The following is a 110,557-nucleotide window of genomic DNA, read 5'->3' on the forward strand; positions in this document are numbered from 1 at the left end:
CTATCAGGACTGATCTTTTCGCCTTTTTTTATATAGTCTATAGGCACAACTCTAGAAATTTTTAGCATATCAGTGAACTTTCTATCAATTAGATATTTATTTACAGAATAAGTTAAAGAATAAATTACACAGTCGATAAGATCTTTCAACAAGTTACATGACTGATCATGGTAACCTGAGCTTTTGAAATTTTTCACTATTTTCAGGATGGTCTTTGGACATATTCTGTGAAAGTAAAAATGCCCATGGGAGGCTTTTCAAAGCAGTTATCCATGCTGCTAAGTGGAGGCTTATTTATAGTACTACTAATCTCTTCAATAGATTGGATGAAAAATTTATTAAATTCTTCTGCAGTTATGGTAATATCATCTTTTTATTTAATATGTGCAATAGAGTTGATTACAGTCCAGGCTTTTTTCATTTCTTTTTGGACTTTTCAGTGTTTGCTATATTATGTAGTTCGTTTGGTTCGTTTATTGCCTGCCTATACTTATACTTAGCTTTACCATACAATTCTTTATACAATTCAGAATTACTTTTTTGTACAGACCAGAATATAGCATGACAGTATCCCTCAGTTGCCCTAACTCTGGAGTATGCCATTCCTTGGTTTTCTCTCCTTCTTTTAGTTACTACTAATATTCACCGTACTTTTTGCAGGGTGATTTTGGTTTCAGACATATTTAAAAATGTAGAGAAAAACTCAGAGAATATCAAAGGGACAACGTTGAAGCCCACTGAAAAGGGTGTCCCAGCTGTAACAACTGAGGGCATGCCCAAACCTATCCATCTACTCCTTGCTAATCAGTAGACTACTGACATCATATCACCTTACAGGATGTAACAAGTGACTTCAACTACGTTTCCTTGAATCATAATTTGGAGTCCTTCCCAGACAACCTTGGCACTTTTAGCGACAAACATGGGGAATGCCTGGACATTTCTCAAATGGAAAGGCATTATCAAGGCAATTGGTGCACCAGCACCAAATTTTTGTCCGACTATTGATGGCCCTTATGAAGTTTGATTGATTTCTTTATTAATCCATGTAACAATTTACATTGTATGGATTTCGTCAGCAAAATCATATACAATACAATACACCTACAATTATACACATATTTTTGTATTTACACATATTTTTGAGGTATCTTAAATCAGTTTTATATCCTTGTGTAATTTGTAATTTTCTTATAGTACTGTAAAATTTTTGATTTCATATTACAACTATTTCCTCGTGTATTACAATGCAGGCTACTTTAATTACACTACATGTTTTTAATTCAGATAGTCCATTACTGCGTAATAACTTTTATTTAATAAAAAAAAAATTTTGTTTTGTTTTGAACTGTCCAATTCTGTCAATATCTTTTATTTTTTGGGGTAATTTATTATATAATTTAACAGCATTGTACAACAAGCTCTGCTGAGTTTTAACTTTATTTTTCCTCTTTAGATGCAGATTGTATTGGTTTCTAGTTTCATAGCTGTGTACTAAAGAATTTTTCATATAGCAGTCAATATTTTTTTTACATACATAACACTTTGAAAAATGTATTCACAGGGGACAGTTAGGATTTCCAGCTTTTGGAAATGTTCAAGGCAGTGAGCCCTACTGCCACTCTTGGTTATTATACGAATTGCTCTTTTCTGTAATTTGAAAACTATTTGAATATTTTTACTGTTGACTCCCCACAATATTATTCCATAGGTAATAACAGAGTGGATATAAGAAAAATATACAGATCTGACACATGTAGTATCACAAACTGCAGTCAGAATTCTCAGAGCATAGCATGCTGTAGCGATTCTGTTACTAAGTATTTTAATATGTTCTTCCCACTTTAACTGACTGTCAACATGCATACCAAGAAATTTTGTGTAGTCTACACATTCTATAGTTTCATTGTTTAACTTAAAGTTATTATAGTGTGGTTTTTTGCAGACATAGAAGTTAACAGCATTTGTTTTTTTAAGATTTAGTGTTAGTTTATTATTGGATGCCCACTCACATACACTGTTTAGTGTTTGTTTGGCTTTTTCTTTTAGTGTATCTGGAGATTTGTCACTGATTAGAACATTTGAGTCATCTGCAAACAATATTGTTTGTCCATGCTTGATGCGCTGTGGGAAGTCGTTTATGTAAATGAGGAATAGTACTGGGCCAAGGACACTACCCTGTGGGACACCTATATTTACAAAATTTGGGTCTGAAGTATACTTTACAATATAGTTTGAGCAACTTGAAATATGTGAGATTTCAGTTATCTGTCTTCTACTGTTTAGATATGACTGGAACCATTTGTTCACAAGTCCCCTTATTCCAAGTTCATCTAACTTATTTAACAATATGTTGTGGTCTACTGTATCAAACGCTTTAGTTAGATCAAGAAATATACCTGTTGTGTAGTTCCCTTTATCTAATGCTTCTAGAATGTGTTTTTGTGAGGTGTCCTGTTGCTGATTCTGTGCTTTTCCCTGATCGAAATCCAAACTGGTCAACAGACAGTAAGTTGTATTTATTTAAATAATTCATTAGCCTATCTTTCATAATAGTTTCTACAATTTTCAATTATTCCTGCATCACCTTTTCCGAGGCAAAGTGTCACAGAAAATGGCACTTATGCAGTTTAGGGGGTACATGTGCTGATCACGAGAAAAGTGCCTATTTTTGAAGGAAACGCGTATTTCTGAAGATATAAACATATATATGCACAGAATACCAAAAAAGTACTTATTTTCATATGGATGCAAAAAAAAAAAAAAAGATCAATTAACTGTCTGCTTTCACCAACTTATTCATGTTGCTATTCCAATATGCTGCGGACACTTTAATATATTTCTTCACAGAGTTTTTTACCCATAGGTGCTATGCTGAATAACTACCTGGAGGAATTTCTCTGGAATCAACGTTTTGGGGAAAATCCATTCCACAATTTCATTGCACATGTTCCAACAATCTATCCTAATGCTGCAAATTAACTGGAGGTAGCTGTTTTTATCTAATCTGTGATTCGAGCTTTAATGTATATATGTGCAAAATAAACAAATATGATTTTTTGAGAAAATTTTGTTATTAATTCCATCTTTTTTGCAAAAAAAATGTTTTTGTCCGTGCATACATATGCAATACATCATTTTTGATAAAAAAAAATTTTTTGAGACAGTCAATTGACCTTTTTTTTTTGCATCCATATGAAAATGTACTTTTTTGGTGACGAGCGCATCAGATATCACTGTAACACATAATTTTTTAAATAAAAAATTTTTTGGTATTCCGTGCATATAGCTTCAGAAATACGCGTTTCCTTCAAAAATAGGTACTTTTCTCGTGATCAGCGCATGTACCCCCTAAGCTGCATTAGTGCCCAGAAAATCTGGAAGGAAATATTTTCTTTACTCGTGTGTAACTTACATCTTTGAGTCCTTCATGTACTGACAGATTTTACTGCTATTTGCACTTGGAACACTTGTTGTGTTAACATGCCAAGTTTGGAGGCACAAATAATAAATAGACTGCCATAAGCATTTACAAAAACCATTATTACATAAATACTGAGGCTAGTACAGAAATTCTGAAATTCAATCTGAATTCAGGTGCGAATTATTTTCCAGAAACAGTCTAGTCTATATTGTTCTTGTGAATGAAAAAAAATTTACGAGTGTTATTAGCAGGTTTATTGACTCCTTGAAGACTAATTAGTTTAGGTAGAGACTGCGTTTTTACTTCTTAACTTACACAACACTAGCGACCAGGAGTGGCTTCGCATGGGTAGCATTGAGTATCTTTATTTATTTGTCCATATTAATCTCTTTTTCAGTACATATATTGTACACAGGTTATTGGACAGAAAACCTTTTTAGCTATTGCTTTTTCAAATGTCAAACATACATTATTTAAATTTTTATGACAAATTGGATTTATACAGTTAATAATTACAAATTTTTGAAATACTGTATATTTATAACTTATTTCTACAATTAAAGATACAAATTACATTTTTTCTTGCATAAGATTCTGTGAGGTTGAATAGTAGCAGTTTTTCAGAAGGTATGATGTCACAGACTTTTTAAAGCTTTGTAGTTCAGGAAGAGATTTTATATGTCTTGGTAATCGGTTGTAAAGTTTTGTTCCTGCATGATATACACCTTTTTGGCATAATGTGGTGTTACAATGATTAACATGTATGTCACTGTCTGACCTGGTACTGTAATCATGGACACTTTTGTTTTGAGGAAAAAGGTTTTCTTTTCTCAGTACGCTTTTTTTGACATGCGTGACTACTTCCAGTATATAAATGCAGGGAAGGGGTAAGATCTTAAGATCTTTAAAGAAAGGTTTGCATGGTTTTCTGCTGCTCACTTGTTTCATTATTCATATAATTGCCTTTTGTTTCCTGAAAATTGTTATGGCCTGGTGTACATTTCCCCAGAAAATGATACAGTACTTCACTATTGAATGTACATGGGCAAAGTATACAGCCCTAACTGTTTCTGCACTAATATTGTTGCAGAGAATTCTTACTACGTAGCTCATTTTTGCTAGTTTTGGATTTAGGGCTGTGATGTGAGTGCTCCATTTAAGATTTTCGTGGATATGAATCCCAAGAAATTTAGTTTCATTGACAGCAGTAACGTTTTGGTTGTCTATACATATTACAGGTTGTGCCGGATTTTGATCACGACTGCAGTAGACAAATGAATAACATTCAGAGAACAACGTTAAATAAACGAATATCACCACTTTCATATAACGTACGTGATGTAAGCAGCGCACGCCAGGAAACTGTCTGATGTTATGAATGTTATGTTATGTCACGCGGAAACAGTGTGGCGCGACCGCCTGGCGGCGGGGAGTCAATGACGTGTCGTGGATGGTACGGTAGCTATACAGACAGAAGTGGCGCTCAGACAGACGGGGACGATCAAGCTACGAATGGATCAGACTATGTAGTCTTCATCAGAGGAAAATATTGATGCACTGGAGCTTTTGTAACTCGTAAATGTCGAGCAGCGAGCAAGATAATGGGTGTAGGCCTACATCCATTATGGCTGAAGAAAGGGAAGAATTATGGCACAATCGAGCGCAATGAAAGAACTGAAAACGTACGCAAACATTTCCAGCTTTTTAACAGAATGTCGCAAAAGTGTTTCTATATTGCGTTAGACAAGATAAAGGACATCATCCGGAGAAAAACAACGAAACTGGAATGTTTTAATCATAATTCCCATTTTTCGTATGGTTTTCGTTTGAACCTAACAGTAAATGTTGCTGGTTTTGTGAGAGATATTCAAAACATTAGTATACTACTTCCAAAAGCTGATCATCCGTAAATATTTCACTTCTGTAGCCCTCCAGTTCCTCGTTACAGGGCATAGTTTCCTTCCATTTGATTGAGATTTTTTCCTTATATAGAGGAATAAAGTATCATTTCTCGCAGAAATCTAGATGCCAATCATTACTAACCCCAAACACAACGGACTGCCTCTGTGCAACATAGAACTCGAGGGATCATAACGCACTAGACCACAGGTTGCTCAGAGGCTCATTCAAAATAACTGAGTATGTCTGGCTACACAATTCGTCTGACAACCCTACTACAGTAAGGGGAAGAAATAATCAAAACATTCAGCAACAGTGGATTTGTCAAAGCATCGCAAAGAAGCCTACTGTTGCTCAGAAGAGAAATCTGTAGCTATACATTATTACAGTTTTTCTTATCTTGCTTGATAAAATTCTACCAGATAAAAGTGCCAAGAACAAAACTTACTTGACATGTGACAGTATAGCCCCAGCAGAAAAACAGAATTTCTAAGTACCAAGTGAATAGCGGATTTGCACGTCTGTCTGCAAAAATCATTGACTGAGGACAAAAAATGTAATGCTAACTGCCACGTTTAGTGTAATTGCAACAGGAATAGCGTCAAATTTTTCAATAACTTCTGCTGCGCCTTATGCGGATTTGTATTGCGGTAAACATTGTGTGTTTTGACCTGTGTTGTACTTTCTCAAATTAAGCTTTTGATTCCTGCAATTAGTAACACAGAAAATCCAGAGAAATTCGGCAACACAACGTTGTAATTGCACAGATTCTAAGGTGTTTGTCCAGGAAAATAATAAACAGATAGTGCTACATTTCGAAGACAACACAAACATCAGTCTGGAACCGCGCGACCGCTACGGTCGCAGGCTCGAATCCTGCCTCGGGCATGGGTGTGTGTAATGTCCTTAGGTTAGTTAGGTTTAAGTAGTTCTAGAGGACTGATGACCTCAGATGTTAAGTCCCATAGTGCTCAGAGCCATTTGAACCATTTTTTTAACACAAACAATTGTTAATAACTGTTCCAAAATTTGCAAAATGGCGAGATTTACCTCATATACACTGCCTGCATCAAGAAAGCCTAAATGCGTAATCATAAAATAGGTCAGCATAAAATATCCAGAAGACAAAATACAAAAGCTGTATCAACAGCAAAATCCCATTTCTTATTCATCGCTCCCTGGAACACACTCCATTTGTTCGACACAATGTGAACGGAAACGGTTATTAAATGTTTCGTCAATTAAACTGTTAGTGTCGACAAGAAAAATTAACGTATAAAGTATCTGCGATTGTCTGCCTCAAGTGAATATAACTCTAAGTGGAATGTTAACTTAAAATGTAACTGACTTCATAAACAATATACGAAAGAAAAACATGAGCCACAAATCTGCTTAGTGCACGGCCATATCATAGAGTATAGAGCGTCATAGATCGTAACGGCCAAACATCATAATATAGCAGTTATTTACTTGGGAATGCGAAGAAGTGACGTTCCGCTTCCACTGTTAAAAACAATTTCGATATACTAGTTACATTTCGTAAGCAGCAAACTATGTTCTAAAACCCACAGTATGTAAACTGGCAAGCGTCTACATTCTTCAGCATAAACTTTTCGTAGTATGCCCAGTGATTTATTTATTTGGGATATACTACAATAACTATGGGCAATACCGGAAATAATACCAGCTGTGATGTGAGACTATAAGATGCCGAAAAATCTTTTTTTTTATTTTTTTTTAATTTTTTTTTTACCGGACAAGTTCCTCAAAATCAAATGAGAACGACTGCATACCTGGGACAGAACATGCGCGAATACCAATACATTGGTTTCAAACTTCGTACGCGAAAAGTACGAGTTTAATTGAGAAGCCATGTACAGAGGTGGATGTAGCTTTGGTTCATCTATATAAACTAACTTTTTTGAGCCACATCGAATGAGTTCAGCCTAATGAAAACAGCATCACACCACTATGACATTCCGCCACGCCTGCATTCGTGGCGACAAACGGATAAATAAATAAATAAATAAATAGACCACGAAGCAGCGCGTTCTCGCCACGCCATCTCTTGTGAATTCCTCCATTCGTTCACATGAAAATGGCGCGAAACAGCGTCACTTCCGTTTCAGACTTGGAGTGTTGTTGACACTAAAGATGGAAGGAAAACGTGATTTTCCGTAAGTAGTTCGTTTACAGTCAACGTACATATTGTATGCGAATCATGGGTGTACGTAATGTGTGAGTGATCTGTAAGTATCAGAGGTTTGCTGAGGTGGCACAAATAAAGGAAAAGAAACTTGCATAATGTACATGTTTAGCTCGTTTTGTAGCACTCCTCTTGTGAAGCACGTGATGCATTGTTGAGACCCATTGCCACAATTTCTTGTCGTGGACCCTTTATGGCAGACCTCTTCATTGTGCTAAGCAAATAATCGTGTGTACATGTAGGTTTGGCTTATGGCAAGCAGAAAGTTGAAAGTTGAATCATCTGCTGCGCTGCAGAAAGGACGTAATGTATGTAAATGAGGCAACATTGCTGAAGCGATTTTTCAGAAAAGGTTTTACTTGAAGCGTAAAACATGACACCACATATTTTACATTAGCAGATTTTTTTCTATATCCAATTGTTCTCAAACAACTGGTTAAAATTATGGGTTATTTCAAACCATGTCTCACATCACACCCTGATCACGGGTTATCATTTCGTTGTTGATCATATTTAGTAGAGTATCTCACTGCCGTTGTGTGAAGCATTTGCAGTGAATTAAGAGAGCGAACTGCGATTGCTAATCTCAGGGAAGCACAAATTCCCAGTATGAAATTGTCATCATATTTCGAAATGTGTCCCTCGACCATCTACAGAAGTGTTTCGAAATCTTATGAATTCATCTGGCAATAAATTTCTGGATCCCATTGAAGAAGATAGAGCCCATGTCTTTGTTATCTCTAAAGGACCTAAATTTCGTTTTCACAAGTGGAGATTAGATTAGATTAGTACTTGTTCCATAGATCATGAATACGGCACTTCGTAATGATGTGGAACATGTCAGGATAATAAAAGGTGTCTATACAAGATATTACATTAGACAAAATATTACATGACACTTATTTTTTTGTGGGGGTTGGGAAATTACTCACTTACTATATCCAAAAATTCATCTAATGACTAGAAGGGGTTGCAATTAAGAAATTCTATTAATTTCCTTTTAAATGCAGTACGGCTATCTGTCAGACTTTTGATGCTATTAGGTAAGTGACCAAAGACTTTTGTGGCAGCATAATTTACCCCCTTCTAATCCAAAGTTAGATTTAACCTTGAGTAGTGAAGATCATCCTTTCTCCTATTGTTGTAGCCATGTACACTGCTATTACTTTTGAATTCATTCGGATTGTTAATAACAAATTTCATAAGTGAATATATATATTGTGAGGCTACAGTGAAGATTTCTAACTCTTTAAATAAGTGTCTGCAGGATGATCTTGGATGAGCTCCAGCAGTTATTCTGACTACACGCTTTTGTGCAATGAACACTCTTTTACTCAATGATGAGTTACCCCAGAATATGATTCTATATGAAAGCAGAGAATGAAAATAGGCGTAGTTAGCTAATTTACTCAGATATATATCGCCAAAATTTGCAATGACCCTAATAGCATAAGTAGCTGAACTCAAACGTTTCAGCAGATCCTCAGTGTGTTTTTTCCAGTTCAACCCCTCATCAATGCATACACCTAGAAATTTTGAATATTCTATCTTAGCTACCGATTTCTTATCGAAGTCTATATTTATTAATGGGGTCATTCCATTTCCTGTGTGGAACTGTATATAGGCTACTATGTTTTGTCAAAGTTTAATGAGAGCCCATTTGCAGAGAACCACTTAATGATTTTCTGAAAAACATCATTTACAATTTCACCAGTTAATTCTTGTCTGTCGGATGTGATAGCTATACTTGTATTATTGGCAAAATGTACCAGCTTTGCAGCTTCGTGAATATAGAATGGCAAGTCATTAATATATATTAAGAACAGCAGAGGACCCAAGACCGGACCTCACGGCACCCCATTCTTGAGTGTTCCCCAGTTTGAGAAATCACCAGTTTTTTTGCATATTATGCGAACTGTTTATTTCAACTTTCTGCACTCTTCCAGTTAGGTATGATTTAAACCATTTGAGCACTGTCCCATTCATACCACAGCACTTGAGCTTATCTAGAAGTTTTCCATGATTTACACAATCAAAAGCCTTTGATAGATCACAAAAAATCCTAACGAGTGACTTCTGGTTACTAAGAGCATTTAACATTTCATTAGTGAAAGTATATGTAGCATTTTCCGTTGAAAAACCCTTCTGAAAACCGAACTGACATGTTGTTAAAACTTTATTTTTACAAAGGTGTGAAGCTACTCTACAATACATTACTTTTTCAAGAATTTTGGATAAGGCAGTCAGAAGAGAGATTGGGCGGTAGTTGTTGACATCAGACGTATCCTCTTTTTTATGCAGTGGTTTAACAGTCGCATACTTCAGTCTATCTGGGAAAATACCCTTCAGAGAGCTATTACGTATGTGGCTAAGAATCCCACGTATTTCTTGGGAACAAGCTTTTATTATCCTGCTGGAAATGCCATCAATTCCATGTGAGCTTTTATTCTTGAGAGAGTTTATTACCTTCCTAATTTCAGAAGGAGAGGTGGGTGGAATTTCAGTTGTCTTAAATGGTGTGGGTAAGGCCTCTTCCATTAACTGCGTTGCTTCTTCTAATGAGCGTTTAGATCCTATTTTCTCTACAACATTTAAAAAATGATTATTCAAAATGTTTTCAACTCCCGGTTTGTTGTTTATCAAGTTTCCATTCCCTCTGATGGTGATGCTGTCATCCTGTACTCTTGGTTGTCCTTTCTCCCTTGTAATAATATTCCAAATTGTTTTGATTTTGTTATCAGAGGAATTAATCTCAGACATGATGCACATGCTTCTGGACTTTTTAATAACCTTTCTTAATGTAGCATAGTAGTTTTTATAATATTTGACTGTTTCTGGGTCATTACTCTTTCTTGTTGTTAGATACAGTTCCCTTTTGTGGTTACAAGATATTTTTATTCCTTTAGTAAGCCAAGGTGTTTTGCATTTTTTCTTATAATTAGATTTAACTACTTTCTTGGGGAAACAGTTTTCAAATTCTCTTGCAAGTGTATCATGAAATAAGTTATATTTTAAATTAGCATCGGGTTCCTTGTACACCACATCGCAGTCTAACTGCAGAAGATTTCCTCTAAAATTTATAATTGTTGAAAATGGCTCTGAGCACTATGGGACTTAACTGCTGTGGTCATCAGTCCCCTAGAACTTAGAACTACTTAAACCTAACTAACCTAAGGACATCACACACATCCATGCCCGAGGCAGGATTCAAACCTGCGACCGTAGCGGTCATGCGGTTCCAGACTGAAGCGCCTTTAACTGCACGGCCACACCGACTGGCTATAATTGTTGAGTCATTAATTGAACGCACAACTTTATAAGGTAGTTTTGAATTACTGAAAAGAGCTATGTCATATACTGGAACTAGCTGAGCATCATGATCAGAAATCCCATTCTCAACAGGACAAGATTTATGTTTTTAAACCTATCTTGGTCTATAAAAGTGTTATGTATCAATGTGCTGCTGTCCTTCACTACCTGAGTAGGAAAATTAATGACAGATGTCAAATTGAAAGAACCGAGCAAGACTTCCAGGTCATTCTTCCTATTACACTCTTTCAGTGAATCAACATTGAAGTCCCCACAAATAATAATTTGCTTTCCCCTATCTGACAGATAGCACAACAAGGCATCCAAGTTTTCCAGGAATAAATGAAAGTTTCCTGAAGGGGACCTATATACTGTTACAATTATAAAAGAGCCTTCCTTCAGTTTAAGCTGACAGGCACATGCTTCTATATGTTGCTCTAGACAAAACTTTTTTGTATCTAAGCTTTCTACACAGTGATAACTTTTGACATATATGGCAACTCCTCCTCCCCCCTTATTCTCTCTACTCATATGTGCAGCTAGTTTATAGCCACTGATATTTACCTTTTCCATATCAGACGCAATGTGATGCTCAGACAGGCATAGTATATCTATTACATTATCAGATTCAGTGTCATCTAAACAAACCAGGAAACCATCTACTTAATTCTTCAATCCCGGAATATTTTGGTGAAAAATGGTAACATTATTTTCTTCTTTACTTTTGTGAGAATCTACTTTTTTCTTTAATCCACCAATATTTTGGTTAAATATGGTAACATTATTATTTACTTTCCTGTTGTGAGAATTTTGTGAGTTTTGGACCTCTTTAGCATCTGCCTGCCTGAACTTCTCATTGGACACTGGTATTAGTCTAAAAAAGAGGTACATCCATGAGAGTCCCCCCTTATAGATTTCGCTAACAACCCTGCCAGTTTACCCTTCCCTTTCCTATTGAGATGTAGGCCATGCCTTGTGAAATCCCCCCTATCAATAGCCTCGACAGGAACCAATCCAATGTGTGACAGATGGCCGCCCTACACAACTGATCCAACCCCATATTTACCCTCCTGACAGAGCGGTTCAACTGGGGCTGATCATGCCGCACAAAAGCAGGCACCAGCCCAACACTGGTATGGGTCGTTGCCGAGGCTATTTTCACCAGGTCACAGTCAATGCTGTAGCCTTGATCCCTATCAATGCTGTTTCCCACTCCACCCACTATCATTACATGATCCTGCTTTGTGAATCCCTTGCACAAGGAACCTATATCCTCTACCACGTGGCTAAGACTTGCACTTGGCTTGAAAATGTTTGTGACCTGGTACCTGTCATCTAATTTTTCCTGCAAAATCTGGCCCACACCTCTTCCATGGCTGCTACCTAGCAACAGAACTTTCCTCTTACTTTCTTCTTTTTTTGAAACAGTTGGTTTCCTAGTGAAATTCTGTTGCATCTTAACTACATCTACTTCTACTGGAGCCTCTTCCTTAGTTAACTGTGGTAGCAAGGCAAATCTATTGGTTGCGCCAATTGGGAAACTGTCAGACACTGTCCTCTTTCTGTGGCCCCTGTTCCCAGCTACCACTTCCCACCGCTGTTTGCCCTCCTCCCCCCTTAACCTCTTCAGTTTCTCCCTCGCTCTGTCCAAATCAGCCTAAAGGGCTCTAATTTTCTCCTCCTGTTCAGCTATAATCGTATCTCTTGAGCAAACCCTGCAAGAGAGTGGAAGAGTCTCGTTTGCTTCCCCAATTCCCTCGCCGCTACAATTTCCCCAATGAAACGACCTGTCACAACAGCTGCACAAAACCCCTGAACTAACTTTCCTACTGCAGCTCACACACTTGGTATCATGGTAGTTTGGAAATTAGTTAAGAGATTTACTAAGTGATAACGATAATATATTAAATACAGATGCAAAAGGACACTAAATATGTTTTGGAAACTAATATGTAAGTAAAATATTACCAGATGCACTTAAATTTGTGGTATAACGCTAAATATGCACTATCAAAAATTAGGCCTAAACAGTCGAATGTAACCAAAGCGAACTTTTCGCGGTAAGTGGAAGAATACGTAAATAAAAGAAAAACCTTTAATGGCAAGCTTGAAGAGCACACTAATGAATGAATTTAATTAGTTAATCTATACCAAATGCACTTAAGATTGCGGTATAACGCTAAGTATGCACACTCGGACAGTAAGGCAAAGCCGCGAAATATAAACAAAACGAACTTTTCGCGATTACTGGAACAATACGCCAATAAAAGGAAAACCTTTAATGGTGAGCTTGAAAGGCACCCTAATGAACGTATTTAATCAGTTAAACTACAGCAAATGCACTTCCAATTGCGGTATAACGCTAAATATGCACACTCGAAAAATTAGGCCTAAGCAGCAGTAAGTAAACAAACGAACTTTTCGCGATTACTAGAACACTACGCAAATAAGAGAAAAACTTTTAATTGGTGAGCTTGAGGAGTACAATAAAGAACGTATTTAATTAGTTAAAAGTGTTCAACTACAATTAATTACAACCTAAATAACTTATCTTTCACGAGAGCTCTGTCTCTGTACGTGCGGCCTTGTGCAGGCCCGATCAGATCGTTTACCAGTCTTCTGTAGAAATTGGAAGTCTCACACAAACTAATATAGCTTATTTTGCTCCACCACGCAAAGAATTGTGTTCGGACCTATGTTTGATTCTAGGAAAGCAGAAAGCTAGAAGTTTAGTCATCTGCTGTGATGGTGCCAAACTTTCTTAATATAAATGAAGCAGAGTTGTATCCCATTATGAAGCAGACTGGCAGAAAACGTTTTACTTTATGGATAAAGAATTGAAAACCGCGGGTTTTGGATTTGCATGCTTTTTTTTTCATTGTACAGTTGGTCTGAAGAGATTACACTCATTTGGGTGTAATTTAGGCGACCTGCATGTCCCAAACCAGTTGTCCAACCAGGGAAAGGGGAGCTACTGTGTAACTTGGAATTTGAGCTTCGTTTCATTTCTCCACATCACTGAGAGGGGAAAGCTAGGTTAAGAAGCAGAGTGAAGAAAGTAAACCAACTGGATACCAAATCTCTGTCTTCCACTACATCACCTACCACTAGACCACTCTGCATCATGTGCAAAGTCGGTTGGACTTGCTGCATTGTCGAGGCACAACTGCTGTCTCGAATTATGATGGCTATTTACAAGGTGACAATGGCGTCGTTTTCACAACATATATTTAATTCATCATAATTCAGACGATTTGTACGAAATATTTGAAAATTATACACAAAAACCTTCCTTTGAAATTAGTGTATTTACTAGTAAAAATGGGATCAAAATCTCTACAGCCATTCCTGAGATTAGCCTGTATATACAGACAGATGCGAAAAGGTGGCTTAAGTTTATGGATATAGAGAGGAGAAGAGATGGAGAAACTGATTGTACTTTTGATGCGACTGAATAGATATTTAAATAATATTTGAATTGCTTGTTTACTAACATCACTCCAACAATAGCACAGAGCGTGATGTATATATTTCATGTATGTGGGGCCAGCAGCTATTATATTTCTGTCATCTGGTGCTCTTTGCACTGTCACAGTACCATCTTAACCTCAAATGGGAACTGAAGCTATGTACACCTACTATCAGACAAATGTTGTGTATTATTGTGTTTAACTCATATTGGACATTGCTTATGAGGCACAGATGGGAATACAGCCAAACATTTTTGTTGAGAGGGGAGGGAAAACTCTGTATGTTAAGACCGAACGAGGTGTCACAGTGGTTAGCACATTGGTCTCGCATTTGGTAGGATGACCATGGGCGTACCCAGCGAGGAGCCGGGGGCTATGTTTTCTCGGATTGCACAAGTGCATTCTTGTATTTAAAATGTTTATTAAAAGCAGTTTTTCACTGGTTTACTGTTTTATTTAATAAGTGCTGTATGTTGTGTCAAGTCCTTGTTTCCTGAGACTAGTATGACCTGCCCTCCCCCTCCCCCCCCCCACCCCTCCTATTTCAGATCCTGAGTATGCCCTTGAGGATGACGGTTCAAATCCGAGTCTGGCATTCCTGATTTAGGTTTCCTGTGATTTCCCTACATTGCTTCAGGCAAATGCCGGGATGGTTCCTTTGAAAGGGCACTGCCGATTTCCTTCTCCATCCCTCCCTAATCCGAGCTTGTGCTCCATCTCTAATGACATCGTTGTCGATGGGACGTTAAACATTACTCTCCTCCTCCTCCTGTAAGTTCAGTAATTACATTGGACAATGAGAATTTTCAGCAGAAAGTCTCAACTCAACAAGCCTGTATTCAGTTCTTCCATTATTCCTTCCCAAAACGACAAAGCACTCCCCTTCAGATGTTTGTGTGTTTGATGAAGCCTGGAATTCAAACAGAAATAAGTGTCACAGTTGAATGGCCAGGAATGGTTATGTTGTTCCAGATAGAAAGAGCATGCTGTTATCTACACAATAAATAGAACTTCAAGGGAATTCAGCTATCATAAGGTTTTGAACCACTATGTTTTAAATTTAGGTTAACCTTCAGAAACACTTGAATACTTGCTGTGAGTTTTTATAAAATGTTAGTTCAAGATAATACCAATTTTGAAATGAAATTTAAGGATTTGCTTTTGATCTTTTCATTAACCACATTTTGCACATAATTTTTCTTCAGTGATGGAATACCAACTTCGTGACACAAATGCATTGTCATGCAATTACAGATTTATACGAGTACGCTGAAGTGCCAAAGAAACTGGTATAGGCATGCTTATTCAAATAGAGAAATAAGTGAACAGACAGAATATGGCGTTGCAGTCGGCAACACCTATATAAGGCAACAAGTGTCTGGTGCAGTTGTTAGATTGATTACTGCTGCTACAATGGAAGATTATAAAGATTTAAGTGACCTTGAACGTAGTCTCTCTCTCTCTCTCTCTCTCTCTCTCTCTCTCTCTCTCTCCTTTTTTTTTTTACTTAACTGCTAAGGTAATCAGTCCCTAAGCTTACACGCTACTTAACCTAAATTATCCCAAGGACAGTCACACACATCCATACGAGGGAGTGAGGGAGGACTCAAACCTCCGCCAGGACCAGACTCACAGTCCATGACTGCAGTGCCTTAGACCAACGTAGTCCTACAGTCAGTGCAGGAGCGATGGGACACAACATCTCCGAGGTAGTGAGAAATGGGGAAATGGGGATTTTCCTATATGACATTTCATGAGTGTATCGTGAATATCAGGAATCCAGTAAAACATAAAATCTCCGATGTTGGTGCAGCCGGAAAAAGATCCTGCAAGAACGGGACCAATGATGACTGAAGAGAATTGTTCAGAGTGACAGAAATGCAACCCTTCTGCAAATTGCTGCAGATTACAATGGTGGACCATCAAAAGTGTTAGCATGTGAATCATTCAGTGAAATATGATTTGTGGTCGTGCGGTAGCGTTCTCGCTTCCCACGCCCGGGTTCCCGGGTTCGATTCCCGGCGGGGTCAGGGATTTTCTCTACCTCGTGATGACTGGGTGTTGTGTGCTGTCCTTAGGTTAGTTAGGTTTAAGTAGTTCTAAGTTCTAGGGGACTGATGACCATAGATGTTAAGTCCCATAGTGCTCAGAGCCATTTGAAATATGATCGATATGGGCTCTTGGAGCTGAAGTCCCGCTTGTGTACCCTTGATGACTGCATGACGCAAAGGTTTATGCCTTGCCTAGGCCCGTTAACACCAACATTGGACTGTTGATGACTGGAAACGTGTTGCCTGGTCAGTGAAGTCGTGTTTCAAATAGTATCTAGCGGATGGACTTACCCGACCTCATGAATCCATGGACCCTGCATATCTGCAGGGGAATGTTCAAGCTGGTGAAGGCTCTGTAATGGTGTGGGGCATGTGCAATAGGAGTGATATGGGATCCCTGATGTGTCTAGATATGACTCTGACCGGTGACACGTACGTAAGTATCCTGTCTGATCACCTGCATCCATTCATTTCCATTGTGCATTCCGACAGAATTGGGCAATTTCAGCAAGACAATGTGACACCCCAGACGTCCACAATTGCCACAGAGTGGCCCCAGGAACACTCTTCTGAGTTTAAACACTTCCGCTGGGCACCAAACTTCCCTGACATGAATGTTATTGAGCATATCTGTGATGCCTTGCAACATGCTATTCAGAAGAGGTCTCCACCCCCTTGTACTTTTACAGATTTATCGATAGCCCTGCAGAATTCCTGGTGTCAGTTCCCTCTAGTCCTACTTCACACATTAGTCGAGTCCATGCCACATCATGTTGCGGTACTTCTGCATGCTCATGGGGGCCCTACACCATATTAGGCAGATGTACCAGTTTCTTTGGCTCTTCACTGTACACCAAGCTGAATTACATGAGGAGTTCCACATTCAGTTACCAAAATGTAATGTAAAATATGACACAATGAAGTGGTGGCATTACTGTCTTTAAATAACTTTGCATTTTTGTTGTTGTTGGGTTGTTTCTGGGGGGAAGAGGCCAAACAGCGAGGTCATAAGTCTCATCGGATTAGGGAAGGACGAGGAAGGAAGCCGGCCGTGCTGTTTCAAAGGAACCATCCCAGCATTTGCCTGAAGCGATTCAGGAATATCACGGGAAACCTAAATCAGGATGGCCGGACTCGGGATTGAGCCGTCATCCTCCCAAATGCGTGTCCAGTGTTTGCATTTTTGTGAAAATTGGTGAAGTGACCTGCATTTTAGTGCGAGACAGGTTAATGAGACAAGTCCGGGTATTTTAAGTTAAGAACTGTTTCCCTTGTACACTATGCAACATGAGTGTGGTTTTTATGTGGTGCCCTGAAGTGAGTTGAGGCAAATGCTGCGTATGTCCTTTAATTTCTGCCTGAAAAATATGAGGCGTGAGCAACAAAAAACACACACATAACAAAATGTACATGATAGTCAACAGGTGGCTTAACACAATTTTCCCTCCTATTTGCGTTAAGATAACAGTGTTGCAACAGAGCAGTAGCAGGAAGATTATCTATTGACATAAATAAACTAAATGTAAAATTCACATAAGAAAAATAAATAAATGGACTAGATTTCACTGTGAGGCTAAGGTTAGGAAAGTAGAATTGTGTGAAACGAAAGTTGTGTAACGAAATATAGAAAAAAAGACCTGAACTTGCTGAACTTAAATGTGGCAGTGAACTGAGAACCTTGATTGAGCTCTTTCTTCTTCCCCAATTATTTCTACTTGAGCTTACAAAAGGTTAATTATCTTTGATGACAGTACAGTTATTTGAGTAGTAGTGGTGGTATGAGTGATGTGATCTTTCGGCACAGTGGCTCATTGGTTTCTGTTTTCAAATTTTATGTGAATTTTTTTTTTCAAAAAATAGGAATGCCCCTCACAGTGTTGAGGCTGTGAGGAAAATGAAAGAGAGCCAGCTTCTGAGAGAGAAGATGAAAAGAAATGCAAATGAAAGGGATAAAGCGAGACGAAGGGAAGACACAAGAATGCCACAACCAAATTTGGAAACTGTTGTTTGCTCAAGGTAAGCTGTAATTAGCTTATATTTTTTCCTTCTTTCCTCTAGGTAATGATAAATTCAGTATTTATGCATATCCTCCTGACATTTCAATATAGGTCACGAGAGCCCACTGTAATTTTCTTTTGATGTTATACTGATACTTCAAACTGATTCCAAAAGTTTTTGTGGATTATGTTTACCACTTTACATTTGTCAAAATAGTTCACAGGTGAACTGCTGATTCATCAGCACACCTGTTGATGCCAACCTGGTCGTTCACCAAAATACTGTGTGCGCTGGACACCGACATCCAGCAACTCAGTCATGAACTATTCGGACATTAAGTATGCTGGGAGAAGCTGATAAATCACACTTTACATTTTAATGATGTTTGCCTTCTTTCTTTGAGACAAGTGTGTGGCAATGGCAGTGCCCCACATTTCCACACTGGGAAACCTGCAATATTGAGACAGGAATTTACCACATACTACAGAAAACTACCTGTGCTAAGAATGGGAGTCCGCAACTTGTGGGTGACTCAGCCAGACAGTAATTGGAAGTGCTATTCAGTATGCAGTGACACAAATGAAACTGTATTTGAAAGTGTTTTTGTACCTCATGAAATGGTGATTCCGATACAAGAATGAAAACTTTGCAAATATACAACATGAGTATCAACAAACCAGGAGATGTGAACATTGGTGGTGCTCCATCATGAATTGCAAATTTAGGGCAGCTGAGAGCATAGTTGTAAGATATGCAATGGCAGTACCAGCTACATAATCACGAGCAACAAGAGCAGAAACAACTGCTGTATTTGCAGCCAGAATCCCTCCTGGGCCAAGTATGTCAAGAGGAGGTCACCACATTCTTACATCTACATCTACATGCATATGCTGCAAACCACCTTGAAGTGCATGGCAGAGGGTATGTCACATTATAGCCATTATTAAGGCTTCTTCCTGTTCTATTCACATGTGGAGTATAGGAAGTTAGGTTGTTTGAATGTCTCTGTGTGCGCTGTAATTTTCCTGATCTTATCCTCACGACCCCTATGTAAGCAATATGTAGGGGTTTGTTGTATATTCCTAGAGTCATCATTTAAAGCCTATTCTTGAAATTTTGCTAACAGGCTTTCCCAGGATCGTTTATGTCGGTTTCTTCAGTATCTCTGTAACACTCTCCCATGGATCAAAGAAACCTTAGACCATTTGTGCTGCCCTTTGCTGCATATGTTCCATATCACCTGTTAGACCTATTTGGTACAGGTCCCACAAACGTCAGCAATATTCTACAAGGTGCGGCAGAACTGACTAAGCAGTTTTAAGGAGCAATAAAAAGTAAATCTAGATGTATAGAGAAAAAATGTTTTTATTTTCTAAATTAGTATAATATACCATTTTACATTCATTAGGTTTGAAAATAAAGTCCTCAAGATGGCGGCCGTTAGCATCAATAAATTGTTGTAGACGGTCCCTAAAGGTTTGAGCAGCTTTTGCACACATATTGCTGGGTATGCCATTCACTTCATAGATAATCCACTCTTTTAACACTGGTAGGGTGCGAGGACGGCTTTCGAAAACATTTTTCTTCAGATACCCCACAGAAATTAGTCACAAATGCTCATATCTGGTGACTGCGCATGCCACCTGACATCACCCCTCAAAGAGATGAGGTGTCCCGGAAACATTTCTCTGAGAACATCAAGTGAAATTCGAGCTGTCTGAGCAGTAACTCCATTCTGTTGGAACCACAAGTTCGCCAGTAGATGTTCTTTGACAATCTCGTCCATTCTGGGTTGCAGAAAATTTTGCAACATTGAAACGTAACATGTGGAATTCACTGTCACTCCTTCCTCAAAAAAGTAAGTGCCTACCACGCCAAGTTGTGATATGGCACATCACACTGTCACTTTAGGAGAATGTTGTGGTCTTTCATGAATAATTCGTGGGTTATTTTCAGCCCAGAAGTGAAAGTTTTGCTTATTCACACACGCACTAAGATGAAAATGTGCATTGTCACTACTCAAGATAGCTGAACTCAGAGGGATCTGAGTCTGAGCAAGCATTTGCTCACACAGATTTTGATGGTTGGCATAGTCTGCTGGGTGTAATTATTGAGCAATCATTATTTTGTGAGGATAGAACTTCAAATCACATTGCAGAATCCTTCTCAAACTGCGGTCTGAAATCTCCAATGCAACAGCATGTCTTCTAGCAGAAAGTTATGGCGATTGTTGAACTGCTGTTCTCACCCACTGCACATTTTCTGATGTTCTGATGGATCTGTGTTAGCCATGTATGCTACCAGTTTTGGCCAATTGCCTTACCCTTCAGACATCCCCAAAGAAAGTAGTCACAAATGCTCAAATCTGGTGACCGTGCAGTCCACCTGACACCACGCCTCAAAGAAATGAGGAGTCTCGGAAACATTCTCATCTGCTACACATTTTCTGGCATTCTGATGAATCTGTGTTGGCCATGTGTATCTATTCTTATTGTGCTACCAGTTTCGTTCAACTGCCATATCCAGGACTGATTTGTGTTTGCATTAGGAATGGCATTGTTGCGTGGAATGTTGAACTATTGCCGTAAAGCTCATTGTGTAGCTATCACAGATGTGTTGTTTTCATAATAAGCATGAATGCCAAAACCACGATGTGCACTGGTCCAGACCATGTTGGTTACTGAAATACAGTCAATGAATGAACAAAGTCAGACCTTGTGCAACTGCCTACACTCACCACAGTCCCACCAGTAATAGATAGAAACTGCTTTGTCTGTTCTGCCACACTTTGTAGAACTGGTTGCACGAGTGGTTTGTTAGCAGTCTAATTTGTAGACTGATTGCACAAACCTAGTGTTCTAACTTTAAACAAGAAGACTACCACCTGCTTTACTCACAAATGAGCCTTTGTGATCATCACATTTCATATTCCCACAAGGTGTTACACCATGGTATTTGGATAAGTTGGTTGATTATAACAGGGATGGACTGATATTATAGTCATAGTATGCTACCTTTTTTTTGCATAGTTTTACATTTCTGAACATTTAAAGCAAGTTGCCACTCTTTGCACCACTTTGAAATCTTATCAAGATATCATAAGAAACACCACAAGCGGTAGCAGACATCGCCAAAACAGTATGGTGATAAACTTTCTTTGGGCTAGCAAACCTGGTTGCAGCTAACCCAACAACAAAGCGGGACACTAGATGTGAGACCAGTCACAGTAACAACAGACAGCCTGCAGTGATAATGCCAGTCAGCTACAGCTGCATTATTTAAGGCATCCAGGTGCAGAAGTGCATTGTATAACTTTCAAAGTAGAGATGCTCTGGACTGACTGAGGAGCCCTACGGTTCAGTTATGCCAAGAAGCATTTTGCTGGTGACAGCATAACTCAGGATACAACGAAATATAATCACAATGTGGCATCATCTTTGAAGTGAACAAAATGGTCATGAAATACCAAGCAACAGACTGATATAAGTGACGGAAGAAAGAGATTGTGTGGCAGCTATCAGCCGCACGCATGTAATGGTTGCAGCAGCTGCTGAACTAGTAGTGGCTAAGAGACAGAATACCATCTTAGTTCCTGTCTCATCTTTGCCTGTTGGTGAGTTCAGAAGTGCCCAGCATCCCTGTACTCCACACAGATGATGTCAGCAATGTGCTGCACCTTATTGTGAATATGATATGAAATAGAGCTAACAAGCTCTAGGAGAATGTGAAGGATGGATAAGCCTACTGTTAGCCCACAGGGAAAGGGAGTGTCTTGCTTCTCATTGACCATCAATGTACAATCCTCACTTTCACTAGACTGGGAAAAATGTTACTGCCATAGCCAGAACATTCAATGTAGCTCACCATACTCCAGGTCCAGAAACGTGAGTAGCAGAGTCCTGTATCTTTGATCTCTTTGCAGCAAAAGATTTCTCCAGTGACAAATATGAATCTAAGCTTGTGGAGAGCTTTCAAACGATGGTCTATCATTGCTGATGCACTCACATAATTACATTTCAGGTTTTCTTTTCTTCTACGATCTCAAACTAGACATGCTGAATTGTTGTGTCCCAGACTGAACAACTTCAACAGGAATGACCGGCCAGCTAATTCAGTGCAGTGATCTGACCATGCATTCACTTACAAGACTGCCTCTTAATGGGGTGTTAGTCTATTATGCATCCACTGTGTGTGTGTGTGTGTGTGTGTGTGTGTGTGTGTGTGTGTGTGTGTGGGCGTGTGCACGTGCATGTGTGCATGCGTGCATCTGTGTGTCAGACCTCCCACATCATCCAACAGTGTACTGTCTTCTGTGTACCATGGTATGTTGATCCTGACAAATTTTGAATGACCTTGTTGGAATTTGACACGGTGGTTCAAATAAGAAAAACACAGTCATTGGAAAGCACATGAGCTTTGCTGCTTCACTTGGTTGTTGGCTATGCCATGAATATAGAGCACTGAGTGACCAGACAATTTTGAGACTTCGGTCCATTGTGACACACAGGAGGTTTCATATGGTATCTTTCCAGTTTTACTGAATGTTTCAGTGCCTACAATCAGATTTCAGTGGCCCCAAAGGATAAACGCAAAATGGTTATGACAATACCATTTGGAGTGTTTGCGTTACCCTACATGTTGTACGTGTTGCACAACACTGCTCAGACATTTCAAAGATTTCATGAAATAGAGCTAAGTGGCGTAGACTACACTGATAATATGCTGGTGGTGTCATCTTTGACAGAAGAATATGAACATCACCTCTGAGAAGTTTTCTTCTGCATCATTGATTCCAGAATACTACTGAATCCCACGAAGAGCATTATGGAAGTGAACTGCATTGAATTCAAAATATCTGCTGCCTGCTCATGCCCACTTCTGGAGTGGGACATCACCCTGGGCCCAAAGATAGTGTGAGAAGTGTGTTGATACCTAGGCATCAGAAACTTCTATTGCTGCCTTATACTTCATGCTGTGAAGTCCAGGTTCCACTCCACATGGTCCTGAGGCAAATCTGGCGTGGTTTGCATTGCTTGGCCATCCTGATTCAGAATCCCCCTTGGTGATCATTTCAAAAGGTTCATCCGATCCTGTGTGTGCAGTTGTGCAGCAGAGAAGTCTTCCGAAGTAAGAGTGATTTCAGGTGTGCCACAGGGGAGTGTTGTAGGACCATTGCTATTCACATTATATATAAATGACCTTGTGGTTAACATCGGAAGTTCACTGAGGCTTTTTTTGGATGATGCTGTAGTATATCGAGAGGTTGTAACAATGGAAAATTGTACTGAAATACAAGAGGATCTGCAACAAATTGGCACATGGTGCAGGGAATGGAAATTGAATCTCAATGTAGACAAGTGTAATGTGCTGCGAATACACAGAAAGAAAGATCCTTTACCATTTAGCTACAATATAGCAGATCAGCAACTGGAAGCTGTTAATTCCATAAATTATCTGGGAGTAGGCATTAGGGGTGAGTTAAAATGGAATGACCATATAAAATTAATTATCGGTAAAGCAGATGCCAGACTGAGATTCATTGGAAGAATCCTAAGGAAATGCAGTCCGAAAACAAAGGAAGTAGATTACAGTACACTTGTTCGCCCACTGCTTGAATACTGCTCACCGGTGTGGGATCCATACCAGATAGGGTTGATAGAAGAGATAGAGAAGATCCAACAGAGAGCAGCGTGTTTCATTACAGGATCATTTAGTAATCGCGAAAGCGTTACAGAGATGATAGATAAACTCCAGTGGAAGACTCTACAAGAGAGACGCTCAGTAGCTTGGTACAGGCTTTTGTTGAAGTGAGAACATACCTTCACTGAGGAGTCAAGCAGTATATTGCTCCATCCTGTGTATATCCATGATGATAAAATCAGAGAGATTAGAGCCCACACAGAGGCATACCAACAACCTTCCTCTTCACGAACAGTACGAGACTGGAATACAAGGGAAAACCGATAGAGGTACTCAAGGTACCCTCCGCCACACACCCTCAGGTGCCTTGTGGAGTATGGATGTAGATATAGATGTAGAATGTCAATGAACGCAGTGGAAACTATAGATTTTTCTCCAAAAATTTGGCAGAAAAACAATGCTCTTGGCTACCACCCTATTTTCAGAGCTCCTGGCTACCCATGAGGCTAGAACTTATTTCTGTTTTATCGTCAAAGGCTACGTTTTGCACATATATGCACATCTGATATTCTTATTTTAGAAGCTCTGGAACAACTATCTGCCTATCCAGCTAAAACCATCTGAACTACATTTTGTTACCCAGTTCACAACTGATATTTTGCCTTTCATTGGTGCTGAAAATATGGTGGTTATCTGTCCAGGGATGGCACAGTATTCCAGGGAATAAATTCCAATGAACTGGCAATGATAACACAGAACAGAAGTACCTAGGTTGAGGACTCTCGGCTGTACAATTGGAGCATGTGACACCGCCAGACACCAATGTAGCAGTTTACTGTGACAAAACCATTAGTCCAGTCAGTGAAGGAAAATTAGGGGAAAAAATCATGTAATCACAGTGCTAGGAGTGTTATGTACAACATATTAAAAATCCAGACTGGTGGGGTGTGAGTGTTCGAGTGGGGATTGGTTTAAAGGTTATTTTTTTAATAATTATCTTGAGTAATCAAAAACCATAGCTAAAATGATTTCCAGCACAAGTTTAACTTACTTTAAATTTTCTACAGAAAAGGTCCTATACATTTTTTCTCTATGACTCATAGGTTCTGCATCCAGAGGATGGAGAAATCACATATTATTAAAAATATTGTTCTAACAGTGACTAGGTTAAAAACAAATGTTAATGTCTGTACCACATCTAAATGCAGTAGAGCCCTATTAAGGGATAAATTGTGGTCTGGAGGTGTAACAGGGTGGAGGAGGAGATGTGTGGTGTAGAAAAGTGAAGGAAGGATGGTCACTAGCTTGTGTTCATACAGCTCTGTCTTTCATAGGTGTGCAAGATGAAGGTCGAGTAGGTGACCATCCACTCTGTCTATCCAACTACATCACAAGAAGCAACTACAGGGTGTTTCACAAAGTTATATGGACCCTCCACAGTGAATAGTGCACAGACATGTCTGGGGAGTGTTGATTTTGCACAAAATGAGTTAACACTACGTGGAATGCAGATTTGAGTTGCTAATAACACTAATGCAGTAATGCATATTTACAGAATCTACATAAATCTCTGCATAATCTGTGCAAGAGGAGAAATAGATTGTCATCCTGCACAGCTGCTGAAGCATTGTTCCAGGAAAGGCAACCTTCCTCGCCATGAATGCTGCTCAATTTTCAGTTTAACACACAGGCTGTAAATCACCAGCATTTTCTGTTCAAATGGTTCAGATGGCTCTAAGCACTATGGGACTTAGCATCTGAGGTCATCAGTCCCTTAAACCTAACCAAAGTACATCACACCCATCCATGTCCGAGGTAGGATTCGAACCTGAGACCATAGCAGCAGCACGGTATTGGACTGAAACACCTAGAACCACTCGGCCACAGTGGATGGCAGCATTTTCTGTCCGGTTCTCTAATGTGAGTAGCAAAATACCTTCACTGATACTGTGTTTACAAAGTGGAGTCATTTATCTGTTTATAGAGTACTTATTTGTGGTTATTAAGTGAGCCATTATGTTAAAAAAAAGCTCAGCAGCTGATGCTGTCAACTCTCTACCACACTGAAGAGTTTTTTTCAAGTCTAACATGCTGTCAGTTTCTATTTGACAATGTTGTTTTCATTTTCTCCACCATTTCTGCCAAAATATCAAGAAGTCCAGCGGCTTAAATTATCTCAATCTGCAACATGAGTAGTGGTGGTAGTAGTAGTAGTAGTAGTAGTAGTAGTAGTAGTTTATTCATGCAACAATGTACATACGTTGGTGCTATAGAACTTCAGGTATTTCAACATAAGCCAAGAAATGCTTGGCAGCAGATATCTATTCTATACCTGAATATGATCAGGCCAACTCCACCAGATATATTCTCACCAATCTTTGAAGGTACACTGTACATGTGTGGTAAGTGGCTCGACTCAATGCAGCCCCTTCTACAATTGCCAGTGATTCCTGAATAGAAAATATTTATGCAGTCTACCAGCAACACAATTAATGGTAAGAGAAGTGCATCAACTTCTTGTTATTCAGTAATTCAATACCAAATGACGTAAACACAGTTCCTTGGATTTACAATAAGCTGTCAACAACAGACAGCAGCAATGTGTCACATTTACCAATTCAATCCTGTTGCCACCAACGCTACATAAGTTACTGACAAAAATCACACTACTCATTAAACACTTAGAAAATAAGTATAAACACAAGCTCAGTGGAGTTATTTTGTCCACTCGCATAAGAGTAGTGCTCAGGAAATGCTGGTGAGATATAATTAGTTTGTAGACTGAAAAGTGAGCAGAACTTATGGTATGGGAAGCTCCCATTCCAGCAAGAACACTACAGCTGCCATACAGTATAACTAAAAATCAATTTGTCCTCTAGCAGTATAGAACAGCGTGCAGAGATTTACATAGTTTTTGCCCATGTATGTTACTTGCATTAGTATTATTAATAACGCAAATCTGCATTCCGTGTAGTGTAAAAGCCTTTTGTGCAAAATAAACATTTCCTGGTCATGTTTATGCAATGCATCACCAGTGATTTGTAAGGCATGTTGTATAGTGTCTGTATAACATTATGAAACATCCTGTAGTTGCTTCTTGTGGCATAGTGGGGGAGTTAGAGTGGGGAATCACATGCTCGATCTTCAGTTTGCAAACCTGTGAAGGAGGGCTGTGCATGAACACAATCTGGTGACCTACCTTACCTTGCTCTTTCATCCCACATAACTTCCCCCTCCACCCTGTTACACCCCTGGAAAAAAATTTATCCCTTAATATGGCTCTACTGCATTCAGATGTCTTGCATACATTCAGTATTTGATATTTGTTTTGACTCACTTCATTTAAAGATAAATATTAATTTTACACTGCTAGAACGTTTCCTGAATACAGAAACTATTAGGCCTAGAGAAAAAATGTATAGGAAATTTAATGTAGTTTAATTGTGTATAGGGAAACATTTTTGCTAGAAGCTGTAGTTTTAGAGTTGTTTGAGAAAAACATAAAAAAGTGACCTAGAAACCCACTCCCATCCCAATGCTCACACCTCACCAGTCAGGATTTTTAGTATGTTGTTCAGGACCCTTGTTCCTAGTACTGTGCAAAAATTTGCGACTACTCAATTTTTCCCCAATTGACGCACCCCATCACTAAGCAATTGTGTATTTGAATCCTTGTACTGACTAAGTTTTCCAGGCATCCATGTTATGAAGGCACTGGTGATAACACTTTTAATGGCTCGATGTGCTAAAAGACTATTGGTTGTGGATCCAGATATGCACCAAATGCCAGGAGTCCAATATGACACACCATGTGCTCATGTGTTATCACCACTTGGAAACTTCCTTACTCCCAACACACAGTTGGCACACCAGCATGTGGATCTCATCTGCTCTCTTACCTTGCACCACAACAAATGAGCCATTTTTGTTTTAAAAGATCTGACAACAATGAATTTTTTTTTGGCCCCCCTGGGGTCCATTATACAAGACTTTGCATCTCCTTTACCTAGGCCACATAGAATGGAGTGTCATTACACTGATTCCTCAGGTTAAAGGTTAAAAAGGAAATCATGTCCATCAGTTGATGTAAATCAACATACCTGAGTGCTGAATTGCCAGCCACTATTGCTTGGGCTTGCATGCAACCATTACCGCCCACCCAGCATCTCATCGGGCAGCTGCCACACTTCCAGACTGATGGCACTCCCTGCCATATGGCAAGAGAAGAGGGTACAATTCTGTTGACGCAATACACATGATGAGGTTTATTCCATCTGGATCCACAATCGATTTCATAAAATGAAATTATCTTTTGTTTCTCTCTACATGGTGATTGTGTGGTAATTTCAGAACATCACCCTTCTTTCACGTTGCAAGGAACTGGCAACAAAGGTGCAGTGATGTATCAGGCACTATGATAGACTGAGAACACCATTCTGCACCTAATTGCTCAGTCTGTAGCTGTAAGCACTAATCTGTAAGCAGTTACGCAATTAAAACCATGTGCTACCATATATAGTGAAAGCATTTTTGTACCGCGAATCCATCCCACATCTGCTTTGTGTGGTTGTATATAGATACATTTACAGTTTTGTTGGTGAATCTAACGACAAACAAATCCTTAACATTGCTATATGTTTCACTTTTCAGTTTCCTCTTTCTTTCTTTCTTTGTATGTGTCTTCCTGTCCTATACTCTGTTTCTTTAACATTCTTATGTTGAGATTTTACTTGTTCTGAACCATAGTTACCATTTCTGTTGTCTTTAATACTCTGCGGGAAAAAATGCAACATCATCCAAAATGCCCTCAAGGGCAGGGTCACTTTATTGACAAGTGATGTGAAAGGTAGTATACCATTGTAGACATGTCTGATAGCAAATTCAGACCAAAAGTAACACATATGTCACTGTAAAGGATGCCCAAACTGTCACATCAATACACAGAGTAGACCCTCTGGTGGCAATGCAGACATGTATTCTCACATGAAAACCATCACAAGGGTACTAAGTGGCATCCTGTGATAGATTCTTCTGAGCATGTGGCACTTTTTGCTGTAATTTGGCAGTGGCAGTTGCTTGCTCTGGAGAATCAGTTACGTGTCACTTCACCATGTCCCACACTTGTTCAGATAGTGAGAGATCTGGGATTTTGCTTGCCAGGGCAGTTGCTGTACAGTGCAAAGAGTGTGTTGTGTAATAGCAGCCGTATATGAACATGTGTTTTCCTGCTGAAAACCCACGTCTCTTTTGTGTCAAAGAAATGGCAATAGCATGGTGATAACAACCTGTGCGGTATAGTGTGCACCAGTTTCTTTAACCTTCAGAAACACCAAATGTGACTGCGAGTTGTAAGTGATGACCTCCACACCACACCATGATACTTGGGGTGGGACTGTGTGAAGGGGGTGAATGCTCTCGTGAATAGGCTGCTCAACTGGTCTCAGCCATATTCTCATACAGACAGAACCTGGGATAGTCACTGAAGACAACAAAGCACCATACCATTCTCTAGTCAACACTTTCTGCAAGCAAATGTTTCCCAGTGGTCCTTGATGACACGACAGGTGCAACATGTGGCCAAATTTCATCCTTGGATGATGTGTGGTCACTCAGCCTCACACAATCCCTCAATCTTGACATGTATCTGCACTATGCACACATCCAGAACCTGGTCTACAAAGCACTGCTGAAAGCAGACTCACCAATGATACATTGCGCCCAACAAGTGTAGCAATCCATCAATATGTTTGTTCATCTTCCCCAGTCTGAAGTGGGAACCAATTCAAATGGCTGGAGTAGTTCAACAGGAGTGCATATTCATCAGTGGGGTATGATCATACCCTCGAATGACTGTTGCTAACACTGTTCACCTCTACACTCAACATAGTTACTGCCCGCAGAGTCAAATCTGAAAATGCATGAACAGATTTGTGATTGTATCTTTTCCTTCCATGCCAGTTTAATCTGACAATTAAAACAGCCCAGAATAATTGGTTTCTGAAATAACCAATTTTCATTTTTTTGTTTCTATTATTTCCTGTAATAAATGTAGAAGTCAAACAAAGAATCAAATATTTTGACTATCCAAGTTTCATCATACATAGGATCAAAATATTAATTTAAATAGGCAAATAAAAGAATTCACCATTCACTGTTTTTCTTGAAAAGAGGTAAGTGATTGAATATTACAAAAAGAAGATCACCAGTATTCTCGTATCAATACAAATTTTTTGAAACTGCTCAAAAATCATGTTGTAATTGGAGATCATACCACTGTTTGGGCATTTCAAATAGTCAGTGCTGAAGGGTGATAACTGAGATTGAAGAGCAGATAAAGGCATATTATGTAGATAGAGGCAGTGGATCATATACTTTCTTTATTTATTGTATACTATGATTGAGTTGTGTTAAGTCTGTAATATAATACTGTTACCATAATTTACTTCCTCTTTTATTGTTTCATAGAAATGACAGACAAATCTTCAATCTTGTAAAGCATAAGAAGCACTGTACCTCATTGCTACATCAATTAGAAAAGATATATCTAGATTGGGGTTGGTGTCATTCTGAAATTCAGTGGATGCCTGATGACAACAGTGAGAAATTACCGTATAGACCATGTGGGGACAAACCTTGCACACTGCACATACAAGCATATCTTAAGCCACGTCACAAAACAACAGGAAGTTATTGTATCAGAAATGCTGTACTGGTTCATGTGCCACATGGTTCATACTCATTTCTGCCAGCATTGTTATTAAAATAGCATTTTCCCCATTTTTATAACAAGACAATATTTCAAAACAATACAATTTCTATGAATAAAAATTTCTCCATTTTTAAAAAATATTTTATTTAAAAACGAAAAATTTTAGTGCTGCTGCTATGGATAATTGATATTTTGATTTTGTAAAAAATAAAAAAAAGACACTTGATATATCTGAGACCAAGCAAATACCAAAAAATATTTGTTGCTCAGAATGTCAGTTTTAACTGGTTGGTTTTTCCCATTCCGGCAATGAACAGCATTCTTGAGTCAGTTGTATTGTTCTAGACAGTGTATTTTTCTCTATTTTTGCCTTTGGTAATGCAACATAAAACTTATAACTGCATTCCTTCTTCTAGGGTGTTGAGATAAGGAGTCATGTTTCCTGTCTTCCTTGCCTCTACTTCATTTTGCTGCATGTTGTGTTTAGTAAGGTTCGGTGGGCATCATGTTAACACTGCATTTGGGCTATAAATATATTCAAGACATTGAACTCCATGTATAACATGTAAGTATTTGGAGAGTATAATATGGACATGGCAAGAAAAAAAGGGTGTTTAGTTGGAAAAGGGATGCACATTATGAGATGGATTAGGAAAGATTGTGTTAGAGTGGTGCACATACATGTGTACCAGAAAGTGGCAGGTACTGAAAGACAAGCAGAAACATTGAGGAAAAAAGTACAGTGAAAAGGGGTAAAGTGCTACTAAAGAGGGAGTACAAAACTAATAGTTAAAATGTGAGCCTGGAGTGGTTGCAAGATGACGGATTGGGGTGATAACAGGAGAGAGCCTGGAGGCAGGTTGAGAACAGGTACTAATGCAAATTTAGTCTGTGAGGATCAGTTGTGTCTCATTAGTATACATTTTGGGCATTCACAAATTACCAGTCTGAGATCAACTTGAAAGTGTGAAACAGTATGTCCTGTGTAACAGTTATGCTTATGAACAAATTTATGCAACTGCAGCCACAGCCAATAACAATAATAACAGTAACATGCATAATTTGTCTGCTAAAAGAAAGCATTGTTTTTGTGAATGTTTGTTGTTTTGTACATAACTAAGTAGTGTCTAGAGTAAGAATGAAGTAATGTGTAAGCTTTTGCTACTCTCCATTCTGTCAGCCAAATATTAATATTTCTAAAGTATTATCACTCACCAAGTCCCATTTTCTGAAGCATGAAAAATGGTATAATTTCTTCTTATGAAATGCCTTGTTCTTCCACATAGTCCACACAAAAGTTAATATTCGTATACATTACACTGCAGTGAAGGTACATGTTAAATAGAGAAAACTCTACTGCAGCATGACTGATTCTGCCTATTTGTAAAGAAAATCCATGTACCTGTTTTTCAGTTGCTCAGATGTCTTCATCACTCTATGGTTAATGTCTTTATTATCATTCGCAACCTTTTTCTCAATTGCAGGCGTTGCCAATACTGAAAGCCAATTCTCTGTCATTGTGTTTTGAAAAAAGGCTTTTATCCTTCCCATTGTTGAGAAACAATGTCCAGGTCTAACTGTTGTTAAAGGAGTTTTTATAATTATTTTCATTAGTTCACTTAACTCTGGAAATGTGTGTAGAACCAAGTTGTTGTCTAGTAGAAGTTGCAACATTTCAACAACACCACCTGCTTGTTGCAAGTCTTGTCTGCTGTAGAGTTAATCTAGTTCTGTTCTCAGTTGTGCCTTCAATAACTATGAGTAAATTTCAACAGTAACATCAAGTTCTCTCTGGAATGCTGGAGAACTTAGAAAAAAATATCTAACAGATTTGTTTATAGATTCAGCTCTTTGCAGGATAAGATTAAATTGATAAGGATAGCAGTGGATATAATAAGCCACAGGATATACCTGCTTAATCCTTGCCTGAACACTGTTAATGCCTCCGCTCATAACAGCAGCACTGTCACAGCATTGTGAGATCACCTTTTCATTCTATGAATCCATATGCCTTTGCAATTCATAATGTATAATCCTAAATAACATCTCAGCATTCTGTGCATCAGGGTTAAAAAAGCCTCAAAATCTCTCCACAACAGAACGACAAAATTCATATCTATACACAGTCACCAGTTGTTGCCTGGTAGACACATTCATTGTTTTGTCCACAATTATAGCCAAATAATGCATACTTAAAATTTCTTACATTATTACACTACTGGCCATTAAAATTGCTACACCAAGAAGAACTGCAGATGATAAACGAGTATTCATTGGACAAATATATTATACTAGAACTGACATGTGATTACATTTTCACACAATTTGGGTGCATAGATCCTTAGATATCAGTACCCAGAACAACCACCTCTGGCCATAATAACGGCCTTGATACACCTGAGCATTGCGGCAAACAGAGCTTGGATGGCATGTACAGGTACAGCTGCCCATGCAGCTTCAACACGATACCACAGATCATCAAGAGTAGTGACTGGTGTATTGTGATGAGCCAGTTGCTCGGCCACCATTGACCAGACATTTTCAGTTGGTGAGAGATCTGGATAATGAGCTGGCCAGGGCAGCAGTCGAACATTTTCTGTATCCAGAAAGGCCCGTACAGGACATGCAACATGCGGTTGTGCATCATCCTGCTGAAATGTAGGGTTTCGCAGGGATCGAATGAAGGGTAGAGCCACGGGTCGTAACACATCTGAAATGTAACGTCCACTATTCAAAGTGCCATCAATGCGAACAGGAGGTGACCGAGACATGTAACCAATGGAACCCCATACCAACACGCCGGGTGATACGCCAGTATTGCAATGACGAATCCATGCTTGCAATGTGATTTTACCGCAATGTCACCTAACACGCATGCGACCATCATGATGTTGTAAACAGAATCTGGATTCATCCGAAAAAATGACGTTTCGCCATTCATGCACCCAGGTTCGTCATTGAAAACACCATCGCAGGCGCTCCTGTCTGTGATACAGTGTCAAGGGTAACCGCAGCCATGGTCTCCGAGCTGATAGTCCATGCTACATCTACATCTACATCTACATTTATACTCCGCAAGCCACCCAATGGTGTGTGGCGGAGGGCACTTTATGTGCCACTGTCATTACCTCGTGGGAAGAATGACTGTCTGAAAGCCTCCGTGTGCGCTCTAATCTCTCTAATTTTACATTCGTGATCTCCTCGGGAGGTATAAGTAGGGGGAAGCAATATTTTCGATACCTCATCCAGAAACGCACCCTCTCGAAACCTGGCGAGCAAGCTACACCGCGATACAGAGCGCCTTTCTTGCAGAGTCTGAGACTTGAGTTTGTTAAACATCTCCGTAACGCTATCACGGTTACCAAATAGCCCTGTGGTGAAACGCGCCGCTCTTCTTTGGATCTTCTCTATCTCCTCCGTCAACCCGATCTGGTACGGATCCCACACTGATGAGCAATACTGAAGTATAGGTCGAACGAGTGTTTTGTAAGCCACCTCCTTTTTTGATGGACTACATTTTCTAAGGACTCTCCCAATGAATCTCAACTTGGTACCCGCCTTACCAACAATTAATTTTATATGATCATTCCACTTCAAATCATTCCGCACACATACTCCCAGATATTTTACAGAAGTAACTGCTACCAGTGTTTTTTCCACTATCATATAATCATACAATAAAGGATCCTTCTTTCTATGTATTCGCAATACATTACATTTGTCTATGTTAAGGATCAGTTGCCACTCCCTGCACCAAGTGCCTATCCGCTGCAGATCTTCCTGCATTTCGCTACAATTTTCTAATGCTGCAACTTCTCTGTATACTACAGCATCATCCGCGAAAAGCCGCATGGAGCTTCCGACACTATCTACTAGGTCATTTATATATATTGTGAAAAGCAATGGTCCCATAACACTCCCCTGTGGCACGCCAGAGGTTACTTTAATGTCTGTAGACATCTCTCCATTGATAACAACATGCTATGTTCTGTTTGCTAAAAACTCTTCAATCCAGCCACACAACTGGTCTGATATTCCGTAGGCTCTTACTTTGTTTATCAGGTGACAGTGCGGAACTGTATCGAATGACTTCCAGAAGTCAAGAAAAATAGCATCTACCTGGGAGCCTGTATCTAATATTTTCTGGGTCTCATTAACAAATAAAGCAAGTTGGGTCTCACACGATCGCTGTTTCCGGAATCCATGTTGATTCCTACAGAGCAGATTCTGGGCTTCCAGAAACCACATGATACTCGAGCAAAAAACATGTTCTAAAATTCTATAACAGATCGACGTCAGAGATATAGGTCTATAGTTTTGTGCATCTGCTCGACGACCCTTCTTGAAGACTGGCACTACCTGTGCTCTTTTCCAATCATTTGGAACCTTCCGTTCCTCTAGAGGCTTGCGGTACACGGCTGTTAGAAGGGGGGAAAGTTCTTTCGCGTACTCTGTGTAGAATCGAATTGGTATCCCGTCAGGTCCAGTGGACTTTCCTCTGTTGAGTGATTCCAGTTGCCTTTCTATTCCTTGGACACTTATTTTGATGTCAGCCATTTTTTCGTTTGTGCGAGGATTTAGAGAAGGAACTGCAGTGCGGTCTTCCTCTGCGAAACAGCTTTGGAAAAAGGTGTTTAGTATTTCAGCTTTACGCATGTCATCCTCTGTTTCAATGCCATCATCATCCCGGAGTGTCTGGATATGCTGTTTCGAGCCACTTACTGATTTAACGTAAGACCAGAACTTCCTAGGATTTTCTGTCAAGTCGGTACATAGAATTTTGCTTTCGAATTCACTGAACGCTTCATGCATAGCCCTCCTTACGCCAACTTTGACATCATTTAGCTTCTGTTTGTCTGAGAGGTTTTGGCTACATTTAAACTTAGAGTGAAGCCCTCTTTGCTTTCGCAGTAGTTTCCTAACTTTGTTGTTGTACCTCGGTGGGTTTTTCCCGTCCCTCATAGTTTTACTTGGCACGAACCTGTCTAAAACACATTTTACGATTGCCTTGAACTTTTTCCGTAAACACTCAACATTGTCAGTGTCGGAACAGAAATTTTCGTTTTGATCTGTTAGGTAGTCTGAAATTTGCCTTCTATTACTGTTGCTAAACAGATAAACCTTCCTCCCTTTTTTTATATTCCTATTAACTTCCATGTTCAGGGATGCTGCAACGGCCTTATGATCACTGATTCCCTGTTCTGCACATACAGAGTCGAAAAGTTTGGGTCTGTTTGTTATCAGTAGGTCCAAGATGTTATCTCCACGAGTCAGTTCTCTGTTTAATTGCTCGAGGTAATTTTCGGATAGTGCACTCAGTATAATGTCACTCGATGCTCTGCCCCTACCACCCGTCCAAAACATCTGAGTGTCCCAGTCTATATCTGGTAAATTGAAATCTCCACCTAAGACTATAACATGCTGAGAAAATTTATGTGAATTGTATTCCAAATTTTCTCACAGTTGTTCTGCCACTAATGCTGCTGAGTCGGGAGGTCGGTAAAAGGAGCCAATTATTAACCTAGCTCGGTTGTTGAGTGTAACCTCCACCCATAATAATTCACATGAACTATCCACTTCTACTTCACTACAGGATAAACTACTACTAACAGTGACGAACACTCCACCACCGGTTGCATGCAATCTATCCTTTCTAAACACCGTCTGTACCTTTGTAAAAATTTCAGCAGAATTTATCTCTGGCTTCAGCCAGCTTTCTGTACCTATAACGATTTCAGCTTCGGTACTTTCTATCAGCGCTTGAAGTTCCGGTAGCTTCGACAGTTTACAATTACAATACCGATTGCTGCTTGGTCCCCGCATGTCCTGACTTTGCCGGGCACCCATTGAGGCTGTTGCCCTTTCTGTACTTGACGAAGGCCATCTAACCTAAAAAACTGCCCAGCCCATGCCACACAACCCCTGCTACCTGTGTAGCCGCTTGTTGCGTGTAGTGGACTCCTGACCTATCCAGCGGAACCCTAAACCCCACCACCCTATGGCGCAAGTCAAGGAATCTGCAGCCCACACGGTCGCAGAACCATCTCAGCCTCTGATTCAGACCCTCCACTCGGCTCTGTACCAAAGGTCCGCAGTCAGTCCTGTTGACGATGCTGCAGATGGTGAGCTCTGCTTTCATCCCGCTTGCGAGACTGGCAGTCTTCACCAAATCAGATAGCCGCCGCTGCTGCAAACATTGTCGAACTGTTCATGCAGGTGGTTGTTGTCTTGCAAATGTCCCCATCTGTTGACTCAGGGATCGAGACATGGCTGCACGATCCGTTACACCCATGCAGATAAGATGCCTGTCATCTCGACTGCTAGTGATACGAGGCCGTTGGGATCCAGCACGGTGTTCCATATTACCGTCCTGAACCCACCAATTCCACATTCTGTTAACAGTCATTGGACCTCAACCAACGTGAGCAGCAATACGATAAACCGCAATTGCGATAGGCTACAATCTGACCTTTATCAAAGTTGGAAACATGATGGTACGCATTTCTCCTCCTTACATGAGGCATCACAACAACGTTTCACCAGGAAACACCAGACAACTGCTGTTTGTGTATGAGAAACTTTCCTCATGTCAGCACGTTGTCGGTGTCGCCACCGGCACCAACCTTGTGTGAATGCTCTGAAAAGCTAATCATTTGCATATCACAGCATCTTCCTCCTGTCGGTTAAATTTCGCATCTGTAACACGTCATCTTCTTGGTGTAGCAATTTTAATGGCCAGTAGTGTATTTCTTTGCATACAGTTAGCACATAGTGCAGAAGTTCATTTCGAACTGTTTTGGATGTACTGTTAAACACAGAGCAGTTTTTTAATTTTACAAGCCCATGAAACACTCACAGATTTTCTGAATCTTATCTTTCATCATAAGCACATTAAGCTAATTCAAATGCCTTGCAAAATTTTTTGCAGTCTATTAACATGGAGAGGATACTGATATGTCTGTTCCTATCCACTTGCTCATTATGTTCTCTCACAGGCTCTTTGCATGGTATAAACTGTCAAGCAGAGTACTGATGTTCACTTTACCAAGCATGTTCAATGTTTGCATTTTTGTGTATGTGCTAAACACAAATTGTTTAGAGCAATTATTTCATGAGGCCACTCGAATAGTAAACAGTCATGAAAACACACTTGACTTCTTAACAACAAATAATCCTGAGCTAATTACGAACATTGAAGTGGGTACAGGGATTAGGGAATCTAGGTTTGTCATAGCGAGACTGAATACCATAACTCCCAAAGCCACAAAATACAAATGAAAAATATATCTATTCAAAAACTCAGATAAAAATACAATTGATGCCTGCCTGAGAACAGTCTCCACTTTTTCCAGATTAACAATGTGAGTGTATATCAGATGTGACTTGAATTCAAAGAAATAGTATTGACTGCAATTGAGAGATTTATACCAAATAAATTAACAAACCACAGTGCTGATCCCCTATAGTACACAAAAAAGCTCAGAACATTGTTGCACAAACAATGAAAAAAGCATGTCAAACTTAAAGAAATGCAAAATCCCCAAGATTGACAATCTTTTGCAGAAACTTGAAATTTAGGGCATACTTCAGTCTGAGATGCTTATAATAGTTTCCACAACAAAGATTTGTCTCAAAAACCTAAGAGAAAATCCAAAGAGATCCTGGTGGCATGTAAGGTATACTAGTGGCAAGACACAATCAATGCCTTCTCTGTGCAATAGCAATGGCAATACTGTCAATGACAGTGCTGCTTGAGCAATGTTTCTAAACACAGTCTTCTGAGATTCCTTCATGGAACAAGATAAAGTGAGTAATACAGAAGTAGATATCCTCAGAGTAGTGAAGCAAGTTAAATAACTTAATAAAAGCTTGTGTTCTGGTCCAGAGTGTGTATCTGTTGCATCCCTTTCAGAGAATGCTGATACAATAGCTCCATATTTAACAATCAAAGTGCTTGCTCAACAAAAGATCTGTATCCAAAGACTAGAAAGTTGCACAGGTCACACTAATATTCAAGAAAGGCAATACAGTCCCATATCACTAATGTCGATATGCAGCAGGATTTTTGAACATATATTGTGTTCGAACATTATGAATTACCTCAAAGAAAACAGTTTATTGACACATAGTCAACATGGACTCAGAAAACATCATTTTTAGGAAACACAACAAGCTCTTTACTCACACAAGGCGTTGAATGCTGTCAACAAGCGATTTAAAATTGATACCATATTTCTAGATTTCCAGAAGGCTTTTGACACCATACCTCACAAGTAGCTTGTAATCATGTTGCATGCTTATGGAATATCTTCTCAGTTGTGTCCTGTCAGTAAGGTCAGAGTTTTTAATAATTGATGGAAATGATTTCTGGCATTCCCCAGGGCAGTGTCATAGGCCTTCTGAAATTCCCTGTCTATATAAATCATTTAGGAGACAATCTGAGCAGCTAGCTTAGGTTGTTTGCAGATGATGCTGTCATTTATTGTCTAGTAAAATCATCAAAAGATCAAAACAGATTGCAAAATCATTTGGAAAAGCCATCTGTACAGTGTGAAAATTGTCAATTGACCCACAATAATGGAAAGTGCGTGTTGGGCCACATGACTGCTTGAAGGAATCTATTAAACTTTAATTACATGATAAATCAATCGAATTTAAAGGCAATAAATTCAACTAAATACCTAGGAATTTCAATTATGTACAACTTAAATTGGAAAGAACACATAGAAAATGTTGTGGGGAAGGTGAACCAAAGATGGTGTTTTATTGGCAGAACACTTAGAACATGCAATAGATCTTCTAAAGAGACTGTCTAAACGATGCTTGTCCATTCTCTTTTGGAGTACTGCTACGTGTCGTGGGACCCTTATGACGCAGGATTAAATAGTAATAATGTCATGTGACTGGGGCCTCCCGATGGGTAGACTGTTCGCCGGGTGCAAGGCTTTCGATTTGACGCCACTTCGGCAACTTGCGCTTCAATGGGGAAGAAATGATGATGATTATGACAACACAATATCCAGTCCCTGAGCAGAGAAAATCTCCGACCCAGCCGGGAATCGAACCCGGGCCCTTAGGATTGACAGTTTGTCACGCTGACCACTGAGCTACCGGGAGGATTAACAGAGTACATTAAGAAGGTTCAAAGAAAGTCAGCATGTTTTGTATTATGAAAAAATAGGGAAGAGAGTGTCACAGACATGATACAGGATTTGGGGTGGACATAATTAAAACAGAGGCTTTTCTCGTTGTGGCAGGATTGTCTCATCAAATTTCAGTCACCAACTTTCTCCTTGGAATACAAAAATATTTTGCTGATGCTGCCCTACATAGGAAGAAACAATCTTCATAACACAATAATAGAAATCAGAACTCACACAGGATGATATAGGTGTTTTTTTTGCTGCATGCTGTTCTAGAGTGGAATGACAGAGAATTGGTGTGAAAGTTGTTTGATGAACACTCTGCCATGCAGTGAAGCATGATTTGCAGAGTAGCCATGTAGATGTAGATGAAGTGGGACTTTTTGTACTTTTTTTATTTTTTCAGACAAATGTGCAAGATTCCTATCAGCCCACAAATTAACTTCCAAGCTGAAAATCAGACATGGAAAACGATACATTCCATTTCTTACATTGCACCCACACAATGTCTTAAACTTATTGTACACTTCCTTGTTAAGTGTTTGCTTGTAGTCACACTTATTTGATTTTGTCACTTTCTCAATCAACAGATGTGGACTGGTAGGTTCCAGTTCCTTTGCAGCTAACTTTTTCTGGTAATTTAATTTTCTGCTAGCACGTAAAATAGAATCAACAAATTTCATCTTGACACTGCACACAGAATCTGATTCACTGTTTTGTGTTTTTACTGTCACCCACCCATTAAACAATCAACTTGAGAAACAAACTGCCTTTTTGTGGAAATGATTAAATTAATGTAGTAATGTCTACCAACATGGTCACCTGACTACAGATAAAAGAAATCCACTAAACTGGCGCACTCTCCTGTTAGGAATATGAAAGGATTACTGTATTATAAAATCCAAAACTTAGTGTAATATAACTCATTCAGCACCCCACAAACCAGGTTTTTCTGTCAGTATAACTATAACATATACTAATATCAGATCTAATTTTACTGTATAGTGAGTGAATTGTCATATCTAAGGAGAGTGCTACCATCTAACAGGATTTATGTCAATTGCCAAATGAATTATTATAAACGCCAGCCACAGTGTGGTACCACGTAATGGCATTGACATAAATTTGTAGTTGAGGGGTAAGGCCTCGCTGCACACACCATGAACTGTGCATTTTGTTTACCAAATCTGTCTATATTTTATCCATAAGGCAATTACGTCATGCCAGTTGAGCATGCGTTAAAGTTCCTTAAATTGTGCACAACTGAAATTGTGTTTGTGACCCTGATGCCAAGTTTCACGGAGTGTAGTTGAGTAGTAATGTAGCATAGAATGGTAGATTTAAGTGCAGTATATTTCAGATTACTGCATATATGTTATGTTTAACAGCATTCAGAGGAAAATAACCAATAAATCCACAAGGTATCAAAAGCGAGGGTGTTCACGTGCTCTTGTGCTCCTACACAGCAGCTGCCACTGATGATGATTATGGGAATGGAAGTTATGTTTATGAGGAGAGTTCCCATTTGATTAATTAAGAAAAGTGGGTGGTAACAGGGGATAATGGGAGTGGATATTCTCCATTTCAGGGTGCAATAAGATGTAGTCAAAACTGTGGTAGAGAATGTTATTCAGTTTTCCCAGTGGCAATCTGTATTCAGTGATTCAGTTTGTGTCCTGTAAAGTGGTAGGACTGCTAAATATGGATTTTTTTTGGGGGGGGGGGGGGGGGGAATCACAGATTCATTTGAGTGGAAGAGAAGTTTCACTCTGCAAAGGTCTTACCAAGACTTTCAGTGTGCTAGGAGAGGGACTACTTATAATTGCAAACGTGGCGTCCATGAATGGCCATGCTATATGTGAGCAATTTTTCTGGTGTCAGTTCGCTGGCAAATGTTGCAGTGGATATATTCTGATGTTAGGCATGTCAGATGTGAATGGATGATCTTGTGGAGCCATCATAGAGGTGTTTTCCAAGATTACAAGTGAAACACATGGGCGAGAAGACGTCAAGGATCTGAACGAATGAGAGCAGTGTGTCCTTGCCTTGGGTCCAGATTATGGAGACCGAATCAGTATTACTCATCCACATGACAGGTGTAATGTACTGGGTAACTAGAAAGGGTACTCAAATTATCCATTGGATAGGCTGGCATATGATCATTTTATGAATTGAATGATAGGTGATATCATGAATAAAGTACTTGCAATTGACAATGTAGCCAGTCACGGTTATTTGGGAGGAGATTGTGGGTTTGGTGTAAGTCAAACAGTGGGAGAGGTAATATTTGATGGTGGAGAGACCAAAAGAATTGGGGTTATTATAGAGGCCATGACACTGACAGTTGCTTCATTTTCTATCCTGCTCCCAACTCATTCACTTTCCTGCCCCTAGGCCCACCTCAGACTCTGACAGTTACTTTTTTAACCCAACTTAACTCACACATTTTAACCTTTCCTTCATTCTTTCTGTTATTCCATGTCCTCCATCTTTCTTCTACACTTTTCTGCTCTGCCTTCCTTCTATCATTACTGTATCCTGTCCTGCTATTGTCTTTGAATACATACACATTCCACACCACCCCTCACTCCCTCCATCCTGTTTCTCATTGTGTGTGTGTGTGTGTGTGTGTGTGTGTGTGTGTGTGTGTGTGAGTTTGTCAGTCAGTCATACTGCCAAACAAATTGGCCGAACCGTCAGGAAACTTGGAATGAGTCTGAGGATTTTCCTCAGACTTTGAGTCAGTGCATGGATGTATGTGTTGATATTCAGTCATGTTTCTCTTCTGTAAATGAAAGTAAAACAGACTTTGATTTTCATTTTCAGATTTCGTTATTTTTGTCTATATTTGAAATTTTCTTCTATTCACTGCCTGACAAAAAAGTGAACCACCCAGAAGAGGAGGAAGAAAGAAATGAAACTTCATGGGTTGAGAGTGTATGTGATGTTACTTCAGCATTACAAAATCGGTCCAGATTATTCAGAACTTGGCAGTACAAGCCCACATACCAATATGATGTTGCACCATCTCTAGCATGGATGTAAGCACTGATTTGGGTTTGGAGGGTATCATAAAGCCATTGTATCCTCTCCTGAGGCAAGCTAACCACAACGGTTGTAACTAATCCTTGATATCCAGGATACTGGCACTGATACTGAGTTGATGTCTGAGCTGGTCTAACTCAAGTTCTATCAGGAGCAGATCTGGGGACCTTGCTGACCATGAGAATACCTCAGCATCAGCAACAGCCCATAGAGATATATGCCATGTGTCAAGAAGCATTGTCCTGTTGTTCAAAAATGGCAGTACAATACTGTCACGTAAGAGGTTAGATATGAGAACACAGGATGTCTGTCACATACAGTTGTGCCATCAGAGTCCCCTAAATCACTACCCACACTAACCTGAAGTTACATCCCAAAGACTCCCCACATCATGACTCCAGAATTAACATTGCTGTGCCTGTCCAAAACATAGGAACACTGGGACTTCTCTCCAAGCTGCTGCCATGCATGCCATCCATTCAGGGTAGCACAGAACTGCAATTCTTTGCTGAACACAATGCAGTGCTATTCATCAGTAGTTCATGCTTCCTGGCCACAACACCACTCCAGAGGCAGCAGTTTGTGTTGAAGTGTTAATGGGAGTCTATGCACAGGGTATTAATTTCATAGTTTGGCTGCTGTAGTTTCTGAACAGTGGTGGAGGATGACAGGGAATGGTTTAGGGAGTCCATTACTGGTTTTCAGATGGCAGTTGCAGGTGTGAAGGATATCCTGGTACAAGATATGGTGATCCCCCTTTTTAGTGCTCATACATACTCGGCCAGAACCTTGACAATGAGAACGTCTCCCCTCACATTCTCATGCAGTCCACCATCAGGTCACTGTAACAACCAAATGCTCCACAAATCTGGATATTGCACAATTTGACCAGTCAGCTATAATGAGGCACCTTAAACATTCAAGTCTCACACAAGTACACAGCATCACCACATCTTTTGCAATGATCGCTCAGCCAACATCTGACACTGTCAATACCCTTTGTATACACCACCAAACTTGGTAATGATACTAAACACAAATAACAGTAATGCACTCTGGTGGCCATTCCATCTGTCACAGAGACCTGCAACTCTAATATTGTCTTCTGGAAGCTTCACCTTTTTTGTCACACTATATATATAAATTTGCTTTCTGCAAAATGCAAATGTTTTTCTTCTCCCCACGTGTTTTGTCAGTTGTGTGTCTCACTTTATTTGATGTTTGTCATTTTTATCACAAATTTGGATGTTCTCATTCTTTATTTAATTATGAGTGAAACAATGGAAAATCCAGGATGGAATAGTGAATAATGAGATCATTATAAAAAGGATAGATTGTTACATATTATAAATAGGAGACACTGAGTCAAAGAAAGGCACAACAAAAAGACTGCTATACATTTGATCTTTTGGCTTTAAGGCTTTCTCGTGAAGTAGAAAACACACACATTCACACAACAACTCACACATACTTGAACACTGTCTCTCGCTTCTGAGGTCTGTATCAAGATCATTCTATTACTAATGATATTAATGGAAGCAGGAGATCTAAGTGTGAGCCTCAAATGGAGTATAATACTGTGGTGAAATCCGAACCTTATATTACCATGTTGCTGACTGAATAGTGAAACCACAAAGTCCCTCCATTTTCATTATGTGTTTTTTTCTTATTCCTTTCACCTTTGTCATTTTCCTTCTCCTTACCTTAGAAAATTATCATGGACTTATACTGTCATTTTTTTATCCATTCCAAGTTGGCGCTTATATTGAGTCATTACCGGTTTTTGAAAAATTTTAGAAAATTTGAAAATGATTTCATGAAATATGATATTTTGTTGATCTTTAACTCTGAAAGCAAATCAAGTCATTTGCAATTTCTGATTACCTATTTAAGATAACATGCCATTGCAGGTCACCAGGAAGGTATAACTGTAGAGAGCACTCATCCACTCCAAAACCCACAACACTGCAAATAGGGCAGCTGTCAAGGAATGTGACAAGGGAGCATATCTTTGAAATTTTTAATGCATTTGGAAATGTAAAAAGTGTAGAATTTCCAATGGATAAACTGCATCCAGGCTGTGGTACGGGGTCTGCATATGTTGAATATGCAACGCTGGCTGAAGCTCAACGTGCAATGAAGCATATGGTTGGTGGTAAGTAAACTCTCTCTCTCCCTCTCTCTCTCTCTCTCTCTCTCTCTCTCTCTCTCTCACACACACACACACACACACACACACACACACACACACACACACACACACACACACACACACAGAGAGAGAGAGAGAGAGAGAGAGATGTTCTTAATAAGACCATATTATATTAAAACTCTAATAGTGTGTGCATGCATGCATGAGAGTGTGTCACGCATTGGTATGAAGGTGTGCTTATGTGTGGATGATATTTAAATGTGTAACTTAATATTTCATCTTTACACCTCACATCTTCAGTTCAACACTAGACTGATCCATAAGTTATTGAATGGAATGTTTCAGTCCATTCAGTTATGTTATGTAGAAGCAGAACTTCTTAGTCTTTTCATATAGATCTTTCATCAGGATCTGACTGTGGAAGTTATGGGATTCACGCATAGCTTCCCTTGCAGTTGCATGAATTGCCATTAGCTTTCCTCTATCAGTATCACTACATTCTCATTTGTAGGTGTCTTTATCTTTGCTACATTCTCAGAATGTACAGGGTGGCACACGGAATGTGTTACTATTTTGTTTTTGAATATGAACTTTATTGTCAATACAATCTGAAAGGAACATATACTACAATGAAGATCATCCATGAAGATTTGTTCTAACTCATCACATGCTCAATATGTCCACCATTTCGTTTCCTAACTTCCTTCAAACGAACACTGAAGTTAATGATTACCCTACAGCACATGTCTTCCGTAATTTCACTGCAAGCTTGAAGAATAAGTCTTCTGAGATCCATTAAATCATGTGGATGTTTCGGGGGAATTTTTTCCTTTAGGTACCCTCAAAGAAAAAAGTCACATGGATTGAGGTCTGGACTATTGGGGGGCCAATTTTGTCTGTCATTGAAGCGACCTGGAAACCTGAGTGAAATGATCCGCATGTTGAAATGTTGGTGTAAAAACTCCAACACAGTGTTTGCAGTATGTTGCCTTGCTCCATCTTGCATGAACCACTGTGTGTTGAAGGGCAAGGCAGTAGCAAGAAGCTGTGGAATGAAGCTATTGTGAAGCATTCTCAAATAACGCTCACTGTTCACAGTTTCTTCAAAGAAAAAGGGTCCAATAAGTCCGTGACTGGAAATTGCTGCCCACACTGTAATCCTCGGAGCATAATGTTGTCATTCATGAGGCACTCGTGGGTTTTCAGTGGCCCAAAAGCATACATTTTGTTTGTTAACCACACTGTCTACATCAAAATGCGCCTCGTCTGAAAACCAAACGTTGTTGAGAGTTTCTTCCCTATCCTCCGCCCACTGAGCAAACAGTAGTCTCTGCTGCTTGTGTTCTTCAGTGAGCTTCTGTGCACAGGAAATCTTGTATGGGTACATATGGAGGTCACTTTTAAGAATGCATTGAACGGAGCGTCTGGATATTCCCAGTTGCACTGCTGCCTTTCTACATGATTTCTCGGGATTTTTCTATACACCAACACGAACCGCTTCAATATTCTCCAGCGAACAAACAGGCTTAGGCCGAGGTCACTTCACTTCCAATACTGTTCCTTCCTGCACAGATTTATTGTACAACCTGTGGATGGTCTTCTTGCAAGGGACCCATCGTGTGTTAAACTGTTGTTGAAAATGCCTCTGAGTCACAACAAGGCTTTTCGTTTCAGGAAAAAGTAACACAATTGCCTACCGTTGCTGTGTCGTCAGTCTTCCATTGTCAGCCATTGCTGCTTACTAGTCTCCTAGCGGCAGTATCATGAATTACACGTCATTTCATAACTCATTTGTTTTTCCAAGCTCTGCTGGTACTGCTGTAGATATTCCAGCGGGATAGCTAATGTGCTTCGTAAATTGTGAAAGGAACAATTTGTAACACATTTCGTGCGCCTTCCTGTAGCTTTAAGTCAAGGAGACTCTTTAGCATCTTTTATCACTTTGCTTGTTACATATTTTTTTAGGCCACAGTTTATGAATCTTTGAGCTTTAACTATAGTTGAAGTCCTCTGGGTCATTATTCTACATCATGTTCCTTTTAGAACTTCTTCAGTATCTGACATTTTGACCCCACTGCTGGGGTCTTTTCAGGAATCTTCAGGTGTTCAACATCTGGTTAACCACTGACAAAAACCAGCATTGTGTTCACTTATAAAAGGGTGTTTTTCTACACTTGTCCCAAAGAGCTACTATTGGTAAGCCATTATCATTGGATAGGTTGTGATAACATGTAGTAAAGGAGAACAGGTATAGGTACCAAAATATTTTTGTCATGCTACCAAGATGGCTTTCTGGTAACTGTTTGTTATTTGTTGCACACTATGGCTGTGCAACTCCTTCCCTGATTACAGGAATCCATGAAGCTTAAGCCAACATCTCCATTCATATTGCTTTCATTCTTGCTGATCTCCTCTGTATCTCTGAGTCTGCTAACATAAATGTTATATTCTTTGGCAAGCAGTCATACATTATTAAAATCTAGACACCGGTTGCAGCTCTCATTGGTATTTTGCAATAGTAGATCCACAATTTGTTTTAAATGTGTATAGCATTCATTCTCTTTAATTTGTTTCTTATTGCTCTGCCAGTTTTGCCTATACACAGTTGCTTCAGCAACATGTCAATTCTCTTTCAGAGGGGAGGTGATCAGGTGCCTCCATTGTAGGTAAGAAAAAGTCTTATTTTGAACTGACTAAAAATGTTGTATTTATAAAATTTTTCAAAAGAATTATCCTTACGTAGTCAGTAGCTCTTGTAACAAATGGTAACCTAACAGATTGATTAGAAAGTTCTTGTTCTGCTTGTTTACATAAGCAATACTACTTTATTTGAAGATCCTCTAAATGGAAAAACTATCATAGTTGTTGACCATCAGTGCATTTGCGTTGGTAAGCTTTCTATATGTCATGTGCCTCAGAGTATTTTCGAGTTTTGTATAGACAGACACATCAAGGAATCGGATACTGACCTCACTCTTATCTCAAAGGTGAAGTTGATTTTGGGATGAGTGTCATTTAAAAAAATGTGGGATCTTTGTAGCTCTTTTTTACTTTGCAGCCGTATCATAAATGTGTCATCCACAATAAGGCGTAGATGCTACATTACTTAAGGCCCATTGTTTGAGATGGCTCAAATATTTGTGTAGAACAGCAAAGCTGTGTAAGTCACAAGCTGAAGTGGTGAAGACTAGCACAAGATGCCAGAGTGAGGTAGCCCATTTAGCAAGTAGAGTGATGACATAAATTGATCGAAGAACTATAAACCAGAAACAAGCAAAAGTTGTCATGAACCAAATCCATAGTACCAAGAGAGAATTCTGAAGGTGTAATCTAAGATAATAATGCTGGGTCATTATACTTTTTCTGTTATTATGCATGATCAGTAGCTTCATAGACAGCAAGTGGTAGGTTAGTGGGCTGCATGATACTTAAAAGCCACTTGCCAGAGGTTGACATTGGTTGTGATGGCTCACTCTATCTAGTAAGCCCAGTTTACCTACCACTGGTGCATCACATGGAACTAAGCTGATGGTACTAACTCAGATACAACTAAAGACTCTGCCTGGTAGTCTGTATCAGCATTGTAGACACTAAAACCAGTAGACTCAATAATTTTACCAAGTAACTACGCTTCTGTGGAACAAATGGAGAAAAGACTTCCTTTTATAAGTGAACACACACTAGTTTTCATCAGTTTTCAGCCAACTATTGGACACATGAAGATTCATAAAGAAGATCCCAGCAGTGTGACTGAAATGCTGAATATCAAAGAAAAAGAGTTGAAGAGGAACATAGTGTAGCTTTATAACTTCGAAGACTCTAGTTTCAATGGCAAAGGCCACAAAAGCATGCAGACTTATATTTAACCACAGTTGTCCCTCATTTTTCATATTTGTACTAAATGTTCTTAGTTGGTCTGCTAAGAATTTTTTTTCAAGCACAAATACTCCCTTTACTACCTTGATGTCCTTTTTATGTTTGGCTACCATCATCTCTCCAATAAAATCATGATCGATAATACTCATAGTTTTCTCATTGGTCAACACTGTCTTAAATATGTCTGTCTTTAGCCAGGAGGCATAAAATACTTCATAAGTAGCTCCCACTTGCTCAGTATTATTGACACAATAATATTGTTTGAGGACTACTTTTTTTTCAACTTCTGATAGTTTATGAAATGGAAACCACAATGAAATTCAAAAATGTTTCATTTGCAAAATGTAGTTACATCTTCTAGCTACTTCTCTACATAGTCACTACTCCCACTTAGACATTTGTTGTAGCATGGTACCAACTTTTCAGTACCCTTGTCATAGAAGCCAGCCACCTGTGATTTCTATGTATTCTTTACACTTGTCTGCAGCTCATTGTCTGTGCCAAAATGCTGTCCTCATAGCCAGCGATTCACATGAGTGAAGAGAGGAAAACCACAGGGAGCCAAGTCTGGGCTGTGTGCTGGGTGATCAAACACTTCCAGTTGAAAACACTATAGGAGCATCTCAGTTGCACCAGCAGTATGTGGCTGAAAATTGTCATGAAGAAGGAAACACATAACAGTTATATTATATGGGCCGCCTAAAATCAGGTGAAACTCCCCAGCAGGACTTCATACTTGGCAGGAGACACTATTATCTAGGTACACTCGTGGAAATGGAAAAAAGAACACATTGACACCGGTGTGTCAGACCCACCATACTTGCTCCGGACACTGCGAGAGGGCTGTACAAGCAATGATCACACGCACGGCACAGCGGACACACCAGGAACCGCGGTGTTGGCCGTCGAATGGCGCTAGCTGCGCAGCATTTGTGCACCGCCGCCGTCAGTGTCAGCCAGTTTGCCGTGGCATACGGAGCTCCATCGCAGTCTTTAACACTGGTAGCATGCCGTGACAGCGTGGACGTGAACCGTATGTGCAGTTGACGGACTTTGAGTGAGGGCGTATAGTGGGCATGCGGGAGGCCGGGTGGATGTACCACCGAATTGCTCAACACGTGGGGCGTGAGGTCTCCACAGTACATCGATGTTGTCGCCAGTGGTCGGCGGAAGGTGCACGTGCCCGTCGACCTGGGACCGGACCGCAGTGACGCACGGATGCACGCCAAGACTGTAGGATCCTACGCAGTGCCGTAGGGGACCGCACCGCCACTTGCCAGCAAATTAGGGACACTGTTGCTCCTGGGGTATCGGCGAGGACCATTCGCAACCATCTCCATGAAGCTGGGCTACGGTCCCGCACACCGTTAGGCCATCTTCCGCTCACGCCCCAACATCGTGCAGCCCGCCTCCAGTGGTGTCGCGACAGGCGTGAATGGAGGGACGAATGGAGACGTGTCGTCTTCAGCGATGAGAGTCGCTTCTGCCTTGGTGCCAATGATGGTCGTATGCGTGTTTGGCGCCGTGCAGGTGAGCGCCACAATCAGGACTGCATACGACCGAGGCACACAGGGCCAACACCCGGCATCATGGTGTGGGGAGTGATCTCCTACACTGGCCGTACACCACTGGTGATCGTCGAGGGGACACTGAATAGTGCACGGTACATCCAAACCGTCATAGAACCCATCGTTCTACCATTCCTAGACCGGCAAGGGAACTTACTGTTCTAACAGGACAATGCACGTCTGCATGTATCTCGTGCCACCCAATGTGCTCTAGAAGGTGTAAGTCAACTACCCTGGCCAGCAAGATCTCCGGATCTGTCCCCCATTGAGCATGTTTGGGACTGGATGAAGCGTCGTCTCACGCGGTCTGCACGTCCAGCACAAACGCTGGTCCAACTGAGGCGCCAGGTGGAAATGGCATGGCAAGCCGTTCCACAGGACTACATCCAGCATCTCTACGATCGTCTCCATGGGAGAATAGCAGCCTGCATTGCTGCGAAAGGTGGATATACACTGTACTAGTGCCGACATTGTGCATGCTCTGTTGCCTGTGTCTATGTGCCTGTGGTTCTGTCAGTGTGATCATGTGATGTATCTGACCCCAGGAAGTGTCAATAAAGTTTCCCCTTCCTGGGACAATGAATTCACGGTGTTCTTATTTCAATTTCCAGGAGTGTATCTTTACAAGTTCACTGAGCACTCATAACTGAAAAGTGGGGTGTGATGTGATTGATGGGCATACCACTGATACTGCAACATGTCTCATAAGACTTCACGGGATTTTCACTGTGGTTTTAATTACATTTATTTTTTTATTTATTTATTTATTCATCTGTGGAACAATATATATTGTGTGGATGTCATCAGTTTATAATACAAGAGCACACATTTACATTTACAGTGAAACAGCTTTCTCATATTTGGTGTGGTTTTTATAACTAGTCATGCACACATTTATAATTACATCATATTTTGGTGATAATGTCATATGTTGCTAATAATCTACATCTATGTTAAATATTCTTTTACAGTATAACAGCTTTTACTTACTAAGAAGGTTTTAAGCTTTTGTCCTAAAGTGAGGTGCTCATTCATTTCTTTAATTTCCTGTGGTGATTTGTTATACAGTTTTATCCCATTATAAAATATACCTTTTTGTGTCTTTGCCTTGTTCTTTCTACCTAGATGGAGGTGGTGACAAGATCTTGTTTCATGGTCATGTATTAGGCTGTTTGTGTTATACACGTTGAGATTTTTCTTAATGAACATTATGTTCTGAAAGATATACTCACAAGAAACGGTTAGAATGCCTAGCTTTCTAAATAATTCTAGACAGTGGGCCCTGTTGTTGCTGTTTGTTATTGTCCTTATGGCTCTTTTTTGTACTTTGAACACAGTTTGTTTGTATGTTCCCCAAAACATGATCCCATAGCTGAGGACTGAGTGTAGATATCAATAATATGTTATTTTAAGACAGGTATTATTGCATACCGGTGCAAGGATTCTAAGAGCATAGCATGCTGTGGATAATTTCTTTGCCAAAATATTGACATGGTTTCTCCATTTCAGTTGGCTCTCAACATTCATCCCTAAGAATTTGGTACTTGTTACACATTCTAATTCATTATTATTAACTTTTATTCTAGTAGTATTGTGTTTTTTGTTCAATTGGAAGTTAATATAGTTAGTTTTGTTTACATTCAGGGTTATTTTAGTTTTTAATGACCAGTTGTGGACATAGTTGAGAGCCTCCTTTGCTCTTTCTGACAGTTGTGTTGGATTTTCACCTGTTATTACTATGTTTCTGTCATCAGCAAAAAGTACTTTTTTCTCCATGTCTGACACTTTGTGGGAAGTTGTTAATGTATATAAGAAACAATATTGGGCCTAATACACTTCCCTGTGGGACGCCTATATTCACATGTTCTTGGTCAGACAGGTATTTTACAAGGGAATCCTTTGAAACTTGTGATATCTCAACTCGTTGAGCTCTGTTTTCCAAGTATGATTTGAACCACTTCTTTGTCACACCTCTTACTCCTATTTGCCCTAATTTATGAAGTAAGATTTTGTGGTCAACTGTATCAAAGGCCTTTGACAAGTCTAAAAAGATACCACTTTTTCACCTGTGTCCAGTGCATCTAAAATTACTTTAGTGAACTGTGCTATAGCAGATTGTGTGCCTTTTCCGGGCCTAAAACCAAACTGGTATCGGGAAGAAGGTTATATTTATTCAGGTAATTTGGCAGTCTCTTTTTGACTAGTATTTCTATTATTTTAGAAATGATAGACAGTATAGAAATCGGTCTGTAGTTCTCTACATTTTCCACATCTCTGTTTTTAAGTATAGGTATAACTTCTGCTTGTTTTAGGTACTCCAGAAAGTATCCAGATTCAAAAGATTCATTAATAATGTCTGTTAATGGGCCCTTTATGGAGTCTATACATTCTTTAATTACGCAGACTGAGATTTCATCAAGTCCTACTGAAGTTTTATTTTTTAGGTGGTGTACTACTAGTGCCACTTCCCTTTCTGTAGTTGGCAAGAGCACCATTGAGTTTGTTGGCTGGTTCTGAGTAGGTAAATGATACGTATCTGGAAATTTCTGCTGTAATTTTTTTGTAATACTACTGAAATATGAGTTTACAAAATCAGCTAATTTTTTAGGGTTACCTACTGGTACATCTTTCTTTTTAATATGTGAATTGAGGTCCTTTTTAGCAGAGTTAGATGTTTCCTGTTTGACAATGTTCCAGTCTGCTTTGCTCTTGTTTTCAGCTTGAAGTAATATTTTGTTGTTTGAAAGTTAATTTCCGGCTAGCAGCACCTTTCTGTATATTTTCCTGTACTTTTTGTAGAATTGCAGAACTTCTTGGTTAGATTAATTATTTTTTATGGAGTTGAGATATCTAATACTTTCTGAGGATTTTTTGATACCTGTAGTCACCCATTGATTTCTCTTTGTAGTTTTAATTTGATAAAGAGTTTTGGGAAACATCTCTTCAAATCTGAGTTTAAAAATTGACATGAACTTGATAAATTTCTGATTTGCATTAGTTTCTGCATAGACTTCCCCCAAATCTTCATATTCTAGCTGGGATTTAAACTCATACAGGCCTGATTTGGAAAACATTCTTTTGTATGTACACAGTTTAGGAGGAGTTTCTACATGAATGTTAGTTTTTAAGATCTAAATGATTAATGGAAAATCTCATACAAAGATGTGAAACAAACACTAACAAAGAGATAGAGGGGCTGGCCAGTACTTACCTCAGCTCAGTACAGCCGATAGATACACAAACAACAGAACCGAAAATTTACGTTCCTAGCTTTCGGAACAAATGTTCCTTCATCAGGGAGGAGAGAGGCGAAAGAAAGGGAAGAAGGGAAAGTGGATTCAGTTACTCGCAGCCCAGGTTATGAAGCAACAGGGAAAGGAAAACAGGGAGGGTAACAACGATGGAGGCAGGGTTGTCAGAGGGAAGACAAAGATATTCTACTGTAAGTACTGTGCCAGCTTCAAACCAAAGAGGATGCATACAGAAGTAAAGAGGTATACAGTATAAAGATAAACACAACTATGTAGGATGAAAAGATGCATTAATGGCTAAAGAGGAAAGGGAAAGAGGAGAAGACTGAAGAGTAAATGGGAGTGAGGTTGTTTAACGTAGGTTCAGTCCAGGGGGATGGCGGGATGAAAGGATGTGTTGGAGTGCAAGTTCCCATCTCCGCAGTTCAGAGGGACTGGTGTTGGGTGGGAGAAGCCAAATGGCACATATGGTGTAGCAGGTTCCTAGGTCCCTAGAATTATGCTGGAGGGCATGCTCCGCTACTGGGTATTGGACATCTCCTAGGCGGACAGTTCGTCTGTGTCCGTTCATGCACTCAGCCAGTTTAGTTGTTGTTATACCAATGTAAAAGGCTGTGCAGTGCAGGCATGTCAGCTGATAAATGACATGTGTAGTTTCACACATGGCCCTGCCTTGAATTGTATATGTTTTACCAGTAGTGGGGCTGGAGTAGGTGGTTGTGGGGGGATGCATGGGCCAGGTTTTGCAGCGGGTCGGTTACAGGGGTAGGAACCGCTGGGTAGAGAAGGTAGTCTGGGAATATTGTAGGGTTTAACAAGGATGTTACGGAGGTTAGGGGGGCGATGAAAGGCAACTCTGGGTGGTGTGGGGAGAATTTTGTCAAGGGATGATCTCATTTCAGGGGTTGACCTGAGAAAGTCATATCCCTGGTGGGGTAATTTGTTGATGTATTCGAGGCCAGGATAATATTGGGTGACAAGGGGGATGCTTCTGTGTGGTCTGGGGGTAGGAACATTGTTGTTGGATGGGGAGGAAAGTATTGCTCAGGAGATCTGTTTGTGGACAAGGTCTGCAGGATAGTTGTGGGAGAGGAAAGCACTGGTCAGGTTTGTCCCCACCTAGATCTATTTTAACTTTAATTATTTAATTTCCCTACCCACCAGTTACCCACTATGTACCCTAATCCTATACCACATTATTTACATTCATTCCGGAAACATGCATTCACCCTAGCCAAACTGCAATCCCACATACTTTTCCTCCTGCCCTGCTTAACCTTTGGAATTACCCCTAAAGGACTTACCTTAAAAGTTCCCATCTCTGGGTGCAATTCCTCCTTCCACCAGTCTCTCCTGGACTTCCAGAACCTTCAATCCTTAGCCCTCACCCAACTTGTCCTGAATCTCTACACTACTTTATGTACCCACCACTCCCAACAGCTCCTATCTCTCTTCAAAGTCCTCCACCTCTCAAACCCTTGAAACCTTGCTTGGAGAACACACTCAGGAACATCGTCCTAGAAGCCAGCTGCAAACTTGAGTTCCATGCTGCACACCACCTGAAAAAACTATCCACAGTGCTAGTGCAACACCTAAGAAGTGGGATCCCTCTCCCTATCCCTCACAAACACCATCCACAACAGAACCTTCAACAAATCCCCCTCATAGCCAACAAACCTAGCCTAGCCACCCTGCTCAATCTCCCCATCCCAGCACATACCCCACACAGACCAAATCTCAACTATAACCACAGTGAAATGCCACATATCACCAGTCCCAATTCAGTTCTAAACCTCTCATCCAGATCCCTCTCTCCTCCAGAGACATCTGTTCTATCAAAAGGCTTAACCTTTAGCCCCACGCCTAAATTCAACCACACTGCCCTGGTTAAAGATCTCCTCTCATTCACCTGGAACCTCAACTGGAAATATCACTTCACTACCCAAACACAGACCCCAAATACTAGACCCAGTGTTGAACCCTGTCTAGAACAGTTCCGACCGCCTTCTCAAAGGGATCCTCCTCCCCTCCCCCAAAACCATCGCTTGCAGACATTTCAGGAGTTCCTCACATCCAGTGTTGCCTCCCAGTCCTTCTTGAAGAACATCCTGACAACCCCCAACATCACCCCAACTGAATCCCATGCCATTAAGGAGCTGAAAACAGACCGCTCTATTGTCATCCTCCTGGCGGATAAAGGCTCCACAATTGTGGTACTTGACCGTGTGGAGTATGTGGCAGAAGGACTGTGTCAACTCTCTGACACCTCAACCTACAAAGCTGTTACCAAGGATCCCATTCCCTCCATCCAGACTGAACTGCAGAAAATCCTAAAAATCCAAGGTCCCTCTCAAGGCCTCACAACGGCTTCCATAGACTTACTCACTCCAACTGAGCCACGTACCCCTACCTTCTACCTATTACCCAAAATCCACAAAGAGAACCATCCTGGCCGTCCCATTGTAGCAGGCTTCAAAGCCCCAACAGAATGTATCTCAGCTCTGGTAGACCAACACCTCCAACCTATCACCCGCAGACTCCCATCCTACATCAAAGACACAAACCACTTCCTAGAATGCCTCAAATCCATTCCCACTCCTCTCCCACCTGAAACCTTTCTTGTCACCATAGATGCTACATCCCTTTACGCAAACATCCCACATACCCATGGTCTCTCTGCCCTTGAGCACAACCTCTCCCAACGCCCACCCGAAGATCTTCCAAAAACCTCGTTCCTTATCACACTTACCAACTTGATCCTCACCCATAATTACTTCACTTTTGAAGGCCAGACCTACAAACAAATCAGGGGAATGTCCATGGGAACCAGGATGGCTCCGTCCTATGCCAACCTCTTCATGGACCGCATGGAGGAGACTTTCCTGAAGACCCAACAGCTGCTTCCCCTGGCCTGGTATAGGTTTATAGATGACATCTTTGTGGTCTGGACTCATGGTGAAGAAACACTCCTTAATTTCCTCCATAACCTCACCACCTTTTCGAATCTGAATTTCACCTGGTCCTTCTCCAAAACCCAAGCCACCTTCCTGGATGTTGACCTTCATCTTGTTGAAGCTCACATCCACACCTCTGTCCATATCAAACCCACAAACAAGCAACAGTACCTTCACTTTGATAGCTGCCATCCATTCCACATCAAAAGCTCCCTTCCCTACAGCCTAGGTATTCGTGGCAAACGTATCTGCTCCAGTGACGAATCCCTCAAAAATTACACCAATCTCTTTGTTAGTATTTTTAAGATCTGGCAGAGGGGTCTGATGGGCCCAGGTTTTGGACAACAATGACATTTTTTACTATCAGTATCTGTAGCTACATGATCCATAGATGAGGAAGATCCTTTCGTTATTCTAGTTGGAAAATTAACAAGGGCAGATATTCCATAACAGCTTAGAATATTCACCTATACACTCCTGGAAATTGAAATAAGAACACTGTGAATTCATTGTACCAGGAAGGGGAAACTTTATTGACACATTCCTGGGGTCAGATACATCACATGATCACACTGACAGAACCACAGGCAAATAGACACAGGCAACAGAGCATGCACAATGTCGGCACTAGTACAGTGTATATCCACCTTTCGCAGCAATGCAGGCTGCTATTCTCCCATGGAGACGATCGTAGAGATGCTGGATGTAGTCCTGTGGAACGGCTTGCCATGCCATTTCCACCTGGCGCCTCAGTTGGACCAGCGTTCGTGCTGGATGTGCAGACCGCGTGAGACGACGCTTCATCCAGTCCCAAACATGCTCAATGGGGGACAGATCCGGAGATCTTGCTGGCCAGGGTAGTTGACTTACACCTTCTAGAGCACATTGGGTGGCACGGGATACATGCGGATGTGCATTGTCCTGTTGGAACAGCAAGTTCCCTTGCCGGTCTAGGAATGGTAGAACGATGGGTTCGATGACGGTTTGGATGTACCGTGCACTATTCAGTGTCCCCTCGACGATCACCAGTGGTGTATGGCCAGTGTAGGAGATCGCTCCCCACACCATGATGCTGGGTGTTTGCCCTGTGTGCCTCGGTCGAATGCAGTCCTGATTGTGGCGCTCACCTGCACGGCGCCAAACACGCATACGACCATCATTGGCACCAAGGCAGAAGCGACTCTCATCGCTGAAGACGACACGTCTCCATTCGTCCCTCCATTCACGCCTGTCGCGACACCACTGGAGGCGGGCTGCACGATGTTGGGGCGTGAGCGGAAGACGGCCTAACGGTGTGCGGGACCGTAGCCCAGCTTCATGGAGACGGTTGCGAATGGTCCTCGCTGATACCCCAGGAGCAACAGTGTCCCTAATTTGCTGGGAAGTGGCGGTGCGGTCCCCTACGGCACTGCGTAGGATCCTACGGTCTTGGCGTGCATCCGTGTGTCGCTGCGGTCCGGTCCCAGGTCGACGGGCATGTGCACCTTCCGCCGACCACTGGCGACAACATCGATGTACTGTGGAGATCTCACGCCCCACGTGTTGAGCAATTCGGCGGTACGTCCATCCGGCCTCCCGCATGCCCACTATATGCCCTCGCTCAAAGTCCGTCAACTGCACATACGGTTCACGTCCACGCTGTCGCGGTATGCTACCAGTGTTAAAGACTGCGATGGAGCTCCGTATGCCACGGCAAACTGGCTGACACTGACGGCGACGGTGCACAAATGCTGCGTAGCTAGCGCCATTCAACGGCCAACACCGCGGTTCCTGGTGTGTCCGCTGTGCCGTGCGTGTGATCATTGCTTGTACAGCCCTCTCACAGTGTCCGGAGCAAGTATGGTGGGTCTGACACACCGGTGTCAATGTGTTCTTTTTTCCATTTCCAGGAGTGTGTGTTGCTAGCCTTATCAGGCTTCATCATATTAATGTTTAAGTCACCACAGATAATTACATTTGCTTTTGGTCCAGGAACCTTGTCTAAGCTTTGATTCAGTTTTGAGAAGAATATATCAATGTCTCCACTGGGAGAGCAGTACACACAAAATATGACTAATTTTTTTGCTGTGCCAGGTCCTATTATTTCAACAGCGGAAAGTTCAAAATGTTTGTCCTCACCTAGATCTAAAATATCATATCTAACTTTAAATGACGTACCTTTTTTTACATAGATACATGAACCTCCACAATTCATTGAGATTCTGCTATAGGAACATGCGAGGTCGTGTGAGGCTAATCCAATGTGTTCAATTTCCTTCCCTTTGCACAAGTGTTCGGTGATACACAAAATTTGGCTATCAAAAGTTTCCAATTCTATTTCTAGCTGTTGTGCTTTGTTCTTTATGGCTTGAATGTTTTGGTGAAACACTGTTAGGCATTTGTTTTCACTTATCTTGGTGGCGTCCTTCCCTTTAGACCTGATGCTAAAAAATCCTTTAGATGAGCTGGTGGCACGGTTATTCTTCAGTTGACGACAGTGGAGGTGAGTCGGTTGCACGTTAGACTTGGAAGTTGGCGTATCTGAAGGTATCTGCCTTATGTTAGTCTTGTAACTGAGGCCGGGTACCAAAAATCCTGCAGAGTTGTAAGTTTCCTGGTTCTTGTGCTTCTTCTGTTTGCTTATGTTACTGCTGATGATGGTGAAGCTGGTGAAAAGTCTTTCACTGTTGAAGACTGAGGAGGGGCCAATACTGATGAAAGGTCGTTGGCTGCTGGCACATCAGGCGTTTTTTTCTTGTTAATGATGCAGTTGTGTAGTATGTAGCTGCTTCTGCTGAAGCTGCTTTGGAAACTTCTGTCCTAGTTGAATCATTTATTTCAGCTGCTTTTGAGGAAAGTGGAGATTCTAGTGCTGGACCTGTTGTCAGTGATTCAGTTTCATTTTCTTGTTGGAAATTTTCAGTTGCTGTGTTTGGTGGTGGAAGGGGTGTGGTCATGCTATTCTTGTCCTTAACTGCCTTCACTGCATTAAGGATTTCTCGACTAATGAATGATTTTCCGATTTTATTTCTGTGAAGCCCATGCCTGGTAAAATGACTTCTCTCTGTAGATGGTATGTCCACATATGTGGCATTTGGGAGGCTTCGGCAGATTTTATCAAATTTCCTATTAGTAACTGTGATTTCTTTGTTGACACAGGATTGTTCTATAAGATCATGTCTTTGTGGGATACTGGCAATGTTGAAGTTAACATCTGTAATTTTCTGTAATGTACTTCTTAGAGCTCTTGTGGCGAGTTTGCCCTCATTCCTATAAACATCATTAGCATCTCCTATTATGAACCGGCAGTATACCAGTGGACTGTTCGAGCAGAAATAAAGATGTACACTCACTGGGTAGCTAACCTGATCTTACCTGTCAGTTCTGAGAAGTTACAAGTAAAATAAACATGTCTGCTTACTGCCATGATACCATGGTCTTCAGTTTCCTCTGCTATTGTGGACAACAATGTATCTGGTGTTCCCTGATCACTCAGGAACTTTATTTTTCAAAGTACCATATGTTTTTTTATATCAATATCTTTAAAGCTTTGTAGTCATCTTCAGTATATTGCGCAAACTGTTAACAATGATCTCACACAGTCAATATTATTGTGCAGTACTCAGTATTGCATAATAAATATTGAGCATGTGAACCCCCTTTACATATGTGGGGTGCAGATGTATTCATGAAGGTAACTGTATGACAATGTGTTCAGTATTATTTTGTGAGAATGTTTGTCAATACCATCAATAGCAAGCACAGTTTTCTCAATTGATACTAGGCAAATGAAATTACTGTATGATCAGGGTGTTTCATGTTATTGGGATTAGGTTATTTTTAAATGACTCTACAACAATTGTATTAGAATTTAGTGGATGATTGAAACATCTGATCATTAATCTATACCAACAAATGCTATTTAGTCTTATCCATACGATACTGCAGTCAGATTTATTTTCGGCTTGGTAGACCTAATGTTTGCACTTCACCACTAGAGTAACTTTTTTTAGCATGTAGTGCATGCTTAACTTATTCAGTATAACTTGGCTAGTCTGTACTCTGTGGCACAGGTTTATGATTCTACAGCTGAGCTTTGTAGAGAACCAACCATCTTTGGCTTAGATGCTCCCAAATGAGTCCCCCGAACTATGGTGAAAGTCTATAGCTGTGCTGACACTGCGTGATTTATGCTAGCTATCATCACAACTTATGGCAGTCTCCAGAAAGTGCCAAGAATGGTCACATGCCCTAGGATGTCATTAGTATTAATGTGGGCAATGATTCATAGCTGACTGTAACATGTTCTCTCAGCTGCTTCTGGGAAGGCCCATTCCCTCTGGTGGACTATTCAGCCTGAGGTACTCACCAAGAACACATTTGATTCATTCTCCTCCTGTGTTATTACTCTAAGATGGGCCATTATGTGCCTAACAATTGAACTACCAACAAATAACAGCCCCGTCTGTCTCTTCTGTGACCGTCCACATCTTGACAGAAGAAAGACTGTTGTCTGACTGTCAGAGGCAAGTCTTGCTGGATCTGTCTCGTATCAAATGAAGGTTGTCCCTAGAACTTATCCATTACATATATGGAGCTGTCCTTATGGGCATTTGCAGCTTACAATATTCTCCATGAAATTGTCACAAATGCTTGCTAAACTGGGCTAAGCTGGCAACAAGAATAAATGGTAAATTCATTGGTCAATTTGTGCCAACAAGGGACCAGTCCTACAACTCCATCACTGGTACAGTTGCTTATTAAGCTAGTATGCAATTGCCAACACAGCTCCCAGATTACAGCTAACTCCTCCAGCAAGACACCATAATGGGTCATAAGCTATAGCCATATCTACTAATGAAAGCTATATATGAATCTACCTAACTGCACTGTACAAAATTGCAGCTGTGGCTAATGCAAGTTATGTTGCTAACTAGGGCTGATGCCTAAGGAGCTGGCATTGCTGTGTCATATATATACTTGCTGTCCAAAAGTTGACAATTCTCTATGCAGCAATAGCAGCAACTGATGTTGATGGTGGTGATGAAGATGAATGATTGTTGTCATTATCATCATCGTCTCTTTTTCTGGTTTCCTTTTATCTCTATTTCTTTTTTTCCTTTGGTGATTGATTTCTTTCTTCTAATGTCTTTCTTCATCCCATCACACTATATATACCCTTCTTTTCCTCCCCCTTCATTGTTGTTGTTATCACAGTAATCATCTCTAGTAATTGTTGCTGTTTATAATGGTTCAATTCCTTCTTTTTTTTTCATGTTTTTCATTCTGAATTCCTTTTAGATCATAAATTGTTATTAGATCAGCACTACTTATGTGATTATGAATGAAACACATGTAACACTGGGGAATTATTCTATACTATTTATTATTTGTAATACAGACTGATGATGGATAAAAACTGGCTCGTGTAACAAATAATAAATATTATAGAATATTACACCAGCGTTGTGTGCATTTATTCATACTGCATAATATATTCTATCACGAACTGCCAGAACAGTCAATCAATGTATTTATGTGATTGATTGTAAATTATGTAATTCATTTGTGAATTGTATTTTAAAATTTGCAGGGCAGATAGATGGCCAGGAGATAACAGCTGCTCTGGTGCTGATGCCACCCAAACCAAGACCATCTCTACCTCGCCCCCGTCCTCCCCGCAGACCTGTGCATTGTTGGTCTCGATCACCACCCAGGTGAACAGTAAACAGTGAAATAATATATATATAAAGTACTGAAATATTGTAATTCTTCTCTGAAAGTGTTCTTGTTTGCAGACATTTACTATTTATAATTACTGTAAAAGTGCCAGAAATCACAGCTGTAGGTTTTAATCTGATGGAATATTTCCATGAAAAACATGTCTTCCCTTTCTGTTTATTTTCTTTTCTTCCTCTTCCTCCTATGCATATTGATTTTTTTCTTCATCCCCTCTCACTATGCTGGGTCTCTTTCCTAAGAGCCATAAGGTGCATTTTCTCTGGTGTTTCAGCAATATTTGCAGTTTTGTTTTTGGACTGCATAACTGAAGTCAGCCCATACAATTACTGCCTGTCACGTCTTTCATGCAGTGATCAGTAACAACACAAAGTGTCAGTTTGTTTCCTGTTACAAATGAAATTATTTTTAAATTGCAATTTTATGAGCCTCTTCAATACATCACTCCCAAATACTTGTTATATCAGTATCTATTAACAGGTATAAGTTCATTGTCATATGGAATAATTTTCTGGGGCAATGTCATACTTAGAAACAAAGTATTCATTGCACAGAAATGTGTTGCAAGGATATCATCTGGTTTCCATCTTGAACTTCATGTAGGCAACTATTAAAAAATTAGACGTACAAATGAAGATTTCGTAATGCATTTACTTTCTTCTGTTTTTTGTGAAGACTTAGGCACAGTTCAAAATTAATAGTAGCATTCATAAATATAACACTGAGAATGAAAACAGTCTACGCTATCCACAACTCTTGCACAGAAAGTGTCAAAGTATGCAACTACTAACAGATTGGATCATTTCTCTTGTGATTTAAAATTGCTGGCAGATAGTATAAGTTTCAGAAACAAACTGAAATCATTTCCCCTTGACAACTGAATCTATTCCATAGATAAATTTCTGAGAAGCTAGTATGTATGTAATGCCAAATTTATTGTAGACTAGCTGAATACTTGGCACTAACCGGTTATGTGTTTATTCCAGTCTTCAGTTAGTCCATCTCCCTCTTCCTCCTCTCTCTGTCCACCTCAACCCCCCCCCCCCCCCACACACACCCTGCACTCCCTGTCCATCTCCTCCTGCCCATTTCTGTCCATCTGCTTCTCCCTCACCTGTCTAATTCCTTCTCTCCCTTCTAATTCTAATTCCATCACCTCCTTCCCCCTCTCTCTGTCTGTCTCCTCCTTTCCTCTCTCTCTGTCTATCTTGTTCTTCCCCCTCTCTCTGCCCATCTCCTCCTCTCTCATTCTTTCCCCATTTTATCACCCTCAGCACAATAGGAGGTTGGTGATTCTTACCCCCATAGTACTGGTGATTCTTACCACCATAGTATTTCTTTCCAGATCGGAACTAGTATGTGTACTGTATTGGGCTGAAATCGTTCAAGGGATTTAGGATCAGCTTTTTATCCATGGTTTTGCCCACTTACACATATACTTCATATACACTTAACATATTTTAGACATATTTCACATGTATCTCTAACAAATTTCACCCTGTATTTTGCACATCTCAATGTTTATAAAGTCGTATCTCATGAACTATGTGCTGTACAATTACATCATTTTGCAGGTACATCCAGCAGCATATGTGCCTACTGTATGTAAAATTCATTGTGAATAGAGTTTCATAGCACACAAGTAATAAATTTAAATGTAATGCATGATGCAGCAGGTTATCACACATTTTATGACCTCATATCACGTGAACTGTGTGTCGTACAATTTTTTTTTTTTTTTTTCTAGCTACATTCAGCAGCAAATGTGGATACTGTTTGCAAAATGTGTTGTCAATAGAATTAGTAGTAGGTCAGAAATAAATTAAAATGTCATGCATGATGCTGCAATTTTACAGCATGAACACCAAAAACATAGTAAGTAAAAAACTTTTTTTGTTTTATTACTATGCGGAGATTGTCAGTGAGAAAAGGTTTCATAAAGATTTGAAATTATGCATAAAGTTTGCTGGAAGTCACTAAGTGCTCTTATTCTCAAATACTGGATGAATAAAGTAAGGGCATTTGCCCATGGTAGGCTACACTGCTTTTACATTCCACTCTCATCCTTTTGACAGGTAGGTCATTCTTATCCCCACAGCAATTCTTTACAGACAATAAGTGATATGTGTATCAATTGAAACTGGTCCAGTGGTTTAGGAGAAGATGTGGAACATACACTGATAAGCTAAAACATTATGACCACTGCCCACCGCAGTGTTTGGATGTTGCCTGGTGGCATTGCAGGCATGTGACACGGTAACAAAAGTATGTAAGCAGAGCAGATGCAGATGGGGGCTCACCCTAGCGAAGATGTGGGCTGCAAATGGAAAAACACATTGAGATGAGTGACTTTGACAAAGGGCAGATTATTATTACACAGAGCCTGTGAACGAGTATCTTAAAAACAGTGATGCTGGTCGAATATTCAAATGCTACTTTTGTGAGCATCTATGGAAAGAGATAGAAGGAGAGTGATATTATCACTAGGCACTAAATGGTTGGACATCCATGACTCTTCACAGAACATGGGGTTTGGAAGCTTGTCTGCTCTGTAAAATGCTGATCTGAGGCATCTTCGCTGAAAGAGCACAACGCTGGTGCTGGTGCAAGTGTCTTAGAGCACATCATTCATCGTACGTTGTTGAACATGGAGCTCCACAGCTGAGCACCCCTACATGTCCACATGTTGACCCAATGACATTGTAAATTACATTTGGAGTGAGCACGGGAATATGAGGATTTGACCGTTGATCAGTGGAAGCATGGTAGGTAATCGAAGACATGTTGACAGCTGTGAACCACCTGCATCCCTTCATGTTTGATATCTACCCTGATGGCTATGTCATTTTACAGCAGTATAATTGTCCATGTCTTGGAGCCAGAACCATGCTACAGCAGTTTAAGGTGCATTATAGTGCACTCACGTTGATATCTTGGTGACCAAATTCACCCTATGTAAATCCTATGGAACCCACTGCGCTGCTATTGAGTGCCTTCACCATGTACGCAAATCAGTGGCCCATTATTTATGTGAAATACATGACCTTCATGTAGACAGCCAATGTCATATACGTCATAAACTTATCAACAAGCTGTCTGACCCGTGATTTGCAGAATCGGTGATGTTTTTCATTCCAAAGCAGGACAGACGGTCTGTTAAGCAGGTGCTCATAATATTTTGGCTCATCAATGTATGCAGAAACATAAATACACATACATATACATCCATTTTTATAATACGTATGGATTAAGTTTAAAAAATCACGTGAATGGCTATCATTTCGCAATGTTTTGACAGAGAAAACAAGTATTAATTTTACAGCTACTGGCACTTCCTTTATCATTGTGAACTATCATGAGTATAATCCATGGAACATACAAAAGTTAAACTAAACTCTTGATGGGATTGGTGATAGCAGCCAACCAATTGCAGAGTTTGATTTTTATTAACCTTTTAGCATACTTTAAACAACTATAAGTTTGTCTTCTTCACAAGGAAAGTTGACCTATTGAACATATTATAATAAAATGGTTGGAGATATCAACCAGAAAAGGAACCAAACCAGATAAACAATAATTGCAAAAAGTTTTAGATGAGCATACTCACTTGTAAATTCTCATACTAACATAAATGGATGTTGAAGCCATGAGGATCTTATCTAGTACAATGTGCATGTTACCAACAAATATTAGTAGTTAAAATGCATAAATGAAGGTAGTAGCCCAATGCTGTAGGGCTTTGTTGTAAAACTTTAACCATATGACTTTTCAAACGACTCCCTCCATTGTGAGAGAACAGATGCCCCTGCTCTGCTTCTTGATCCTTGTTCCTGTTCTGTGCAGCTATGCATTCTCTACTCTCCACCAACCAAACCTATGCCACTAACGGCTACACGACACCATCAGTAGTCATGACATAACATTAACACATATGACACTGCCTTCAGAAAACATTTTATGGCACAAACAAGGCTCGTACCAAGAGCTGAATAACTAAGATTGCAGGTAGAGGCAGTGGTAGGTGGTGCTTACTGCGTGAACGAATGTGCGCATAGCTGCACTGAGCGGCTAATGCCTGGTTCAGCAGACAAAAATGGTGAATAACTAAAATTAAAACAGAATGAAATTAATGAAAATAGGAAAAAGGAGGGATGGTGTGCTAGGGAAAGGGCAGGGAGGTCCAATTTTCCTTCTGAAGAAAACAAATTTGTGTTTGTCAGACCCATGGTAAAGGGTTAATAAATCTTAAATTCTTCTACCGGTTGGCTGTTATTTTCCAGCGCTATCAACTTTTTATGTGAACTCTTGCTGAAGAGCAGCCATGATTAAAAATTTTAAACTAAACTCTCATGTCCTGTGTGCAAAGTTGTCCCTCCCTCCATTGTGAGAGATTAGATCCCCCTGCTCTGATCTTGATCCTTGTTTCTGGTCTGTGCAACTATGCATTGTTTACTCTCCACCAGCCATCCCTATACCAATAACATTGGCTACATGACACCATCAGTAGTATCTGTGCATTTCTAAACCCTTGTGCTATGAAGAAGTTAATTTTAGAAGCCTAAGCAGCCGAAACTGCTCTTCACATGACTTGGCCACATAGCGCTTCATCTCAAAGATGAATGTGTTCCTGTACCCCTATAATTGATTTGATTGTTTAGTATGTATAATTTTTTAAGCAAACTGAAGATGTTAATGAAGGCATTTGAAATGCTATTACCTGCTTTAGTGTAACAGTATGCACATGTGATGTAGCTAATTTTTGCAAGGTCGAAGAGTACGACATAGAGTCTCAGCTGGGTAATATACAAAGCAAGCACTGACATTCACACACTTGTCTTTTAACCATGAATAGGAAGAACTGATTGCACCCAACTACTAGTGCTGCCAACAAGGGAAGGAGATCTGTGTTTTTTATATTGCTTTTGACAGTGATAATGCTAATGCAGAGGAGTTACTGACTGTCTTTGTGAACAATGTGCAATTCGTTCTTCATATGGAATATACAAGACAAAACAGAAAAATTAAAGTATAGTAACAATCTAATCTCTGTAATGAAACTGCTGTACCTTATTTGTGCATATAATAATGTGAAACTAAAAGTACTACGAGCTGAAGATTGCTGAATCCAGCCAATTTGATGTCAAAGTGGTGGAAATCAACAGCTTTGGAAAATTTTTTGGCAATTGAGTGCTCGCTGGACCTGTTTGGGCACATTTATTTCAAGGGGTTGCAGTGAGTGAAATTCGGAGAAATTGTACAGAAAGTATGTTTATGTTAACCCCTCAAGCTTGGAACCTGAGTGTGTACCTGCAGTAGCCACCAGAAAGATCACGGGAGGCGCACATTGGCACGGCGCGTAGTTGCCACAAGTAGAGTCCCGTCCACCAGAGGGCACGCGAGGATTTGGACGCGACCTCTGCCGGCGTAACAACAACAACAACTCAGGCAGCATGGGCCGTGCCCAGTCAGTTAACATCGGGAATGCCTAGGACACAGTCCCGGTCTACGCTAAGTGAAGTGCGACGTAAACGTGAACAGTGTTACTACGCAATTGGTGACTAGTAGGGTCGTTCTTTCACATGTTGTGTCGTTGTTCCAGTTTCGCAGCTTTTCCCGGCATGGAGATTTAGTGCGGGTTTTGGTTGAGCAGCAGATGGAGCTCATGGCCACCATGAAACAAGTGCTTCCAGCGTTGCTCTCCATGCAGTCTGCTCCAGCGCCATTCCCTCCTCCCTTTCCCCCATATGACGAGACGGCCGAGGATTGGGACGCATATGAACATCGCCTTCGGCAGCATTTACAGGCGTTTCATGTTGCCAATGCGGAGGTATGTCATGCTCTCTTCTTGTCTTGGATATCTCCCTCGCTGTATCAAGTTTTGCGGCAGCTAGCGCCATTGCAGGAGCCCTCGTCCTTGTCTTCTGACGCATTGTGTTCATTGCTGTCTTCATATTATCGCCGCCACACGCATGTTGTGGCGGTTAGGGTTGAGTTCTATCAATGTAAGAAACGGCCCCATCAGTCTTACCGGGCGTGGGCTGCTACCCTGCACGGTCTTAGTCGCAAGTGTCATTTTGTCACGGAGCAGTCGCAAGAGACGTATGCCCACGTTATGGTACGCGACGTCATTGTTCGTTTGGCCCCTGATAGGGAGGTCCGGCAACGGGCCCTGCAGTTGGAAGACCCTTCCCTCGAGGAAGTCCTGTCCATTGCTCAATCGTATGAAGTCTCTCACGCTGCAGGTCAACAGCTGGAAGTGTGGTGTGACGTCACAGTGGTTCAGGGCCGCGCGTCCGCGTCCACTGTGTCTGGGGTGGACGACATGCGAGCGGTACAATCCGGCCGTTACGGCCGCTCCCGCACGGCGCGTAAACAGAATTCCGGCTGCCGGCCCCTGTTGCTGTCGTGTGCGTCGTGCTATATACATCATGATCGGTCAGAGTGCCCCCAGCTTTGGGCCGTTTGTCGCAAATGTAATAAAAAAGGTCACATTGCTAAAGTTTGCTGCTCAGCCTCAAAAGAATCGAAGGAAGCAGGTACAGAGGACATGGACGTTGACATTCAGGAAGTTTCATCGGGCCAGGCTCCCGACGCATCGGCACGCAAACTCTTTATCGAGGTGTCAGTTCGGTCGCGCCGGTTACAACTGCAAGTAGATACGGGCGCGGCAGTTTCGTTGTTGAATGCACAAACTTATTCCGACCTTGGATCGCCCCCGTTGGCGCCAGTTTACCGGCGTCTACGCGGTTATGGTAAACAGTTCATTCCCCTAATGGGTCAGTTCACTACCGACGTGACTTACAAATCAGTCACTCGGCCTATTACTTTTATTGTTGTCAGTGATGCGAGCTCCGCTAACCTTTTTGGCCTGGATGCCTTTCAAGGTTTCAGTTTTTCTATCGCTGACACCATACAGTTGGTCTCTGAAGACGTTCCCTATCAATCATTGGAATCTTTGATCTTCGACTTTCCAGATATCTTTGAGGAGGGCCTGGGGCATGTTTCAGATTTTGAAGCTCACTTAACGTTGAAGGCGTCGGCTCGCCTGCGTTTTCTACGCGTGAGGCAGATCCCCTTGGCTCTCCGCCCTCAGGTAAAGGAAGAGCTAGACCGGCTGACAGCCCTAGGGGTCGTTCTTCTCATAGCCCGCCCCCTGTACTGCCTTCTGCGCAAGGGTTTTCCTTTTGATTGGTCGCCTGCATGAGAGCGAGCGTTCACCTTGTTGAAGGGCCTCCTCACGTCAGCGCTTTGTTTGGCTACTTTTGACCCCCATAAGCCGTTGGTCCTGGCTACAGATGCTTCGTAGTATAGGGGGGGTGGGGGGGGGGGGGGGGGTCCTGGCCCATCGCAACGCAGATGGTTCCGAGCAACCACTGGCGTTTGCGTCTAAAGCTCTTAGTCCCGCACAGGCCCATTACTCCCAGGTGGAAAAAGAGGCTTTAGCCATTGTCTACACTGTTACCAAGTTTCACCCTTTCTTATATTGCACGAAGTTTCAGTTAATCACTGACCATAAGCCGTTAATATAGTTATTTGGCCCCGCCTCTCAGATTTCGGATAGGGCGGCCCACAGACTACAGTGCTGGGCCTTGTTCCTCTCTAAGTACCATTATGACATTCATTTTCGCCGTACCGGACAGCATGCCAACGCCGACGCTCTTTCCCGTCTTCCGGTGGGCCTGGATCCTATGTTCGATTGAGAGGAGATTATGTGTTTTCATTTGGATGTGGCGTGCCGCCAAGCAGTTGATGGCTTCCCGATCACTAGTTCTCGAGTCGCCAGGGAAACGGCAGCCGACCCGGTTCTCCGGCAAGTAGTTCACCTCATTCAGCAGGGGTGGTCATCCCGCCCTCCAGGCCGGGCCTCGGACCCTCTTCGTAATTATTTTGTTTTACGAGAGCGCCTCTCGGTCTTGGAAGGAGTTCTCCTTCTGACTACCAATGATACAAGTCCTCGCGTGGTTGTTCCTGCAAGTTTACGAAGGGAGGTCCTCATGTTATTACATGCGGGGCACTGGGGTGTTTCCCGTACTAAAACCTTGGCTCGCAGACATGTGTACTGGCCTGGTGTTGACAGGGAAATTGAGCACTTGGTGGCCGCCTGTTCCCAGTGTGCAAGCCAACAGGCATCTCCCAGGGCATCTCTTCATGGCTGCTGGCAACCCAAGCATGGGAACGTGTTCACATTGATTTTGTGGGCCCATTTCTCAATGGCTTTTGGCTCATTGTCATTGATGCTTATTCCTGATTCCCATATGTGGTTCACTGCTCCTCAACCACTTCAGAAGTTGCAATCCAGGCACTCGCAAAAATCTTTTCTGTGGAAGGTCTGCCAATCACCCTGGTCTCGGACAATGGACTGCAGTTTATTTCGCAGACCTTCCAGGATTTTTGTAGGCGCTTCGGTATTCGGCACGTTTTATCTCCCCCCTTCCATCCACAATTGAATGGGGAAGCTGAGCGCATGGTGCACACATTTAAGACGCAGATGAAAAAGTATGTGCACGAATTTCCTGCGGAGGAGGCATTGACGTTTTTCCTGACGGCATACCAGACCACACCGATGGGAGAACGCAGCCCCGCAGAGCTCCTCCATGGGCGCCAACCTAGGACTCTGCTGCACCTCCTCCGGCCTGGTCCTCGCCAGTCTTCGCACAACGGAGTACCTGGCTTTCCACTGGGTATGTCGGTCTGGGCACGTGGGTTTGGTCGCAGTCCACGTTGGATACCAGCGGTGGTCTTGCGCCGGAATGGCCGCCGGCTCTATACCTTGCAGGCGGGAGACCGGGTGGTACGTCGTCACCAATATCAGCTACGTCCACGTTTGGGCACCCACCCTCCGACCTCTCGGACACCGGCTTCCCCATTGCCGGCACCCGTGTTGGTTTCTCAGGGGACGTTACCGCCTCTCCCCGCTGTGCCGCATTGTGATGGTTCTCAGCCTTGGCAGCCCCCAGTAGCTCCAGCACCGGCATCGCCATAATTCGAGATGCCTCAGCGAGAGCCAGCCCCCCTCGCAGGCCCGGTTTCTCAGGAGGCTGGTTCACCTGTGGTTGTCCCTTCCCCATCGTCCCCGCCCCTGGCTCTTGCCCCTCCCGAAGTGGAACAGGATCCGGAGTTCGACAGCTTGTCGCCCGTTCTGTCCCGAGCCCCGGTGGTGGGATGACGGGGGCCTCTTCATGTGGGTCACTTCCAGCCGTATTCGAAGGTTCCGGCTCGAGGGTTGGCAGATCCCCTCGACTCCGGCCTTCCAATGGATGTGGAGGTCATCGCTCCTGTCCGACGGTCCACCTTCCGATGCAGTGGATCACAGTGGCTTCACCCCCCAAAGGAGGAGGAGTGCAGTAGCCACCAGAAAGATCACGGGAGGCGCACATCGGCACGGCACGTCACGGACGGTAGTTGCCGCAAATAGAGTCCCGTCCACCAGAGGGCACGCGAGAATTTGGACGCGACCTCTGCCGGCGTAACAACAACAACAACAACTCAGGCAGCATGGGCCATGCCCAGTCAGTTAACATCAGGCATGCCTAGGACACAGTCCCGGTCTACGCTAAGTGAAGTGTGACGTAAACGTGAACAGTGTTACTACAGTACTCATGCTCTGTGAGTGTCCCCACTGGTGATATCCTGACCATGTACTTGTCAGATGCCATTTTGCAGGTAAAACTGCATTGCTCTGCCATCCGTTAACAATGATCAATATTCTTTCACCAGCTAACTGTAGAAATATCTCTGCTGACTGACCTTTAAGATCTTTGCTTGGAACCAATGAATGACTACTAACAGTGTAAATGACAGGGGAAATGATATAGGTATTGATGATGACAATACTATTATGTTTTGCAGCAGACACTCAAAACAAATTAAGAAGAAATGTTCGATAGTGAGAAAGAGATCAAACAAGTTTTATCAATGAAAAGCATATGGTATGAAGAAGACTGGAAGTAGTAAGAAGTTGACAGGTCTCATGTGCCTTTAAAAACACCATTTGTTCATAAATGTGGTCCTGTGAAACAGGTAAATTCTGCAGCTGAAGCATTCAAGCCACATTTTCGTGAAATTATTCAGAAGCCATCCATAAAAATATTGTTTTAGCAAGCATCCACTTTTCAACATACCAGTTTTTTTTTACCGTTTACTATGCACCAAGACAGATTTGAACTACTTAGTAGATACTTTCATTTTATAACAATTTTGTTTCTTATTGTTTAGTTGGTTTATGCACAAAATGTTCCTCATGCAGAGACTCTTCATCACCATACCACCGAGTTTGTTAAATGATTTGAAAACTTCTGGGGTGCAATTGAAATGTTATGAGAGTTCATGATCTAATGAGTGCATGTGTGTCTGTGAGCAAGGGGATGATATTTTGAACATTTGTTGTGAACATCTATCAGTAATTTGGTTTTATTTTTTAGTTGCTTTATGGGGGCTACTCTGTTGACTTACTGCACATGTTCAAGCTTAAAAATGTTAATGCTGTGTTTGTAAATCAACTTTTTTTTAAAATAGAAGAATAATATAAAAAGGAGAGAGAATAAGAATAAACTTGAAGAAAGATGAAGAAAAACAAGTTTCCTGCAAATATTAATCTCTTTCATGTCAGGAGTTTGGCAGTTGGACATATTAATACGAAACTGGATGAGATGTTTAATTCTTTTGTTGTAATGAGAGTGTATACTGCAATGACTTTATGTGATAAATTAAAACTGTGTATCAACCCATAGCCTTGATTTTGTGTAAGCAGTGCAGTAACAATTACATCATCCAAAGACACCTCCCAGGCTGATTCAGTTTTTCACAAGCATGTGTCTGTGCTGTGCCTCACCTTTGTCTGCTTTCCTTCAGCATCTGCACTTCTTGTATTCAGCATCTTGATGTAATTTTGCATTAATGAGAAATGTGAAATGAAGGACTCAACACTGCAGTACCTAACCTGACACTTTTCCACATTTATTGACACATGTATTATTTTGATGATCAGCTTTTCTTGGATAATTTATACAGTATGTTCATAACAGGTAAGCATAGAGCAGCAACATATTTCTAATAAACCTTTTGTACACACTCCTGACAAAAACACAACATGAAGAAAAATCCAGTTAGCTGTAACCTGCACAATGATATTACGGAAATGAATGTTCATTGTGGACTGACTTTGCGCTGTTTGCATATTGGTAACTAAACAAGGTCTGCTTGGATCATTGTCCAGTACTCCTACTAATAGAAGAGTGTATGAATAATTATTGAAATGTGCTATTAGGTTTTATTTTATTACAGGAATGCTAGCAAAATTAGTAAACTTATTATTACAATGAACCAAGAAGTAATCTGGCTAGAAAATTGACAAAACTGTAGCTACTATTTTGTGAATGCTGTGGATAATCCTGCAGGGATTCCCAGTAGCTGCCAAAAATGGGGCACAGTATGACATTTTCTAGATTGAATAATTAGCAAACTAAAATGTTCTTCTAATGAATGTCGGAATTTTGTAATCAGAAAAATAAGGGCTACAAGACTAGGTGACTGAATTTTTGAAATAGCACCAGTTAAACGTAGAGCCTTCTGGAAAATGAAAAGTTAAATTATGAATAAATTTTGAAATGGAGATATTTGAAGAAAAAAATTTTTTTTACTGAAAGCAGGCACAAAATGGCATTAAGATGTGGTAATTGCAACATTCAGAGTTACTTTCTAGCTCTCTCCACATGTTTATACTGATATTCAAATTGAGAATATTTACTTACAAAAATAATTTTTAGGCAAATTAATTAGCTTCTTAGCATCAGCAATCTAGAACTCATGTTATGACCAATTAAACTTTTTGTATTTCAGCTTCAATAAAAAAATTACTGTTTTATGTAAGTATCATGTACATGTTATTGAAAATTGAGATAAAATAAAGGAAAAAATAATATTATTATGAATGGAATATGATGGAAATGGAAACGATTATATGGCGTCAGTGGCCGGGAGTTCCCAGGCGGGAAGTTCAACAACCAAGTGTAAATCTTATTGAGTGTGACGCCACATTGGGTGAGTTGCACGTTGACAACGGTGATGAAATGATGAGGACAGCATAACACCCAGTCCCTGAGGGAAGAAAATCTCCCACCCCAGCCGGGAATCGAACCCGGGTCCCCGTGTGTGGCATGGAATAAGACAGAATGGATGGTTCAAGCTTGCTCTGTTGCACTCCCCTTATCTCCTGATCTCTGTAGAAGCTCTCTCACAAAGCTCTGAGATGAAAACTTGTTAGGTAGAGGATATAATTGTAAGATTTGCTTATCCATCAACTCAGGAGAAAGAGCTTGTGACAAGTTGAAGCTTTTGGTCACTCTTGGAGCCATGTTTGGATGTTGACATTAGTAGCTCATTACCTGTAAAAAGTGGGGATCCTGGTTGGAATGCCAATCTGGTACATATTTTAACTTATCAGTACAATCATACGGATTACACCTGGTGTTCAGACTATGAAAAGTGTGGCTGAAATACAGCTGGCCCACAAGTACACCAAACATTAGTCTGAAGAATGCTGGTATGCTATTACTGTTCCACAGACTGATTGAGGATTTTCTGAGGCATAAAGTTGGTTGTGCTCTGAGGTTGAGCCAAGTCTCTCTCATATGAAGAAATGTGAAACTGACAATCCACATGTTCTGATACCATTTCACTCAGTAACATCTGTCAAAACTGACCACACAGAGATTGGTCTGAAAGCTATGACTTGTACACAAACAGCAAAAACATGCAAGGATAACTGTACAGTTTCTGTTTCATGGTATTTTGACACAACATCCTCTTTAATACCCATATACAGCTGTTTGTTGTTGCAGTATTGTCAGACTTTTCTGCAGTGTATCTTGAATTTGAGTAATTTTTTCTGGTGTTTCTACTTGCTTCATATAGTTTTCCAATACTCTGTAGATTATGTTGTCAGAAAATGTCACTACTCTTTTCAGGTCAGTTTTATTTCAGCCACCTTGTAATTCTGGCTAAGTCAGTTTAAACATGGATACAAAAGCTACAACAAAGATTTTCTGTCCAGACACTTGAGCCTATCACAACAAAGGAGAAAAACATTATATAAGATGAGTGAATTCTTCATGAAAAGCTGGACATTAAAAAGCCCTATGTTTGCCAGATGCTACATTTACTGATGACTGACATAAATTGGGATGTAGAAGAACGTTTCAGAACAAAGACCGGTTATGTTGTCATTCAATCTCTAGCAATATTTTGGGCAAATTCATGACCAAGGATGGAACTTTTATCCCCTTTAGCTCTCCAGAAAGTGAGCAACAATCAAAACCATGGGAAAAGGCTTATTTGTTGAGTAGAAAGAAAGTTGCTTCCTATATTTCCCAAGGCATGATGCTGATGGATAACTTGCACAAAGGCAGAACTGTAAGTGGCCTATATCTTGATTCATTATAAGCCAGGTAATATCAAGATGGTGGCTGCAGTGTAATATGTGTTAAGTTCGGCTTGCAAATTTTAGTTGAATTCGAAGGTGCTCTTGCAAGTGTTGTTGTCTAGTACCAGTAGAAATTGTGTAAACAACAGTGTTCTGTGCAGCAATGCTATTTTGTCTGTGCTCCACCAATATCTACACTGGAAAAATGGTAAACAGGGAAGTCAGCAGCAGCGTGTCCAGCAGCGGGGAGGCAGCAGGTGTGGCAGGTCTGCTCTTGGAGGAAGGGGAGGCCATGACTCCCAGTATAGCAGAGCTGGTCCGCTCTGAAGTAAGCGCTGCACTGTGCAATAGAGACAATCTCGATCTGATAGCAGGCACAATATCAGATGCAGTAATGACAGCAGTATTGGCCAAAATGTGTGAAACTGTTGCAGCCAAAACTGCCGAAATTACACCATTAAAAAAGTCTGTGTCCTAGTACAAGAAAAAGAGACAGGAGTTGTAAGTAAAACTATCTGCTGCAACGGACAAGCTAGAACAGTTCCAAAGGTGAAATAGTCTATGACTGTTTGGAGTAGCAGAAAATAAGGAGGAAGACACAGACAACCTGCTTATGCAGGTTGCATGTGAAAAATTAGGTGTTGAAGTTAAATTTGCCTCAAACTGAAAAAGGGTAGTCTTTATCCAGAAAAAGAGATTATCAAGGACAGGGCTTGCAATAAGGGAAGATCTAACACGTGAATGGCTAAAGATTTTAAACAGTGCCATAATCCTCTTTTGGTCTTCAGAATATGTGGCCTCAGGATGGCAGAGCAATCATCAAGACAGCAGCTGGAAAGAAGACAGTCACAAACATGACAGAACTGAATAGTATTAATGAAGCAATTTGAGCCAAAAGTGTTTGCCTTGTTTAAGTACTAACAAATTGAAACATCCTATATATTCAGATATACTGTCTTGTAATTGTATTAACTTTTTAATTATCCCCATATTTGTACCTTCAACTAATTGTTTTTGTAATTGTATTAACTTTGTATTATTTTTTGTACTTGTAATTGTGATGTTTACTTAATTTTAATTACTGCTGAAACTATTTTTCATTTCCTCAGTTTATTCTCTTCCATATTTTAATGGTACCAGTGCAACTATTAGTCTCTCCTTTAGTTCATTAGTCACCAATCTTCGGTTTAAATTGTTCATAATAAAAATCACTATCAGTGCCATTTTAGTAAATTTCAACTTAATTGAAGCTTCTTACGATAATCTATTAATTATTAGGCTTACTTCTCTCTGCTGACAGCATTGGCTTACTTCTCTCTGCTGACAGCATTGGCCTTTTAAATCATTCCTCTTTTTTTTATTTCCACCCTAAACTGTTTCAAGTGCACTAATAACATTTCACCCTTTACGACAGAGGATACACAGTCACACACAGCCATCACTGTTATCGATCATATTCCCCTCTCACCAAATGTTACTACTCCATTTTCTATACCCCTGCAATCTCAGGAAATCCCTTGGGATCACCTTTCTTTCTGCACTTGCAGAGTTGCAAGCAGGGCGCATAACATCTTGGATGCCCCTGTGCAATGTCACTTCACAGAAGCAGCAACCAGTGTCCCTCATGGCAGGTAGTGCCTAACAAAGGGACAAACCAGTTTACCACACTACTCCAGGCTACTCAGCAGAATGCGTTGAAGCTGTTAGTAGCGTGCTGCAACATCCAGTCTTTATCTGCACATTACAAAGAACTTAGCTTCCTCTTCAACCAACTTAATTACCATGTAATCCTCTTAACCAAAATGTGCTTAAAAGCACACATATCCTCTGCAACTATTCATCTTCCAGGGTACACACTTCTTAGGGCAGACAGCTAAAAAAAGCAAGGTGGGAGTGTCAGTGCATATATACGAACAGATCTCAAACCAAAAGTGTTAGGTGCATCAAATCTTGCTGAAGAAAAAGAGGCGGAATTCATGTTCACTGAAATAAATATACAAAGTCAGAAGTGTTTGATTGGTGTTGACTACAAGCCACCAAAAAAAAAAAAACTCAATGACTCCCTTTCATTTGGAATTACATTCACCTCAGTGCCAGTATGAACATGTCATCGTAATGGGAGACATGAACATAGACCTATGGAGAGAGACTCCCTCCACAATAAACCTAAGAATTTTGTTTAGCATGAACATTCTTCCATTACAACCTACACACCACACGGCGCAGTCATACTCTTATAGACTTAATCATAAGGACCTCAGCACATGTAATATTCCTGGCCTACTCTGTGCAGCCCCCAAAGATCAAATTGCGTTACATGACTTGTAGGAACATGAAACATATTGATCTTGAAGCTCTAACAGCTGATTGCTCAGAAATCTCATGGCATCAAATAATCAGAGAAACTACAATTGATGGCAAAATAAATGAACTTGGTGATAAACTCACTGCCCTCTATAACAAACATGCATCTGTATGCACAATCCATGTAAGAAAATCTCCTGCTCCATGGCTGACAACTGAATTATGTTAAATTATGAATAATAGGGATGCTGCCCACAAGCGTTTCAAGGCAGATCTGAAGCCGGAGTGTTTTGAAGAATATAGAAAGCTACAGAACAGAGTGAAACAATGCATTCACAATGCCAAAATCAGGCACGCTCGCTCCCTTGTATGCAGCGAGCTGATGCCCATGACTCTGGAAGTATCTCCATAGCTTGGGGTTGGATAGGCTAAATTGGAAACTGCTTTTCAGGTCTGAGCTAATGAATTAAATGAATTCTTCTCTGCACCTCTGAATACCAATACGGCAGATAATTACCGTCAACAAGAATCCCATAACTGGATAACTAATCATGATACCTTCCATCTAAATAAGCGTAACAATAGATACGGCAAGAAAAGCAATAATGAGAATCTCTTCCGATGTGATAGGCAATGACAGTATCAGTATAACCATAATTAAGAATGTTGCAGATATCTTAGTACTTGTGTTAACTGGCCTATTTAATTTTTCCCTCGTGAATGGAATATACCCCACTGCATGGAAAAGAAGCATAATCCAACCCATCCCTAAGAATGAAAACCTGCAACTGCATAGTGATTACTGACCAATTAGCATACTGTGTGCTGTTTCCAAAGCATTTGAATATATGGTTCCTGCTCAAATCACGAAACCTATATGACAAATTTCAATCCGGTTTCTGTAAACACCACAGGACAAACACTGCTCTAATTAAAGTAACTGATGACCTAAAATATACCATCAACAGCCAAAAGGCAACAATATTGACGCTACCAGATTTCAGCAAAGCTTTTGACACTGATAACTTTGACTTACTGCCCAGAAAAATGTGACAGCTTGATTTCTCAGGTAGTGGAATAAGGTGGTTTGAAAGCTACTTGAAAAACAGACAGCATTGTGTTGTCCATGTAAATGAAAAATCTTCCTGGAAACGTGTCTTCAGGAGTGCCACAAGGTTCAGTCTTAGGCCCACTTTTATTTTCCTTATATGTCAATGACATTTCGACAGTTCTGCCCTCCTGTAAATATAATTTCTATGCTGATGACCTCCATCTTTACCCAAGCATCGGACCTGAAGATATAAACACTGCAATTGTTCAGATGAATAATGGTCTGTCTTCAGTGGTGACATGAGGGTAAACCTGGGGCTTAAACTAAATGCAAAAAGACACAGGTAACCTTAATAGTTCATCAGAAATTAAGAAGTTCAGATTTCCGCGAATGGCTGCCAACAGTTAAGAACGTGGGTGTAACTTTGAATGAGCATCTCAACTGGGCAGAGAATACAGCCACAGTGTGCCAGAAGATGTCCACTTGTCTGTATGCTCTCAAAAAGCTTCAGAACAGCTCGTGCAAGCACTAGTTCTACCAAATCTCCACTATTGTGATGTAATTCAACATTGCATGAGCAGTGAAAACAAAAGATGGTTAGAACTAACCATGAATGCTTATGTGCGTTACACCTGCAACATTCACCGATATGATCTGTTAGTGCTTCATACTCCCCGCTAGGGTGGTTGTGGCCGGACAAATTGCTTGACTACCACACCCTATGTCTACTTCACAGGCTCCTCATTGTGGAAGCACCCCAGTACCTTGCTTCCTTGCTTCAGAGATTAAACACCTTTCATGCCATCATAATCGAAACAAAAAGTCACTTTTATTTGGTATCATAATGGTGCCCACTCACGAAACAAAAACATTTGCAAACTTCTTCTCTGTTGCTACTGTCTGCCTTTGGAACAAACTGCCCCTTACTTTGCACAAAATTCAATCCCCTGCTGCTGTTAAGAAGAAGTTGAAGCATTTCCTGCTATCATCCTCATAATGTTTTCCACAAAATTAATGTACAAGGCCAATCTTCCCCTCTGTCAAATAGCAAAGCTAGTGTCTCCTATCTTGCTCCTTTCTCTTATTCTGTCTCTATTAGCCATGCAATCTTCTTCTGCCTTATATTTCCTTAACTGTGTTTCATCATGTCCTTATTCATCCCCTCCCTTCACTATCAGTTTCCCTCATACCCACTGCTGCTAGCACTCCTATCTAAAATCTATCTTTATCATAATGTGTGATTATTGCAGTACTTATCATGTACAAATATAAATTGTATGTGTATGTATTTTTTCAAGTGTTCCTTTGTAATTGTTTATTTCACTTTTTTACTAGATGTACTTTAACATGCCTACTGAAACATATGAAAGCAAAATATGTAGAATGCCTGGTTAGATGTAAGAGATGGCCTGATGGCCCTAATCTTGCCAGGTTAAATAAATAATTGAAGTCTGGAACAGCAGTCATTTGGAAAAAAAAGGAAGAGAGAGAGAGAGAGAGGGCAGGAGTGACACACAAGAATTTGCTCTTTCACAATAGTGGAAATGCATCACGAGGTGTTCAAACCTGTTTCACATAATTTTATTCTCATTATTTTGTCCCAAATGGTTTCTTCCTGTTTCTTAACTTGAAAATTTGATATGCTGAGAAGAATATGTCACTACAGAACTCATTGCCTCCATTCAATTAGATTAAAAAATGAAATCTTGTTGAGTCAGATGTGTACTTATTGAGCAATTTTTTAAAGGAAAGCTGTTATGGACGACCTTTTTGCAGCATTTATCATACTACAGTCAAATGTGGGCTTTAATATTATACTAATTCTGTTTTTAAAAAAGCTCTAATTACATCGTATCATTGCTTCACAGGTGTATGAGGTGTTTACCTCCACCAACAACCACTGCAGCAGCAAGACCACCTCGTCAGCGACCTCATTGCTCTAGACATGATTCTCAAACACCTCTACAGTTATTCAAACCTCAGTAGCTCATACTGATTTTGCTTGTAAAGAAACCCTATATGGAGAAATAATAATACTATGAAGAAGGTGCTGTTTTTTTTCTGTGATATGGTTGTCAGGGAAGGGATAGAAAAATGAGTATCAAAAGGAACTCATATGACTGAAAAGTGTGATTTAATGTGGTCTTTAAATGCATGCTACCATCCAAATAAAATAAAGTAATTGTCAGGTGCCTGCATGATTAATGTACATTGACATGATGACTGTGGCATAATATAGTTACGTATTTGTACTAAAATTGTAGTAGTTTGCTGAGGCTAGAAAGGGAAAATAACAAATTAGCAGATTTCGTGTTATACTTGAAGTGCTGTATGCAGTTTCATACTTAATGGCACATAGGCAATATAGTGCAGTTCAAATTATGTTTCAGTTTTTCCCCGTTTAATGGAATCAAGGAAATCTGTACAGTAATTTAAAAAATTGGTTTTGTTTAAATGAGTAAAACTCAGTTGTATGTTTTGTGTTCAAAATGTGTTTGTTTACTGCTGAACTACTGTCAGACAGATTCAGGCTGTGCAAGTTCTAATCTTCAATGTCTAAGAATGCATTTCAGCCAGTTCTGTACGAGACAATGATTCAATATAAAGTGCCAGTCATGCAGAAGAAAACTGTGACAGAAAGTAGGTTTCATTATTTAGATGCTATACCCAGTTCTCAAGGTGTACATATACAAAGCCACAAACTTCACTTTCCCAGTTTGTGATGTAAGTCCAACCCAGTATGGATTCAGTAGTGTTTCAAGGTATGTTCTAAATACAGATAAGTTTTTTCTTCTTCTTCTTCTTTCGATTTCGGCCATCTTTGGACCACGTTCAACAATTCACTTGCCCGGCTTTTTGATCTTTTTTTCTCTCTTCCCAATATTTCCTCATCATTTTCGAGTGGTTCCTCCTCCGCTCTTCCGACCATTTCCTGTTATTATTCTTTAGTTTCGTTTCTTCTGGAAAACACTTAATTTCGTTCACTATTTGTCTAAACTTTTCCCTGTCCCTGATTGACTCACGGGTGACATTAAAATAGGCCAAATCCTTTTTCACCATCTGTATCCATTTATTGTTGGTTTTTTCGTTCCTGTTACTATGTTCAAACACTTTTCTTGTTAGTCTGTTTCCATCCATCCTCGACAGGTGACCATAAAACGTTAGTCTGCATTTACGCATTGCCTCACTCACTTTCTCAATAGTTTTGTATATTTCCTTATTACTCTTTAGCTTGTACTCTTCTCCAATCTTTCTCGGTCCTAATATTTTTCTCAAAATTTTCCTTTCTTTCTTTTCCATGTTTTCTATTTCCCCCTTTTTGTTAAGAGTTAGGCACTCCGATGCATACAGGCATTCTGGTCTAATGACAGTTTTATAATGTCTTAATTTAGCTTGAATCGAAATGTTTTTTTTGTTATATATGTCTTTGGTTTTTTGAAAAGCAAATTCCATTTTCCTTGCTCTCGCCTGGTTTGCACTCTTGTCTAAACCATTCACTTGAATTATTTCACCTAAATACTTAAATTTTTCTACTCTCTTAATATTGCCGTATTTAGTAATAAGATTTTTCTTGTTATTTCTATGATTAGACATATACACGGTTTTTTCAAATGAAATCTGCAGTCCAGCTCTGGCCGAAACTTCTTGTAGTTTCTCCAGGTAGTTCTGAGCTATTTCTTCGTTTTCTGTAATTATTGCCAGATCGTCTGCAAAAGCTAAACAGTCCACTTCTATTTTTTCTTTTTTTGTTCCAATTCTGATGTCATTCTTGGTGCCTTTGAGTTCTTCTTTCCATATTCTCAATATCTTTTCCAGTACGCAGTTGAAGAGGATTGGGGATAAACCATCACCTTGTCTAACACCTGTTTTAATTTCGAACTTCCTTGAAATTTCACCCATAAATTTAACTTTGGCCTTACTGTTTGTTAGCGTCTGTTTGATAATTTGAATTGTTTTCGTATCGACCCCAAATTCTTCCAATACTTTCAGTAATGTTTCTCTATCTACCGAGTCGTATGCTTTTTTGAAATCTACAAATACTATTGCAAATCTCTGGCCTCTTGAGATTCTGTAACGAATTAGTGTTTTCAGGTTAAATATTTGTTCAACACAGGATCTACCTTGTCTAAAACCTGCTTGATATTCACCTATTTTTTTATCCAGAACTGGCTCCACGATTTGAAGTAATTTCCTTGACAGAATTTTGTATCCTACTGGTAGTAGCGAGATCCCTCTATAATTATTAACATTCATCTTATCCCCCTTTTTGTGTAGTGGGTGTATCAGGGCACACTGCCAGTCTTCAGGAATTCTTTCTTCGTCCCAGATCTTCTTAAACATATGTTCCAAAACTTGTGGGAGGTTGGTATCCATTATTTTTAGGATTTCTGGTACTATGGAGTCTTCACCTGGGGCTTTATTGTTTTTTAGACTGTGTATTATGTGTTTTATTTCTTCAGCGTCTGGAGGTTTTGACTCGGTATTAGTATTTCGGTGGTTTTCAAAACTCATTTTATCTTTGGGTGGTTCACAATTTAGTAGATTCTCGAAATATTTTGCTAATATTTCACAATTAGTCTTGTTTGTCAAACCTAGCTTGTTCTCTTCATCTTTAAAACATAAATTTGGGGATTGGTATTTGGTTAGCTGTTTTCTAAAAGTTTTGTAGAAATCTCTAGAATTATTTCTTTTAAAGTCTTCCTCAATCTGTTCTAGGTTATCCTGAAATTGTCTTCTTTTTTTATTACGGAAAAGCTTAGCTGTTTCTCTTCTCTGGATTTTAAAATTGTCAAGATCTTGAGGATCTTTTGTGGAGTTCCATTTCTGCCACAATTTCTGTCTCTTCTCCAGGTTCTCATCACATTCATTGTCCCACCATGGATGTCTTCTTACTCTTTTCACGAGACAATTTTCTTTTGCTATTTCAACTATTTCGTTTTTGATCTCCTCCCATCCCGCTTCCTTATTTATTGTGGATATGCCATCACTATCTTTGTGCAATGCTCTTTGAAACCGTTGTTTAATTTCTTCATTTTTTAACGTTTCTGTGTTATATTTTGGAATTTTGTAAAAGGTTTTCTTCTCTTTTCGAAATGGGAGTGGTCTGAATTTAATCGTAGTCAAATAGTGGTCTGAATCAACATCAAGGCTTTTCAGCACTTTAGTGTTTTGAATTTCTTCTTGACAATGAAGTGAGATAGCCACATGGTCAATTTGGAATTCTCCGAGAAGTGGATTTGGTTTTTTATTACCATTAGTAATAAAATTTTTAAATTTTGATTCTACAGCAATATATAAAAATATATGCGAGTGTATTCTCACTGTGGAATGAAAATTTATTTCCATGAGACCTGTTTGACTTATTGTACTTGTTTCCAACATCCACAACATGTAGACTGTGTATGTTGAGTAAAAGTGTTTTTGTATTGACATGCTTTGAACTACTTGTATCTCACATCAGGGGACAGAATGCCAAGTACAACATAACTCTTAGTGTACAGTCAACCGGTTAGTGTATTACATGCCAAGTTCCAGGAATGTCTTTTCGAAGCCTTTATTTGTTTATTACTAAATTTTTCTAAAGCTTAACATTTCCTTCTCTCAACGTTGCTCATGTTAGGTTTTGTACTTGCATGAGAACACTGGTGCCATCAGACAGGTCTGTTCACCGATCTGTTCATGTGAACTGATTCACACTCATGCCACAGCTGCGAGCACCCAGCTGGCTCGTGATGAGTAATGGTGGTGTGAGGGGTGGAGAATGAGGAATCAGAACAAGGCAGCACACCATGAGAAACTGTTGTTAATGAATCTATTCTACAGCTGCTAATGTTAGTTCTGTGGTGATGCATCACTTCACAGTGGCTAAATAGTATCTTCCATAGCAAATTTATTTTCTAAAACCATTAAGAATAATGAGAAATAACAATAAGATGAAACACATTTCTTTTAATTTATGAAGCAAAGAACATGGAGCTTGAAACATGATATTTCTAATGATTGATGCAGTATTATGTTGAATATGAGTCCGAAGTTTCAATAGACATAAACTTGTATTTCATGTTTATTTTATTCACACATCAAATATAAGAATACTGAATGCCTTGAATACTACTTATTTTGCTTTCTACCAAGCATCAGTCTGTGGTATCACTTTCTCAGCACTGCTAATTCGAATATAAGCTTTTAGGTTGAAGTATTTCAGCGAACTTCTGTAGGTACATTTCAGTTTCTTCATTGTGGAGAAAAGCTGCTCACACAAGTAAGCAGCTCCAAACAACATCATAAACACAGCTGCTAATTTATAAGTTGATGGACATATATATTGAGGAAAGTTTTATACAAGCTATGAGACTTATTTTATTATTTTTATTTTACAGGTCTAATTCCATTGGAAATAATTGAGGAGCGAATTCCCATGGTCATGAAACTAATCACTACATGAAATTAACATCATAAAAGCCAATAATAGATTAAATAAAATTTATACACTACTGGCCATTAAAATTGCTACACCAAGAAGAAATGCAGATGATTAATGGGTATTCATTGGACAAATATATTATACTACAAGTGACATGTGATTACATTTTCGTGCAATTTGGTTGCATAGATCCTGAGAAATCAGTACCCAGAACAGCCACCTCTGGCCATAATAACAGCCTTGATACACCTGGGCATTGAGTCAAACAGAGCTTGGATGGTGTGTACAGGTACAGCTGCCCATGCAGCTTCAACACAATACCACAGTTCATCAAGAGTAGTGACTGGCCTATTGTGATGAGCCAGTTGCTTGGCCACCATTGACCAGACATTTTCAGTTGGTGAGAGATCTGGAGAATGTGCTGGCCAGGGCACCAGTTGAACATTTTCTGTATCCAGAAAGGCACATACAGGACCTGCAACATGCAGTCATGCATTATCCTGCTGAAACGTAGGGTTTCGCAGGGATCCAATGAAGGGTAGAGCCACAGGTCATAACACATCTGAAATGTAACGTCCATTGTTCAAAGTGCCATCAATGCGAACAAGAGATGACTGAGACGTGTAACCAATGGCACCCCATACCATCGTGCCAGGTGATACGCCAGTAGGCCAATGACGAATACATGCTTCCAATGTGTGTTCACCATGATGTCACCAAACATGGATGCGATCATCATGATGCTGTAAACAGAACCTGGATTCATCCGAAAAAATGAAGTTTTGCCAGGTTCATCGTTGAGTACACCATCACAGGTACTCCTGTCTGTGATGCAGCATCAAGGGTAACAGCAGCCATGGTCTCTGAGCTGATAGTCCTTGCTGCTTCAAACGTCATCGAACTGTTCCTGCAGATGGTTGTTGTCTTGCAAAAATCCCCATCTGTTGACTCAGGGATCGAGGCATGGCTGCACGATCCGTTACAGCCATGCGGATAAGATGCCTATCATCTTGCCTGCTAGTGATATGATGCCATTTGGATCCAGCACGGCATTCCATATTACCCTCCTGAACCCACTGATTCCATATTCTGCTAACAATCATTGGATCTCGACCAATGCGAGCAGCAATGTCGTGATACGATAAACCACAATCGTGATAGGCTACAATCCAACCTTTACCAGAGTCAGAAATGTGATAGTAAGCATGTCACCTCCTTACACAAGGCATCACAACAACGTTTCACCAGGCAGCGCCTGTCCACTGCTGTTTGTGTATGAGAAATCAGTTGGAAATTTTCCTCATTTCAGCATGTTGTAGGTGTCGCCACCGGCGCCAACCTTGTGTGAATGCTCTGAAAAGCTAATCATTTGCATATCACAGCATCTTCTTCCCGTCGGTTAAATTTCGTGTCTGTAGCACATCATGTTCGTGGTGTAGCAATTTTAATGGCCAGTAGTGTATGAATCGTACGCAGATGACAAGCTGCTAATATATACTAGCATGAACAATATAATACCAGAAATTTTACTCTATAATGAAACCTACCTCACAACTGCGTATCACCCTGAAGGTTTATAAGCATTATCTGTATCTATGCATTGCTATCGGGCTTTTCTGGCACTTGGATAGGTCACCGTCTGGGATTGCCAAATGATATTGGCAAGTGGTTTGCACTCAGCCCTTGTGGGGCCCATTGAGGAGCTACTTCATTGAGAAGTAGCAGCACCAGTCACAAAAACCAATGACAGCCGGGAGAGTAATGTGCTGACCGCATTCCCCTCTGTACCCACATCCGGTGACGCCTATGGGCTGAGAATGACACAATGACCGGTCAGTACCATAGGGCCTCCAAGGCATGTTCAGATGGTGTTTGTTTTAGTTTGTTTTTGTCTGTTTGTCTGTACATCCTGTCCTTATGTGTTGTAAATTGATGTTGGTGTATCTGACTTTTGCTTTGAACTTCCTAACCCAGCCATAATGCTGTTTTTCATAAATATAAAATACTCTTCCCTCCATTTTAAGCACTGTGTGTGGGTAAAGGACACTGTGCAGTAATTATATGTGCCTTTCAAGGCTATCGAAAATGTAACACATGGTCAGTGCTCTGCAGACAGCACACTTTCCCTGTGCTACATAGTGACATGTAACTATCCCATTTTATTGCGAGTGCTCACATCCCAGGTGGTGAGCGCTCGTGCTCACCTAGCCACTTGTTGAACAGGCCTGCCATAATGGAATATGTACTAATTAGATTTATTTTTCTATGAGAAACTCATTTGTTTCCACTTCAGACCAGTCACTATCTGATAAATCTTTTGTCTGGAATGTAGAGATTTTTGCTGAATGTCACATTTCCTAAGCTTTTTGTCAAATAACTAGTACCCCTAACAGAACCATGATTTTAATCTTTAACAAGTTTGTAGTGACATGGGAATATAAACCCTAGTTGCTAGGCATCACCATTATAACATCATCAGATGGGTAATGATGGCTGTTGCTAGGCATAATCATTGTAGCCTCATCTTTCATGTTACAGCTAAAATAGCTTTGATCATATGCAAATAGCATGGAATAAGGTGGAGAAGGGAGCAACTGTTTGGGTCTAGACTAAGGTTCAGTGGGACCTGTCATCCCGTGTGTCTAATCTCTTATGGAAGTGGCAGAAAAGTACCGTGAACATATTATAGTCCGTCTTGTAAATGATGTAATGGATCTCTCAGGTGTATCACCTTATAATATCTTATGGGTATGTTTATGATTAGCTTTGAATGTTGGTATGTGTACCAGACTGTGACTGAAAGTTTATCCCCAACATGGCAAAACTAGCTGTATGTGACTCTTACGTGACATTGTGTTAATCGTGGAAGTGGCTCTGTGATAATGAGGGAGGTGTTTTATTTGTATGAAGCAGTCCTTTGGTTAAGGTAACAGGTATTTCAGCCTAGAGTAGCTTCATGAAGCTGCTGGACAAACGGGTATTGCACTTGCTGAACCAAAAACGGCAAAGCAAGTTATGGCAAGTATTTTATGGATGCAAAAAGAATCATTTTTATTGGTTAGCTTGCTAAGGGTTGCAAAATAACAGCTGAATATGTGACACATCTTCTAGGCTAGCTCTATGAAAAGTTCAAAAAAGCCCAAAATTTCCTAAAAGAGAGAGGGAGGGAGAGAGATAGAGAGAAAATCATCTCATTTAGACTGTGCATCTGCCTAAAAAATACCTTGGGAATGGAAAAATTAAAGAAGAATTTGAATTATGAATTAGAAGATCCACTAGAATTGCCACCTATTGACTTCCCTTCGATATATATTTCTACAGAAATTTGTATCTGGGAAACATTTTTAATTGAATGAAGAGGTTATGGATGCCATCAGCAGATTTGTATTTTGCAGCCTTTTAGAATCACTGTACAAATATTGCATCTACTCTGCTCTTTCATAATAGTGAAAATGCATCAGTTTGTTTTCAAACTTGTTTCACATAATTTTATTACCATCATTTAGCCCAAAATGATTTATCCCTGGCCCATAATTTGAAAATATGAGTTGGTGGGCAGAAATTGTTACTGCAGAAGTCATTGCCTCCATTCAATTGGATTAAAAGTCGAATTTTGCTGAATCAACTGTGTACTTGTTGAGCAATGCTATGCTGAAGAAGTTTTTTTAAAGGAAAACTATTATGGATGATCTTTTTACAACACTTATTGATCTACCATCATATGTGGCCTTTAATATTACACTTATTCTATTTAAAAACTAAATCTACAGCTACATTACATCATTGTTTCACAGGTATCAGTTTCATTCACCTCCACCACCACAACATTGGAGAAGTCTGCCTCGTCGGCGACCTCAATGCTCCAGATCTTGTTGTTGAACACCTGTTCATTAAAGGTGGTACAGTTATTCAAGCTCCAGTAATTCACACTGATTTTGCTTGTGAAGAACCTCTTGGTTTACATACTGATCGATTGATTGATTTTTATTGTTGTAGAGACCTCAGAGATCATCTGAGGCATTACAAAAGTCAATATTACATAGTACAAATGTTACACAAATAATTACAAAAACAAGAAAAATATTACACAATATAAATATTACACAAATAATTATGGTATCTTCACACAAAAACAAAAAAGAGAAACTTCTGGTACAAATTGATATTGCATAGTAAATTTAGCCAATTACAGACTTACTCATATATAGAAGCATATAAAAACTGATCACAAGGAGACACTTTTTACAGAAACTGGGAACGTCAGGAAACAGGCCAAAATATAATTGCCAAATTGATTATTACATGAAACTGAAGCAATGACAGGAAGCTTAAAAGCTTGTTTTGGTGGAAACCAGTTTGTGGGTGCAAATGATTGTTAGAGCAATAGAAATTAGTGGTGGTAGTAAAATTTGGATAGTACAAATTTCATCAGCTTTAATTTTAATTTGTGGATGAAGTGAGATTAAAGGATTGCCTATAATTGTATAAATACTATCTGAATATTTTTAATGTTATAATTGATGTTACAAAGTACTCTGAGGAAACCAAAGTGTTGTGAAGATCTATTTTAAGACACGTGTTAACTTTTTGAATGATAAGTATCTATTACAGTCTAGATTTCCATGACTGTTGGAATGAACAGTACAATCAGGTTATTTATAGTTCTATTGATTTTAAATTACTATCACTGATTAAAAAAGTCTTATATGTCATTGTCACCATGTGCAGTGCCCTGTAGAAATAATTTGTTTCTTAGAGTAATATTTATTTTTATTGTATTCGTAATGTTTCTAATTTAAATTGGAATATGTGATGATAATCCTACAGTATATTTATTTTTCAGAACCCTAAATGGAATTCTATAAATTGAAAACTTCTGTCATCCCTCCTCTGTGTGCTGGAATTTTTCTGTGAGGTGCTTTTCAGAGAAGGGACAAAAAAGTAAGGTTATTTCCAATAAGGCAAGAATTGCTGTATGTGACTAATATGTGACATTGCATTAATGGTGGAAGTGGCTCTGTCATGATCAGAGAGGTGTTTTATTTGTAAAAAGCAGTCCTTTGGTTGAGATAACTGCTGCTGGATAAAAAGAAGGCAAAGTAATTTAAGAGAGAGAGAGAGAGTCTAGCCAAAAAAATACATTTGGTGTGGAATTGTGGTTTATTCATCTCATGACATACATTTGGAAGCCATTTGGTTTGCATACAGGAGACATGTCAGAAAGTTATTATACAATTACCATGATTTCTACACTAATAAATAATAGCATTAAAATAAATAATAACACTATAATGATATTTCTTGGAATATGTCTGCTTGTCTTTAAATATGTCTGCTTGTGTCTGTATATGTGTGGATGGACATGTGTGTGTGGGTGCGAGTGTATACCCGTCCTTTTTTCCCCCTAAGGTAAGTCTTTCCGCTCCCGGGATTGGAATGACTCCTTACCCTCTCCCTTAAAACCCACATCCTTTCATCTTTCCCTCTCCTTCCCTCTTTCCTGACGAAGCAACCGTTGGTTGCAAAAGCTTGAATTTTGTGTGTATGTATGTGTTTGTTTGTGTATCTATCGACCTGCCAGCGCTTTCCAATGGAATTTCCACCTATCGGCTTCCCTTCTATAGACATTTCCAAAGAAATTTATAAGTGGGAAATATTTTTAATCAAATGAAGAGGTTATTGACGGCATCAGTATGTTTGTATTTTGGTAACTTTCAGAATCACTTTGGAAGGATTGTATCTACTCACTGAAAAATGTTGGATGAAATGCATTAACACGAAAGGAAACTACATTGAGAAAATAGTGTGTTTTGGAATTAAGTCTCTCATTGCCTGGCTAAAAATTGTATACCTTTTCCTAGCTTACTCAATAGTTGAAAACCTGACTATTTCTATCAGTTTTAGTATATCTGTTTATTGCTAAACATAAAAATGTGACACAGTGGAAGGAAGAAAATTGGCTTGCAGCTTTCTTGTACAAATTTCTATGAATTAGGCATTGGTTAATTTCTGTGTGGGAAAGTTTCTTGAAGACCCTTACCATTTTGCAGTATTCAGCTAGTTTGTCATGTGTACCATTCTGCATGCTCATTTTAAAATGAGAAAACTTTATTGTATGTGTGCACCACACTCATTGACAGAGGAGCAAAAGACACTTTATTTAACGTGTTGTAATGAAATACTTGAATATTTTGAAATATTTTACTTTGTGGTCAACATTCCCACAGCTGATGATCATGACATTATTACTATGAAACAAAGATGTCATGATTTGAAAAGGGAGGTGCACTCATCAATATCTTAAATCTGGGTCTTCCAAAAAGAGAATGTTGATGGGTTTTTTACTGCAAAAGTAATGCTGAAACTTACATTGTCTAATTCTCAAAATAAAAAAAAATAAAAATTTTGAGGGCTTGTATACAGAACATTTGCTGCCTGAAAACTTGGAGACACTTAAAGTGAGACCCAGTGATTGGTTCCTTCATCACAACACCACTCAGTACATCAGTCAAAAATGTATTCTACTTAGCTGCAGTAGGCTTCAAAGTTCTAGTGCACTCTCTCTCTAGCTACCCTGTTTAATTTTTCTATATTTCCATTGGTGAAAATGTGGCTAAAAATACGGCATTTTTCTATACAAAAAGTGATTTTGTAAGCACAGGGCAATTAATCTTTCCAACTGCCAGAAGAATAGTGGAAAGAATGGATTAATGAATAGTTTTTGAGGAGAAACAGTTGCATTGACTTTGATCAAGTTATTTGGATAAAAGTAATGTCAAATTGGTGCTGGAAAACTTCCTTCGAGCCTGTGATACATGTATTTCAGTAGGTAGTGTATTGTTCTACTACATTTTCTAAAATTAAATTAATACTGTTGAGGGTAGCTGCATTCAGGTTCTTTTGTTTTGTTTTTTGGGAGGTAGGGGATTAGGTAATACCACTGTGTCCACAGAACTAAATGGTGAGCACCTCAGGGAGGCCAGTAAGTTATGGAGATTTGGCAAACAAGGGGTTCCCAAACTGGGGGCTGATCAGCGCAACCACTGATCTGTTACAGCAAGCACCAGAAACACTTCAGTAACTATTAATTGCTATGTTGTGTGTCATGGGGGACATGGTTGTAGTTTAAACACTTGGACTGTGAGGACTACGCAAACTCCTGTAAAGGACCCATACTGTGTAACAGGTCTAAAAGGTGGAGGGTTGTTGAGGATAATGGCCAATATTGGGCAACTTCTGACCCACTTGCCACACTCCAGTTGTTTCAAGCTTGTGCAGAAAGGTAGTGGTCAGCCTAGGCTGTTATTCATTTCCCTTGCTACTTGTGGGAACAAAATGACTGCTGCTAATTTCCTTAAAAGCACTTTCAGCATTTTACGTTGAGTTGGTGGATATTACCAGCAGCCTATTACCCAAATGAACATATGAGGTTAACCCTATTGATAAGACAACATGTCAGAATACATTTCTTGTAATAAAAAGGAAAGACATTTCTTTTGAGAAAGTGCCCTCATTCTACACAGAAAGATCATGAAAGAAATGCTGAGGTGTATTGTATTGTATGTTAACTGGGGACCTAGAAACGACAGAGAGGCTCCATCCATGCCACAGCCGCAGTGGTCCACAACCCCATGACGACTACCGCAGTCCACTTCACCCCAACACCAAACCCAGGGTTATTGTGCGGTTCGGCCCCCGGTGGACCCCCCAGGGAACGTCTCACACCAGACGAGTGTAACCCCTATGTTTGCGTGCTAGAGTAATGGTGGTGTATGTATACGTGGAGAATTTGTTTGCACAGCAATCGCCGACATACTGTAACTGAGGCGGAATAAGGAGAACCAGCCCGCATTCGCCGAGGCAGATGGAAAACCGCCTAAAAATCATCCACAGACTGGCCGGTTCACCGGACCTTGACACAAATCCGCCAGGCGGATTTGTGCCGGGGACCAGGCGCTCCTTCCTGCCCGGAAAGCCATGGATTAGACCGCATACCCAACCAGGCAGGCATGCTTAGGTGAGTGAAATATGTGTTCAGACTACTGGTTCAGGAATCACCTTCACAGGTAGCTACCAGCTGTCTAAAAGCGAACAACTTGTCAGAATCCTTCACTATATATGGGCTGTATGACACCCTTAGTTAAGGTGAAGATGTGATAACATTTGATAGTATGGGAAGTATCAGTAGAATGGGACTTAGGATAATGTGGATAAATGAAGGATCCATGAAAGTACATAACTTAGTGAAACACATAAATGGTACATTTACAAAAACTTCTGTATTCATGTTAACTTTCCTGTTTTGTTTGACCACATAAGAGCAGGATTTATCAGAGCGAAAATGTGCTGGTGTAAGCTGTTGCCAGCAGACCAGTCGGCAAAGAGGTTGCAAGAAGATCGACAAAGGCGCTGAATCAAGTGTGCCTATCAGGAGAGAGGCCAAAGACAGACATGTAAGCAATGTACCACCAACGCGCTCTCGACCGCCAATATTTATACCGCTGCTGCAGGCTGGAGGGCCCGGTCAGTGACAGACAGTCATTCGGTCAGCTGAGTTATTCACAGTCAATTCAGTTACTATTTTAGTTGGCATCTGTCAGTTGATGTCACCAGCTACGAGAGTGTAGTGTTTATAGCGGGACTTGTACTTCACGTGCAGTCAGGCCAATTTGGACAATTACAGAAGCTCTTGTACCACAGCACATGGATTAGCTTAAGATAAGTAGCTTCTTGTTCTTGTGAAAAAGAACCCTGTTAATAGATGTGTGCAGTTATGTTGTAGGAAGAGGGTACCGGCCACCAAACAACATCCTCTCCCTTGCTTCCCTTAGTACAAGACTCAACAGTGGCAACGACAACACAAAAGTGGCAATGGGGATAATTCAACAGTGCAGATCGAAGTTCAACAGCTTGGCCGTGTATTTTGCTTGCTTCTCTTGTGATTTAGCTTGCAGGGGTGATTATTTTACTAATTTGTTGTTGTGTTCCTGCATGTATTCCTATATATACTGGGTGGTCCATTGATCGTGACCGGGCCAAATATCTCACGAAATAAGCGTCAAACGAAAAAACTAAAAACGCGAAACTTGTCTAGCTTGAAGGGGAAAACCAGATGGTGCTATGGTTGGCCCGCTAGATGGCTCTGCCATAGGTCAAACGGATATCAACTGCGTTTTTTTTTTGTTTTTTTTTTTTGAGTGGGAACCCCCATTTTTTATTACATATTCGTGTAGTACGTAAAGAAATATGAATGTTTTAGTTGGACCACTTTTTTCGCTTTGTGGTAGATGGCGCTGTAATAGTCACAAACATATGGCTCACAATTTTAGACGAACAGTTGGCAGCAGGTGGGTTTTTTAAATTAAAATACAGAATGTAGGTACGTTTGAACATTTTATTTCGGTTGTTCCAATGTGATACATGTACCTTTGTGAACTTATCATTTCTGAGAACGCATGCTGTTACAGCGTGGTTACCTGTAAATACCACATTAATGCAATAAATGCTCAAAATGATGTCCGTCAACCTCAATGCATTTGCAATACGTGTAACGACATTCCTCACAACAGCGAGTAGTTCGCCTTCCGTAATGTTCGCAAATGCATTGACAATGCGCTGACACATGTTGTCAGGCGTTTCAGTGGATCACAATAGCAAATATCCTTCAACTTTCCCCACAGAAAGAAATCCGAGGACGTCAGATCCGGTGAACGTGCGTGCCATCGTATGGCGCTTCGACGACCAATCCACCTGTCATGAAATATGCTGTTCAATACCGCTTCAACCGCACACGAGCTATGTGCCGGACATCCATCATGTTGGAAATACATCTCCATTCTTTCATACAGTGAAACATCTTGTAGTAACATCTGTAGAACAATACGTAGGAAATCAGCATACATTGCACCATTTAGATTGCCATCAATAAAATGCCGCACTATACATTAACCCGCCAAGGTCGCTGATGTTCCACTTGTCGCAGCCATCGTGGATTTTCCGTTGCCTAATAGTGCATATTATGCCGGTTTACGTTACCGCTGTTGGTGAATGACGCTTCGTTGCTAAATAGAACGCGTGCAAAAAATCTGTCATCATCCCGTAATTTCTCTTGTTCCCAGTGGCAGAACTGTGCACGACGTTCAAAGTCGTCGCCATGCAATTCCTGGTGCATAGAAATATGGTACGGGTGCAATCGATGTTGATGTAGCATTCTCAACACCGACGTTTTTGAGATTACCGATTCTCGTGCAATTTGTCTGCTACTGATGTGCGGATTAGCCGCGACAGCAGCTAAAACATTTACTTGGGCATCATCATTTGTTGCAGGTCGTGGTTGACGTTTCACATGTGGCTGAGCACTTCCTGTTTCCTTAAATAACGTAAATATCCTGCGAACGGTCCGGACACTTGGATGATGTCTTCCAGGATACCGAGCAGCATACATAGCACACACCCGTTGGGCATTTTGATCACAATAGCCATACATCAACACGATATCGACCTTTTCCGCAATTGGTAAACGGTCCATTTTAACACGGGTAATGTATCACGAAGCAAATACCGTCCGCACTGGCGGAATGTTACGTGATACCATGTACTTATATGTTTGTGACTATTACAGCGCCATCTATCACAAAGCGAAAAAGGTGGTCCAACTAAAACATTCATGTTTCTTTACGTACTACACGAATATGTAATAAAAATGTGGGTTCCTATTTTAAGAAACGCAGTTGATATCCGTTTGACCCATGGCTGCGCCATCTAGCGGGCCAACCATACCGCCATCTGGTTTCCCCCTTCAAACTAGACAAGTTTCGTTCTTTGTAGTTTTTTCGTTTGACGATTATTTCGTGAGATATTTGGCCTGGTCGGGATCAATGGACCACCCTGTATATACTGACACTTACCTGTTACCTCGCCCTGAGGAACTCATGGACAGGCTCGGTGCAGGACGTTACTTTTCTAAGATAGATTTGCATGATGCCTACTTGGAAATGTGATGGATCTAATACAATCTTTTCAGTTTCAGAACCAACAGATTGCTGCCTTGCTAATGATGCGGCCACAACGAGCGCGTACACAGTCACGTGGACATGTAAACAGGCCTGTGAATTTAGTGCAGTCTTGCCCTAGATGTTTTGCTCGCCATAAAAGACAGGATTGCCTATCACGTAACGCAACATGTTATACGTGTGGAAAGAAAAACTCCAAGCAGTTTGTTTGCAATGGCACAAAAACGTCAATTATGTCCGCTACCAGAAAAAACTGCTCGTGCACATGCAGTGAACGTTGTGTCTTCCAAACCTGCAACAAATTCTGACAAAAGTAAGATTGAAGTTGTACCTCCTTCTCGCCCTAGTACTGTGCAACGACGTTCTAACAAACTATTTGTCTCATTACGAATTGCAGGCCGTTGTGTGAACTTTCAGTTAGATACAGGTGTCTCAGTCACTTTGCTTAACTATGCCACGTACAAACGCTCACCACGCCTTTGTAAATCTAGCAAGCACCTCACTGCTTACAACGGTCAGGATGGCCCAGTGCTTAGACAATGCAGTTTGCCTGCCACTTACAGAGCTCACACTAGGACAGTGAATTTCACTGTGTTAAACTCCAGAGACAGTGAGAATATATTCAGTTTAGATGCCTTTGATTTGTTCGGCCTTAGCATCCAAGACAATGTACTTTCCATATCAGCTTGTGCTCCTTTTAGCGCATGTTATGTTGAAAGACAATGCACAGTCTCAGTTTTTTCGTGCCCGGCCCGTTACATTTGCTTTAAGAGACAAAGTAACCAGTGAATTGAAAGAATTGCAAGATAATTGTGTAATTACTCCCATTCAAGCTAGTCAAAAGGCAATGGGACGGTTCATCGATCTTGTACTGTCTGTATTTTCCCGTCCATGACAGAGAGAGGACGTGGATTTATGCTTAGTTCACTAATAATACGAAATATGTCCATTCTTATGGTACGAAGCTGGACGCCGTAACATTGTCTACAAGGAAGAAGAGATAAATAACTTCAGGACTCAAAGAGCTATTATCTAATAATCCAATATTGTATCTTACAGATTTTTCGCGCATGCTCTTTGTCAAAGTTGCTTAACTCAAAGGATCTTCCCATTTGCAGCCCATATCTTCGCTAGGGAGATCCCCCATCTGCATCTGCTCTGCTTACATGCTTTGTTGCTTAAGCCGTCTGGTCGCATTCGTGTTGACTTCCAAGTCTACAGTCAACCAGCAGACAGTAGTTGACACTTATCTGTTACCTCAACCTGAGTAACTCATGGACAGGCTTGCTGCAGGACGTTACTTTTCTAAGATAGATTTGTATGATGCCTACTTGTAAATTCCATTGGTTGAAGAACCACAGAAAGTGTTTGTTGTAAATACACATTTAGGAGTGTTCTAGTATTTGTGTTTGTACTTCGACTCCTTCCATTTTTCAACGTTACTTGGAACAGTGTCATTTTGTTCAAACTACCTTGACGATATCTGTCGTCACAGGTCGTACACCAGATGAACACATTGCCAATTTGCGTACTCTTTTCCGAGTGCTGTCAGAAGCAGGACTCAAGTGTCGTCTCTGCCTCCCTCCCTCTCTAAAATAGGAGAAATCAGGGCTTGCACAGAAAAATTGAGTGCTCTTTTTTCCCGTGCACCGTTTGAGAGTGGAACGGTAGAGAGACAGCTTGAAGGTGGTTCATTGAACCCTCTGCCAGGCACTTTATTGTGAATAGCAGAGTAATCACGTAGGTGTAGATACTGGATAGAATATTAGTCCGGCTGCAGTTGTATATAATTGCTAAATGTGGAGCTATTTTATCATCATACTCTCAGGAGAACCTGACTGGTATACAACCAGGACCAGAGGCTTTGGCTTTATTAAGTGATTTAAGCTGTTTTGCTACACCAAGGATATCTACTTCTATGTTACTCATCTTGGCAGTTATTCTTGATTGGAATTCAGCAATATTTACTTCCTCTTCTTTGGTGAAGGAGTTTCGGAAAATCGTGTTTAATAACTCTGCTTTAGTGGCACTGTCATCAGCGACTTCACCGTTGTTATCGCGCAGTGAAGGTATTGATTGCGTCTTGCCACTGGTGTGCTTTATGTATGACCAGAATCTCTTTGGGTTTTCTGCCAGATTTCAAGACAGAATTTAGTTGCGGAAATTATTAAAAACATCTCACATTGAAGTATGCGCTATATTTCCAACTTTTGCAAAACTTTGCCAGTCTTGGTGATTTTGCGTTTTTTTAAATTTAGTATGCTTTTTTTCGCTGCTTCTGCAACAGCGATCTGGCCCGTTTTGTTTACCATTGGGGAGCAGTACAATCACTTATTAATTTATGTGGTATATATCTCTCAATTTCCGTCCATACTGTTTCTTTGAAATCATTCCACAACTTTTCTGCACTTGTATGATCAGATCGGAAGGAGCGAAGACTATCTCTTAAAAAGGCGTTAAGAACATTTTTATTAGCTTTTTTAAATAGCTATATGCGTTTCTTTTTTATGGTTGTAGGTGTTACGGTATGCAACCTAGCAGCGGTTGGTCACAGCCAGTGTGCTCCCTGCCGCCGTTGGATAAGTAGCAGCCAGCAGCAAGTCGTATACTCTTAGCTCACTTATTTGTTACATAGTTTAATTCTTAATTTCTTTGCGTGTTTTTGGGTACTTCCATTTTTTAATTCATAAATTTCGATAGTATTATAGTATTTGAGAGTTGTATCATCGCGCTTTAGTACCTGAATAGTGTAAATTCGCGTAGTCGTCTGTCTTCTGTTTTTGTTAGGAACGGCCAGTGTCGGTTGGTCACAGCCAGTGTGCTCCCTGCCGCCGTTGGATAAGCAGCAGCCAGCAGCAAATCGTATACTCTTAGCTCGCTTATTTGTTACATAGTTTAATTCTTAATTTCTTTGCGTGTTTTTGGGTACTTGCATTGTGTAATTCATAAATTTCGGGCGTATTATAGTATTTGAGAGTTGCAGCATCGCGTTTTAGTACCTGAATAACGTAAAATCGCGTAGTCTCCTTCCGCCACCGAGCAGTGTGTCAGCAGTGTGCAAGTAGCAGCATTACTGCATTTACTAGGCAATCTTGTATTTTAATAACCGTTTTAATTTTGTGTAGAATTGTTTGTGCTCTCTGTAGATTAGTTCTGACGATCTTTGCACAACAGTTTTTAGCATGGATAGGGACTGCAACTGCTGTGTTCGAATGCGGGCTGCGTTGGCATCCCTTCGCTCCCAGCTGCAGGCAGTGTTGGCTTCGGTCACACAGCTTGAGGCTATTGCCAAAGGGCATCACTGTGAGGGTCCGGATGGGGGTTTGTCAGGGACGGCCAGCTTGTCCCACGCCTCCCCCGATCGGACTACAGCTGTGGCTGCCCAGGATACTGCCCACATTGAGGCTGACCCTCACCTGTGGTAGAGTGGGAGGTCGTCTCGAGGTGTGGCAGTGGGCGAAAGACATTGCGGAGGACTGAACGGAAGGCCTCTCCAGTTTGTCTGACGAACCAGTTTCAGGCTCTGTCTCCAGCTGATACTGATCTTCGGGCGGATATGGCTGCTTGTCCTGTTCCAGAGGTTGCCCCTCAGTCTGCAAGATCTGGGCAGTCACAGCAAGTGGGCTTACCGGTAGTTGGGAGCTCCAACGTCAGGCGCGTAATGGGGCCCCTTAGGGATATGGCAGCAAGAGAGGGGAAGAAAATCAATGTGCACTCCCTGTGCATACCGGGGGGGGGGAGTCATTCCAGATGTGGAAAGGGTCCTTCCGGATGCCGTGAAGGGTACAGGGTGCACCCATTTGCAGGTTTTCTCTCATGTCGGCACCAATTATGTGTGTCGCTATGGATTGGAGTAAATCCTCTCTGGCTTCCGGCAGCTATCTGATTTGGTGAAGACTGCCAGTCTCGCTAGCAGGATAAAAGCAGAGCTCACCATCTGTAGCATCGCCAACAGGATTGACTGTGGATCTTTGGTACAGAGCCGAGTGGAGGGTCTGAATCAGAGGCTGAGACAGTTCTGCGACCGTGTGAGCTGCAGATTCCTCGACTTGTGCCATAGGGTGGTGGTGTTTCGGGTTCCGCTGGATAGGTCAAGAGTCCACTGCACGCAGCAGGCGGCTACACGGGTAGCAGGGGTTGTGTGGCGTGGACTGGACGGTTTTTTAGATTAGATGGCCTCGGGCAAGTGCAAAAAGGGCAACAGCCTCAAAGGGTGCGGGGCAAAGTCAGGACATGCGGGGACCAAGCAGCAATCGGTTGTTGCTGTTGTGGTCTTCAGTCCTGAGACTGGTTTGATGCAGCTCTTCATGCTACTCTATCCTGTGCAAGCTTCTTCATCTCCCAGTAACTACTGCAACCTACATCCTTCTGGATCTGCTTAGTGTATTCATCTCTTAGTCTCCCTCTACGATTTTTACCCTTCACGCTGCCCTCCAGTACTAAATTGGTGATCCCTTGATGCCTCAGAACATGTCCTACCCACCGATCCCTTCTTCTAGTCAAGTTGTGCCACAAACTTCTCTTCTCCCCAATCCTATTCAGTACCTCCTCATTAGTTATGTGATCTACCCATCTAATCTTCAGCATTCTTCTGTAGCACCACATCTCAAAAGCTTCTATTCTCTTTTTGTCCAAACTATTTATCGTCCATGTTTCACTTCCATACATGGCTACACTCCATACAAATACTTTCAGAAACGATTTGCTGACACTTAAATCTATACTCGATGTTAACAAATTTCTCTTCTTCAGAAATGCCTTCCTTGCCATTGCCAGTCTACATTTTATATCCTCTCTACTTCGACCATCATCAGTTATTTTGCTCCCCAAATAGCAAAACTCCTTTACTACTTTAAGTGTCTCATTTCCTAATCTAATTCCCTGAGCATCACCCGACTTAATTCGACTACATTCCATTATCCTCGTTTTGCTTTTGTTGATGTTCATCTTATATCCTCCTTTCAAGACACTATCCATTCCGTTCAACTGCTCTTCCAAGTCTGTTGCTGTCTCTGACAGAATTACAATGTCATCGGCAAACCCCAAAGTTTTTATTTCTTCTCCATGGATTTTAATACCTACTCCAAATTTTTCTTTTGTTTCTTTCACTGCTTGCTCGATTGAATAACATCGGAGAGAGACTACAACCATGTCTCACTCCCTTCCCAACCACTGCTTCCCTTTCGTGTCCCTCGACTCTTATAACTGCCATCTGGTTTCTGTACAAATTGTAAATAGCCTTTTGCTCCCTGTATTTTACCCCTGCCACCTTCAGAATTTGAAAGCGATTATTCCAGTCAACATTGTCAAAAGCTTTATCTAAGTCTACAAATGCTAGAAATGTAGGCTTGCCTTTCCTTAATCTAGCTTCTAAGATAAGTCGTAGGGTCAGTATTGCCTCACGTGTTCCAATATTTCTACGGAATCCAAACTGATCTTCCCTGAGGTCGGTTTCTACTAGTTTTTCCATTCGTCTGTAAAGAATTCGCGTTAGTATTTTGCAGCCGTGGCTTATTAAACTGATAGTTCGATAATTTTCGCATCTGTCAGCACCTGCTTTCTTTGGGATTGGAATTATTATATTCTTCTTGAAGTCTGAGGGAATTTCGCCTGTCTCATATATCTTGGTCATCAGATGGTAGAGTTTTGTCAGGACTGGCTCTCCGAAGGCTGTCAGTAGTTGTAATGGAATGTTGTCTACACCCGGGGCCTTGTTTCGACTCAGGTCTTTCAGTGCTCTGTCAAACTCTTCGGTATTGTAATTGTAAACTGTCGAAGCTGCATTGGTAAAGTACCGGAACTTCAAGCGCTGATAGAAAGCACCGATGATGAAATCGTTATAGGTACGGAAAGCTGGCTGAAGCCAGAGATAAATTCTGCCAAAATTTTTACAAAGGCACAGACGGTGTTTAGAAATGATAGATTGCATGCAACCGGTGGTGGCGTGTTTGTCGCTGTTAGTAGTAGTTTATCCTGTAGTGAAGTAGAAGTGGATAGTTTCTGTGAATTATTATGGGTGGAGGTTACAGTCAACAACCGAGCTAGGTTAATAATTGGCTCCTTTTACCGACCTGCCGACTCAGCAGCATTAGTGGCAGAACCACTAAGAGAAAATCTGGAATACATTTCACATGCATTTTCTCAGCATGTTATAGTCTTAGGTGGAGATTTCAATTTACCAGATATAGACTGGGACACTCAGATGTTTAGGACGGGTGGTAGGGATAGAGCATCGAGTGACATTATACTGAGTGCACTATCCGAAAATTACCTCGAGCAATTAAACAGAGAACCGACTCGTGGAGATAACATCTTGGACCTACTGATAACAAACAGATCCGAACTTTTCGACTCTGTAAGCGCAGAACAGGGAATCAGTGATCATACGGCCGTTGCAGCATCCCTGAATATGGAACTAAATAGGAATATAAAAAAGGGAGTAAGGTTCATCTGTTTAGCAAGAGTAATAGAAGGCAGATTTTAAACTACGTAACAGGTCAAAACGAAAATTTCTGTTCTGACACTGACAATGTTGAGCGTTTATGGAAAAAGTTCAAGGCAATCGTAAAATGCATTTTAGACAGGTACGTGCCGAGTAAAACTGTGATGGACGGGGAAAACCCAGCGTGGTTCAACACCAAAATTAGGAAACTACTGCGAAAGCAAAGAGAGCTTCACTCCAAGTTTAAACGCAGCCAAAACCTCTCAGACAAACAGAAGCTAAACGATGTCAAAGTTAGTGTAAGGAGGGCTATGCGTGAAGCGTTCAGTGAATTCGAAAGTACAATTCTATCTACCGACTTGACAGAAAATCCTAGGAAGTTCTGGTCTTACGTTAAATCAGTAAGCGGCTCGAAACAGCATATCCAGACACTCCGGGATGATGATGGCATTGAAACAGAGGATGACACGCGTAAAGCTGAAATACTAAACACCTTTTTCCAAAGCTGTTTCGCAGAGGAAGACCGCACTGCAGTTCCTTCTCTAAATCCTCGCGCAAACGAAAAAATGGCTGACATCAAAATAAGTGCCCAAGGTATAGAAAAGCAACTGGAGTCACTCAACAGAGGAAAGTCCACTGGACCTGACGGGATACCAATTCGATTCTACACAGAGTACGCGAAAGAACTTGCCCCCCTTCTAACAGGCGTGTGCCGTAAGTCTCTAGACGAACGGAAGGTTCCAAATGATTGGAAAAGAGCGCAGGTAGTCCCAGTCTTCAAGAAGGGTCGTCGAGCAGATGCGCAAAACTATAGACCTATATCTCTGACGTCGATCTGTTGTAGAATTTTAGAATATGTTTTTTACTCGCGTATCGTGTCGTTTCTGGAAACCCAGAATCTGCTCTATAGGAATCAACATGGATTCCGGAAACAGCGATCGTGTGAGACCCAACTCGCTTTATTTGTTCATGAGACTCAGAAAATATTAGATACAGGCTCCCAGGTAGATGCTATTTTCCTTGACTTCCGGAAGGCGTTCGATACAGTTCCGCACTGTCGCCTGATAAACAAAGTAAGAGCCTACGGAATATTAGACCAGCTGTGTGGATGGATTGAAGAGCTTTTAGCAAACAGAAGACAGCATGTTGTTATCAATGGAGAGACGTCTACAGACGTTAAAGTAACCTCTGGCGTGCCACAGGAGAGTGTTATGGGACCATTGCTTTTCACAATATATATAAATGACCTATTAGATAGTGTCGGAAGCTCCACGCGGCTTTTCCCGGATGATGCTGTAGTATACGGAGAAGTTGCAGCATTAGAAAATTGTAGCGAAATGCAGGATAGGTCCTTGGTGCAGGGAGTGGCAACCGACCCTTAACATAGACAAATGTAATGTATTGCGAGTACATAGAAAGAAGGATCCTTTATTGTATGATTATATGATAGCGGAACAAACACTGGTAGCAGTTACTTCTCTAAAATATCTGGGAGTATGCGTGCGGAACGATTTGAAGTGGAATGATCATATAAAATTAATTGCTGGTAAGGCGGGTACCAGGTTGAGATTCATTGCGAGAGTCCTTAGAAAATGTAGTCCACCAAGAAAGGGGGTGGCTTACAAAACACTCGTTCGACCTATATTTGAGCATTGCTCATCAGTGTGGGATCCATACCAGATCGGGTTGACGGAGGAGATAGAGAAGATCCAAAGGAGAGCGGCGCGTTTCGTCGCAGGGTTATTTGGTAAGCGTGATAGCGTTACGGAGATGTTTAGCAAACTCAAGTGGCAGACTCTGCAAGACAGGCGCTCTGCATCGCGGTGTAGCTTGCTGTCCAGGTTTCGAGAGGGTGCGTTTCTGGATGAGGTATCGAATATATTGCTTCCCACTACTTATACCTCCAGAGGAGATCACGAATGTAAAATTAGATTCGAGCACTCACGAAGGCTTTCCGGCAGTCGTTCTTCCCGCGAACCATACGCGACTGGAACAGAAAAGGGATGTAGTGACAGTGGCACGTAAAGTGCCCTCCGCTACACACCGTTGGGTGGCTGGCAAAAAAATGGTTCAAATGGCTCTGAGCACTATGGGACTTAACATCTATGGTCATCAGTCCCCTAGAACTTAGAACTACTTAGACCTAACTAACCTAAGGACAGCACACAACACCCAGTCATCACGAGGCAGAGAAAATCCCTGACCCCGCAGGGAATCGAACCCGGGAACCCGGGCGTGGGAAGCGAGAACGCTACCGCACGACCACGAGCTGCCGACGAGTGGCTTGCAGAGTATAAATGTAGATGTAGACTGAGCATGTCAACGCTGATGCCCTCTCCCACCTTCTATGGGGACCCGATTCAGAGTTCAACAAAGAAGATATTCTGTGTTTTGGCATCTATGAAGAAGCAGAAGCCCCCGTAGATTCTATTCCCATTACCAGCTCACGGGTCGCCACCTCATGCGCTGGGATATATTTTTGGCGCACTACCAGTATGAGATTCCCTTCTGCAACATCACTGAGCATGTCAACGCTGATGCTCTCTCCCACCTTCCACGGGAACCCGATCCAGAGTTCGACAAAGAAGGAATTCTGTGTTTTGGCATCGATGAAGAAGCAGAAGCCGCCGTAGATTCTATTCCCATTACCAGCTCACAGGTCGCAGACTCAAATGGTAACAATGAGGTAATCCAACAAGCCGGAGTCACATACTTCATACATGGTGTGAACAACAATCTCCCAACTCTTCTGAACCATTCTGTCAGTTCTTTAATGACTGCCATCACCTCATGCTGATCGACGGAGTGATTCTACTCGTTTCCTATGAGATTCACCCCCGAGTAATCAATCCTTATTCTCTACATCGGCACGTCCTACAGCTATTGCACCAACTGTGGTGTCACCGCCAGACACCACACTTGCTAGGTGGTAGCCTTTAAATCGGCTGCGGTCCATTAGTATTCGTCGGACCAGCGTGTCGCCACTGTCAGTGATAGCAGACCGAGCGCCACCACACGGCAGGTCTAGAGAGACGTACTAGCACTCGCCCCAGTTGTACAGCCGACTTTGCAAGGAAAGGTTCACTGACAACTACGCTCTCATTTGCCGAGACGATAGTTAGCATAGCCTTCAGCTGCGTCATTTGCTACGACCTAGCTAGGTGCCATTACCAATCAATATTTATTATATGAAGCCTGTATCATCAAGAGAGATGTTCTACAATTGTGGATTAAAGTTAAGTATTACATCATCTACGTACTTTATTTGCAATTCTCAAGATATTGTCCTGTTCCAGACCTCACGCCAGTCAGCGTGTAATTAAACGCGTGCATTTCGGCCTCCTCTAGAAACACTACACCAACCTCACTGGGGGATATCACGAACTAAACTCCAGGCTTGGAGGTTCACTTACTGGCTGGGAATGAAGCAGGAGATTGAACGACTTACCCAAACGTGTCCATCCTCTCAAAGCCAGAAGTCAGCCCCTCATTCATTTGCTTCTTGGCCACCATGTGCTACCCTTGGGTACACATTGAGTTTTTTGGGGCAATGTTTAACACTATGTTCTTGATAGTGGTTGATGCTTACTCCACATTTCTGTACATTGTCCAATGCATTACCACGTTAACCACCGACACTATCACAGCCTTAGAAAAAAAAATTTGCGATTGAAGGTCTGGCAGAAGTGCTCATAACAGACAATGGTCTACAATTCCGTAACGAGGACTTTCTATGCCCAGCATGGCATTTGCCACATTTCAGTGGCGCCCTCTCATCCACAATCTAATGGAGAATTCGATAGGACAGTCTGCACTTTCAAAATTCAGATGAAGAAATACCTCCAGTATCATTTCACTGTTGCACCGCTAACTTTTTTTTCAGCAGTTACAGGTCTACACGCACAGGAGACAAAAGTCCAGTAGCCCCAGACCCTCTTGAGCCTGCTCATGCTGACCATGACCAGCACCACCGCTACCTGCTTCCAAGTTCAACCTTGGGATCTTGGTTTGGGCAAAAGGATTTGACTGTCAACCAGCCCCGATTTTGGGAACAATCGTGCAGTGCTGGGTCCAGAATATATTAAGGGTGCAGCTTCTGAACTGGGAGATTCTGTGACATGTCAATTCACTTTGTCTCCGACTAGTTTCCCAACAATTTTTTCTGTCTCCATCTCCACACCATCATTACCAGCCCCCCTAGTTCCCCTCCTACCCCAAACCACTTAGCCAGTGTAACACCAGACTTATACATGCCTTTTGCCCACAGCCAGCTGGCCAACAGCACACCCCAACAAGAGCGACCTACCCCAGGCATCGCCCAGATCCCGAGGCCACCCTTTCCAGACTACGAGATGTCGGCCAATCACCAACCACGAGTAATTCCAGATGAAGATGAAGGCATGCTGCTGACTCCTCCTGCTCCACTGCTGAGATGCACACCATACAACTGTCTCCTCTGGTCAGGGTGTGTTCATCTGTATGCTCCTGTGCCCTGAGTCACCAACGACACTGAGAACTTGGAGAAGGATCCCATGGATGAGGCGTTCATTCGAAGCAGATGGTTCCCCAAGGAGGGAAGAGGTGTGATACCCACCACTATTACAACTCTGCACCAAGCAGCAGTGCACTATTACATGCAGCCGAGAAACACATTCTCCATGCATGGCCTGCTACTAGCATCGCAGGGTGCCTTCGCATGCACGCGCTCACACCCCTTAAATGACAGCGATTGGCCACCCATAACACTCAATGATTGGCCACCCAGAATATACAGCGACCACAGCCCCCGACTCCATCAACTATGGAGCCTTATATAACAACGCTACTGACGTCTACAAGTTAGTTCTCATCGTGCTATTTTCCAGTCTACAACTAGGAAGTGCTACGCTGTGGTGGGCCTGCTGTTCGATGCTGATTTGGCTGTGCTCTGGACGTAGAATCGGAATGCTGTACTGGAACTTGGACTTCAAAGTTAACTAGGCTTAGTATGTCAATGAACTTGTGATTTCCGCCGGAGTAGTGCATTTCACTTACACTTCCTGCACATTGGTATAACCACCATCAACTTATATAATTTTCATAAAGCGTTGATCTACAAGTTTGGGTTTGTAACAGAATTACTTTTTATCGGTGTTGTGCCAATAAAGCATAGAATAGTGATGTATTTATTGTGTTATGACTGGTTATAACACTCTTGTAATTTGGGAATCTGTGTATTTATTTAAGGAATATTGTCAATGTTTCTGCAGGTATGTACCAGCTGGAAATCACATTTAAACTGTATGTCTTCCCAGCTTTTCTTGTATTTGGGGGGGGGGGGGGACTCCATATATATTTAAGACTCATTGTCAATGTTTATATTGATGTGCAGCAGCTGGGAGTCACATTTTAAATTACACACACCAAAAAAAAAAAAAAGTTTTGCATCGCCCTGGTTCCCAGAACTCCTGAAGATAGTCCTTGACTCTGAACATTGTACCATAGACACAGTCGCCAGCCGGTGTGGCCGAGTGGTTCTAGGCACTTCAGTCTGGAACCGCGCGACCGCTACGGTCGCAGGTTCAAATCGTGCCTCGGGCATGGATGTGTGTGATGTCCTTAGGTTAGTTAGGTTTAAGTAGTTCTAGGTTCTAGGGAACTGATGACCTCAGATGATGAGTCCCATAGCGCTCAGAGCCATTTGAACCATAGACACAGTCCCTTTGACTGTTCAGAGATGTCACTAAACCCACCCAAAGATGTAAACAATCATGCATGAGCAGCGCCTATTAGATGGAGGGCTCCAACAGTCGACCAGTTCCAGTCATTCCACCAGGAAGAGGTACACAGCTCGTGTTTTCTGTAATTCAACCATGCCCAGACGGTCAATACCGCGGTTCGATCGTCTCTGCATTGTTACTTTGTGCCAGGAAAGGCTCTCAACAAGGGAAGTGTCCAGGCGTCTAGGAGTGAACAAAGCGATGTTGTTTGGACATGGAGGAGATACAGAGAGACAGGAACTGTCGATGACATGCCTCCCTCTGCTCACCCAAGGGCTACTGCTGCAGTGGATGACCGCTTCCTACGGATTATGGCTCGGAGGAACCCTGACAGCAACGCCACCATGTTGAATGATGCTTTTCGTGCAGCCACAGGACGTCATAATACGACTCAAACTGTGCTCAATAGACTGCATGATACGCCACTTTACTCCCGACGTCCATGGCCAGGTCCATCTTTGCAACCACGACACCATGCAGCACGGTACAGATGGACCCAACAACATGCCGAATGGACGGCTCAAGATTAGCATCACATTCTCTTCACTGATGAGTGTCGCAAATGCCTTCAACCAGACAGTCGTTGGATACGTGTTTGAAGGCAACTGTAAGGGGTCCATGATCCCACGAAACTTGCAGGAAACATTCCTCACACACAAATAAAGAAAAGATTTTATGCGTACATGTGTCCGGAAACGCTTAATTTCCATGTTAGAGTTCATTTTAGTTTCGTCAGTATGTACTGTACTTCCTCGATTCACCGCCAGTTGGCCCAATTGAAGGAAGGTAACGTTGACTTCGGTGCTTGTGTTGACATGCGACTCATTGCTCTACAGTACTAGCATCAACACATCAGTACGTAGCATCAACAGGTTAGTGTTCATCATGAACGTCGTTTTGCAGTCAGTGCAATGTTTACAAATGCGAAGTTGGTAGATGCCAATTTGATGTATGGATTAGCACGGGGCAATAGCCGTGGCGCGGTACGTTTGTATCGAGACATATTTCCAGAACGAAGGTGTCCCGACAGGAAGACGTTCGAAGCAATTGGTCGGCGTGTTAGGGAGCACGGAACATTCCAGCCTATGACTCGCGACTGGGGAAGACCTAGAACGACGAGGACACCTGCAATGGACGAGGCAATTCTTCGTGCAGATGACGATAACCCTAATGTCAGCGTCAGAGAAGTTACTGCTGTACAAGGTAACGTTGACCACGTCACTGTATGGAGAGTGCTACGGGAGAACCAGTTGTTTCCGTACCATGTACAGCGTGTGCAGGCACTATCAGCAGCTGATTGGCCTCCACGGGTACACTTCTGCGAATGGTTCATCCAACAATGTGTCAATCCTCATTTCAGTGCAAATATTCTCTTTACGGGTGAGGCTTCATTCCAACGTGATCAAATTGTAAATTTTCACAATCAACATGTGTGGGCTGACGAGAATCCGCACGCAATTGTACAATCACGTCATCAACACAGATTTTCTGTGAACGTTTGGGCAGGCATTGTTGGTGATGTCTTGATTGGGCCCCATGTTCTTCCACCTACACTCAATGGAGCGTGTTATTATGATTTCATACGGGATACTCTACCTGTGCTGCTAGAACATGTGCCTTTACAAGTACGACACAACATGTGGTTCATGCACGATGGAGCTCCTGCACATTTCAGTCGAAGTGTTCGTACACTTCTCAACAACAGATTCGGTGACCGATGGATTGGTAGAGG

General features: G+C 40.9%; 1 protein-coding gene across 1 annotated transcript; it reads left to right on the forward strand.

The window, feature by feature from the left end:
* The first annotated feature begins 18,337 nt into the window (after positions 1-18,337).
* LOC124555895 (RNA-binding protein with serine-rich domain 1-like) lies at positions 18,338-107,562 on the forward strand. Its single transcript, XM_047129954.1, has 4 exons — positions 18,338-18,375; positions 44,805-45,049; positions 62,268-62,391; positions 107,334-107,562. The coding sequence occupies exons 1-4, from the start codon at positions 18,338-18,340 to the stop codon at positions 107,560-107,562; spliced, it is 636 nt and encodes a 211-aa protein (XP_046985910.1).
* Positions 107,563-110,557: the final 2,995 nt, after the last annotated feature.

The sequence above is a fragment of the Schistocerca americana genome, chromosome X, assembly GCF_021461395.2.
Source record: "Schistocerca americana isolate TAMUIC-IGC-003095 chromosome X, iqSchAmer2.1, whole genome shotgun sequence".
Taxonomy (NCBI): domain Eukaryota; kingdom Metazoa; phylum Arthropoda; class Insecta; order Orthoptera; family Acrididae; genus Schistocerca; species Schistocerca americana.

Coding starts and splice junctions, on each gene's coding strand:
- LOC124555895 (XM_047129954.1), top strand. CDS start 18,338: ATGCCACAACCAAATTTGGAAACTGTTGTTTGCTCAAG. Junction 45,050..62,267: donor AATGAAGCATATGGTTGGTG/GTAAGTAAACTC, acceptor TAAAATTTGCAG/GGCAGATAGATGGCCAGGAG. Junction 62,392..107,333: donor TGGTCTCGATCACCACCCAG/GTGAACAGTAAA, acceptor TTTTGCCCACAG/CCAGCTGGCCAACAGCACAC.